The sequence below is a fragment of the Podarcis melisellensis genome (assembly GCF_964234715.1).
Source record: "Podarcis melisellensis genome assembly, chromosome: 1".
Classification (NCBI taxonomy): domain Eukaryota; kingdom Metazoa; phylum Chordata; class Lepidosauria; order Squamata; family Lacertidae; genus Podarcis; species Podarcis melisellensis.
This window is the reverse complement of record NC_138528.1, coordinates 74,780,039-74,924,217: the sequence shown is the minus strand read 5'-3', so window position 1 is coordinate 74,924,217 and position 144,179 is coordinate 74,780,039. Positions and strand designations below refer to the sequence as shown.

Below are 144,179 nucleotides of genomic sequence, written 5' to 3'. Positions count from 1 at the left end.
CGGCAAGGCTGAGTCAGAGTCTACGTACTGAACTTATTATTTGGAGTCACCTCCATATGTCTCAAAGGATACCACAATGAATATCAAATTATTTCTTCACTGTATTGGGCTATTACAATTTCTTTGATATCAATTAATTTCTTTGATATCATTAATTAATGCTGCAAGTTTGGGCAATAGCAGGGTTAAGACATTACGTGGATGTGCTTCCACATGGCAACTGTAGCACAAACTCTGGACCTGTGAATAGGGCTGAATTTAGGTTTCACGAGGCCCTAAGCTACTGAAGGTAATGAGGTCCTATATATGTCCAGCTGTCCTTTGTCAACAACAAATTGTCACTATTTTTTGTGTTGAATATATGCTATATGGTAATTTATGGACCTAACAGGTATCTAAAGCCATTTGCACATAACAAAATATGGATTTTTATCAAAATAAATGAACTGAAATACAATTAAGAAGTATCCAGTTTTTTCCCCTTTGAATTTTTTTTGGGCCCCCAAAAGAGTGGGGCCCTAAGTTATAGCTTGTTTAGCTTATATGTAAATCCGGCACTGCCTGCGAATGTTGGACTCCTGCAAGACAATTCTATTCATGCTTCCTCCAAAGTAAGTCCAGATGTGTCCAGTGCCTCTCACACTGGGCCAGCCCTGCCATTAGACAGGGTGAAATAGCCACCTCAGGCAGCAGAATCATAGAATTGTAGAGTTGGAAGGAACCCCAAGGGTCATCTAGTGCAACACCCTGCAATGCAGTAATCTCAGCTGAAGCATCCATGACAGACGGCCATTCAACCTCTTCTTAAAAACTTCCAAAGGAGGAGAGTCCACAACCTCCTGAGAGACTCTGTGGCAGGGGAGCTAGGCTGCAGCAGTGAGGTGTTGAAGAGCAGAACTGAATGTGTTAGAGGCCAAGGCCTTTAAACTAGTCTATTGCTCTCAGGCATGGTGGAGTGAGGTGACCCATTATCGGTGCTGATTCAAGATTCCACTACAGTAGTTGGCTTCAGTACATGGGATGGGTAGGAGGCACCATCTTGTGATTTACTTCTGGCAGTAAAATTTATTGGGCTTGCCCTGACCACGCATCAATAGGAGGTATAGAATTCTTCCACTGGCAGCCACTATAGTCCTCTCCTGTCTGCCATGTTGCTTCAGTGCTGCCCCACTGCCACTCCTCTTACACAATTCACTGAGGCCAGAACATTCATTTCAAGGTGAGCTTCCTATGGCTTCCATTCATTGATATATTCAGAGATGTATGGTGTCTCCTTGACATGACCTTACACAAAAAGCAGGAGGAAAATGTGCGGTGGCCTGAAGAATAGTTTTAGTGTTAGCATTATTTCAATTTCTATTCTGCCTTTCCCCCCAAAGGAGCCTAGGGTGGCGAACAACAAAGCAGAAAAACAATACCATTAAAAACAAAATAAAGGCATATTTAAAACACCTAAGAGCATCTAAAGAAAAGAAAAATCACTCACTGACCCTCCCAGCTCATAACTTCATGTTTCCAGGAACAGTATCTTTCAGTCATCAAATTCCTGGATGAACAGGAATGCTTTTAAATTCCTCCTGAATGTTAACAATGAGGAAGCCAAGACGTATTGCACCAGGGAGGCATTCTACAAACGGGCAAAGACTGTCAAGAAGGCCCTGTCATGGAACCAGGTGTGCCGACTCAGGAGGGAAATGGGGGGGGGGGGCTGATATCATGCATGATACTGTGTTGTTGCATGCTGTGTCTGGGTGTTGCATGCGATGTCACAGCACCCTGCATGACAGCTGGAAGTCGGACGTGGCACTGGTGCACATGACATCCAAACATCACCCAACAGCTTGGCCTCCATGACTGTTGGCTCCTCCTCCTGTTCCTACCAGGAGCTGGGATCTGCTTCCCCTCCACAGCTGGAGGAGGAGGAGGAGGAGGAGCTGCAGTGTTGCTTCTGGGCATCGTGTACACCATTGTGGCACCCAGGTAAACATTGCAGTGGTTCAGCCCCCTGCTAAAAAATATTGGAGGGGCTCAAAGGGGTCAGTCCCTAGGAGTCAGTGCCCCTGATCAGAGCAGCACCATCCAAGCAGTACTCAGCCCCAGCCCTAGCCCCAGCAAAGTCTCCCATGCCGGTCACAGGACCCAAGAAGGTTGATACTGGGGAGGAACTCCTCTAGATATCTGGGTCCCGAGCCATTTAGGGCTTTATATGCTAGCACTAACACCTTGGATTGAGTCTGTCAGCAAACCCACCCTCCAGCTCCAAGCATGGTTAGCAAAATACTGCTAGAAATAATGCACTGGTGCACTTTTACATGGCATATGCAATGATGTAGGAAGGCTATTCAATAAGTGAACACAGGAATCCAGAAAATTGTTGACTGCACCAGCCAACTTGGGAGGCACATTCTGACCCTCTCTTGAAGACTCTGTACAAATCACAGGTGGTGAAGGAATGCCCTCCTGCTGGTGCTGAAGAGCTTAAAAATGTTGTAGAGCCTTTACTCTCCCAGCGTGCTTTCGGAGGAGAAGGAATCCGTCTTCAATTTATTCTTTATCATCCACAGCCCAAACTGCTGGAGCCAGAGCAGATAGATACAAAGCAAGGCCATAAATCAATCATTTCCATTAGGAAAACACAATAATGATTTTTGTGGATCTTATCATTCTTGTATCACACTGCTGCCTCAATCGCCTACAGATCTCCTGAAACATACTTTAAAAGTTGGTTTTTGCATTCCTTTCCTCTTCCCATGCCTGGTTTATGAGCATTGAGTGACATTTGTTTAAACATTTTCGTCCATTAGGGTTGGAATGCAGAATGGTTTAAAGTTGCATAAAACTATTTTAAGCCCAGAGAAGGCAAACATCACATTGCCTTTGAACAATGTGGTGGTGCACCTGTAGGCTGTTAAACATTTTGTTTCATTCTTTCACCTCTGGCCACTATTGCCATGTTGAGGGCTGACCCTTTTACAAAATGAGGGCTGCAACAAAACATTGCAGTGTGACTCATGTTCAGATTTCCAATCATTCCAATTCTCCCTCCCCCCAGTCAGAGCTGGTTTAACCACTAAGAGAATTGGTGGAGCCTAAGGCAGCAACATTTTAGGGGTGGAAAATTAGAACGGCAGTTCTATAATCCTGTTAGTTCCTCTGTCAACTCATGGAGAGGGAAAAGATTTTACAACCTGAGTCTTTTTATTTTAAAGTAAATACAGTGGTACCTCAGGTTAAGTATTTAATTCGTTCCGGAGGTCTGTTCTTAACCTGAAACTGTTCTTAACCTGAAGCACCACTTTAGCTAATAAGCACAATTTCTGGGTTAGCGGAGTCTGTAACCTGAAGCGTATGTAACTTGAAGCATATGTAACCTGAGGTACCACTGTACCTGATTTAATTTGACTGCTGCCACTGAAAGTCAAAAAAGAATGGGGACATAGAGAAGGATCAAACTTGAAGTGAACTGTCATTGTTATTTAAGGACTCCAGACAGGTTTTACTTTTGCATCTTCACTTTTAAGCAAAACCATTAAAAAAATTTTTTTTTTTAACAGGTGGGATGCAGTCTGGTAAACAACAGCTGGAAGCCATTTTGCAATCCACACTGAATATTTGGTGCTTAAAACGGGTAAGGGGCAGAGGTGGACATTTCTAAAAAGGTTTCTTTTTGAAGATTGTTCTTCTCATTTCTTTTTGTGCCTCTCCTCTCCCAACAATTGCAGTATGAAGTTTGCCTCTATTTCAGAACTGAGCCTAAGTTTCTTTGTTTTCAGGCAGTTGCCTAGTCCTTCTATGGCCTCATGGCAGTTAAAAACATTAGCCTAAGGCCAGTTTTGTGCTTTGAGCATTCACTGCTGCCAACCAGCTGCTTTGTTCATTGGGATGTTTGCTTGGGCCATGGACCCTGCTGCCGTCTGAGGTCTTCAGACTGTCCTGGGCTTCGCTCTGTTCAACAGTGCTTGGGCCTCCTGGTGTGCTCTTGATGGAAAAGAATTCACGTAGACACGAAGGTCAAGAAGAGAGCGTGAGAGGATGAGTGTTTGCGCTCAGCTCCCACATCCTAAACAATTTCTTTCACCAGAGTAACGCAAGAAAAACCCCTTCCAGCCAACTGGCAGGAGCTGGCCAAAGGAAGGTTGAGCCGTGGTTATCTCCAGAGGCAACCCCAAGTGACAAGGCTGCCTCAAGGCAGAACTTGAGGAAGTGCCGGCCTTTGCCTTACTGGTGTTCGAAGAACAAATATTTGCTTGATAATACGTCACACATCCCTGATCATTTGCTATCATATTCTGAGAAGCTGTTATCGTGATGCTTACGCATATTGCACTGGGACACAAGTTAAGGTTCCCACGGCAACCTTGGCTGCAAAGTACCCACCATTTGCTGCCTATTAAGCCTCCAGCCTAATCTTTCATTAACCCAACACTCTGCATTTAGCGTCATTTACATGTAAATGCAAAGAAGAGATAAAGTTTGTATTTGGGGCAAGGATCTGCAGTTTCGTGTGCTATCTACCTTGAGAAGATTGTTCAGCTGTGGAATCTGCTGTGTGGTATGATGATATAAATCAGATTGAGATCTATCAACTTGAATTAAAAAAAACCCCAAGAACATATAAATACCCTGAAGGTAAAAGAGGCTTGGTCAAATGAATGTTGCAAACTGGCTCAGCAGTGAGTTGATTGAAAGGAAATATGGAACCATTTGGTTCCACATCAGGTAGCAAAATTAAAGTTAAAACCTTAAAATTAAACTATCACAGATATTAACCCAAGCAACAGCAAGGATAATCTTGCTGATAAAGTCCAGAAACTGAGTCCATTAGGGGTTATTCCCAGGTAAGTGGGCATATCAGGAGTGGCTAACCCTTTTCTGTCTGAGGAAGGTCAGCTGTCTGATGCCAGCATTGAGTGTGGCCAAAATGGCTATTGCACCCTCACGTATTCACCACATGTACATACATACATACATACATACATACATAGCACACAATCTCCACACATACACACACAAGAAGCACACTCACACTTAAGGGAAATCCAGGTGTTTACATGAACTCACAAGCACCTAACTGTGCAGGGAGCAGAGTCATGCACACAGACCCCATACCAACATCACCACACACAGAGTGCCATCTGCTCAGCCCCGCAACCTCTCCATGTTGTGCGGAAAAGCCCTGCATAGGGATTCTTCTCACATTCCTCTGAGTAGAACTCTCCATATGGTCACAGACAAAGATGAAGCCGGGGCCCTGATCCCATGAAGGGTTTGGCTTGCATCCAGGCAAACACAAGCGGAAGAAGTCCTACGCAAGATGGGGAAGCTTGGGGACTGAGAGCTTGTCCACATTTCTGTTTGCCTCACTGCTTTCCCCTCTACTGCTGAATCAGAGCCAACGTCAACTGGGTTTTCCATGGACCGCTGTTTCCTGTGATTCAGTGGTAAAGAGTGAGTTTTCCTGGGGAAAGTGGTGGGGCAAATGGAAAACATCTTGAGCCCATGCCTAGAAATCACAGGACAAGCAGAAGGCCTCTCAGACCCATGCCTTCTGGGCACAGGACAGGCAGAAGTTTGGACGAGCCCTGAGTAGAGGGGAATCACTCACATTGAAGTGCAGCCTGCAAACACATCCCTTCTTCCTTCCCTACAAAGGGGTTTATTTTGGAGGTTTGAGCCTCAGTACCCCTAGGCAGGGCTGGGAGTGATCTTGACTAAAACTCTGAAGAGCTGCTGCTAGTCAATGTAGGCAATAGTCATCTGATCCAGTATAAGGCAGCTTCTTATGTCAGGTCCTCAACACTCCCACAAAGAGAACACAAAAACAAATACAGGACACGTACAGAGACATTCAGACAGACACGCAGGGACACACATATTCTTATACTACAGAATATATAAGATTGCACTCTTAAGGGCAGCATGAATTGGCTACTCTGAAAATTGTTTTAAATGGTGGTATATAGAGAGTGCCGGATTTATGTATAAGCTAAACAAGCTACAGATGACACCCAGCTCTACCTCTCCTTTAAATCAGAACCATTGAAGGCGGTGAAGGTCCTGTGTGAGTGCCTGGAGGCGGTTGGAGGATGGATGGTGGCTAACAGATTGAGGTTGAATCCTGACAAGACAGAAGTACTGTTTTGGGGGGACAGAGGGGGGAGGGTGTGGGGGATTCCCTGGTCCTGAATGGGGTAATTGTGCCCCTGAAGGACCAGGTGCACAGCCTGGGAGTCATTTTGGACTCACAGCTGTCCATGGAGGTGCAGGTTAATTCTGTGTCTACGAGCTCCACCTGGTATGGAGGCTAAGACCCTACCAGAGTGCCAGAGTGATGCATGCTCTAGTTATCTCCTGCTTGGACTACTGCAATGCGCTCTACGTAGGGCTACCTTTGAAGGTGACCCGAAACTGCAGTTAATCCAGAATGTGGCAGCTAGCTGGTGACTGGGAGTGGCTGCCAGGACCACATAACACCGGTCCTGAGAGATCTGCATTGGCTACCAGCACGGTTCCAAGCACAATTCAAAGTGTTGGTGCTGACCTTTAAAGCCCTAAACGGCCTCGGTCCTGTATACCTGAAGGAGCGTCTCCACCCCCATCGGCCCCCTTCTAGCGGTTCCCTCATTGCGAGAAGTGAGGTTACAGGGAACCAGACAGAGGGCCTTCTCGATAGTGGCGCCCACCCTGTGGAACACCCTCCCTTCAGATGTGAAGGAAATAAGCAGCTATCCTATCTTTAAAAAACATCTGAAGGCATGTTTAGGGAAGTTTTTAATATTTAATGCTGTACTGTTTTTAACATTTGATTGGGAGCTGCCCAGAATGGCTGGGGAAACTCAGCCAGATGGGCGGGGTATAAATAATAAATTCTTATTCTTATTCTTATTCTTATTCTTATTATTACTGGGTGTACATTTCCAAAATATAAGATAAAAACCAAATAAAATGGCTTTAGATACCTATTATGTCCATAAATTACCATATAGCATATATTCAACACAATTTGTTGTTGACAATTTGTTGTTGACAATGGACAGTTGGACATATAAAGGGCTCCATTACCTTCAGTAGCTTAGGGCCTCATCAAACCTAAATCCGGCCCTGGATATAGACCACAACACACATCAAAGCTATATTATAGTTACTTGAAATAACACATAAATTCATAGAGTTTTGTTTTGTTGACACAAACATGTTTTTGCTGTTTCTTTCTTTTTGCCAGGGGAGGACATAATCTTTTGTGTATTATGACCACTGTTACATAAAAAACAGATCAAGGCAGGCAAAGCATCCCTGTTAGTTCAAAGAACACGTTCTCATATGAAGACCAAGGAAGGGCTGGCCCTGGAGCCCAGAACTCCGTCTAGCACATACGTTGAGAAAACATTGTTCCTCGGCTTTGATTTACCTGCCTGCAGTACATCTGTCAGTTTCCCACCTGAATCCGTTTGGCAAATAGCTCCACCTCTTTGGTATACAGGATGCAAAAGACCTGGAGATTTTTGATTAATGGATCTTGAGATGCTTTCCCAGCAGCTCTGCTCTCATAGCAGGAGGTGTTTTGTTTCTGGTTCCTGCACTAAAGTAACATTTCAGTCCTAAAAATGGTCTGACTGAAAGCTAAAATAGTCAAAGTAATCTATTTCAGGTGTGTATCCCTCTCACATGCATTTCACATACAAATCTGTTCCCTTCCATTTCCCCAATATTCTGTGATTCTTGAAAAAATGAAAAAATAAAGCTGCATAATTTTTGGCTAATCTTCTCTCTGATATCTAGTGCTGTGCTGTTGTTTTTTATGTGCACATACAGATTCACCATCTCACTAAGAACAAGGTTCTCTGTGAAAGACATTGGAGCCCCCTTCAGGTCAACAGTTAACACAACCCTTTGGGTACCCTCCAAAACTGATACAAAATAAGCATCCTTCATTTTCTCAGTCAATTAATAAAACTGAATGGTTTTTGTGGTTATGGTTACGGACTCTTAAGGGAATCCAGTCAAATTATCTGTGTATTCAGAAGGATCTTGAATGTAGCAAAAGGGTGTTGTCTTATCAACACAGCTAGTTTTGGAGAGAATACAGAACTATTATTTATTTAACCATGCAATGTCTGTTTAATAAAATGGCTCAGTGAGTTTTGTTGTCTTTTGGCGTGAATAGCTTACAGAGTTTATGCTTTCTCAAACTTGCTTATGGCATTCCCCCAAAGCTTTGCTCTGCCATTTCTGCAAATAGAAACAATCTTGCATCGACCAGAGTGCCAGCCTGAGAACTGGCAATGGGTGAACTTTGCTAAGCTCAATTTAGAATCAACTCACCCCAAACCAGCCAATTCAGGCTTACAGAACCCAAACAGAAATGCATACGTTTAAATAAATATACAAATAAAATTACTTTTGAGGAGGCTGAGAAGTTGCAGTGCTGCTTCTGCTTGTTCAACTGATTAACAATTTTTACACAGTGGCAGCAACAGAATGGCATTAGGAAAATTAACAAATGCCCAGGGAAAGGGAAATATCTTCATCTGAAACCAAAAAATATCAGTGTCAGTGCATGGAAGTTCCCAGGAATGGTGTGTGTGTGTGTGTGTGTGTGTGAGAGAGAGAGAGAGAGAGAGAGAGAGAGAGAGAGAGAGAGACTTCCCACAATAAACTCATTGACAAGCAGCAAAGAGAATAATATAATATTAACCTGAACTGTTCAGAGGCAAATTCAATTTGATTCAGATTTAAAGTTGAACCTACCTAATTCACAACATGCAAACCTAAAAACAGCCAGTTTTGGAAATTCACACATCTCTCAATTTTGCAATGTAATACTCCAGCCAAATAATTTGTATAAAAATGCACATACTAGAGTAAACATGTATCTGAAGTAGTGTGCATGCACACGAAAGTTTATACCAGAACAAACTTAGTTGGTCTATAAGGTGCTACTAGACAAATTTTTATTTTTTTATTTTTTATTTCAACTGCGTCAGACCAACACGGCTACCTACCTGAATCTAGAGTAAACATGAACATGCATTATGTAGAGGGACACTGCTTTGCAAAAAAGGCGAATATTTGGCAAAGTTGAATACTAACATGTATTAGGAAAAATTCACTGATGAATTTTCCTGAGAACTTTTTTTAAAAAAATTGCAGCCTGGTGTGAAAATGTGGAGAACTGAAAAGACTGGGAAAACATGCAACTGCCAGAAACTAAAACTGACAGATTCACCCCATCCTACCTGAACACCATCAGAATGCAAACTAGAGTTGAGCAAATGATCATATGCCACTAAGAAGCAGCATTATACTAAATCCAATTGAAGCAAAAGCAGTAACATGATCTAAGGGACCCATTCTACAGGAAGGAACAGAGTGGGACTCACATAGGAGTGACTTGTCAATGTGTCAATCTCCTGCTCATGCTTTATAGACATATTGTTATACGTTTGTGGGGTGCAAGACTCCCCTAAATTCCTGGAAACAGGAAAGGGCTAGAATTTAAGAATCACCCACATTTCTGGATCTAGCAAGGGTCAGAAATAACACCGTCCAACTTGATAATGGCCACTAAGATGGGCCATTAGAAGGGAACAAAAACAGGGAGAGAAGCCATTGGGCTATGATACAAGCTGAAGAGGAAAAATAGTTGTGTTTTGCAAGCTATGAGAAAGGGGGGGGCAGAGCAGCATGGGGGCTGGCAGTTTTGGATCCAACATTGCAGCCATGAGGGAGATGAAACTTGTCTTGAGTGTAATGCGTTGAACCTATTCCACAGTAGGCTCAGGTTGTATATATGTGTAAATAAACTGTATATCATAAAGACACTACAGTCTCTGTTGTGCCACATTGCCAAAAGGAAACACAGACCCTGGTAAGCGTGCCTGGTACCCCTGGAATCTTGTACCACTCAGAGATTGGAATGGCATGTACATGTAATGAGAGAGAGAGAGAGAACCGCACTGTTTCCTCCTCGTTAAACTGGAAAAGGCCATATGTTAACCATGAGCAATAACTGAAAAGCTACTGTTTGCTGTGCAATGCTACAAAATGTAATTGTCTTCAAGGGAACAGACATTAGAAACACAGTATTTTGCATAACAACTCTGTTGGTCTTTCCAATCTTCTATTGATTCTCTGGGTGTAGATGAAAGCACCCATAGCAATAAATAAAGCAACCACACCCCCTTTCTTTACACATGGGGTGCATCTACAATTGTCCCCTTTTCTCTGGAATTGCACTTTTTATGGAGCATCCAACCTACCCCTTCCATAAACAATTAATCAGAACTGTATTTCAGAATATTTCCTACATGGTTCATAACCCTGACCAATTAAAAATGAATATTGAGTCTAGCACGCAATAGTAGTCTGATTTCATCAATTGACCAACTGCATGGTAAGAGCACGTTGCACAGTCATCATGTCCAGTGCTTCTCCCTTAACTTTATTTGCAATGTAAACTTGATTCATATCTCTATTTCAAAAGAAAAAGAAATCCCACAAGCTGAGCGTTATTTTTTTAGCATTGTACATCCTCCTCGGATCTGGTGATCCTATTATACGGCTATTTATGCTTTAAGGCATATTACTGACATAAAAGCATGTTACACCACAAGCTATTTCATGCCACTGATGGGGTTTTATTTTAATTTACTGTGGTGTTTTTTGACAAGGGTTGCTTTTCAAAACTGAGATTCAATTGAGTGAAATAAGTCCTGTAATTGTTTTCTTCCCTCCTCCTAAACAGCAGGTCACCACTTACTTCACTGACCACGGAGAATTAAGCAAGACTTCTTCAACACGAGGAGCAGGGGCAGGGGCAGGGGCAGGGGCAGGACAATTCTGAAGGTAAGTGTGCAGTTGTGAACGTGTCTCTGTTGAGTCGTGTTTACTGCCTCATGCCAACATGACTGAATCAAATCCCTAATAGCAGGGTACAGTGTATGTGATCCTTTCTGGATTGAAGAAAAGAGAATTTGTAACTTTAAGTGGTACTTCCAAGGCATGAGCATCCATAATAGTTTATAGCGGGGGTGGCGAACCTGTGTATTTCCATTTGCCGCTGGACTCCAGTTCCCATCAGCCCTTGCAACAATGGCCAGTGGTCAGGGAGGATGCAAGTTGTTGCCAAGGGCCACAGGTCCCTCATCTCTGAGCTGTACAGTCTCCATAGACCCATATTCTGTGTCCAAGAAGTACAAGGAAACTGGCATCATTTAACTTAAATGTCTGGGAATGACTACAAGCTCAAGAGTAAGAGAAAAGAAGACGGGGGTGGTGGAAATATCACATATTTTCTTAGCTTTCTCACATCCTATTGTGTACAAGGATTTCCTGTTTAATCATCCTGCTCTTGTAAAGTCCCCACACGGTTCTCTTTCCTGGCTCCTGCAACTTCACTAGGTCCCCTGTAACTTCATCCAGGCCAGTTACAAATTTAACACACTAGGTGTTGTGTTCCTGTCCACTCCACTTGTCAACACCCACACCATTCTCTTCACATGAACCCCCTACTGCTTCCCCTTCCTGCCTTATGCAACTACCAAGCTTGCTTTTCACTGTCCCAACCACATTTCCAAAGCCACTTGTCTCTTCTATTCTGCAGACCTGCTTTGCATCAATTCTCACCTTTGCCTCATGCCTCATTGTCTCCTCCTCCCTCTCCTTTTTCACAATCCCCCGTTCACACAGGCCACCTCCATGCTAACTTCTTGCATCTTCTTCCCATGAATTGCAAATACTAACCACCCTTCTCACTTTCTGCCCAGTCATGAAGCCACCGCCTCCCACTGTACAGCAGGGGTGCTAGCTAGAATATTTGGGCAGGGGCAGGTAAGTTCCACCCTGCATAATTAATGTGGAGCATGGACACCATTTGAATGGCAATGTCCATTAATTGGGGGGGGCTCCTTCAAATATTTTATGGGGGTGGCAAAGACCCCTTGGGCTCTAGGAGTTGGCTTCTGTGTTCTACAGAAACATTCAGCTTCCGCCCCATTCCCATGTCTCCTACTCTGTCATTTTTGGTACCCACTATGCATGACTTTTTTACTTTCACACTCTCTTTTGCTCCACCCTCCGCCTTTCTTTTCTTAGCCCTCCCTTCCACCCAGATCACACCCATTTCCCTGCCTTATCCTCTCCCCTATTCCACAGCCCCCTTTATGTACACATGCTCACTCATACATGCCATTACACCTTTATGATGTACTCAAAAGCCTTGTTCTACACTGCTGCCCCATTGTTACCCCTCCTCATTCTGTTTAAACTTCTGCCATTGCTTACGGTAAATCACTTTCCCCCTCTGTTTCCCCCTGTCCCTCCTTTTCTCAAACTTGCTGTTTAAAACCGCCATTTCCTATGTGTACCTCAACACCATGCTTTAATCAAACAAACTTCCGCTGTTTTTCAAAACCATCATTTTCTTCTGCTGTTATGCAACCCGACTCGTCTTGTGCTCCCTTCCCCCAACATGACTTAATGCAGATCCAGAATAGTGATGGGGCAACTGCAAATCCTCCACCGGAAGCTGTACAGTGATGGTCTCATATTTTTATATATCTAGGAATAAATGGGAGGGGGGATGTTTTTCTAGCTGTAAGCTAAATTCCAATGTATCTTGTGGGAATGAAGTGTCCCAGAAACCAAGGATATGCTGTCAAAAGAAGACTGCCTTCCAGGATCAACATTTTCTCTGAAAAATGCCATGGGACATGACTCATCCCAATATGTTGAAAAGTGGGTCAAAAAAGTGACAAAAATCAATAAAATACTTGTTGTTGTTGGCTCACGTTCCTTTTTGTTTTCAATTAGAAAATTGATTGTGGGCCCCAAATGTACATCAGTGAATCATTTTGTGTTGGGGTGTGTGTGTTTGTATTGTGCTCTCTCTCTCTCTCTCTCTCTCTGTGTGTGTGTGTGAGAGAGAGATAAACATCAACACACACAACCCCCCCCCACAACAATCCCAAAGCAAAAACCAATAAACTTACTGAGACTTTTTTTCACCTCAGACACTTTCTGAAAAAAAGAAAACTGTGAAATTTGCCTGAAATTTGGTGAAATTGCTTTATACAGTGTAGGCTTTGTCACCGGGGGGAGGGAACGCTGTTACCAACGCCCGTGGTCTTCTTCCCGAACCTCTAGGTCTGTTTTTGGAGACCTTCCCACATCACAACGAATCCTTCTAAGGTCTGGAAGCCCTCCTGAACCTTCTGAGGGGTTGGGAAGCCTTACAACCCCCGTTTCACCCCCTCGGTGAGTGCATGTCTCCTGGAGCCCAAGAAACGCGTGTTTGGAGTTGAGCCGCGGCAAACCCGGAAGTCCAGAGATTGGTATCAGAAGAATGCAGAGTTCTTAGAGTTGGTCAATCATTCGGCAGCCATCTTGCAAGATGTCGGTCTCAGTCAGGCAGAACAGCATTCCTGCCACTGTGTTTGCACCCCACTGAGCTCCCTATAAGTTCCCCTCTCGACCTCTCAGTAAACAATAGTGACCCACCTGCCAGGAAGCTAGCAAAATGGCAGCACCACACCTGGTGAGCTGCTACTACCATGGGAATCTCCTCTGCTGCCTTTAGTATCCCAACAATAGCAGGAGGGGAAAAGAAACATTCAAGGAGTATGCTGGTGGAGGTTTTGGGTCCAGTAGATTCTCCTGTTCCTCTGACACACAGAGAATGGGTAGGAGAGTGTGCTGGTCTTAATCCCAGTGTACTTATATTTCCTTCCAATGGGAGGAGCTGTGTCAGGGGCTCAGGAGCAGAGGCACAGGAAAGGGAGGAAATGGAGAGCGAGGGGGAGGAATCCGAAGGAAACGTAAGCGATGACAGTGGTCCGAGGTCTCTGAGTCTTTCCAGCGAATCGGAAGATTCACAGAAAGGGGCTCCCATGGTCAGAGCAAGGGGGGTGCCTAGGGGGACACCCCAGGAAGAAGGGGCCAGAGGGGACTCAGAGAGCAGCAGTTGGAAATCAGGACCAGCTTCCCCACCAGAGCGCAGTAGGGGGGAGGAGTCCCAGGTATCGGGATCAGGCTGCTCACCACCAGCGGGAGGAGATGAGTCAGGATTGGCCACGCCTCCATCGGAGAGCGGGGAAACGGTCAAGAGGAAGGTTGGAGGCTGGGCGCGTGCGCCAAGTTCAAATGTACAGGCGAGTGGCACAGTCAGTAGCCCGGATAGGGAGCCAGGTCCTAAAGCCCGCCGAAAGGAGGGAAGGAGTCAGGGGGATCAGCGTCAGAAGAGTCCAGAAAGGAGGAGACCCAGGGGGGCAGAAGGACCCAGAGGAGAAAGGAGAGATGGAAGAGGTGGAGTAAGGCTAGAGTCTTAAATTGGTGTACAGGGGGTGGAGACTCAGACGGAGCTTCGCCGATCTAGCTTCTAGACGTAGAGCTGCACGCTGCAGCTTGTAAATGGAAACTGAACTTCAATAAAGACTTTTGTACATTACTACCGGCTAGCGTTGGTCCTCTGTGAGCTGGGACCTGGAGGCAGCTCTGACAAGCTGTTTTTATAAGGACATGGAAAAGGAGGAGAAGATAAAGTGCCACCCTTCCATTTTTCTGCTCTTCCTTTGGTGGCTCCTCCACCTTGGAGCCCTCCCTCCCTTGAACCCTTTGGATTGTTTTGTTATTCCATTCTTATTTTTTAAACCACCTTCAAACAATACGTGATAAGGTGAAGGAAAAATATATTTTAAAAGACCTGAAATTTTATTATGAATCAGCTTGCTTATGTTGGCTAAAAGAATGGATGACATTGCAGAACTCAGATTTACTAGATTTGGAAGGTTTCGATAATCGCTTTGGGTGGCATGCCTACCTAGGATATGAAAAAGTTAAAATTCATAGAGGCTTCCTGAATCATATCATAAGGAAGCCACTATATAAGGTATGGGAGAAGTATAAAGATTTATTGGAACCAAAAACTCCATGGTGGCTAACCCCTCTGGAGGCCATTGCAGTGAAAAGAAAAAAATGGAAACAAATTGGGCCACGTACAAAGCCCTATTAGAAGAAGATAATCAATTGAAAGTGAAACAATTCAAAGAAATCAGACATCACCTAAAGGACTGGCTACAATGTTACCAATTAAATGAGGTTTTAAAGACAGACAGGAAAAAAGGTTTTGCAACAGAAAAATCAAAATTAGATAAAGAATTAATACAAAATAAGAAAAGTAATATCTAAAATGTACAAGTTTCTTTTAGAGTGGGAGGTGAAAGATGAAGAGGTGAAAGAAGTAATGATTAAGTGGGCAAAAGATTTTGGTAAGAATATCCAATTGTCGGCATGGTAAAGATTATGGAATAAAGAATGGAAATTTACGGCATGTTATACACTAAAGGAAAATTTCTAGAAGATGTTCTATAGGTGGTATATAACTCCCAGCAAACTGGCCAAAATGTATAAAATGAGATGGAATTGAAAAAAACGTTTAAGCAAACTTTTACAAAGAAATCAGAAGCCTTCCTCTTGGGCGTTTTAGATTCAGATATTCCAAATAAATAAAAAAAAGGAGAATATTTCTATATGCTACAACAGCAGCAAGAATACTGATCGCAAAAAAGTGGAACAACAACAAAAGAGGAATGGCAGAATAAACTATTTAAATATCTAGAATTAGCAAAAATGACAGAGACAATTAGGAGCCAGCCAAACCAAAAGTTCAAAAAAGAGTGGGAAACTTATAAAGAATATTTTAAAAAAACAGTGTCCCCAAGTCAAAACCTGGACATGCTTTGATTAATTTTCGCAAATTACAAGACAGATTATAAGTATAGCATACAGATAACAGAGGAAATGGGAAAATGACCAAAGAAGCAGATTAACAAAAAGATAAGACAGACTCGCATTGAGGAAGATGGAAGTCCATCGGGAAAGTTAAATAATTGGGAATTAAGAATATGGTGGCATAATTTATCTTTTCAGAACTTATGGGTGTATGGATGGGTGCTCTCCCCCCCCATTTTTTATTTTGTGTGTTTGTGTCTGTTATTTGTTAGTAAGAAATGGAACAATTTGTAAAACGTAAGAAAACTAATAAAAAGCATTATAAAAAATAAATTAAAAAACATTTAAAAAGCAAGCATTTTGGACTGGTGTAAATGCTATTTTAAATGCTATTATATCAGCTCTGTAAATGCTATTATATCAGCCCTGAGTGCTCACTGGAAGGACAGATCCTGAAGCTGAGGCTCCAATACTTTGGCCACCTCATGAGAAGAGAAGACTCCCTGGAAAAGACCCTGATGTTGGGAAAGATGGAGGGCACAAGGAGAAGGGGATGACAGAGGATGTGATGGTTGGAAAGTGTTCTCGAAGCTACGAACATGAGTCTGACGAAACTGCGGGAGGCAGTGGAAGACAGGAGTGCCTGGCGTGCTCTACTCCATGGGGTCATGAAGAGTCAGACACGACTAAACGACTAAACAACAACAAATGCTATTTTGAAAGACTAACTACTGTTGAGGTGGGAACACAGATAGAGCACCCAATATGTTTTATGCAATATGGGGGAATATTGGATAAAAAGAGTTCAAACGGATTCAGCTTTAGGAATTTTAGGTGTGTTAGGCAGCAATTTTGCAGACTCACGAGGTCTACAGATTCCATCAACCCTTCCAAGAATTCAGGCAACAAAATGTTCTGCTCTTTAAGTAACCCAACACTGTAAAAAAATATTTTAAAAATCCCACCAAACTGGCTTTCCCGCTGCATGTTGCAACTATTCCAAGACCAGTGCAGAGAGGTAGAGGATCAAGCTGATGTCCTGGCAGGAATTAAGGTCTAAAAGCCTGCTGGGGCAAAAAACCCCTACTTATATTTTTAGTGTAACTATGTTATCCTGCCTCCCAGTCTTCCATCTGAGACCAGAACTTAATAACTGGTGGTCAGCAAAGATCCAGTAACCACAGCTGCACTTCTAAAAGGCAAAATGGAGTCACAAAGCTTGCCCCTGAATGAGACAAACCAGTCTGCTGCATCAACCCCACCCCCTATGGCCTCTCCTGTTTTACTACAGTTTTGATATTTATTTAATTTAATTTAGTTTAAAACATTTACTTTTGGTTCCATTGTTCTCTATGTCAATAAGCCTTCTCAAGGTGTTTTTCAGATGCAGCTACATCCCTACATAGTGGCTACTTGCTATTCAGGGCTCTCATTCATTAGAGAAATTAGTAGCGAGTGGCAGTGTTATCGCCCCAACTCTATTCATTATGTTCATTGCCATGATCCTACACTTTGTCGAAGGGAAACTCCCCACCGGAGTAGAAATCATATATCAAAAAGATGGAAAGCTCTTTAATCTGAGCAGGCTGAAAGCAAAGAGTAAAGTTACCGTAACTTCCGTCATAGAGCTTCAGTATGCTGATGACAACGTAGTGTGTGCACGCTTAAAGGATGACCTCCAAACCTTCCTAAATATCTTCACAGAAGCTTATGAGAAGCTTGGCCTGCCGCTCAACATCCAAAAAACCAAAGTGCTGCACCAACAAATACAAAATAACCCCTTTGCAGTGCTACAAATCCAACTTAATGGTGTAACGTTGGAAAATGTTGATAATTTCTCCTACCTGGGCAGTTATCTTTCCACAAGGGCAAACACTGATGCCGAAATCCATGATTGCCTGGGCTCTGCGAGTGCAGCTTTCTCCCGATTGAAGTGCAGCATGTTTGAGGACCGGGGCATTCGCAGGGAAACCAAAATGCTTGTTTACAAAGCTATTGTACTACTAACCTTACTGTATGCTTGTGAGACATGGACCACTTATAAACGCCATCTCCGATTCCTTGAAAGATTCCATCAACGGTGTCTCCAAAATTTTTTACACATCACTTGGGAAGACAGATGAACTAATATCAGTGTACTGGAAGAAGCAAAGATCAACAGTCTTGAAGCAATGATTCTTCAACATCAACTTCGTTGGACTGGTCATGTTGTGTGGATGCCTGATGATAGTCTTCCAAAGCAACTACTCTATTCTGAACTTAAAAATGGAAAGCATAATGCTGGTGGTCAACAAAAGAGGTTTAAAGAATGTCTCAAGGCAAATCTTTAAAAATGTAGTATAAACACCAACAATTGGGAAACACTTGCCTGTGAGCGCTCCAATTGGAGAACAGCCTTTACTAAAGGTGTCATGGGCTTTGAAGACACTCGAACTCAGGACGCAAGGGAGAAACGTGCTAAGAGGAAGGCATGCTTGGCATATCCACACCATGATCAACACCCGCCCAGAAACCAATGTCCCCACTGTGGAAGGACATGTGGATCCAGAAATGGTCTCCACAGTCACTTACAGACTCATTGTTAAAACTGTGTTTATGGAAGACAATCTTACTTGGCTACGAGTGATTGCCAAAGAAGAAGAAGACATGACACAGACAGGCATTCTTGCTTGAAGTCATCCTGTGTCCTAAAAGCATGCCTTCTTACCTGCATAAGAAGAGGTACATCAGAAGATGGGAGAGAAGAAACTTCCAACTAGTCTAGGGTACAAAGGACACCTTTCTAATTAAAGTGGTCAGTAGTGTGTGGACATGAGGACCAATGTCTCTCTGCCACCTTCACTTGAGTAGCAGGTATAGAGAAAGCACATTGGTCAGTTTTTTCTCTCTTCATCAGGCAAGCAGCATCAGTATGAGGTCACAATGGACAAGCTTTATGAGGCGGGCAGTAACTTTAAAATGCATTGTTATGTCTGCGGGTCTGTTTGTCTCAACTTGCAGTAGGAAGAAGCTGGAAGTGGGCAACATATCTCTTTCTTACATGCACACTGAATCAGGCAGAAGCAGGAGTGTGTGGGTACAGTCTTTTTTTTCTAAAGAAGGCTGCTCATTTAGGAAGAAAAAGCCCTACTGGAAACAATGAACCCAGAATTAAAACCTGAGAGGAGCTCAAAGCTGTAATACCCTAGTAATAATTTTGGCACACCTTCCATTCTATGCCCATCATTATCTGGCTATTGCCAAGCTGTGGCACCAAGCAAAGCCCAGTATGTGTGCCTTCCTGGAATATTTGCGACACCACTGGACCAGCAAGGGTGCTAATTGTCGTGATTCATGTTCCTCACCCCTTCCTTCTCTACTTAGCACCTTGCTTAAATTGCTACATCCCAACCACATGGTAGGCAACTGTGAGGAACCCTAAAACTAGAATAGTGCTTATCTTCTATTTAGTTTTAATTATTTGCCACATTTAGTTTTGGTTATTATAAAGCAATGATAAATAGACTGGCAACATACACAATGGCAAGCCAGATAGTGCTTTGACTGGAGAATAAAAAGCAAGCAGTAATCCAGAAGTATAATCAATAGCAAGCTCCTTTCTTTTTCTTTTTTGCTTTTACAAAACGGTGTGTGTGTGTGTGTGTGTGTGTGAAATCTCCAGTCTTTCTGCTCACATCCAAATTGGTAACAATGAACAGTTAAGCCATATTCCTGAACCTTTAAATGGGGCCCTTGCAAAATGAAATCAGAACTCAATCTCTGCTGTTGCTTTGGGTGAGCTAGAAATCTGAAGCAAAACATACATTTGTGATGCACTAGATATATGCATTTCTCAACACACCTGGCTATTGTGCGTCATACCGTGTTCTATTAAATTGTATTAAGTGTAGACATTTTACATCGCCTCCTGATTCACTTGTTCACACTAAGCTATGGTATGGCTTAACATTACATGCAAACAAGGACACTAGTATTTCTGTTCCCATCAGTATCTAGGAGAACACTAATCTTTGCAACTGTGATTCTCTGATTCACAGCAAAGGGAATGAAATTCAGCTCAGTTTGCATTTTGATTTCAACCAGCCTTATTCACACTTCCTGAAACAGCGCACGAACCAAAACACAGTTGTTCTTCAAAATCCACACTTCGTCCAATTTGTAAATGCCTTTCTGTACTCAGCACATGTATATTAGGAGAAATGTGTTCAAAAAATGTATTTTAAAGTGAAAATAACACGAAAATGCATTCTATTTGTGCTAACTGATTGCAAATCAATCAATCAATCAATCAATCAATCAATCAGGAGCTGTGCCCTTTAAAATGCTGATTCCCCCCCCCCTCTGAGAACTGTTTAAAAAAAATCACAAAGTGATGCAGAAATCTGAAGAGCTAAATTTAAGACTGGAAAAATGAGCAACTGAGAGAAACAGAAGTTGACAGATCCCTAGTTGGGACGGAACTTGGCATCACAGAGATCAGTTGAAATCCTGACATATTTACCTAAAATGGTCACATCCACACCATACATTTAAAACACATTTACAGCACACAGCTTCTCCCCAAGAATCCTGTAACAAATCGTTCAAAAAACTACAGGTCCCAGGATTCTTTGTGGGGAGTCACATGCTTCAAGTATGCTTTAAAAGAGATTACCCATAAAGCTACACAAAGTTTTTGACATTCTTAAGGCTTTTCACTTCCAGCACCCTTAACTTCAGGCTGGGTTGCAGCCGTTATCCTTACTTGCTCAGACAAATGAATATATAGAGAGAGGAGGGTGGGGAGAGAGAGAATGTGAACTTAGGTAAAATCTATTACTACTACTGATCTCTTTTAAAATCACATGTTTAATGTGGGTCAGGGTTTTTTTTGTATTCTTAAACTTGTTTCACACTCTTGAACCCTGTCAAGAAGTGCCTCAGAATCCTGGATGCTATCCAAAGGACCGTAGTTTGAGCAACAATGAATATTCTTTAGTTTATATTTGCAGATATTAGGATGAAGGGTTACACACACAAACATATTTACATGGGATTACTCAATTTGATGACCAATCTTCTCTTGCGTTTTGTGTATGCTTAGGAGTCATGGTGTGGTCAGCATAAGCAAATACTTGGAGCGGATTTGCAACACACTTTTCTCAAAGCCCTGTTGAGCTTAATGTTTTGTTTAATGCCAAAGAGGAAGTAGAAATATTTTTTCCCCCATTTCACTAGCAGGTGCTCTGTAATTGTAGCTTATAAATATTTTATCTGTGTAAAGTCTAAGGGAAAGTCCCACTCTGAAGAAGAGCAACATGATCCATGTTGAACATGAGCATCACTCTCCTCCACTGTATATAGCACACATAGTTGAAAGTTTGTTACTAAACATTTTGATAAAGCAGAACACATGCCTCAACATTGCAAGTCATTTTTCCCAACTAAAACACTCACTCACTCACTTGCACCACATGCTTGTGTGAAGTGTTCCATTCCATTTCCCAGAAATGCTTCTTAAATCCTCTGAAAATAGAATAATGGTATCCATGGAGGATTCTAGCAATCAACATGGTATAAAATGACCATGGCCAGACAACCAGTAAAGCTTAAGAAATGTGTTTCTCATCTGGGTCAAATATAATGAGTAGTGGTTTGTGAATTTAAAACATGACTATTAAAAGTAAACAATTTCATTTTTATTCCAAGGTTGCATGGAACTGGATCAATTCACTCTTCATGCTAATTCAAATCATAATAATTTCATCTTCAAGAATGTAGAGAGTGTCTCTTGTTGCTTTTGGAAAGGCTGACTTGTGGTAAAACACCTCACAGTAGTTTTTACAACCACCCTAAACTTTTAAGTCTGTAAAATAAAATACAAGCTACAGACAAATATAAATAATGCATTCCTATATTCTGTTTATAGGCCAAATGCCATTCAAAAGTATGTGCTCCTTAGATGAACAATCGGGACATGTTTCAACATAAAGTCCCCTTCAGTGGCCAAACATCTGTGATCCAGAGTCCTCCGTATAAACATAACTGAAGTATATATAAAACTTGCCCAAATGCAAGACACGTTAATTCCCTTTACTTCCTAATTCAAGCACAGATGTCTGAATAAGGATGGTAATTATTTTCAAAAACCACTAAGATGGCTGCTGGTCCTCTTGTCATCCTGACTGTAAGGTTAGGGGAAGTGTGATTTCTGGGGTTGGGCTAGTGAGGGGCAGCAAGCACTGTAGGGGTGAGGATGGACATTTCCTCAGTTCTTCTGCCTGGCATGACCACTGAGGCCTTGAGCAGGAATAACCCCAAGGAGAATATGGACTCATATCCATGACCATCCCACTGGTATCAGATTCTGCACCTGTCCCTTCAAAGCCTTATGAATAATCAACTATTGATGCTTCTGAGAGTCAAGAAATCCTTGTGGAGTCTCCACAAACCAAGTCCTCATAGCCCAGTCTCACCATCTAGGAGCTTACAACTGCACCAAAGGACTTTGGCCCCTTAACTGGCATGTTGCAGCACACAGAAAGTAGGATTTCATTCGTGAGCCTTCGGTCAGGCTATAAAGGTAGCTCTGAGGCAGCTCGTTCTTTGTACTCTCCATTACAGAAATGTTGCTTAACTGCTTATCCTTGTTCCTGTCCAGGGTCCTGACCTCACCCTAGCATGAAACTGGTTCAGGAAGTCTTGCTTTCCACCATATTCCTCAGGCCCTTGCCTCTGCTCAGTTTGGAAAAATAATCTAGGCTCATCCAATAGTGAGTCGGGGAAGACTTCAAGCAATGGGAGACCTTTGTACAAGTTGCCTTTGTGTGTCATGTACTGCAGGAGAGCTAAGCTGAATTATATATGTATGGTTGGCATAATTTACATAGTACTTTTGCTGCAAACTTCCTTCACTTTATCCCACCATTCCTCAGTTTTCTCTTCTTCCACCTTCCCTTTTCCTGTAAATTTCCCCTGAAGTATCTTTATTGCAATTTCTGTAGTAATATACTGCATCATATGTTGCTTATGTATAGGTAGTACCGTATACAATTTGGGCAACAACTGAGATTGCTTTAATAAATTGTTTATCTCCCATATCTTGTGTCCAAGTTAACCATTACTTCTGATCACCAAACATGGTGACTAATTCACCCCTTTACTGAACAAACAGACCTCTCTTAGTCCTGCATCAGTACTCCCCAATGTTTCCTTCCTTTGTGATGGGTTGGTATTAATGAGACTAAGTGGGTACCAGTATGCATGAGAACTCCACTGAGGTATAACACTAGACCAGGAAAGAATACCCTCACTTGGCAAAACATGTTATTTCCAGTTCCTTGGCTTCAATGCCCATCTGCAGCAAGAGGACCATGTACACATACAAGATTCCAGTAGACTCAACAGACGCCAGTTGTTCTCACCACCCTCTGTGTATGTGCATGTGAATATTGCATTATTAATATTGCATGTGAATATTGCATTATTCATATCTAATAATTCATTTTTGAATTGTTGTAATCCACCCCAGGACCTTACGGTGATAATAATATCAATAATACAAGCAGATGGACAAATAATCTGGAATAGGGGTTATAGATGAGGGAGAAATTCCTTTGCTTCACATAGTTATATTTATAATTGTGAATATGTGGTTTATATATTTTTTTAAATGTCTGATTGTCTACTGTGCTTTAAACATTTTTGCTCTTTTTAGGGTTTTCTTTTATTTAAAAACATGGGACAGAAATTAAATAGAACTGATTTTTAAAAAGAAAGGAGAAGTCGTGTTCATTTCTCATATTAGAGAAAAGGACCCATTTGGGAGGTTACAGGGTTCTTTCAAAACCCAGGATCCAAACACTAATCTTTTAAACTTCTGCTAATTGCTGGCATCCCTTTGATCCATACATCAGGCTAAGTGAGACCAAGTGACTGGAAGAACAACACTGATCCCTTTCAAAGCACATAACAGCAATTGGCTTGAGGTTGCTTTGCTAATGATTCTCAAGGCAAATGGAGAAAAGCAGGTGTAAATTGCTGGTTGTCACCACCAGAGGGAGAAAGAGGGTACAGCATATAATATACTTCCCTGTTTACAAAAATTGAAAAGGATAGATGAATTTTCAGGGCAATTTTTTAAAATGCAAAACTGGTTCACAATTACCGCCATATTTATCCTCACACCATTCTGGAGACAGACAGACAGATGTAGGCCTGCAGGGATAGGTCTTTGTTTATTTCTACTGAGGAACCATGGAGAAATACTATGCACACTGCCTTGAAACTCAACAGGATTCCTTCCATGTACGTTGGCACCTCCATTTCCCAGTAGATATTGATCAACACTTACGCAGGGCACCCAGCAAATCTATGACATAGCTGAGATTTTAAGCATGTCTCGGGCCTAGGTATAACACACTGGGACCTTCAAGCATGGGGTATGTTGTGAGGAATTTCTCAGCTTAAATCAGATGTAATTTTACTGTTTAGTGTTGCATGACAGACCTCCCAGGATGTTTGCTGCATTCTTGGATCCGTTATATAACTTTGCATTTGCGTTTCATCTCCTGATAAACGACCCAAAATAAATTTCAAATACACCTGCACACAACACTTCAGTTCTCATTAGCAGTACAGGCTCTGAGCATCCTCACGGAACCAGATAGTAATGCAGCAAACTCAGTGAAAACCCCCAGCTTCTGCCAGCCCTCCTGGCTGCTGTTTTCTCCTCTCCTCTCCTCTCCTCGCAACTTCTTTGAGAAAGTGTGCAGTGTAGAGAGAAAGGACTTCGCCAGCTGTGAGTGCTGGTGGGGCAAGCGATTGTGAGCGAAATATAGGGAGGGGCTGGGAACAGGAACATCATGTTGAGGGTCATGGGTTTCCAAACTCCAGATGATTGCTTCAGAATCCCCACTCCCCATTTCTGAAATTCACCGCCATAACTACTTGCAAGGAGTGCGGCAGACAACAAATGCTGGAATTGCAATATAACACATCCAGTTTGAGCAGGGTTTTTATGCCAAGGGTTACTCTTAAAATGGGGTCTGGGTCACTTGTAAAGTGGAACCCAAATGTATTATGACCCAAATGTATTGACAAACACTCAACTGGTTCACCATCCCTTGACGTCCATATTACTGTAATTTCTGGTTTCATTTATGGATATACAAATGGTAAAGTGCAAAAATCCAGGAAGACGTTTAACTGCTGTAGTTTCTGAACCTAAGTAGATCTTAGTCTGATTTCCTCCTTCCTTGTGAGAAAGGGCAAAAATAAGTGTGGTTTTCTAAATAGGAACTGAGATCAGCAGTCTAAGCTGATTATTTTTCATGATTATTTTTTGTCAGGATAAAAGTTTGCATATTTCTCTATTCTTCAGCATTCCTTGAGAAATATTAATATTTGTATTGCTTAGACATTTTATTCATGTTACCTGCTGTTATCATAGCATATCATAGCAGATAAATTTGATTATCTATATAGTACTGTAACATCAGCTCATTCAGTATGTGATCCCTGAATGGCTGGGATCATTCATGTCACTGGTTCAGAAGCAAGCAGGATCCAGGGGTTAAAAGTGCTGCTGAAGCAACAGCAGCCAGGGGGAACAGTCATATCAAACAATAGAGGGAGAAATCGTTAGTATTTGCACGATATTTTTTCAGGAAATATTGTTATCATACCAAACCTGATAATTTGACTTAATCATCAAAACTGAATAATGTAAATAAATTATTATTATTATTATTATTAAGTACACCCATAGAGCTCATCCCCTAATACACCTCATCTCTCAGCCATGGAAGCTGGATGTTTTCTTTTCTTTTCTTTTCTTTTCTTTTTATAGCTCCACCTTAACTTCGAGGTTTAGTTATCATTTCCAAATCAATTGGTTCCAGAAATAACCTGTTTTCAACCCCTGAAATCTCAAGAGCAAAGTGACACTTTTTAGGACAGTATTTCGCCATACAGTTCTTTCTGACATTTTCATGGGTGAGCCATGAGGGAAGAGAAGCACACATGTGCGGAAAGGGTGAGGGAGCAGTGATGTTGTCCAATGACGTTCATTTTTGTGTTACGCTACGCTCACAGGTGGGAATGAAATTTACATGTCGGTATATTGGTCAAAAAGTCACAGATGCGTAACACAACACATACTGCAGTATGAAAGGAACATCAGAAAATGGGAAAGAAGTGCCAGCATTAAAACCAGGAAATCTAATGCAATGCTCCTTGTGTCTAAAAGCACCCTAGGTGTTTGGTGCTGTCAAAGAATATTGTTCATGAAGTACCTTTTACTTTCATGCAGCTATTATGGTAAGTATAGGCCCAAACACATTGAAACTGTTTTAACTGTCAGTGCTAAAGGAATTTCCAAAACGTTTTGTTAAGTTACTGGAACAAAAGATTTTTTACCAACTCTGCGAGTCTTAAATGGTACAGCCTGTCTGTATTTAACCTTACAATACTTAGCATTCTTGTTTTGGGTACAGTGCTGGAAGGATTCATAGTAACAATTTATCAGTGGGAATGAAAGTTAAAAGGGGGAGCGGGTAAATGCAACTTCACTATTTTGTGCCCAAACAGAACATTGCTTTCTCAGACATGACACATTCCACCAGCCATGCCCAAGGACCCAACAAGAGTGATTCACAGAGATCTCTACTCAAGGTTTCTGCTCATAGTTCTCTCATATTAAGAATACAGAAAACTGCCTGGCAGAGGAGGAATAGCATTCTTGCAGGCAGAGTGAGTCCACATAGCGGATTCAATGCTGCGTACAGTGGTACCTTGGGTTACATACGCTTCAGGTTACATACGCTTCAGGTTACAGACTCCGCTAACCCAGAAATATTACCTCAGGTTAAGAACTTTGCTTCAGGATAAGAACAGAAATTGTGCTCCAGCAGCGCAGCAGGAGGCCCCATTAGCTAAAGTGGTGCTTCAGGTTAAGAACAGTTTCAGGTTAAGAAAGGACCTCCGGAACGAATTAAGTACTTAACCTGAGGTACCACTGTAATGCAAAATAATGTACTCAGTATGAAAAACACTGTCTAATCAAGTGTTCATTAGAAAAGCAATAGAATACAATAAAACATTAGTCCGCCTTTGTATTTTAAAAGATGAAGAAGGTAGGGTTGCCATTTTTAGGAAACTGTTTTTTAAAGAAAACCCCCCCAAAGTTTGTGAGCTTTTTTTGGCAGCTCTACAGAAGGTGACTGAGCCTGCAGTGCTCAATGTACCACTAAGCTCCTTTCCATTTACCTCTTTTGACATTTCATTTAATCTCCCACAGACCACATTGCTTTAAATAGTAAATGCCCACACCTAGGAATAGCTCATCTGCAAATGGAAACCCACGCAGCTTGTTTGCAAAGTACGTAGCCAGGATGGTGTGGATTAGCTTATTCAAACAGTTTTAGTTGCTTTATTGATTGATTAAATTCCAGGCAAAGAGTGTCCCTGCTCCCTAGGCTTTTTTGGAATCCATCACATTACAGTCTTGCTTTCTTGCAGAGGATAACTTCAGCAAACAAATAGCAGAATAACATTGTCTCCTTCATTGATGCTGTTGAAAGCAGGTGGGGCATTTTATATTCTGTATTCTTCTAGCATATAGTGGACTCAGCATTTGAAGAGCCATCTTGATAGGAACAGAACTACATGCAGAGGGAAAGGAAAACCCTTCCCTGTATGAACTGAAACGTTTACTCTGCAGATAATGAACTTCATGTTATGAGGAGATGGAGCAGAACAGGGTGACTAAAGAAACAACACTAGTCTCATAAGCATTTGACTCTTCTTAGTCAGGGATGGAAGACTAAATTTAATGCAGGCTAGAGGCTACAGTACACAAAATCTGCTGAGCATCCAAATCACCCAAGCCAGGGACAAACAAATCGTTTGTTAGCACAGAGAAACACAATGGAAATGTATCACGATATGAAAGTTTGTATCCATGTTTTTTATAACATAATTAAACTACAACACATGAATATGGTGAATGCTGAGGCAAAGTTGAGTCTCACATACTCCATGGCATTGGCATATTTGCTGGTCTAATTGGTCTAATTGTCCTTCCACATAAGGGGTCCAAGGGAATAGAATGCACTAGTTCAGCATGTATCTCCCCCAATCAGCCCATCAATGCTCTGTATGATATTGGACCAATGGTGGCAAGTTCCTGGGCCACCACTTCATGGCCAGCGTGGGCTAGGCCATCCACTTCAGTCCTTGTCCATTATTTATTTATTTCCCTGGTTTCTGGTCCACCTTTGAATCTCAAAGGTAGCATTCATAAATAATAAAATCTAATTACATCAGGGCTGTCTCTCTCTACTTTGAGACCTAAACGGTGAAAAGTGGGATATAAATTCTTAAAACAAACAAACAAACAAACAAATATCCCCTCCAACACACAGCATTGCATGGAGGTAGCAAATACTCCCTGCACATCTCACAAATCCAGTTCTCATTAAACTGCTGCGGCTGTTCATAGCATAAGAACATAAGAAGAGCCTGCTAGGTCAGGCCAATGGCCCACTTAGTCCAGCTTCCTGTTCTCAAAATGACCAGCCAGATGCCTGTGGGAAGCCCGTAAGCAGGGCCTGAGCTCAATAGCATTCTCCCCTCCTGTGGTTTCCAGCAACTGGTATTCAGAAGCATTATGAATACCAGAGAGCCAGTGTGGTGTACAGTGGTGCCTCGCAAGACGAAATTAATTCGTTCCGCAAGTCTTTTCGTCTTGCGAGTTTTTCGTCTTGCGAAGCACGGTTTCCCATAGGAATGCATTGAAAATCAATCAATGCGTTCCTATGGAAACCGCCTTCAGACCAGGTCCGGGGACAGTCTGTCCCCCAACCTCTTCTGAAGGCCGGCGGGGGGCGAAAGTCTTTGCTTCCCCCGCCTGCCTTCCCGGGACAGCGGAGACTTCTCCGCTGTCCTGGGGCGATCTTAAAATGCTGGCAGGCGGCAGCGAAGGCTTTGCTGCCGCCCGCCAGCATTTTAAAATCACCCCGGGACAGCGGAGGAATTCTCCGCTGTCCCGGAGCAATTTAAAAGCCCCCAGGAAGGCAGGCAGGGAGAGCGGAGAAACGCAGCGCTGCCTTCAAAAGCCGTCCGGGACAGCGGAGAAACGCGCTGCGTTTCTCCGCTCTCCCGGGAAAGCAGGCAGGGGGGAGCAAAGACTTTTGCCCCCCACTGGCCTTCAGAAGAGGTCCAGGACCTCTTCTGAAGGCTGGCGGGGGGCAAAAGTCTTTGTCCCCCCTGCCTGCCTTCCCGGGGGCTTTTAAATCACCCCCCGCCCGCCTTCAGAAGAGGTCCAGAGGGCTCTCCAAGCTGCGGATAGCAGCCTGCTGCCCCACGCAAGGGGCGCTCTTAAGCAGAGCGCCCCTCGCGCGGGGCGGACATTCGCAGCTTGGGGAGCCCTGCAGGACTTCCCCTGCAGGGCTCCCCAAGCGACGAATGTCTGCCTCACGCGAGGGGCGCTCTGCTTAAGAGCGCCCCTTGCGTGGGGCAGCAGGCTGCTATCCGCAGCCTAGGCGGGAACTCTTCTGAAGGCTGGCGGGGGAGAAGGGCTTTTCTTCCCACCGCCAGCCTTCAGAACAGCCTTCTGAATGTTGGCGGTAGGGAGGAAAACCTTCCTCCCACCGCAAGTCTTCAAGACAGGTCCAGGAACAGAGGAGAAGCGCTGCACACCTTCCCCTCTGTTCCCGGACCTGTCCTGAAGGCTTGCGGTGGGAGGAGGACTTTCCTCCCCACCGCCAACATTCAGAATGCTGTTCTGAATGTTGGCGGTGGGGAGGAAAAACCCTCCTCCCACCGCAAGCCCCGGGAACAGAGGAGAAGCCCTTCGCGCCTTGTCCTCTGTTCCCGGACCTCCCACCGCAAGCCTTAGGACAGGTCCGGGAACAGAGGAGAAGGCGAGCTGCGCTTCCCCGCTGTCCCCGGAGATTTCCCTATGGGCTTTCGTCTTGCGAAGCAAGCCCATAGGGAAATTCGTCTTGCGAAGCCACTAAAAATCGGAAAACCCTTTCGTCTTGCGGGTTTTTCGTTTAGCGAGGCATTCGTCTTGCGGGGCACCACTGTAGTGGTTAAGAGCGGTAGACTCGTAATCTGGGGAACCGGGTTCGTGTCTCCGCTCCTTCACATGCAGCTGCTGGGTGACCTTGGGCCAGTCACACTTCTTTGAAGTCTCTCAGCCCCACTCACCTCACAGAGTGTTTGTTGTGAGGGAGGAAGGGAAAGGAGAATGTTAGCCGCTTTGAGACTCCCTAGGGTAGTGATAAAGCGGGATATCAAATCCAAACTCTTCTTCTTCTTCTTCTTATTGCCCCTGACTGTGAAGGCAAAACATAACCATCAGGGATAGTAGCCATTGATAGCCTTTTTGTCCATGAATCTGTCCAAGCCCCTTTTAAAACCATCCATTTTAAAGTTATTCACTATATGGTTTACAGAAGTTGTATAAGTCTATTTCAGGAGTCTATTTCTGCAACCTGATGCCACCCAGATCCTGTTAGATTATTTTCAAGCGTGGGAATACAGGATCTAAACAGGCGAGTCTTCAAACCCCATCTTGCTTAACCTCACACACTGTATGCCACACAGGAGAAGCTTTGGAATATCTGAGAAATCCAAACAAATTTTTGAAATCCTGCTGAGAGAGCTTTCAGCTGAAATTGCTGTTCTGTTTTCCAGTACTTTTCTGCAAAGCTTGAATGTGGAGCACTTGTTATATACTAGCCCACAGTAAGTCTCAGAAGCTTCCACCCCTCTCCCAATATTGCACCAGGAGTACATGCATACATACAACGTTTTATTTGCATTCTGACTTTCCATAGTTAAAACCATGTTCAAGGCGGCTTACAACATGAAAAAATTACATAATTAACAAACATAACAAAAGTAGTCATAAACAATCAATAAAACATCAAAAAGTACACAACCAATTGAACAATTACCACATTAATTATAATAATACCTAAAACAAAGATACAAACAATTACTATCAATAACAGCAACAAACCCCACCAACAACTACCTCCAAACAACACCCCAGCCCTAGAGTCCGTTTGACAGCTTCAGCTTTTGTAGCTGGAGTCAGTCAGGGCCCCACTCTCCCAGGCATGGAGCAGGTATCCCAGGACTCACAACCATGAGTAGACACTGGAGCACTACTTAGATCCCCATTTCATATTTGGGCATGAAGGAATCACTTCACTCTTGGCTGCATGGTATTTTTGCCCCCAGTGAAAGGTGTTTGTGCTGAGTCTTTGTGGATTGAGAATATACACCTTCATCCAGGAATATCAAACAGTACTAGGAATGTAGGTGTCAGGCTTCGGGGAATAGGCTCCCCCCCCCCAGCAGTAGATAAGAAGATCAAAGAAAGGAACGTCTTACTAGTTAGAAACTTTAATAATCAGAGTGAGAAAACAAAGAACACATCTCCTAGAAATGGCGGTGCTCCCAGTTAAGGATCACACCCCCTTCCATCCCTATTAATATATGTCATGCCTACATCTTGTAATCTGAGTTTGTAACCTCCATGCTTTCTATTCTGAGACTTTCTGAGCTCTTTGGGACTTTGGGGAGATCAGAGGAATGCTGTCCAATGACTGTGAATCTGTTAACCCTCTCTCTTCCAGTGTTTCTTCTCCTATCTGTTCCCCATCCAGTATTTCCCAGCTTCTGCCTTCTGAACTATGCCTCTCTGTAAACTATTGTTCCAAATCTATACTGTCCTCCTGCTCTTGGGAAGATTCAGGAGCAGGGGGAGGGGGTGGCTCCCACCATTCCTCCTCAGTGCAGCCCTCCCCAGCACGGTCCCTGACAGTAGGATGCTGCCTTACACCAAGTCAGACCATTGGCCCATCTAGACCAGAAGTGTCTGCACTGACTGGGAGCAGCTGTCAGAAAGATATCAGTCCTTCCTGGAGGTACTGTAAATTGAAGCTGGGAACTTCTGCATCGAAAGCAGGTGGTCTATCACTGAGCTACAGCCCTTCCCCAATTAAACACTTGCCTTGGCTGATGAGTCTGCCAGCTCCCTGTTCTGCCAAGGAACACTGCAGAGTCAGGAAGATTGCCCTCTCTATTGATCCTCCTGGGCAGCCTCCGCAGCCGCTCCTGGTGTTCAAGCTCCCTCTGCCCACCTCCCCTCTGGTGGCGCTTGCCTCTCTTCTTCCACACTAGCCTTTCCCATGGCTTAAGGCAGTCTCCGACGCTAGGGCTACGTCAAGATGTGAAAACCCCATTGCTGTGAGCTCTGCACATCACTCAATGGCCTGCCCATGTTATCATTTGGTTGGGCCAACAGCATCACCATACTGGTAAAAGGCAAAAGACTTCTGTGATCTGAAGATAAACCAGAGTATGCACCACCATACTGGTGAAAGGGCAAAGGCTGCCCAATTCCTAATCAGTTTATTTATATAAAAATGAAATGAAATGAAACCTATGTTTCACAGCATTTTAATCAAAATGTGGCAAGGTACTTTGTACTTCCTGTGAGATATTTGCTACTAACCTTTGCCTTCGGTTACGAACATAAAATGTGAATGTGTCAAAACATATTTTCTCTCCAGCTGAGTATTTATATAGTCTTTGGAGTCTACACAACCTTTCCATAAATACATACCAACAGCTTTCTAGGTACATAAATCCCAGATTGTCAAATGAGGACAGTTATTCAGCCTCTTGGCTATCTTCCTTCTACAAATAAGTTTCACACAAACATGTTACAAAACTGGTATGTCTATGAGCTTTAAATTTAATGGGTGCATGTCTTTATCATACTGTCTACAGATCCATTCAGACTGGAATTAAGTGAAGTCAGAGAAACATAGAATTCTCCTACAGATAGAAAAAACATACAGACAGAAGAAACAGGAACAAATCAAGTGAGCAAAAGTTCTCTGGAAATAATGGCTCTAACTTTTGTCATTGAAGTGGATATCCTCCCACATTGTAAATAAAATTGCTGTTTTTATTTATTACTCAGTTTGGGTGGCTTCCTTATGCATGTGAGATCTTTGTTGCTTCTATATATGCAAGAGTTTCCTCATTCACTTAAAGAAGGTGCAGTTCAGCATATGTATTCCTTCTAGAAACACAATTATCCCCTATTTAAGTGAACAGAGGGAGTCTGATTGGGTAGGGTCTTCACATAATGTAAGGAGCCAGGAGGCTGGAGTCAAAGAATCAGAGAGCAAAGCACAGGCATTACTAGGACAGCTCACAGGGCCAGGGACTGACTAGTCACCACATTGTCCCCCTGACATTGGCAGGAAGAGAAATCACAGATAGTCAGTCCAAGAGGAATCACAATACCTAGGAAGCCAGAAGGGATTCTACCAACCCTCTATAAGATCTCTTCTACTCTTTGATCTAGTGTTGGGGAAATGTCCATGAGAAAACGTAGCCCTGGCATTTGTCTGCTATTCCATTATTCACCATGGCCTGCCTCTGATCCACATCTGCCTGGTGTGGTATCTGGCTTACCAGCCCCTCACAATGTGTTCTGTACCTGGTTGTTTCAGAACCTGACCACCTTCAAACTCCTGACGTTCCACTTTGCCTCTGTCTGATTCCATTCTGGTGCCACTTGCCTCTCTTAGCTTCAGGGATGCTCCAACTCTAAGGCTACAACAAAATGTGAAAATCTTATGGCTATGAGCACCACATATTTTGTGTATCTGAAGAAGTGTGCATGCACACGAAAGCTCATACCAAGAACTAACTTAGTTGGTCTTTAAGGTGCTACTGGAAGGAATTTTTTTTGTTTTGACTATGGCAGACCAACACGGCTACCTATCTGTAACTACACATATTTTTAGACCTCCGTGTGTTCAGCAGAAAGGTCTGCACAGGGTTTCCAAGCATGTTCTGCTGAATATGCTTACAAACTTCCCTTCAACCAGACACCCCAACTAATTAGGGCTTCTGATTGCAAGGAGGTTTCCAAGCAGGTTCCATTGAACTTAGTAACTCTGTATAGGAATTTATGCTAAATATGAGACTGCATGCCTGGGGCCCCTGTCCCATCCCGTTTTCAGCCCACACACATTTCAACCCCCAACACCTAATTGAGGCTCTAGCTTCCTGCTTACCAGTATAATTTCAAAAGCTATCAAGGAGATCTTAAACATCCACTTTTTCTTGGAATGTCCCAAACCCAGAACAAAGTTATACTGAGAAAGAGATAAGGCACTAACAAGGCTAGTGTAGACGGCTAATCTTGATGTGTGAATGAGTCAACAGCAGTCACAAGTCTTTGCGTTTCAAATAGCTGTTCACCATGCTTTAACTGCTTTTTGCCTAGCCAGCCAAGAGAAAAGCTCATTCTCCATAGGTCCATTATATTCAGTTTAAGCAGTTGTATTTCTGTTCCTGAATCTATTGCAGAGTATGCATCACAGAAAGTCCTCTATGCCACCTACACATACACTTAAGGTGACTTGCAACAAATTAAAAACAACAACACCAGAGCCCTGTGCTTTCAGATCAACTGTTCAACATCCTGTTTCCCACACTGATGAACCAGATGACTCTTGGAAATCCACAAGCAAAATGTGAGGCTCTACCCTTCTCCCATTGTAGTTCCCCAGCTATTGAAATTAAGAGGCATGCTGCCTCCAATCTGGAGGTACCCCATAGCTATCATGACTAGTAGCCATTGACAGTTTTTCTTATGTGCATTTGCCTAATTCCATTTTAGCACTGACTAAATTGGCACCCATCACCATGTCTTATGCTAGCAAAATCCATAACCACTTCCTTTGGTTTGTCCTGAATCTTCAACCATTTTATTTTAAAGTGTATGTGTTGGGGGGGGCAGAAGGAGACCATGGTTCCACTAGCACATGGGTAGGCAAACTAAGGCCCATGGGCCGGATGCGACCCAATCACCTCCTAAATCTGGCTCGTGGACAGTCCGGGAATCAGTGTGCTTTTACATGAGTAGAATGTGTCCTTTGATTTAAAATGCATCTCTGGGTTATTTGTGGGGCACAGGAATTCGTTCATTTATTTATTTTTTCAAAATATAGTCCGGCCCCCCACAAGGTCTGAGGGACAGTGGACCGGCCCCCTGCTGAAAAAGTTTGCTGATCCCTGCAGAGGTTCCGGGTGTTGCAATGCCACTTCTTTAGTCCTGGCAGAATGAGATTCTCCTACACTGAAGCTTCTGACGCAGTGGGGATTTCCCAGGCCACCTCTCAGGGCAAGTCCCTCTTTTCATCTCCAGTTCCAGTTAACAATTGATAAGCTCCTTTGTTCTTTGGCTCCTGACCTGCTTTCTTAAGTGTTTGACCAATATGTGAGTTTCAAGGGGTTTGCGCTAGAATCTCTAAGGAAGGGTGCTGAAATGTGGTAAATATATTGTAATTGAATACGGAAATAAAAAGACTGGTAAGACTGTTGGTTGTAAGAATAAAGTTAAAGTTTATTACTCGAAGTAAACAAAGGCATTTTGAGTGCAGGGTTTACTGTGGCCTGTATGGGGCCGAGATGTTCACACTAACACATGCTAACTCATACTGACTAGCTGTAGCTAATTAAACTTTGAGAAGCTGCGGGAGTGAAGAAAAAGTCTGACAGGACGTACTTTACCAACAAGTAGTACCTAAAAGAGAAGGAATCAGTGAGGAGACAGAACTTTCTGTCTATTCCCCACCTTCACACACACACTGGTTCAGGTAATTAATTGCAAGTGTTATTGTGTCACTCCCCAAAAAGGGGAGTCAGGCTATGAGGTCATGATACCACCCTGAGGTGCCAGCCCACCCGTGAGACAAGGTGAGCTGACTACCTCAGGTAGCAGGATCCACAGGGACAGGAGATCCCAATGTAGATCTTTATTCTCGCCATGTTCCTGATGTAGGTCTTCACTCACCCCTTCTTCCCTGGCAGAAAGTGGGGAACCATTTTGTGGTTCGCCTCAGTCACCAAAATGTTTTGGGCCAGCCCTGCATTTGGATTGCCTTCTCCATGAATAATAAGTCAGGCAGAATCCTAGAAATGAAGGCCTGGGAGAGGCTTGCCTTTCAGTCTACCTTTCTACCAAGAGGCAGGGCTACTGACTCTCCCTGCTAGTACATCTCAAAGAGCAGAGCAGAGCAGAGGACACGGGGGAGGGGGGAGTCCTTATAGAGTGAATGGCTTAAGATTGTTCATGAAGGTAAGGCTGTGGTTGCAGATATCAGAAACTGCTGCTAATTCTTTTGCCTTGGAAATGTAGCACTGCATTTTCCCACAAGTAGTATTTTTCCTGTAGTTTACATACTGTTAATTTCTACTTGAGTCCCACTGCTTTTAAACAAGAAAACAAGATTCATGGGCCTAGGTCATGGCTCTGAAGTCAATCATAGGTAAGATATAATAACTACCAGACATAGCTGGAGGCATTAAAAGTAGCTCAGCAGGTTTTCTGAAAGATATACCACTGCTTGAATGTACATGATGATTTATGTCAACGTGAACTGTGACTGCCTTTGCAGTTTTGTCCAGTTTAATCCAGGATGACAGTTCAAATATTTCTTCAGAAACGTCCGGAAGAACAACTATTACTGACTGATCTTATTTCTTAGAGAACTTATCTGTGTTCCTCAGGTGATTCTATTTTTTTTACTACATTTCTGGTTGATGGGATGGACTTACATGCTCTTTTACTTTTTTGGTTGGGGGTGAAAGTAAGAGATTAGTAGATTCTTGTAGATTTGTGATTTTAACTGATTAGTCAGCAAACCAAAAGAAAACATTTTGATTACTTAAGTATTTTTTTTAAAAAAAAATATGACAAATGTTTAAAATGATAGCCTTCTCCCACACATATAGGAACACAGGAAGCTGCCTTAGAGTGAGTTGGGCCTTTGGTTCAGCTAACTCAGTTTTGTCTACTCTACACTGACTGGCAGCCACACTCCATGCTTTCAGGCAGGAGTCTTTCCCTGCCCCATCTGGAGATACAACACAGGGATGAAGGCTACTTCTAAAATGATACGATCTACAAAATACATGTGCATTGCGTTATCTAAAAAGAAAATCTAAATACTTGCCTGGGAGTGAGCCCCAGTGGTTGATGTAAACATGTCTAGGATTCCACCATGTGGCTGCAAGCACCCTTGCAAGATCACACACCCCATTGAGTTTAATGAGTTCTACTTCTGAGTAACTTCTGAGTAAAGGTGCCTTCTAGTTGCAGCAAGGGACACGGGGGACGCTGTGGTCTAAACCACTGAGCCTCTTGGGCTTGCTGATCAGAAGGTCGGCGGTTTGAATCCCCGCAATGGGGTGAGCTCCCGTTGCTCAGTCCCAGCTCCTGCCAACCTAGCAGTTTGAAAGCACGGCAAAAAGTGCAAGTAGATAAATAGGTACTGCTGTGGTGGGAAGGTAAACAGTGTTTCCGTGCGCAGTATTGGCCCTAGGGTTGAGGGCTCCTGAGGCCCTTAAAGGTCTGAAAGCAACTTGGACATAAATTTACCCTTTATTCTTTACATGGATAGAACAGCATTTAATGTGATTGGCTATAGACCACAGCAGAATGATTATATACCCAAAGTTGCAATGAAAGCATAGATAAATGTATCGTAGTACATTCCTTGTGGTCAATTTTTATTACAACTGGAATGGAGACTAATGTATTAATAGTCAACACACTGCAAATACACGAATGCAAGTCATAAACAAAACTGAAACAAGCCATTACCTCTCCTGTGTAAACAGAAATAGCAAAACAACAATACAAAACCCTAAAAATTTGCTATCATGTACAGGAAAAAAGGCATAAGGACAGCTCCTGACCAAGGAAGTTGGTGTGGATGGACCTGTCTTAAATGGGGAAAGGACTTTTATCTGTTTTTGTAGGGAAGGGCTTGTTCACTTGCAATCCTACTGAGTTAAAGATAAGGCAGTCTGAGAATGACTGACTTTAAAAGCAGCAAGCAGACTTTAGTACAAGACTCCGTCCTCTAAATTGTGGGGGTGCCAGGTCATTGCTCAATTTGCCCCATCCTTAAAGTTGCCATAAGGGGTTTTAATAAGGGGTGGTTCTTTATTGATTGGTTGGCACTGCCTGCTTGGTTAGTGGTGAATAATTTTGGCAACTTGACTATGTTTAGCTAGATATTCTATAGTGGATTAGATAGGGCCATTATTATACACTCTATTGTTTCTGGTTTGCCGTTGGATTTTTTGGCACTCTGGATAATGTCTGACAATATATTCAATATTGAATAAGATAGGGCAGCTATTCTACTGTTTCTGGTTTATCTTTGCATTTTTGCCAGCTGATTATGTCTAACAAAATATTCTTTGCTGGATAAGATAGGGCAACTGCAATACAGTCTATTCTTTCTAGTTCTTTGTATTTCCTGCAAGTGTTGGTGTCCACCTTTGACTTCTGACTTGCTCAAAAACAAATCAAGCTGCTACATGTGTTCCCGCAGTGTTTGATGGAACACTTGTTGCATGTCAAAGCTGCCTGCAATGCCAGACATTACCGTGGGCTAGGCTGAAGAGATGGATGTAAAGTTGGGCAAGCTTAAAGGGGATATTGCCAGTGGGTTTGTGTTCTTATATGGGAATGCAGCTGTAAGTTGGACTAGTCATAAACAAAATTCAGTAGCTAACTCTTCAACAGAAGCAGAGTATGTCTCTGCTGCAGAAGCAGAGGAAGAAGCACAATGGCTTAACCAGATTTGAGAGGATCTGGGAATGCCGGATTCTAAACCCTTAAGCTTATGGAAGACAATCAGAGTTGTCTGAAATTGGTGCAATCAGAGACGATAAATACACATTCTAAGCAAGCAGACAAAATGTTACACAATAAGCGATTTGAGCCAGAAGGGATTTATTGAAATGCAGTATTGTCCAACAATGGAAATGACAGCTGATATTTTAACAAAGCCTTTGTCAAAAGAAAGTTTTGAGAAGTTACGTGCTAAATTAAATTTGATTAATTCAAATTAGGACATGGGTGGCGCTGTGGTTTAAACCACTGTGCTGCTTGGACTTGCTGATCAGAAGGTTGGTGGTTCGAGGCCCCACGGCAGGGTGAGCTCCCGTTGTTCGGTTCCAGCTTCTGCCAACCTAGAGTTCGGAAGTATGCAGTGCAAGTAGATAAATATGTACCGCTCCGGTGGGGAGGTAAACGGTGTTTCCGTTCACTGCTCTGGCTTCGCCAGAAGTGGCTTAGTCCTGCTGGCCACATGAACCAGAAAAACTGTCTGCAGAAGCGGACAAACACCAGCTCCCTCGGTCTGTAGAGCGAAATGAGCGCCACAACCCCAGAGTCGTTCATGACTGGACTTAATTGTCAGGGGTACCTTTACCTTTACTTTTTTAAGCAAGCAGACAAAATGTTACACAATAAGAGATTTGAGCCAGAAGGGATTTATTGAAATGCAGCATTGTCCAACAATGGAAATGACAGCTGATATTTTTACAAAGCCTTTGTCAAAAGAAAGTTTTGAGAAGTTACGTGCTAAATTAAATTTGATTAATTCAAATTAGGCACAGTGAGAAGGGAATTGTAAGAAAAACACTAATTTGATCAGTAAAATGTCTGGCATCTGGTAGCTGGGGCTTTTGTGTTGTGCTCTGGAATTGGCCTCTGCCTTTGGGTGTTCAGTTCAGTTACAGAGACCAGCAGTCATTCTTGCCACATTCTTGCCTCTTGATGTTGTTTTCATTTTCCTCAGATAGTATGTTATTGTGTTACAATCAGGGGTGCCAACTTGGGTCCCAGGTTATGGGTGCCCAATGGCACCTACGACATAACATGATGTCATGACGTTGTGACATCATTACGTCAAGTGACATCAACATCATGCAGCAGCACTTCTGAGGCCTGGCAGGACCTCCGACACAGCTTTTGTTAGAAACTGGAAGTTGCATTGGAGCCTGCATTGTGGGTGCTGAGCATCCACACAAAAATAATAATTGTGGGTGTCCAGGCCCCCAGGGCCCCCTTATCGTTGGCACCTATGGTTACAATTTTCTTTATTATTAAAGTTTTGTTTGACATGTATGTGAGCTGCTTACTTTGCTAAAAGAAAAGGAATTCTGCTGAAGAATGGTGGAATATCCTTAACTGGGTGAGTGAGGGGATATTCCCAGTCTGACAGGAGGATTGATTTTTTAATCACCCCCATCATCCACAACAGTTCTTGCATTTGAAGTTGCAACTGCGCTGGTTACGAAGTTTCAGCCTTCCTGGGGTAAATTCCCATGGCCATTTCCTCCTGCTTGAAGTCAATATGAGTTGAATACTTAATTGAGTTTGTTCATTGTTGAACAAAACTTGCAAGTGGTTCAACGATTACTCAGATTGTGAGTCAAACTATGTGGTTGCAACCTTTTCAGTAAAAGTTTGATCCCAGATCTCCCCAGCTTTAATATGACATGTGATATCAGGAAAAGGGATTCAATAAAAAATATCATCTGTAAAGTATACACACACACTAAAATTCTACCCACTTGTCTACAACTATATAATTAAGAAGATCTTGTTTCATACAAGGGGTACAAACAACACAAATATGCCTAATGAATAAGAGAAAGATTGTCCCATAGTGGTATGGAGTTATGGAACACAGATACCTGGTAGCCATAGTTACCTTCTGCTGTTTGTCCAGCAGAGAGATTGGATGGACACACACACAACCCTAATCTCTGAGTGGTGTGATATTGCGGGGATTGTGGGTGCCTACCCAGGGTTTGTGCTTTCTTTGGAATAAGGCACAGCAGAGAATGTGTGTTGTATACATGGTTTATTTACACACATATATAACCTCAGCCTACAATGGAGGGGTTCACAGCGTCAACGCCCCAAGATGGTCTTGTTTCTCCCATAGCCACATCATTGGATTTAATGGCCTGTCACCAAGGTGATCACCTCATCAGGAAGCCAACCAGGCTTATATTTTAACACTGGCTGGATCCAGGGGTTAGAAGGGTCTTGGTGTACAGCCTACTGCCTCCCACAAAAAAACCCCCATAAAATACACACACACACACACACACACACAAAATCTGTACTTCTTCCAAGGAAGTCAGGGTGACATAGATGGCTCACTCCTCCTTTTTTATCCTCAAAACAATTGTGTGATGTAGGATAGGCTGAGAAACTCAAATATGTAGGTTAAGCTGAGATGTTGATCCCATATCATCCAGTGAGCTTCATGACTGAATTGGGATTTGCATTTTGGCCACTCTCTACTCTGGTGCAACCTTTGGCAACTTAGTGCTCTACAGATGGTTTGGACTACAATTCCCATCACCCCTAGCCAGTATGGGCATGCTGATAGGAGCTGTAGTTCAAGGTGTCTGGAAGGCGCCAGGTAGGGGAAACCTGCTCTAGCAACTAGACCACACTAACTCTCAAATGACAGTAGACTGAAAGTGAAATCTGTTGCTTATCATCAATCATTAAACACTAAACCTTTGAAACAGTAACATCATTACATCCTATTAGCATCTTTGGTTTTTCTGCACTGGAGACAAAGACCAAGGCTGCACTTATCAACCCAGAACTTCCTTTCTCTGTAGAAACATGGGAAAAGTCAACACACTATGATTGCAGGGTAAACACTTACCGGTAATACATAGGTTTCCTGATAATTCATCTGAAAGCATTTAAATTAACTTAAAGGTAAAGTAAAGGTACCCCTGCCCGTACGGGCCAGTCTTGACAGACTCTAGGGTTGTGCGCCCATCTCACTTAAGAGGCTGGGGGCCAGCGCTGTCCGGAGACACTTCCGGGTCACGTGGCCAGCGTGACAAAGCTGCATCTGGCGAGCCAGCGCAGCACACGGAAATGTCGTTTGCCTTCCCGCCAGTAAGCGGTCCCTATTTATCTACTTGCACCCGGAGGTGCTTTCGAACTGCTAGGTTGGCAGGCGCTGGGACCGAGCAACGGGAGCGCACCCCGCCGTGGGGATTCGAACCGCCGACCTTTCAATCGGCAAGCCCTAGGCGCTGAGGCTTTTACTCACAGCACCACCCGCGTCCCTTTAAATTAAATTACTATTTGCCAAATGCTTAGAATCTATACTGTTAGCTCGCCAAGATGTATCAACCAGTTGCTGTAGGCAGAAATGGCCAATTTTGTACCTCATCCCCGCCCCCAAAAGCCCCACTGCAGAGTGAAAGGGAGTAGCTACCACTACTACCCACACAAATTGGTTCTCTGCTGCATTCTGGCAAATGGTTATCAGGAAAATAGCAATATCTATTGGCATTAGACAGCTCTTCAAGCTCTTCAAGCTGTTGTGGCAAATCACAATGGTACTCTCCTAGAGGACTCAAAGTGCTGGGTTTGACCTATAAAGCCTTAAATGGCTGAGAACCACAAGATTTCAAGGACTTCCTCTCCATATGAACTGACCTGCAATCATCATCTGAGGCCCTTTTCATCTGCCTCCTCCATGAGAGGTCCAGAAGGTGGCAACACAAGAATGGACCTTTTCTGTGATTTCCCTCTGCTTGTGGAATGTTCTCTCCAAGGAGGTAATGCTTAAGGAACTGCAGTCTTTCACCTAAAAAAAAGAAAAAAAGAGAAAAGAGCACCTCCCAAAAAACAACAACAACCCAGGTCTCCCTAGGGACTATGCTGCTAGGAGGTTTGAACTGTTATAGAGCTGTTTTGATAACTGGGCACTGTGGATTGAAGTGGGGTATCCTTGGAGGCACCAGTGAACTGGAGCACTGTGTGTTAACTGTACATGTGCTCCTCTTGCAATTTGTGAAATGACAACTGCCATTTTTCAAGGAGTCTGATGAGCGATGGCCATTCCATCCCCCTCCTCTGGTGAAACCAACAATGAGCATTTCCACAGAATTCCCACAGTCAGTCTACCAGTAGCCTCAAATGCTTCAGTGGGCAGTCACTTGGGGGTTGCCAAATATATTCACTTGTCTGAATCTCTGACATTCTTTCCACCACCACCATTTGTTTAGTCTGCACCTAGAAGGAAGTCTCATCACAGTTCTGACTCTCACTTTATCTGGCAAGAATCGTACGACAGAGGACCTCAGCTAGAGAAGAATGAAGATAAACGAACATTGGTGCCAAAATTCCAGGACATGCCCATGTGTATTGTGAGCTGCATCATATCCTTGTTTAATATTGTTGTTAGTACTCATGGCTTCACACGGGCACAACTTAGTAAAAACACCATTCTGACGTCAGACATCAAGGGGAATTTCCTTCTATTACATTCAGCAAAAAAGGAAAGGAGGTGGTCTTTCATAACTGATATTAATAACTAACTGATGTTACAACACAAGGAAACAATCCACATTTGCATGAGTCATAGATGATCAGAAAGAGAGAGAAATACGTCTGTCTGTCACATCTATTTGAAATATAATCTGATCTGCAAACAAAAGTGCTAAGAATACCAAGATGAGTCAATTTAAGGCCAGAGCTTCTTTCATTTTGAACTTTGTGTATTTGGGAAAGTGCACAGAAAGAGCCTAGAAGTGCATTGCTGAGTATTCATATGAAGTTTGTAGTCAAAAGTCATGGTCATGAGCCTAGGTTCCGCAAATCCCCGTTCTGGGTGTATGCACACTGCAATACTCAAATCTATTGTTTGGAATGGAAAGCCTGTTCAATGCACGCTTCTTATATCTCCCACGAATCTTTCTTGGTAGCTGAAGACAAGTTATATGAACACAGAATTTTATGATATCAGTTGAAACATGCTAGGGCTCTTGACCTGGATGGGACCTTCTCTCTGCTACTTGGCTGCACTTTCCATTACATAAACCACCCGTAGAGAGGAGCAGAGAGGGTCCTGTCCAGGAAGCCATGGGCTCAAGCTGTAGAGAACCCCCAAAGTCACTTGTGCATGCCTGACATATCCAGGGCATCTGGGCATTTTGAGCACTGCAGCTTTCATTATGTTTGGATGAGCCAGACATGCACAGGAGTCTCCCATGCCCTTAGAGCACATGCCCCTCCTCATCTGGTAAGTAATGCAGAGTAGAGATTGGTAGAGAAAATCCTATCCAAATTGGGAAGGGCAGTTTACAGGGAAGCTTCTAGCCTTTGACATATTCCCACTGACATAATTAGACCTTCTTGGCACAGAGTTGATTTCTTTTAAAAAGTGATTAATTTTGACCATCCTATATTTTAATGGATCCATTATCATTGGTCACAGGGAAACCATCTATTGCCAATTAATCCATTATTTCAGCTCATTAATCCAGAATTACAATTTATTCCATACTTGGGCCACTAATCACTTTGCCTATAAGCAGGCATTTAAAGACTAACCCCCCCTCCCTGTTTTACCATTGCACTTGTAAATGCAACAACTTACTTTTTAAAACTGCTAAGGGGAAAATAATTTATGGCACCTGAAACTTTGTGTGTATTTTGCAAAGCATGAAGGAACCAAGCTATTAAAGGTCTTATAGATTTTCTCTTGTTTTTCAAAACCAAACCTTGAGTTATGACTTGGGGGAAATGGGGAACCATTACCTAATGAATCTAGACTTTGAAAAATATTATTCCCTTGTAGTTTTATTTTGCTTGAATAGGTCTCATATAGTGATGTACATTGAGCAGGTTTGTAATGGACTCCAGGGGGAAGAGAAATGTAAGTTTTGTAGTTAAAAAAGCATGCACACATCAGAAGTCAATTTTGTTGAATCTTTCTCATTGTGGCATGCTGTTTAAAAAATAATCTAGTGCTCTCAGAAATATTACCAAAAGGAGAAATCAAATTTTGAAATACAAGTCAGGGTTCAAAGAGCTGTGAACCAAGGGTGGCTTTGGCTAAGTGGAAATTCAAAACTGAGAGTTGCTGGTTTCCCCCCCAAACTAGCTTGCAATGTGGTATGTGAGCTGACTGTGTACAGGAAGAAGTAAAAAAAAATTCTGGCATAATTCTGGCAAAATTCTCAAGCTCTTTGCTTGAGCATCTTTGGTTCCTGTCCTCTGAGACCAATGAAGGCAAATTTGGTGAAGTTAATGAGGGAGAACTTCATTGAAGCAGTTCATTGTCAATGTTTGTTCAAAAATTGGCACTGCTTGTATGCTGTGAGAGCAAAGGAGTAAAGTGACATTGTAAACATTTGATCAGTGGTGATAGTTGTGTTTATATTTCTTAAATTAAAAATACAAGTCTGCACGCATACAATAAAAATCACCCATCATCTTCATGAAATTTGTGGAGTTCAAAGCTTCCCACTGACACACTTTTCATTGCAAAATTCACACATAATTTTGTGTACAGGGTAGTCCTTCTTGGGTGTTGTTACAAATTGTCCCTCACAATGCTCCCAAATTTCAATCAGCTGCCACTTGCTATTTTTCTTATGGAAACAAAAAAATCATTTGTAGCCTTAAATGTCCTAGAAATGCATTGAATTTTGCTATTGGGTTGTGTCTACTACCCTAGTCAATAGTAGGAAATAAGGGTAGTAAAATGCATCATCATTTTTAAATAGACGAATGGTCTGGGAATGGTCAAGAAAGTTTTTTAGCTGTCAGTAGGTTGCCACAAACCACCAAGGACAGCTTTCTTGCAGGTTTCTTAATGAGGTAAGAAAAACATCTCACAAAACGTTAATTTTAGTGAATGTTAGGTATCATTAGTTCTCAGCTGTAACAAAGGTTTTTCTAGACAGTTTACAACAGGCATAGGCAAACTCAGCCGTCCAGACATTTTGGGGATACAACTCCCATCATCCATGACCACTGGTCCTGTTAGCTAGGGATAATGGGAGTTGTAGTCCCAAAACATCTGGAGGGCCGAGGTTGCCTGTGCCTGGTTTACAACATTTTCAGGACATTCTTTACTTTAAAAGTTTTTGTTGTTTGTAACTGAAAATAAGCCACCATATAGTGGAAATCTCATTGGGGTTGAGAGTCCACCATCTCCTGTGAGATAGGTTAGGCTGAGAGGCTGTGACTGGACCAAGGTCACCCAGTGAGTTTTCTGGCTGAGCAGGAATTCAAACGTTGGTCTCCCAGGTCCTAGTCCAACACTCTAACAACTAATTGCACCTCACTAGCTTCCTTTGTGCATCCCATTGTTTTCTGTTTATTTCCATGACACTTTCCAAACTTCAGGAAGTCTGATTCTTTTCCAAAGTAGATTTGTGGTGCTAGGTGAGGGCAACAGAACCTTTAATGCAGTTTAACTGGGCAAATGGAAAGTTCCAGTATGTGCAAGAATACCTCCTGTGAAATACTGACCATCTGGAGTCACCCTTCCTGAATTCATTAAGAGGCAGCCAGTAAGGATTTTCCATCAAACACAGTAACATAACACAAATTAAAAAGGGGCAGAAGTTGAGCGCCATGGGGGGAAAGTTTCAGAAGGCAGAAAAGTCTGGGGCACTGTCTAAGACCAACCTAGAGGTTATAATATAAAGGATGATGGATGGGGAAGTTTGCATCAAAAACAAAACAAAAAATTAAGCAGGCAGCGTGTACCTGTGTGTCCTTAGTTGTTTTATTGTACTGTAGTGTCAGTAACCCATTATGCCAGAGGAGTACATGTGGTCCCATTGATTGTTAACTGTCCTTGGGTGTGGAAGGTCATAGCTCAGCCCCACCACTGTTGACTCAATGTGTGACCCTGGCCAAATCACCCATTCAATCTTGGTTTCCACTTCTGTAAAATGAGCAGGTCAGAGGCTGAATGAGGGGAACATAGCCACATCCTACTCCTTTTCTGGCAATTCAGTTTCAGTTTATTTGTTGGAAGAAAGGAGAGTCCTCCAGAGAGACGTTGGGACTGTCTTTGCGGATCACCACCTTGTAGCTTCATTTTCCATGGCCACCCTCACACTATGAATATTGGTGACATACTATGCGGGGCTATTGTGATGGACAATACACTTCACACATCGAAAGTATTATAAAAGATATGCAGCAGTATTTGAGATTGTTGTTAGCTGAGAAATAGAAGCAAAAGGACCATTGACTTCCATAGCTTTCAACAGGAGAAACTGAAACACGTGTTTAACATTCCCATTGAGTAATGGGGTTCAGAGTCACTTAACAGCAACTGAATCATGTCCATAGTCTTCCGGTTATGTAATGAAGAGCTGTGTCTTTAACATCATTAAAATAAATAAGCAAATAAATTGAATGTCACATCCTTCCCACAATAATTCTACAGCAGGAGGTTTTCCCCAGGGGATGCAAATTTTTGCTGCAATTGTCTTTTACAAGGGACGGGGTGTACAGCCTGGGGGCGAGGATCATAGCTGGCGGCAGGAACTACTAGCCGCTGGCTGCATCTGCCTATCCCAGTCTTAATGCCGTACTTTATTGGTACATAACCACTGATAACCATCAGCACCCACAAGGCGTGTGTATAACTTCGTGAATCTACTTTTGCTATATTAATCAGAAAACAACATAAGAAGTAACTTTCTAGGAAACTGAGAAATTATATTTCATGAAGTATGAATGGGATGCGGGTGGCGCTGTGGGTAAAACCTCAGCGCCTAGGACTTGCCGATCGCATGGTCGGCGGCTCGAATCCTCGCGGCAGGGTGCGCTCCCGTCGTTCGGTCCCAGCGCCTGCCAACCTAGCAGTTCGAAAGCACCCCTAAGTGCAAGTAGATAAATAGGTACCGCTTTATAGCGGGAAGGTAAACGGCGTTTCCGTGTGCTGTTCTGGTGCCGGTTCGCCGAAGCAGCTTGTCACGCTGGCCACGTGACCCGGAAGTGTCTGTGGACAGCGCTGGCTCCCGGCCTCTAGAGTGAGATGAGCGCACAACCCTAGAGTCTGTCAAGACTGGCCCGTACGGGCAGGGGTACCTTTACCTTTACCTATAGAAGATCTACTAACATGAGATGTTATACTGGAATGTGAGGACCAAACTAGCAATTGTTTTTAAAGTAAGGGGGGGTATTGATCTGCATTGGGACCACCATGGGGGTAAAGGGTTAAAATCCCCCCACCCCCACCACTTGCACACCTGCTAGGGTCCAAATCCACATCAAATATCTGGCCATGTGATCATTTCAATAAGGAATCATGGAGCCAGCATGCTATGTAGATTTGGCCATGTAACAACCTCATAAAACCAAATCAAAGTAAGGGCATCCTGTTCTTCAGCTAAGTAGGAGAGCATCTCTGACTTGTTTTACAATACATACCCCCTCCAATTATTGCTGAAAAAGGAGGCACGTTTTGCAGAGAACATTGCAAATGTGGGGCCCAATATTTCGGCTCAGTCCTGGAGTTAAGCTTGTGTTTAAATCTCTTCCATTGAAGTTGGTGGGGTGTAAAAGAGCTGAAATTTGACAAGGAAAAGACCCTGTAGGCTTTGCCTCAGACACTTTGAACCCAAGCATCTAGCTGTGCAAACTGGCTGACATTAGATAGGGTCCTACTGGTTTCAACAAAGACAAGGATTTGGATCTCCTAATTTTCTAAACTATATCCTGTCGGTGAACATTGCTAATGTATAAAGGAGCGAGTGACTCATCAGTGTAATGAACTGAACACACACATTGCTGTTTTTTGGTAACTGAGTATGTTAGGCTATGAAAATAGAGCAACTCTATAAAGGGCATCAGATGGAAAAGCAAAATATCCTGATATGAGGCTTTAGAAAACTGAATCCGACAAACAGAGGGGCCTCACCCAGTAGCAAGGTGAACAAATACAGGGCGATTTATCTTCAAGTGCATTAAGAATCTTTTGCAGCAAACGTTTGCTGAAGGCCAGATCACTGCACAAAGCAGTACAGCGAGAAGCCAGGAGTGATTAGAAAGTGGGAAGCTCACAGCCTCACCCAGAATACTCACCTCTTAATCACATTATCAGCAAAGGAGGGCTTTTCCTCATTGTTAGAGACCGTGGAATCACAGCGTTTTAGCTTCTCTGTAAGGTCAAAGAATGAGTCACTCCGCTAACACAATGCAGAGAATAAATTTCATTGCTGCACACAATGGGGGACAACAATGTAGACTGGGGATAGCCAGCTTCTATATTCTCAGGGTGATGCCATTTTCTAGCCAATGTTCTGGGAAATGGATGGTGTGCTTTGCTGTGCAGTCCAACTGCCTCTGGTTGAACAATAAAGGCATCGCCACATATATCTATTTAATTTATTTATTTAGAAAGATTGATGAAGCAATCCCAACCTCTCACAAGGGTGTACATAATTGTAGATGAAACACAGCTAAAACCACAGAACTATTAAAAAACAAATACAGTAGTACCTCAGGTTAAGAACTTAATTTGTTCTGGAGGTACGTTCTTAACCTGAAACTGTTCTTAACCTGAACCACCACTTTAGCTAATGGTGCCTCCTGCTGCCTCCTGCTGCCGCGCAATTTCTGTTCTCATCCTGAAGCAAAGTTCTTAACCCGAGGTACTACTTCTGGGTTAGCGGAGTCTGTAACCTGAAGCGTCTGTAACCTGAAGCGTCTGCAACCCGAGGTACCACTGTATACATTAAATAATTCTCAATAAAACACAGATAAAAATCAGTATTGCAATTATTTCTAAACACACACTAATGTAAGTAACTGCATTATTTGATTGGTTAGACTTGCTGAATTTTTTTATTTTTATTTTTTTGAATCAGCAATATTTAAAAAAATATTGAGGGTGCCTGCCTAATGTCAACAGCAGTAAGTATTTCACAATTGTGGGGCACAATTATATAATTAAGGCAACATCATTTATGTGTATAGAGCCTGATGAATGTGTGTGCTTCCTATGAGAGTGCCCTCTAGTGGCAGATTAGCAGTGGCCCATTGCCTTTCTCTGCAACCTGTATGGAAAGCAAATTATATCCCATTGTTTCTTCCAGAAACGATTGTCCAGAGCTTTTTTACCCACTCCTAAGAGTGATGTGGGGGGGACGCAGGTGGCGCTGTGGGTTAAAGCCTCAGCGCCTAGGACTTGCCGATCGAAAGGTCGGCGGTTCGAATCCCTGCGGCGGGGTGCGCTCCCGCTGCTCGGTCCCAGTGTCTGCCAACCTAGCAGTTCGAAAGCACCTCCGGGTGCAAGTAGATAAATAGGGACCGCTTACCAGCGGGAAGGTAAACGGCGTTTCTGTGTGCGGCTCTGGCTCGCCAGAGCAGCGATGTCACGCTGGCCACGTGACCCGGAAGTGTCTTCGGACAGCGCTGGCCCCTGGCCTCTTAAGTGAGATGGGCGCACAACCCCAGAGTCTGTCAAGACTGGCCCGTACGGGCAGGGGTACCTTTACCTTTACCTTTACCTTTAAGAGTGATGTGGGTGGCGCTGTGGTCTAAACCACTGAGCCTCTTGGGTTTGCTGATCAGAAGGTCGGCGGTTCGAATCCCCACGACGGGGTGAGCTCCCGTTGTTCAGTCCCGGCTCCTGCCAACCTAGCAGTTCGAAAGCAAGTCAGAGTGCAAGGAGATAAATAGGTACCACTCCGACGGGAAGGTAAACGGCATTTCTGTGCACTGCTCTGGTTCGCCAGCAGCGGCTTAGTCATTCTGGCCACATGACCCGGAAAAACTGTCTGCAGAAGCGGACAAATGCTGGCTCCCTTGGTCTGTAGAGCGAGATGAGCGCTGCAACCCCAGAGTCGTCCACGACTGGACTTATAAAAGGTAAAGGACCGCTGACAGTTAAGAGTGAAATTAAAGTGTGGAGCATCTCTCAGTTTTGGGATGCAAAATTATTTTCCTTGCTACTGAAACTCTGAGCAATCTTCTTTAAAAAAAAACAAAACTAAAGTTGATTAAAACTTGGTGTGACACAGTTGTTTGGTGGGGGGTAGGCGTGGATCTGGCCCATTGCATGTCAGCTTGCCATTTCTGATCTGGACAATGTTCTTTAATATGTTCACCAGGCTCCACACGACCACATGGAGAATATGAGGAGGCATTGGTTCTAGCAGCATCTCCGTATGAAAGCTACTGGCACACCAGTTGCAATTCAAGTGATCATGGCAACCTTTCTGCAGCTGCCAGGATCCTTGCAACACCTTTGTGTCCACTCTTCATATGGAGACATTGGTTCATATATGCAGTGCCTGCTCCAAGCAGTCTCAGACAGGTTGCAAATCCATTAGCAGCAGTGCAATCTTAAATTTCACCCTCTGTTTCCCCTGAGAATAGAGTTTCATCTTCAGATGGTGCATAATCCTCTTCCTTCAGCTTAGGATCTCATGTCACACAAGAGAATGGGTAGGCAAACTAAGGCCCGGGGGTGGGATCCGGCCCAATCACCTTCTAAATCCGGCCCGCAGACTGTCAGGGAATCAGCATGTTTTTACATGAGTAGAATGTGTGCTTTTATTTAAAATGCATCTCTGGGTTATTTGTGCGGCATAGGAATTCGTTCATTCCCCCCACCCCAAAAATAGCCTGGGCCCCCCACAAGGTCTAAGGGACAGTGGACCAGCCCCCTGCTGAAAAAGTTTGCTGACCCCTGCACAAGAGGGACATACAGAAAAATGTCTGCCCTTAGCCAGTGAATGAAGGACACAGATAATTGTTAGAAAGCTTCAAGTCGGGCAAAACTTCTCTTTTATGTTCAAAGTACTTCTGAACTTTTTAAAAAAGAGGGCAGATTATGCCTACTTTTTAAAAAGATGAAAGATAACTTGGGCTGGAGAACCTTTGGCCCTCCAGATTTTTTTTTGGACTACAATTCCCACCAGGTCCAGTCATCATGGCCAATAGGCACTATGGGAATTGCAGTGTAGCGACATCTGGAAGGCCTAAGGTTCCCCAGCCCTGGTCTAACAATCGTTGAAGTAGCTCTGCCTTTAAAGTGAAACAGATTTTCTTGGAATTTTCTTGTGCTGTTCACACCAGAACTCCTTGTAGGGAGTCTATAATGAACAACCAGTGTATAATAAGCAAATAAAGTAAATATTTTAGTTAGGAGTAGTACTAAACTGGTTGACCCCTTTTCTATGTATAACCATGAACATGATATACTTTGTTGAAATGGAATACACAAGATGAAATGGTTAAATCTGCAATGATTAAATGGGTGCAGGATATTGGTCATGACATAATGTTTGCTGACTGGGAAAAGTTATGGACCACCGGGATTAAATTTACGGCATGTAGTGCCTTGAGAGAAAATATTATGAAAATGATTTATAGGTGGTACATGACCCCAGTCAAGCTTGCGAAAATCTATCATTTGCCCGAAAATAATTGCTGGAAGTGTAAAGAAAGGGAAGGAACATTCTTTCACCTTTGGTGGACGTGCCCAAGGATTAAGGCTTTCTGGGAACTGATCTATAATGAACTGAAAAAGGTACTTAGGTACACCTTTCCTAAGAAACCAGAGGCCTTTCTCCTGGGCATAGTTGGCCAATCGGTTGTAAAGAAGGACAGAACTTTTTTCATGTATGCTACAACAGCAGCAAGAATTCTCATAGCAAAGTACTGGAAGACACAAGATCTACCCACCGTGGAAGAATGGCAGATGAAAGTGATGGACTATATGGGCCTGGCAGAGATGACGAGCAGAATCCAAGACCAGGGAAGAGCGACGGCGGAAGAAGACTGGAAAAAATTTAAAGACTATTTAAAGAAATACTCAAGAATTAGTGAATGTTAGATTGATGTTGAATGAGAAAAAAGAGGGGTTAAAAGCGATAATGGTTAAGTGAAAGAAATGGAATGTTTTTACAATTAAATTGAAAACAAGGGAGGGATTTGTTAATTAATTAATCTGATATGAGAATGCAGAAAGGGGAGGTATGAGGAAGTCGGGAGAGTAAGGAAAATGAAATTAAGAGTCTGAAATTATACGTGTTGTATGTTCTTTATTGTGTTATTTTTTGTGTTATGGATGGAAAATTCAATAAAAATATATCCAAAAAAAAAAGATATACTTTATATCACTCCCCAAAAGGTTGGATTGTGAAAATGGGTAAGTATCTGCATTTAGAAGGGAACAGAGTTATTAGTAGTTCATGAGTTCCCCCTTCCTGCCTCACAGCCGGAAATTTGAACTACTTAAACCTCTTTGGTTAAGAATATGCTCTGCAATGATCCTTATTTAAAGTGAAGAGAATTCAGATAACTTTTTAAGAATCTTGAAGGTCCTGTTTTATCATTGCATCAAATGTTTGCTCACCATTTCCTAGACTGAAAACAGGAATTTCTAGAACTAGGCCGCTGAGGTAATCAAAAGAGTTCAAAAGATAAATTTCAGCATGAGAGAATTACCTGGATAGGTTCCAGCCATGGGGCTGATTGATTATTATTATTATTAATAATAATAATAATAGCAAGACACATTAGCAAATATTTAAACATTTGGGTCTCTGCCCAGCACCAGAAAAATTTCCGATCGGAAACCAACTGTCTGTTAGTTAGATAAAAGGCCAGAGTGAAGAGTTAAGTCATTTGAGCTAGAAGGTGGAAGTAAAGCTGCAGCCTGGAAAGGCAGAGAGAGAGAGAGAGAGCCATGCCTAATTTCTGCTGGAATCTAAGGCTGTGGCTATGGGGGACGTCTTGGGCTGTGAACCTGTCCATCACAGGCCACAGCTGTCAACTTTCAGATTTGAAAATAAGGGATCAGCAGCCTCACCTGTCCTGGGGACAGTCTATGGGATATCTAACAATCCGGAATAGCAGCGGGAAGCAGCGGGAAACAACGCTGGAATAAGGGAATTTCCCGCAAAAAAGGGAAGGTTGACAGCTATGTCACAGGCTCAGGTTGTATATATGTGTAAATAAGCCATCGCTAAACACACCATAGTCTCTGCTGTGCCTCATCCCAAAGGAAACACAAACCCAGGAACACCTGGAATCTTGCACCGCTCAGAGACTGGGGTGATGCACAACAATACATGATCACCAAGTTTCCTTACAATGAGTTGCAATCCATTGCCAGGTCCCAGTCTTTTAAAACTTCAGTGTTCAGTACATAACGTGCTGCCTAACTACATATAAAATTACAACTTACAAACATGACAAATAGCAATTGTGAAACATGATATCTTAGAACAGAAAGTAGGTGTAAAAACTAGATGTATTTAAAAACAAAGCTACCCGGTGCAGCTCTCCGTTGCAAGGGGAAAGTCTTTTTGTACTCCACTAAGAAGGAACAATGTATAAAAAATTGCTCATTTGAAATGCATTTGGGCCTCTTATGTTCTGTCATCAGCCAGATAGGACAAGGTCTGCAGGAGGACTGATACTTCTAGTACTATTTACTCAGGTTTGCAAGAAAATAATTTCAGTGTCAGTTGGCACTTTGATAACATTTAACTGGCCGTTATCAAATGAGAAGGAGCATTTCCAAAAATGGCAGCAGTATAGAATTTGTACTAATGTAGCAGCTTTGAGTTCCAGGGCAGTGGACACTTCTCAAAAACCCATTTTGTTGGTAGCTGTTCATTATTTTTATTTAACAATCTAATATTTGTTCTTTTATATAAATTCCTCTCTTATACTTCATTCATACATTTTTCCATTTTCATGTTTCACTCATTGCTTGCATACTTTCATCATTTCTGGCCTTTGATTTAAATAAATCTTTCCAATTTGTTTTATTTTTCGTCTGTCTCTGATTCATTTCTGATTACCGCTACTAGTTCACTGGAGCAAGCTTACTGGAGAAAAATGGGAGAATCTATTTTCAAATGATTTCTATAAGCACATTTATTTATTTATTTATTTATTTATTTATGCATGCATGCACACTCCAGCTAGTGAATGGGCATGATGTGCATCTGAACGAGCATTCTGTTGAAAGAAAAGGATGGCATCTGGAAAAGCACCTCTGAGATGTGCATCAAATAGAATTTAATGGTGAGTTTCCATATTTTTATGTGAATTCAATTGCACATTCCGATGTTCATCTGATTTACTACTGCAGTTCCTAAAATAAGTGTTAACCAAGACACACTGTGGTATTTCCAGAAAAAATGATTGAAATAACCATTGGTTGCTTGCAGTCCACCTTTCACCAAATGGTCCAAGGGTGGCATACCAAAACACCATAAGTAAGTGCAATGTACAATTACAATCATAAAATTAAACCACAAAACCTACCAATTTCAGAATAATGAAACAGGAGCAAAGCAGAATAATCACAGATATCTACTCAGCTGAGGGCCTGGGGCAAAGAGGTACCCCTTTCCAAGGATCCAAGCTTTCACTCAACTGAGTGTGCCATTTATTTGAACCCAACATTTTGTGCTCCATTATTCAGCGATGACGTGCTGCTAGTTTTACTGATGTGATGGAAATCCATGCTAAAATGCATGACAATGCAATCTATGAAAGACAACTGGGGGGGGGGATGAAAGGGAGGCGCTGAAGTCTGCTGTAAATCTGGTCATAAGAACCCAAGCCGTTAGAGAGGCACCAGAAAAATGAAATCAAAGACAAACTTCCATAGGTAGCTGTGTACTTTATTTGGGAACTTCTCCATTCACCCTTCAGTGTATAGTGCAAACATTTTCTCTCCACTGAACAATCAGATGACCACTTTGCTATACATGAAACTGCAACACCTGCCCACTCAGTTTTCAATCTACTGTATGTATGAAATTCAGTCCTGAAGCTGGAGCCTACCTCTTTTCCTAATGTATTATTATTATTATTATTATTATTATTATTATTATTATTATTATTTTCTTTTTCTACTAGCCTGGCTTTATTTCCTTTGTTTAAATCTACCAGTCATCTTTAGAATCCTTGCAAGCCACATATGTCAATCACAACATTTCTCTGAACATGCGGGTATCAGTTTATGTATTTTTGTTGAACAATGATATGTTGTTTTATCTTTTATAATCTTTACACTGTCGTTTCTCCCTTTTCTAATAATAAAAAATGAAGTCCCATGTTCAGATCATAGAAAAGTAAATAATATGGGCAACAGTATTGCACTTCAGTCAGTGACCCCATGTTGGGTCCATCAATCTCAGTTTAGGCTGGGCATTTTTACCTCATGCCAGCCTATTTCTAAAGCCGTCTGTATTTAATTTACCGCTCCTCCCTCAGTTAAAGGGTTATTGTGTTGGCCTCAGTCACTAAAATATCAGTGGACTGGACTTTTCATGAAGAAAAGTGGTTGTTCATGACAGGTTGTTTATGAGGTTTGCTTGATTCATTGATCTAGATCATGTCCACATTTATGTTCACAGAGGAATTTTCCCTAGAAATTATGGAGAGATGTTACCAGCGGATGACTGAATAAAAATATCACATATAATTCTTCCTGAATAAGCACCTCAGAATGCAAATTTAGCAGAGTAAGTAAATATTTTGTGGGGCACATACACAAAGCAGGACTGGCTTTAACATTAGGCTGAGGGAGATAACTGGCTCAGGAAGCAGATGCTGGAGAATGGGTAGCACTGGCAGGATGTTAGAGGACAGAGTTCCATGTGTCATGTGGCCCAGTCCAACCCCAACCCCCCGGCTAGCCTACTGTCTCCAGATGTAGTGGAGGCAGGGTGGGGCAGTAGTACTTACCTGACTTCCTGTCACCAGCATTGCTATGACATACTGGGAGAAGGAGATGGGTATTGGCAAGGTCAGCATGGTGCAAATGCACTGGCAGATAACCAGGTTATTAAGAGACTAGTCCCACGGTGATAGATTGCAGCCTTAAATGTTTAGGTTTAGGTTTTAGCAGTAATTTAAAAAGCCAAATAAACTTTCTCAGCATCATTTCCAGGAAAAGGTGAGCATGGTGAATTAAATGGAAAGTCTGAACTCAGAATAGCATTGTGAAAAGCATAGGAGTTTTTTTATGGGATTCTTTTCTCTGCGTCATTGGTCATTCATTTAACAATAAATCAAGAGGAGATCCAGTGATCTGATATGTTCTGGGTGGCAGTTGTAAACACAGTTATTAAATCAGGCCAAATAGTATCAAAAATTGAGAGGAAAATGATGGGACAGGGGACAACTGTGGAATGACTATGGGTGTTGATATAGAGCAGGTAGAACAGCCTCTTCATGAGCTGTGAGAGATAGAAGAAAACTTGGGAGTTTTCAATGATAATCTGATTGGCAACCCTCTGTCTTGGTAGACAATGGAGGAGTGCACCTTTGCAGATGAAGTCAGATGATTGGAGAGATACAGAGCCCGCTGTGGCTGTAGAGATATCTTTTGTTGTGGCTGGGACAGATGAAAGTGTCCAGTTGTGCTGCTGCAGATACTCCATGGGTTTACTCCTTCGCCTCTTCTCCTGAAGATGTCCCACAAGACAGTGCGTATGGATTGTTCCTCAGGGTTTACTCCCAAAGCCTTTCTCACAAATGAGTATAGCTGCAAGGCAGCAGAAGTTTAGGATCAGAGTTTTCCTTCTCCTTGATGGGCTACCTTCCCAGGTTGATGAGCCCCATCTGCCCCTCATTTCCCTTTACAGCATGTGCAGAAACTGCCTTCTTGTAGATGCACACACAAATGTGTGCCTCTTCAAAGGAAAACACACATAAAAACAACTGTACAATAAATACAACACCTAAAACCAGTATAAGAAGATGGCAGCAATACTACAGTAAAATCAAAATCAAGTTTCAAAGAGAGAGATTGTACTATACAGTGGTACCTCGGGTTAAGTACTTAATTCATTCCGGAGGTCCGTTCTTAACCTGAAACTGTTCTTAACCTTAAGCACCACTTTAGCTAATGGGGCCTCCTGCTGCTGCCGCGCTGTCAGAGCACAATTTCTGTTCTCATCCTGAAGCAAAGTTCTTAACCTGAAGCACTATTTCTGGGTTAGCGGAGTCTGTAACCTGAAGCGTATGTAACCTGAGGTACCACTGTATAGGCTTTTCTTATTTGCTGGAATAGCATCATGGGTGCTTTGAACTGTTTAATAGTACCCTTCTTGTGGTGCCTTTGCACTTGTGCTGGGTTGTTGAATTGTTGTGTTGCCCTCTAAATCTTGTGTGTGCATTACCAGTGTGTGTTGCAAATGATTAAAGCCAACAATTTGCATGCCTCTCTTGTCTTCTCTTGAACTTCCTGCTTGAACTTCTGGGCAATTCATGATTAACTTGTTGATGGGGGGCGGGGGCGGGAGAGGTCTCTGCTGCTGCAATGGTGCAATCAATTAATTCCTCGCTAATTGTGCTACTTTTCTTAATGTTTGGTCACATCTGACTTTTTTTTTTAAAAAAAGATTTGCACTCCACCCATCTTAAAAGCTCTCTGCAGGTAATAATAAATTAAAACAATTATCCAAATGCTGTTAAATGCCAACCAAAACACACAACCTGTCAGGATGCTGTCAGCGGCTCCCAGTTGGTTGCCCAGGAAAGTATAAAGACAAGGAAAAGTTTATTACAGTCCTTTTTTATTTCAAACTTTACAGTGAGAGGCTATAGAACCCAGCCTCTTGGATAATGGGGGTGTCCTGAGTGAACCTCCACCCTCTTTTTCTCCGACTTTCTCATTTGTCATTATCATCATCTTCTCTTCTATGGGTGCTGCTAAGTGCCATCTGTCTTTGAGCTCTTTGTTCTCCTACTTTTAAGGCTCACCGGTTCCTGGGAGATGGTGGGTCTGGAATGCTTTCTATGTGTCAGCCAGCTGCTGCTCCGGCTCTGCCTGCTCCTCCTCTCCCATGATTCCCCAACTTTCCCCCTCATCTGCCTCTGAGCTGTGACCTCCCGCAAACCACTGTTGTAAATCTATACTGTCTTCATCTCTCTTCTCCCTGGAAGGGTTAGGATGGGGAGGTGGTCTCCACCATTCCTCCTCCTCTGCCCAGACCCTGACACACACAAATTGCAGAGTGTACACTAACATGATCTCCATTTTATATGTCAGAAGAAGAAAAGGAAAACATAAAATGTTTGCCTTTTTCCTTTGATGTAAAATATTGAACTTAATATTCAAAAAAATCTGGAGATGTTTAGATTAGAAGTCTTTCCTGCAAACAAATTTAAAGGTTCTCACCAACATTTGGGATGCAAAATGTGATGTTCATTTGTTAACTTAGGTGCCTGAATGAAATTAGATTTTTAGTTTAGAGGAGGGTTTTTTAATTATCATTATTAAAAAATGTTTTTTAATGGCCACTTACTGTCCCTATGTGAATCTCTCCTGGATGTTGTTTCTCATTGTGAGTTCTTTGCTGCCTTTGTGTTCCACTTATTTAGTACAGAAGAAATCCTCCTTTCAAAGGGATTAGCACAACTGTGGAAGCATCAAATCTCCAACCAACAAGAAATAAGTGGTGAGACATTGTGCATCCCATGTCCAGTAGCACATGCTGGCCTCCCATCAGTTTGTGCTCATGGAAATAATTTGCATCACAGTAGCTTTGTTTCTATGTTGCAGAACATGGGATCATCTAGCTAGCTTCCTGTTCTGCCACAACACATAGAAATCCAGTTTACCAATGCGCCACAGAGTGCAGATGCACTGGGCAGAGGAGACATGAACACTTGAAGAACAAATACCTGTGGGTGACTTATGCAATCATGGTTTCATGTGCTACAATAAAAGACAGAGATGGGATAAGTCCAATTGTATCTCATAGCTAGGAGCACAGGTCCGCCTCCTGCTGCTGCCATAAAGGTAAAGGTAAAGGGACCCCTGACCATTAGGTCCAGTCATGGCCGACTCTGGGGTTGTGGCACTCATCTCGCTTTATTGGCTGAGGGAGCAGGTGTACAGCTTCCGGGTCATGTGGCCAGCATGACTAAGCTGCTTCTGGTGAACCAGAGCAGCGCACGGAAACGCCGTTTACCTTCCTGTCAGAGTGGTACCTATTTATCAACTTGTACTTTGACGTGCTTTCAAACTGCTAGGTGGGCAGGAGCTGGGACCAAGCAATGGGAGCTCACCCCGTCGCAGGGATTTGAACCGCCGACCTTCTGATCAGCAAGTCCTAGGCTCTGTGGTTTAACCCACAGCACCACCTGCATCCCTCCTGCTGCCATAAGCCCTGCCTATATATGCTATGTGTGGCCCCTGAGCCACAGGTTGGCAGTCCATGCATCAAAACATTGCAAGCACGTGACATCTTGACTGTAAAGCATCCAGTGAATTAAATTAAGCCCTCAAAGTGACTGAGTGAAACATGAACTACTCTCTCCTGACTTGCCCAACTTATTCACTTTGAGGAAAGTTTCTTCTACATTCCTATGCAAGGCTTGTTTTCAAATAGCACTTCGATGAAGTGTAGGCTTTTATACTTTATGGTTGTTTTGGAATGAAAATGCAGGACACAGCATAAGGAGATCCTTATCTTGACCTATTTCAGCACACTTAGCAGAAGTTTCTTTTCACAGGCTGAACAGGCACAAAGTACTCTTTGATGCCAACTAGCACAAGCATTGTCTCAAATACACAATATTTCATTAAGGACTGCTTTCACACCATGAAACCCAGCTAGCAGCTTTCGTGCCTTGTTCTGAAGATACAACAAGAACGGAAAATAACTTGCCCTCCAGTAGCTCAAGTGGGCTGCGTGACAATAGCCGTCTCTGTTCAGGCTCTCACCCTCTGTTGAAGTTCAACCCACGCCATTATTATTACATGATAGACTGCTCAGATCACTTGGGTCCTGTTCCAGATATTGCCAAGAGCAGATTGTGTATTTAAGATTTTATTAGGGTTTGCCCTTCCTAATCTCCTGTGTTCATACTTTGCAGTGTGAATCAGTGGTTGCTGGTTATACAACAGCAGTGAATGCACTTAGCTCCGTTTATTTATTGATGCCTTTGCAGTGTGGGCTTTGACCAGGTTTCTCAAGAACCATGTTCTCATTAGCTATGTTTGCTTAGGTGGGAGCCAACATAAATCACAACTTCTTTAAATACTGTGTTTCTGAAGCTCTAAGCAAAGATGCCGGCAACAGTTATCTAATTCTGAAGCACGGGGGGGGGGGGTGGTCTTGGTCACACTTTCATTACACTGCAGAAGCTGCCGGTGAGAGTATTTCTCTACCAGCTTCTTTGCTGGAAAGGAAGTAATTGATAACTTCCTCCAAGATTAATTCAAGTTAAAGGAGCTGCGGGCGGCATGAAAAAGGTGTAACCGATATTCTTACTGAGAGGCCAGCCTGTCAATTCCTGCCCTCCTTCTTCTCATTCCTAAATGTGTTTATGTCTTTGACATGAAGTCATGTTCATCTGAAAAGAGCTTCCACCTAAGTGCATCTTGGTCTTGGACAAACACTAGAGATTGTGCACGTATTATTCATTGGCCACAGTTTAATACTTGTTATAAGTATTGAATCCCACAAATCTGGTTTGTAAGTTCTTTTCTTTCTTTCTTTCTTTCTTTCTTTCTTTCTTTCTTTCTTTCTTTCTTTCTTTCTTTCTTTCTTTCTTTAAAAAGCCCAGTATCTTCCACATTCCATATACCCCTGCATTCCTTCTCTTAATCTTTCAGTATTTGCAAGTTTATTTTCCACAACACAATGGTCAGCGCACCTTGAATCATGTAACTGACAAGCCATCTACCTAAGTGTGGCATCTTAGGACCACTTCCCATCAGGGAGGCCCACCTGGTGCCTTCCTTGTATATCTTTAGGAGCCAGGCAAAAACATTCCTCTTCTCCCAGGCATTCGGCTAACTTAACAAATGATGGCCTTTTAAACCAGTGGGGGTGGGGTATTATCTTGTTTGTTATTATGTTGTGTATTTTTGCGTTTTAATATTGTAAGCTTCCCAGCACCATGCAAAGCTCAGGTTTCTCCACACGCATATGCACACAGATTCTTCAGGAAATTTATATAGCATCTGTTTTGCATGTAGAAGGTATCGTGCTCAATTCCTGGTATCTCCAGATATGGTTGGAAGCAGTGGTGGAGCAAGCTGATCGGGTGCCTGGGGTGGCATGCCCGTGGGGGCAGGGCCAACCGCCTGTGGGGCAGGGCAAGCCAGGGCAGGATGCTCCGTGGGGCCTCTGAGGAGTCTGTCTGCCTCCTCCCACTCAGGTGCCCTACAGCTGAGGAGGAGGCGATGGGCGGACCGTTTGGGGCCAAGCCACCACGTCACTTCCAGGAGAGACATATGGCTCGGGTGCACTGAATGCCGCCTGGCATTTTGTCAGCCCCCTCAGTGGTGACACCCAGGGCAGACAAACACCCCCGCCCCCCTTCCTCCGCTCCTTGTTGGAAGAGACTCCCTGTCTGGAGATCTGGAAAGCTGCTGCCAGTTAGTGTAGACAGTCTTGAGCCAGGTGGGACCATGGTCTGATTCTGTATAAGGCAGCTTTCTATGTTGTATGTCCCTTCCTCCTGCAGACGATGTTTCAAAACCAAAGAGAACTCAAACTGTTTATGGGGCTTTGTGAATCATGAGCTTGCAGGTTTTTTCAAATAAAGGAAGTATTTGAAAATAAGAGGCAATCTTTGGGTTATTAACTGAACCTGAAAGCTATGCTATATGCCAGTTTAAAAAGCAGAATTGGGAGTGGGGAGGTCTTCATGGAATTAAATTTGCGATCTTGAAATACTACTTCAGATTCAGTTTCCTCTTGGGTCACTGACAGAAGTATATCTAAAGATTTGCAAGGTTCTCGCCTGCAATCCTATCCATACTCACTACTGCATGGAATGCACTTCTAAGAAAGTCTGTGTTGAATTGTGCTGTAAGTCTTTTTAAATGGGAAGCAGAATCTATACTACCAACACTTCAAGGCCTTCAGATGCAAGAATCACCTGTACACAAGAGAAAGCTGATAGGAAGTTTGTGATTCTATGATTCTATGTACTATACTGAATAACTGTCAAAGTGGTGTCCATAAACCAGGAGTGAACCTCTTCGATGGATGGTAAGGGCCTTTCAATCTCCTGTCAAACACATATGACACCAGGTGTAGGGCAAATGGGTGTGATTTGGAGCAGCCATCCTCATGGGCCAAACTGGGACACATGCCAGACCTAATTAGCCCTATGGGCTGGAGGTTGACCATCACTGCTACAAGCTTGTCAAACCAGCTTATCAGAAACACATGTCAAGACATCTCAGAAACCATCACTTAGGGACCCTCCCCCCTCCCCGGCCAAACATAGGAACACTGTATTTTCCAGCAAATGTTGCATCGCGCCCCCTTAAAGACAACCAGCGTCAGAGAAATAACTCCAGATTTGTACTACTCTATTAGAATCAGCTTCTCAGAGGCATTGAATTGAAACCAAATATTGTCAGCACTGAAAGGCTTTCCCACCCATTTGCTTTAGTGAATCAGAGTGAATGAATGAGCATACAAAGGTGTTCCATGCCATCTAGACCCACACCATAAAAGCAAATTTACCTTTTCCCATTCTCTCCCAGGTGCAGAGGAAGAGAAGGAAAGAGAGGGCTCTAGCAGGCTGGCCACAGTGGTTTCAAAACCTCCCATGATCCAAGCTCCTGCTGTGGCATACTGATACGAAATCTTCACATTCTATTTCTTTCCAGTGCACAAAAAAATATTCTGCCTATGCACATCTCTACAAAGATGTTGGAAACAATGGAATACTTACAGCCACCATTGGGGCTTTATCAAGAAAGGTGTGTTGATAAGGTGAACAACTCAAACCAGCCCTTTCTGTCAATATTAACATGAGATAAACCTCTCATGAAAGGCTATTGGCACACAATATTCCACATTGCATTGGTAGTGGCCAGGAAAGGCACCTTTTAACATGAACCTATCCTAAAAGTTTCTAACCTTCCTAAGAATCAACCATAGAAGCGTAACATTCCACCCCACAAGAAAGAAAAGTGCTCTTTATACTGTTACAAATTGGGGGTGGCCAGACTCCTCTTCTTCCTCCTCCTCCTCCTTCTCATTATTGTTATTAGAATCTATATGCCACCCAATACCCAGAGGTCTCAGGGCGGTTCACAGAATAAAATCAAAATATAAAACCAAAATATACATAATAAAAATAAAAACAACCACCACCCAATAATCTCCCCCCAAGAAAACCCCCACCAGATTTTAAAAGGGCATAGGATGTCAATCAACCAAAAGCCTGGTTAAAAAGGAACGTTTTTGCCTTGCGCCAAAAGGTGTATAATGAAGGTGCCAGGCGAACTTCCCTGGGGAGAGCATTCCACAGATAGGGAGCCAACTGAAGAGAAGGCCCGTTCTCATGTTGCCACCCTCTGGACCTCACATGGAGGAGGCACACAAAGAAGGGCCTCAGAAGATGATCTCAGAGTCTGGGTAGGTTCATATAGAAAGAGGTGGTCCTTGAGGTATTACAGTCCTGAGCCGTTTAAGGCTTTATAGGTCAAAACCAGCACTTTGAATTGGGCCTGGAAATAATTGGTAGCCAGTGCAGTCTGACTGGGATTGGTGTAATATACTCAGACCGTCTTGCTCTGGTGAGCAACCTGACCGCTGAACTCCACACTAGCTAAAGTTTCTGAATCTGAGGCCAGGTAGAGGCAGCCCTACATACAACATATTGCAGTAATCTAACCTTGAGGTTACCAGAGCATAGGCAACAGTAATTAGGCTATCCCTGTCCAGATTGCTGGGCCACCAGCCGAAGCTGATGGTAGGCACTCCGGGCCACTGAGGCCATCTCAGCCTCGAGTGACAGCAAAGGATCCAGGAGTACCCCCAAGCTACAAACCTGCTCCTTCAGAGGAAGTGTAACCCCATCAAGAGCAGGTGATTTCTCTCCCATCCGGCCTAGGGAACCACCCACCAACAGTACTTCAGTCTTATCTGGGTTGAATATCAGTTTGCTGGCTCTCATCCAGTCCATTACCGAGGCAAGACACTGGTCCAGCACTTCCACTGCCTCAACTGCAGATGTAAAGAGCTGAGTGTCATCAGCATACTGCTGGCAATGTACTCCAAACCACCCAGCATTTTCATGTAGATGTTAAACAACATAGGAGATAGGATTGAGCCCTCTGGAACCCCACATTGAAGGTTCCACAGGGCTGAAAAGCATCCCCCAAGCAACACCTTCTGGGAACGATCATCCAAGTAGGACTGGAACCACCACAAAGCAGTGCCATTCACCCCTAGTTCGGACAGTCGGTCCAGAAGGATACAATGGTCGATGGTACTGAAAGCCTCTGAGAAGTTGAGTAGAATTAACAGGGACATGTTTCCCCTGTCTCTCTCTCTCAACAGAGGTCAATATACAGGGTAACAAAAGCAGTTTCTGTGTCAAAACCGGGCCTAAACTGAAATGGATCCAGAAAGTCAGTTTCTTCCAAAAGCCCTGGATCTGGTCTGCAACCACTCACTCCAGAACTTTGCTTAGGAAAGGGATATTGGCAACTGACCAGTAGTTAGTTAGGTTTTCTGAACTGGGAAGGTTTCTTAAGGATAGGTTTTACCACTGCCTCCTTTAAATAGGCAGGGACCACCCCCTCTCTTAAAGAGGCATTGATCACTTCCCTGGCTCAGCCAGCTGTTCCCTCCCTGCTGGTTTTTATTAGCCAAGAGGGGCAAGGGTCTAGAGTGCAAGTGGTCTCCCTGACCAATCTGGGCACCTTGTCCACATCCTGAAGCCTTACCAACTGAAATTCATCCAAGATAACAGGACTAGACTGTGCTCTGGACACCCCATGAGATTCATCTGCTATAACAGCAAAGTCAAGTTCTTAGTGGATGCAAGCAATTTTATCCTCAAAATGCTGCAAACCAGTCACATTGAGCTACCTTTGGGTCTACTACCTCTTTTGGAGCAGCCTGTAAAAGACCCCATTACAACCCAGAAAAGCTCTGCCAGACGACAATGAGGATGCAATGGAGGCAGCAAAGTATGTCTTCTTTGCTGCCTTCACTGCTGCTAAAAGGTAAAGGTAAAGGTACCCCTGCCCGTACGGGCCAGTCTTGACAGACTCTGGGGTTGTGCGCCCATCTCACTTAAGAGGCCAGGGACCAGCGCTGTCCAGAGACACTTCCGGGTCACGTGGCCAGCGTGACATTGCTGCTCTGGCGAGCCAGAGCCGCACACGGAAACACCGTTTACCTTCCCGCTGGTAAGCGGTCCCTATTTATCTACTTGCACCCGGAGGTCCTTTCGAACTGCTATCACTGCTGCTAGGTAGACTCAATAATTGAGCTCTTACCAGTGCGGTTTCATTCATTATGATTTTTGCTCCACTTGTGTTCAAGCCATCTCCCACCTTTTCCTTGCCCTAAAGCTCTGGAGTATACCAGGGGGCCAAATGGACTCCACATAGTGGGAGAGGGCACTCAGGGGTGATTGTATCACTAGCCCAAGCCATTTGGGGGTTCCAGAGGTCAGCCAGGGCTTTGACAGGGACACCATTAATTTCAGCCAGATAACCCCCCAGAGCCATTTGGAATCACACTGGATCCATCAGCATCTGAGGGTGGACCTATCTAATAAGCCCCCTATCTCTGCGAACAGCCTAAATCTCAACAGGAAATGATTTGACCATGCCAAGGGACTGATGTCAATGTCCCCCACCTTCAAATCACCCTCTTCCTGCCCAGTCAAGAAGACAAGATCCAGAGTGTGGCCTGCCATGTGTGTTGGGCTGTTGACATGTTGGGACAGCCCCATGGATGTCATGGTGGCCATGAAGTCCTAAGTCACCCCAGAGCCAGCTGCCTCAGCATGGATATTGAAGTCTCCCAGAGCCAGCAGTCTGGGAGTCCTCAACACCGCCTCTGAGACCAGCTCTGTCAGCTCATGCAGGGAGACTGCTGGGTAGCGAGGCGGGCAGTAAACCAGCAGACTCCCTAAACTGTCCTGATTGCCCAACTCAAGGAACACAAACTCAAAAAGTCCTTGCTGGCCCAGGTAGAGAGAGGCAGGAGCATGGCCCTCAAGCTCTCAGCAGGATGGTCCTTGCTGGGCGGCAGCAGCAGCCCTCCTGCTTCAGTTACTAGCTGCCATCAGTGAGGCCATCAGAGGCAGGACAGCAGTATTTAAGCACCCTTCCATTATGCCTGGACACATCTGAAATGGTCTTTTTTGTATTGTATTTTAATTGTTTGTCACTTGGGAGTCAGTCTTTAGCTGAAAGTTGGCTGAACTTACAATTAGTAAATAGAAGATGAAACCCATCTCTCTTATAGTCAGCAACATTTGAATGGTGTGTTGCATATAACTCAAGTATTATCTCCCATTCAGAAAACATGCCAGAGGATTGCTGAGCAGTCCAGTGCCTTAATTATTACAATAAATGCTATTGAAGGAAATTGATAAGGGATAAGAGTTCCAAGGGGGTCTCTGTTAACATTTATAGACACACCTACAATGTAAATACATGTCAAACACATGTTTCAATTACAATACTGCTTTTGTCCCATAACACTTTTCAGCACTTTATCTGCAGTTTTCTGATTAAGTTTACATTTCTTATTGGCTTTATAGAGTAGTGGGAGTTCTTTGGGTGTAAAAGATAGGAAATAGCTTTAAGCAAGTGGGGGCATACCTCTAAAAGTACTGTGGGAATGGAAACAAACATACTCCCTTTACAAATACTGGGCATCATCCATCCAGTCGAGTACTCTGAGAGCTGAACATGTTTAATTCCCTGAAATCAATGGGAATTCAGATTGGTTTGTTTTGGGGTGAATTATATAATTCTCTTGCCTTTTGTAAAACCTAGGTGCATACATCATACATTTTCATGTCACCCTCACCCATTGAGAAAGAGAGAGAAAGAAAGAGAAAGAAAATCAGAATATTCTCTTTTAAATCTTTTTTAAAATGTGCAATGCCTACTTTTAGCTTTAGGGAAATCTTACACTTCCTCTTTATGATCCTCAATCCAGACCAAAGTCTCAGACTTGCAACTCTTAAACCATTTCTATTCATGAATTTTGCATAGAAGCCTAATGCATTGAGCATCTCTGGAAAAGTAGAAAAAGTTATACAATCCATATCCAGAGCAGATTTTTGTGGAGAGGGTGGATGTGATTGTCCAGAACTTGTCCTTTCTTTGCTTCTCAAGATAATGAGAGGAATTAACTAAACCTAAGAGCAGTCTACTTCAGTCCTTGAGTCTGATCCAGTCTCATTGCTTTCCCTTCAGAAGCACAGAAGTGGCAGTTCTCTGATCATTATTACTGTAAAATCTAAATCCCTTTATAAAGAGTAAATCTTGAAGCACATTGCAAATATGTCCCTCCCCCCTTTCAAGCTCTCTTTTCTTAAATTCTTCAGCTCTGCTTTTAAAAACTTGAACTTTCTTTACCCCTCCACTTCAGAAAAAGATCTACCAAGAGTTAAAGGAGAAGGCTTTATCTACTGGAAAGCAAATGTAAACCATGGGGGAACAACCTGCAATAGTAACTTCACAGGATCTGAGGGGATGAACCACAGACGAAGTTAAAGGAAAGGGATAGGTCCAAGAAGGAAAGGAACTGGGGGACTTAGGTCAGAAACCTCCCTTAATGACAACCTCAGCTCTAGACACCTTCCTTCAACTCTTCTTTTGGTCTGGAAGAAATCTTGCAGCAAAACAGTGTAAGAGCCTTGTCACAGAACTCTATAAAATCTTGTTAATGAAACCAATTAAGCTCTAAGAACCTTGTTGATGAAACCAATTAAGCTCTATAACCCCCAGTTAATTAAAACAATTAGCACCTGGAATGAGCCTGAATTATATAGTTAAGCTTTGACAGATAAGACAAGAGCACGATTTAGTGCAAGGGGGAGGGGAGGAAGTGGTGCCTATCCACATCTTGTTGAACTCCTATCAACATCTTCACTCCTATCAACCTCAGCCAGTCAGCCTGGACAATGGTCAGACATGATGGGAGTTGCAGTCCAGCAGCAACTGAAGGGCTGTAAGACCCTTATAACTGATATAGTGGGTTAGATCCACCACAGTTTCCCCACAAATTGAAGCATCCCTTCTGTTCATAGAGGTGACTGCAATCCATCAGAGCCTACCACTAAGGAAATTGGATAGATTTTTTGTTGTTGTTGCCAATTCTTCTCGCTTCATCTGCCATGATGTTCCAAAAAGTCTTCCACACCTTCCGGAACAGATTTTTGGAGGAGGTCTCAAGAGATTGTTGGGAGTGAAGAACAGGAATTGATGGAGGTGCTTTCCTCATGGATTTTAGGATTCAGCCAAGTGGATCCTTACCATGAAACATGTCAGTAGCATTTGCCTTTGTAGGAGAAGCTTATGGCACAATTGTGCTGAATCACACAGTGGATAATGTTAAGCTATATGGCCAGGAAAAGGGGTATGAAAGTTTTAAAAAAGGATGCCCATCCTATGGCAAATAGAGACCAGTTATTTCAGTATTTTTACTGTCCAATATTAAAATATTATTTCTCTGCCAGTTTATTTAGGTACTAAGAACTATATGCTCTCATTGCATAATTAAGACATTGCAAAGTGGTTGAACAATCACATTTCTTCCTCTTTCTTTCATTCCTCAGAATCCCTCTCCCATGACAATGACAATCTACACCTATAAACAGTCACTCATTCTGCATATTTCTGATAATCAGATTTCCTGTGATACGGACACATGTGAAATATTAAAGAAAGTCATAGGTTGATGATGTTACATTGAATTCCAGCAGCAAATCCATATGATCAAAACTCGGGCCCCTGCCTGAAACCCAGGAAAGCCATTGCCAGTCAATGTAAACAACACACCTAGATGGGCTGATTCAGACAAGAGCGAGGTGGGCAGATCATTGTCTCTGCACTTGTTGGACTCATTATAAGGCAGTTTCCTATGTAAATGCAGTGTTGGCCTAGCACTGAGTAAGGATGCAGTCCTAATCCTACTTATATGGGGTTAAGCCCCATTGATTTCAATCTCACCCTACTTTGCGTTTTACTTTGTAGATGCTGTTTGGTTCTCAGTCAAATGAGTTGGTTGCTGGATTCGCAAGTTGCTTTGAAAGTAATAAAGGCTACATTAATTACAGCTTCTCCTTAATTATTTCTTTGAACAATATAATTCTATTTCATTGAATACACAACTCATATAAATTATCCCAGGTACAAGGTGCATCTTGCTTTGCAAAGGCAAGAAGAAAAATCTTAAGGTTGAATTTCAGTTTGTATATGATGCAAGTCATGAAGAATTGGAGAAGATATAATGATGTATCAGTTAGCATTTCTAAACTTTACTGTTGTTCCAAGAGGATGTACATAATGATTACAATCCAGAATGGTTGTGCACAGAAACACAAGAAGCTGCCTTATACCAAGTCAGACCATATTCTATCTAGCTCAGTGTTACGAACACTGACCAGCTCAGGGTTTCAGATGGGGGTCTCTCCCAGTCTTAATTGGAGGTGTTGGGGACTGAACCTAAGAGGGAACTTCTGCATGCACAGCAGATGCTCTACCACTGAACTACTGAGCTGCTGGGGCACTCATGTAGAAATGATAAATTATATCAGCTAATGCTCTGCTAATTTTTCCGTTCAATGTGTGAAACCACTGGCTTGTATCCGTTGGCCTCAGGTCTATGCAAACTCCTAAGGACTGGACTTGTCGTTCTTCAGTGGTTTAGACCACGAAACTTGAGCAAATATGGTATCAATATAAAACAATACAAACAGAACAAATAATGCAAATTAAACACAGTTCCCCCAAAGAAATCTGTGAGTCAACCCATTCTTCTAGGGAACAGAGACAGGAGTTTTTAGCATCTGATGAAATGTGTATAATGTTGTGGCCTGTCTAACTTCAATAGACAGCGTATATGTGGATGATACTTTCTGGTTGTTTTTGGATTCTTGTTCATGTTGTGCTTGGCTTATTCATATTATTTCTTTTTAGCAAACAACAACAATGGCCACAAAACGAACAATGGCTGCTTGGTTTGTCTTGCTCAGAGCCACAGTGCTTTCCGCTGACCAAAATGCTCAGCACTATTGAGTGCTTTGTTTCTTGTAGCGTCTTCCCCATTGCCAACCTTGACATTTATTCCTCCCTCACAAACATTAATGGGAGATGCCTTGAGCAGCCTGCTATATTTAAAATCCTTCAGTCAACTGGTTTCCTGAATGCATTTCAGCAACTGAGGAGGTCAGAGATGTGTTGCGTTGAAGTAAAAAGTATGGGGAAGCAGGAAGTGAGAGAGAAGTCATTATCAGAATCATTTGCAAGCACTATGGAAACATCTTCCACCTGAGTTATTTTTGTGTATCTGTTTTAAGAATGGCTTACATTTAGCCAGTCTAAAGTTGCCGTTGATTTAATTACCAATTAACTTGTCAATGCAAGTTTCCTCCATGGGCTGCGGGCTGAATCCACCAAAGATTATGGAATACTGCCAGCAGAACCTGACTCTTCATGCTCAATGGTTCTTATGCCACTGTGCAGAGAATGCCCGATCCCATCCCTATGTGTGGCATTCTTTGGGTTGTTATGGGCCACAGAAACCATAGAAGCAGATTATATAACATAATAGATGGAGGGACAGGCATTTACCAGCAACAAAGCCAGACTTTAGTTGCCCTTCTTTCCAGTAATTTCGAGTCTTGCTGACAATCCAATTTATTGAGTAATTTGTGACACGGTCCACATTTGTTTGGGCTTCATTCTTTCTGTCTAATATCTCTTGTAACCCTAATCCAGCCAATAGGTTTTTCCCAGAGTTTTGATTCATGAAGCAAAAGGTGATTGATGGTCTCTGCTGAGCTATTCTTATGTACAGTGCAAATTTATTATACTGCCGATTGGTGTACAAGGGAAACATTACATTCTCTGTCACCTTGTAAAGGTCTCACCACCCTCTCCCAGCTCAAACAAATTTGCCAAGCCTAAACAAATCCCCTTCAGCAAGAACATGACTTACAGGGCTAGATCTGTTGAATTAAGCGCTCGTTTTTGTGCAACAAGAGATGCCATGTATCGAAGAGCCTAGCAGGTAGATGTAATAGTTCTTTAAATAAAACCACTGGCCTGCTTACAAAAATGCTTACTGTCTAGCATTTACATTGTTCTGAATACAATGGTACCTTCTTAAAATAAATTCCTATAAAGCTACAGAGCTGGTAAAATATTTCTGCTGTGCAACGTGGGAAACAGGCTCATAAAATTTTATGTGGAAAAAATGGTGAGTGAGACCCTTTTCATTTCTATGTATACCATATGGATAGATATACAGTATATCTAAATATTTATGGGAAGTTATACTACCTGTTCGGCAATAGCAAAGATCTGATCTGCCAGGGGTTACTGGGCAGAATAACACACAAACTGAGGGAATGTGAATGTTTAAACATGAAGGATTGAGGAGTTGTCACATCTTCCATTTGCAAAGGCCTTCCTAAATGTGCACCCACCCATATACTTGAGATATGCAATTGAGGTGCATATAATGAGGGTTCTACATCTAAATCATGAGTCCAGGGGGCTCCCTACTGCAGACAGTTACCCTTCAACTTGTGGAGCTTGAAATGGGCATTTTCCCAAATAATGTTTTACCATAAACTCAATACTTCTTTTAAAAAGACAATGCCATTCATTAATCTCTACTGGTTTTCAGTATGGCCTATGTTGTCTGGCTATTGCTATGAAGCAGTTTGATCAGGGCTGTGTGGCTATGAGGTGTGTTGAGGCCATCACCTCAGGGTGGCAGGTTCCAGACAGCTGGGATGGGTGCTGCCACCATGCATCCACCACCACTCACCCACTGTCCACCCACCTACCACCTGCTTTTCTCTGGCTCCTTTTATTCCCTTGGAATAATGGTGGCTGTGGAGTAAGAGGTGGATTCAGCATTTTCAGTTTGGGCTGGAGCGGCAAAATGTCCTGGGCCAGCCCTGGCTTTGATTTTTATTCTGTTTTTATTTTTATTTAATATGATCTGTTTCAATGAATGTTAGTTTTAGCACTCACTCCTGACTAGATGGAAAGGGTAGTCCAAAAATTGTGCAAATAAGTAAATAAGTTTCGGGCTGCTAATCTTCATGTAATTTTGAGTTATCACGCCATTCCCAGCAAACACAGCAGTCAACACAAAACCTCTTCTGAAATTATGCGAGCCGCAATCATGAGATATGTCCTAGAACAATTTTTTCACACACACACACACATTGTAAGTCAACCACTTTCCTCTAAGGATTCCAAAATTACATTTGTTTTACAGGTCTTCCAAAAATGTTTTAATGAAAATTAGCCTCAAAGGAAGGATGTTCTCCACTGCTTGTTCCTCCTGAGTTCCTTCACAGGAAAAAAAAAGTCCCTTAAAATTAATACTCCTCCCCAGATGCAAATACACTTGGCCAGCCCCTGACAGAGTAAAAAAAAAAAATCATCTATTTACCTATGCACCTGCTAAAAATCTCTGAAGCCCCACCTCTTAGGAAACTTGTGAAACAATCTGGGAACTGAGCCAAAGTCCACACTCCTGCTATATAAGAGTCATCAAAAGACAGGTGCCTCCTCAGAAGCCTGTCGTTCGGTACCTGTTGCCGAATCCCAGCCAAGATGGGGACAGGCAGGGGGGCAAGGATACCACTATGGATACCAATGCTAGTGATCGCCTTAACATGCCAAAAAGGTAGGAAATTTTAACAGAACTTCATTCCCTGGGCAATAGCTAGTGCCTGCTTTCTCCATGGTCCGAAGGACTTTACAGTGATTTTGTTTGCTTTGCCTCATTAAATCTAATCAGGACTTTAAACATATTTGCCCTGTATTTTCCTATCACCATTCTAAAGACAATATGCTCAGGTTTCAGGGATATAAAATTCACTGCCCCAGTGCCCCGAGGCAGTCGTTTGGTAGATCAATAGGCCATGATCAGTAAGTAGATCAGCCTCAGTATAAAAGCCATTAAAAATTGGTTTCATCTTTTATGCTCAGACACTGATTGATTGATTTTTACTAGTACGAATGAGGTTTGTAAAATGTGATTGTTGAAAGGAGCAAACCTGGCAGGTTAATAAGGCAAAGAGAGAATTGTATATATTATTTGTAAAACCATATCACTGCATCATTAAGCAAGTCAGTAGCAAAACTCTTGCTGACTTTGATGAACTGAGTTCCAGTTTAAATCCAGTTATATTTGAGTGCAGCCATACAGAAAGGGGTACCAGAATAGGACTTTGTGCCGGTGGAGCATTTTTCAGTAGCCTTCCATGGAATCAAAGTATTCTGAAATAAGGGGCATACCATTGTGATCCATGGAACTAAAATGCTCTGCGAAAATGAGACAATACTTTTAAGGGAAACACAGGATTGAAAGCTTCTTTCCTTCTATCAGCATCTTCGATAGAGAACAATTTCAAGAGTCAACCAGTTCCATTCACATTTTCTTTCTGAGCCTAGAGCAAAAATGGATGCAAACTCTAGGTTCTGAAAATAGCACAATACATAGCTATTTGAAAACTAAACCAGCCAAGCCCAGAGCCAGTTATTTCCTCAGCAGTGCATCCACAGAGAGTGTTCTTGAGTTAATGACTTCTCTCTCTTCCCCTTCAATTGCAAATGTGTATTGAAACAGGATGGTTTCCACTTACAGCTACAATCTTCTATGTGGGCATCAGTAAATACAGTGAATACTTCACCACAGGACAGCTGGTGTAGGCTACATGGAATGAACTACATCACTATCATTACAAATCTGCCTTATTTAAGATCTCCTACCCATTTATACTGAAGAAATAGCATAGAATTCAGGACAGCTGTTTCAGGGAGAATTGCACATGATTTGTATGCAAGTAAGGGAAAGTTTGTTGGGGGTTTTTTGGGGGGGTGTTAAAGGTGGGTGGTCTAGAAGAGGAAGCTGCCCAAGGCTGATTCAACTGGTTCATGTTTTGGTATGATTTTGCATACCAACAACAAGAAGCTACACTGTGGCAAAAAATTGTGCAAATAGGTTTTGGTGTTCAGTCAATTGACAGGATTTTCAAAGGTCTAATGACCAATCCAACTCCTATCAAAATTATCACCTGGCTTAGGGTGGCGATAGATGCAAAGCTTAGTTAAAATGTCAACTTGGGATGCTGCAGCAGTTGAAGGGCAAAATCCCCCTTAGGGTTTTGTTATGAAAGGGATTGCAAATAGAATAGGCAATGTGTCATAATGGGTTAGATCCAGACTAAGTTAATCATGCTTTATTCTTTCAAATCAATGGGGTAAAGTTCCCCTGGACCAATATAAGCCACATTCAGTGGGTCTGCTCCACTAAGTCTCTTGATCCACACCAGTGTCTTTATATAAGTCTGTGGTGTACTTGCATTTGGAAGGACCTATCCACACTTATCTTGTCCCACCACTTTCCTCCGGGGAAACTCGCTCCTTACAACTGAATCACAGCAAATGTCAACTGGATTTTCCATGAATTGATGATTGCTCTGTTTCAGTGGGAAAGGGCAGGTTTTCCTAGGGAAAGCAATCTGGCAAGTGGAAAACTCCTGAGACTCATGCTTTCTAGGCATGGGACAAGGGGAAGTGTGGGTGAACGTGAATTCTGCACAGTTCTGGCCACCTTATCTCAATAACTGGGCAAGGTTAGTTCAAGGGATTAATGGGTTGGAGCAGTTTCCCACTCAGGAAACGTGAGCTTAGAAAAGAAGGGGGCTTTTTTCTTCAGAAAAGAAAGGTAACTAAGGGGTGAATTCTAGAGATTGACAAAAGCATGGATTGTGTTGAGAAAGTGGACACAGAGATGTATTTTCTCCCTCTCTCATGCCAGAACAGGGAGTTACCCAACGAAACTGATTAGCACTTGATTCAGGATAGATAAGAGAAAGTCCTTCATCACTTTACACACATTTATGGAATTTGATGCTGCAAGATGAAGGCATCTCTTAGGTGACTTTGAAAGAAGAGCAGAAAACCAGTCAGGGAGGGCAGGTTGTTAACCATAATAATTAAGTGGAACCTCCATGTTCATGCAGTACAAATCTGAATAGAGTATCAGCTGTGTGGCGTGAGGGGGAGAGTGGGAAAGGTCTGCTGCCTTGATACTCTGCTTCTGCTGGGAAGGGTCAGAGCTCAGTGGTAAAGCACATGCTTTCTCCAGTGGAGTGAACTCTCTAAGAACTGAAAGCATCTGATGCTTTACAAATGGGAAAGCCACAGATAATCGTAGAATCATAGACTCTGCCTAAAAACCTCCCATGAAGAAGAATCCACAACTTTATGAGGGAGTCTGTTCCTCTGTTGAATAGCTCTTACTATCAGAAAGTTCTTACTGATGTTTAGCCAGAATCTCCTTTCTTGTAACTTGAAGCCATTGGTTCAGGTCCTACTTTCCAGAGCAGGCGAAAACAAGCTTGGTCCATCTTCCATGTGACAGCCCTTTAGATACTTGAAGAAGGCTATTATCCTTCCTCTCAGCCTGCTCATTCCCAAGCTAAACATACCCAATTCCCTCAACCATTTCTCATCAGGCTTTGTTTCCGGGCCCTTGCTAATCTTGGTTGCCTTCCTCTGCATAGCTTTCAGGTTGTCAATATCTTTCTTAAATTGTGATGCCCAGAACTGGACACAAGACTCCAGGTGTGGTCTGACTAAGGTGGAACAGAACAGTACAATTACTTCTCTTGTTCAGGACACTATACTTGTGTTGATGCAACCTAGAATAGCATCGGTCTTTTTCTTTTCTTTGTTTTACTGCTGCATCACACTGTTGACTCATGCTAAGCTTGTGGTCTACTAAGACCCCTAGATCCTTTTCACCTGTACTACTGGCAAGCTAGGTGTCCCCCATCTTAAATTTGTGCAGCTGGTTCTTCCTGCCTAAGTGTAGAACCTGACATTTGTCTGTATTGAAATTCATTTTTCTAGCATGAGATCAAATTTGTGGGTCTGCCTACTTGTAAGTGAGCCTGCCTGTGTGCTGAGACACCCATGCACAATATGCCTCCATGGTCTGAAGCATAGGACAGGTCTTTTAAAATACTGATGCTTAGACTTCAGAGTGCCCTTTCCTGAGAATTTCACATAGTCTCTTCCATTCTTGGTTTCAGATAGCATGCTAAAAGCAACTTTGTTTAGCTGGGCTTTTGAAAGAGGAAGGGAATGGCTTTAGGAGACTGGTTGATGATTTGAAAATTGTATTTTGAGCTGATGCCAGTTCCCCCACCTATGATGTTTTGTATGTAGTTTTACTTGTTAGCTGTTAAGTTGATGAGCCAGGCAAAAATATTTTTAATGAAGAAATGAATTAAAGTTTGGTCAAATCCTGTGCCTTTGCCTTTTGCTAGTTAGCAGAATTGTTGCAGTCCCTTTCTCACTGTTTTAACTGTTGCCACAGTCAACACCCAGGTTGAACAATCCCAGTATGAAGACCAGCAATCCCAGTATGAAGACCAGCAGTATGATCAACAGCAGCAGCAGTCAAATTACGACTATCCATCTGTGCAGCCGACACATGATGACCGTAGGTGTTTCTAACTTCATTTGGACTCCAGCGCTAGCCAGATACGTTTGCAATGCCAGTTGCCAAGCCATAATTATTTCTGTCTTTCCCATTTTCTTGGTCTCTGCTTTAAATTCCTACATGGTTTTGCATCCCAGCCTCTTAGTAGGCAATACTGAAGATGAGGCAATACTGAAGCTAAAGGTTTTCTGCTTTAGCTCACAAAGTGATTGATTGCACGCCCCTCTAAGTTGCACCTGTTCCTTTTTGCTCTGAAAATGAAAACTGAGCTCCTCAAGCTATTAATTTGTTATCTTTGGGAACATGTAGGGTGTTAAGGCTTGATTCTTAGATAGTGTACAGTGGATAAAGTTTTGTTTATCTTGAGATTATGCTAATTTCCATCAGTCAAAGAGCAAGCAAACACCCTCATGCGAGGCAGGTATCTAATCTAGAACTATGTTTACATTGCATAGGTGTTTGCGCAGCACACAAATATATTACGTGTGAGCATGGGTGTACACCCATGTGGTACACCCATGATAGTGGGACATTTAAATACATCTCTTTGTGCTTAGAAGTTCTAAACTGCATCACTCCCAACTGGGACAGGTCCAGCATATCCGCGTAGTAATTTTATCATTTTGGAAATGCCTAAGAATGTTAGATTGTGTTTTTGAATAATTAGAGAAAGCTGTTTGCATGGCTCACTGGCAAGATCACCTTCCTTTCTACAATAAATTGCACACTGTCCATTTTACATAATATGCTTAAAAACTGGCTCCCTTTTAGCTAAAGTAAGAATGACAGTTTGAACAGAACTGACAGGGAGAAGCCAAAGTTAAAGAGATTCAGAAAAGAACAATACAAAGCCCCTTTAAATTCAATGGAAGAGTTAAATGTGCTGTTGAACACTGGCTTTTATCACTGTGCAATTTACAATCAAATTTATCTGTTCTCTTGCTTTGCCTTAACCTAATATTAATTGGGTTTCACACTCTGTGCAATCTACAAACTATGGGGAATAGCCAACGAAATCAGGGTAAAACCTCTGAAATTTATGGACTTAATTACTTACATCAATTGATTTCGATGAGTCATCTCTGAGTATGACTAACTTTGGATATTGCCCAGTTAAATAGAATTAAAGAATTCTTAGGTAAATTTCTTTGACACAAGTTATGCAAATGATAACCAAAGTGGTTCTTAAAATAAACTATGGTATTCATTTCATATACTATATTCTATTTATGGTAGGAGCTGTAAAAGATCAAAATTATTCACATTTTGAATCATCCAAGATACACGGAGCTAGTTTTGTATTGCTTTTAAAGGCAGGCTAAGTCTTGCACTAAGTAATTTTTTATAACTTTTCTGCATCTCATTATCTTTTATATTTTTTGCAAAAAAAACCAACAACACAGAAAAGAGGGACTTTCTGGGGGAACTGTAGAAAGCTTTATGTTTCAAACTGTAGAAATTCTTACATAAAAAACTGCATATGACTGGAACCTCAGTCTCACATAAACTACAAATGTTGGTGAATCCTAGTAGGTAGGAAGGAAACCTCCTCTCTTCTTGTATGTTGCAATAGCCCTTATGTTGAACAGAATCTATGTTTTTACTGCAAAGGGGCAAGCACTGGTGTGGGAATATCTGGAAGTAATTCCTGCATCATGGCTAGCCCATAATGAGATTTCAGAAATGATAAAAGAGGCTAAGACAAGGAGAACCTACTGGATCAGGTCAATGGCCCATCTAGTCCAGCATCGTCTTCTCACAGTGGCCACCCAGATGCCTGTGGGAAACCCTCAAATGCTGATATCCTTTCCTCTCACACCAGGTTTAATGAACTGCTACTTCAGTGTAGCAACACAGAACGACTATAATTACACACACAGTTAAACCATGGTTTGTTTAAACCATGGCTAGGTTAACAAACCACAGCATATCATCTTATAGACAAGTAAGCAAGCCACAGTTTATTTTCCCAAAGTATGTTTCGTTTCTAGCATTCTGCCTCTGTAACTTGGCAATTGTCTCAGGCAGGATGGCCAAATGAACCAAGGTAAAGCAGCAAGGCTGCTGGGTTTGGACAAAATGTCAAACCTTTGTTAATATAAGCCATGGCTGAAAAGCCAACAACAAACCATGGTGTGTCATAGTATGTGACCAGAAAACAAACTATGCTTAATCTGTTTGACTACAGCTTTGAATATTAAAACAAACAACTCTGATTCAACATATGATGGCTTCATGTTACATGTAATCCAGACCAAGACCATGCTATTATAGATGCTGCTGTTTGTTATGCCTAGATACATCCAGCACAAATCTCTTTGTATGCAAGTTCAGAAACAAGATATTCCATAAAACATAATCACATTTTGTTTGAGCCAAACACAGTGAAAGGATTTAATCCCTCTCACGTTGCTTGCAGTGTATATGATGCCCTTTCACAAAGCAAAAGGAAAGCAATTAATTTACAATGTGACTAGTTTTACCTGGAAGAGGCTGGTATCATATTCAAGTTACCGTATGCTCCACATGAGAAAAGCCTCATTACATGAGTAAAGTTGGTACCATTTTGGTTATTTTGACAAGTTGTATTTGGTGCCAATTCTGACAGAACACTTTTGACATTTTATTTCTGCAGAAAGTGGTAGGTAGTGTCACACCAATAATTTCCTCATGTGCATATCTGAACACTTAGTTAAGAATTTTTTTTTAAGCAGAAATTTTGTGCCTACTTACTTGAGAAGAAATCTCAGTAAACTCACTGGGGAATCACTTTCAGGTAAATATGCACAGAATTGGGCTATCAGTATGACAAATCTCAGGATTTCATCACCAGCCACTTGGCCTCTACCTTAGAATCCTTTAATAGCTCACTAGAATTTGCATTTAAAAGCCACACTATCCAGAATAGAAATGGGGGGGGGGGTTGAGAATCATAGTTGAACTCTCATTGCCTCAGCCATCAAGACCAACAGTAAGAGATTGTGGAAGTTGTAGTTCAGATGGTCTGGAGAGCGCCAGGCAGGGGGAAGCTGCATTAGAGCTTTATTCATCAAATGGATTTGGAGATATCTCTCTATTATTTCATTATGGAAATGCTGGTACAAGCTGTAATCATATTTATTTCCATCAGCTTTTGTCAAACCATCTCGTAGTCCTCCTGTGACCATCATCCCTCCCATGAGAACAACTCTGGCTGTGAAAGGTAAGTAAACCACAAACCACATTCTTGTGTTTTAGACAATAATCTTCCACTCTCTGGGTGAACTTCAACAAATGAGTCCTATCAGTGGCAGCCCTATGCAAGGACTTCCACTTGTGCAATGGGGCTCTTCCCCCGCTCCTCTTCCCCATCTCCCCTGTGTCCTCCCCCACCACCATTGGCTCTGGCGAGTTGGGAGAGTGCCCAGATTGGGGTTGGGGAGGTGGGGTGGAAGGGAGGGGGGTTATTCCATATGGCAAGCTGAAATGCTTTCCTTGACGGAACTATTCCATTAGCAAGAAGTTGGATTCCTCCCACTGATCCAAGTTCCATTCCATTCACTTCAAAGGCTCTTTAGCAGCTGTATTCCAGAAAGGAAGATTGCAAAACTGAACCTTAGTATCCTATCGGTTAGAAATGGACTAGGAAGAAACAAAGGAAAGGGAAACAACCCATGGGCTTCCCTTCAAGGTCAAACAACAGATCAAGAGCAAATAAAAGAATATCATGTGGCCATATTTTATAGAAATGTAGATTTTGAAGATAAACTGAGGATGATTCTTGGATGAATGGATAGGTGGGTGGGTGGGTGAGCAAAGGATTTGGGTAGAACCTTACAGATTATTTTGAATCCACAGCTGGAAACTCTGCTCACAATGGGAGAGTGTGTAGCACATGGGGCAACTTCCATTTCAAGACCTTTGATGGGGACATCTACCATTTCCCTGGCACCTGCAACTACGTCTTTTCCTCCCACTGCAAATCTGATTATGAAGACTTCAACATCCAAATAAGGCGCTCTGTGGTTGAGAATGCTGCCATTATCAGCCATATCATCATAAAAATTGATGGAGCAGCCATTGAACTGACCCCACACTCCATTACTGTCAATGCAGAACAGTAAGTTCAGTTACTTTACTAACGACCTTATTAATGCTATTGGGGCCAACAACACAGAGTGGCTGTGTGGTACAGGAGCAAACAGCTATGCATAGTCCAAGGTGGGTCATAAATGCCACAGCTTTTATTGGTTGTAGCTGTAGTTCACAGGCTCCAGTGTTTTCAGAGAGCAACGATCCTATCATCAGGCACCTAAAGTGCTGGAATAAGGCTGATTTATAAGTGAAAGTGTTAAGAGAAAAGTGTCTTTGCATGAGAATAGTCATGGTTAGACCTGGGTCACATCAGTCTTCAAGTCATATAAGAATGGTGTAGTTTCATATGCTTGAATCATGTGTCTGTTTATATTGAAGGGATGTCATGAATGTTCTTAAAAAGATGAATTAGGTTTTTGTCAACGAGAGGTTTTCTATTTGCCACCTTCAGTTGCAATTTGCTTTATCCCCAGTGTCCAGCTGCCCTACAGCCACTTGGGAATCTTGATGGAGACAGTCTCAGGTTACCTGAAAATTGTTTCCAAGCTAGGCTTGGTGATCATGTGGAACCAAGAGGATGGCCTTCTGGTAAGAATATGAATGCTCAATATGCTGTTTTGTAACGAACAACCATGACACTATTTATCTTGTGTTTGTTAGCAAGTAAGTGGTGATTAAAAGTATTTGCAATTTAGATGTGATGCCCTCCATTTCGTTTTGAAATTAGGAAAAAACAAATTTGCCTGTATTCGGCATTGAAGATTACCTAATGCAAGATTACCTTCTTCTTAGTAAAGAGGGGGGAAACAAGATGAAAGCTGTTGCTAAAAATTAATCACTTTTCTCATGTAATCAGCATTCCTGAGTGCATATCTTTTAGAGAAAGGTCTTGAGCCACACGCTTTAGAATATAAAAGCACAAGCACAATCCAGCACTTAAATTCAGACTATTTTAAAAGTGAAATGTAAAGATAGCTACAACTCTTGAGATTTTTTTAAAAGGGTTGTTTTTTGTTTTTGTTTTATTTTACTCATGAGTGACTTCATAAGTCATGCCTGATATTGCGAACCAGAATGATTATTCAATATATCCTTTTGCTCTCTTGAGCTCTTGGATCATTTCTTTGGTGGTCTGGTCATTATGTTTCATCATGTTAATATCTTAATTCAGTGGGTTGCATCAAAACTTGAAGGGGCAGAATTGCACTAACCAGACATTCCTACAGGCAGAAGTGATGAGTGTGCTTCCTTTTTTTTTTTTTCCTCTTCTCTCTTCAGCCCCACATGCCCCAGGGGAGCCTGTCAGACAAACATGGAAGATGATGTGGGGAAGGGTTCAAGGAAGAAGGGGAAACTGTTCTAAGAATAGAGAGTAATCAAAATGAGCCATTCAAAATTAGCTCAGTCAGGTAGTAAATATTTACAAGCTCAATCAGCTTGTAAATATTGGGTTCATCTATACATCAGTTGTTCACCACTCTCATGCAAAACCAGCCATCAGCTCTCATTTTTATTCATCATATTCAACACTGTGCTTTCACTATACTTATCTCTTGCTTCCCCTATTTGTTTTAGCTTGAACTGAATGAGAAATATGCTAATCAGACTTGTGGACTTTGTGGAGACTTCAATGGAATCTCAACTTTCAATGAATTTGTTTCTAACAGTAAGTATACACCACCACCCCACAACAATGCACACAGGCAGTTCTGTTATTGCTTCTGAAAGTTCGTTTGTAAGACGGCAATGTTTATATTGGCAAACACTTGTGAAAGGCTGTGTGGCATTTTAAAAGGACCAAGGCTCGTCTGTTGAAGTGATCTCTTGCAAAAATTGCAGTCTTTGTTTCCCCTGTCTATTTTGTAGCTAATTGTGTAAATGGTCTATTACATCTTTAAAACATGAGTATATATTTTTTTAATGTGGGAACAGGGCTCCCAACTTCGAATATACGAACATAGGAAGCTGCCTTATACCATTGGTCCATCTAGCTTAGCACTGTCTATGCTGGCTGGTGTCAGCTCTCTAAGGTTTCAAACATGGGTCTCTTCTAGTCCTACCAGGAGACACCAGGAATTGAACATGGGGCCTTCTCTATGTAAAACACTTGCACTACCACTGGCCCTTTCCTGAGTTTGTGTCAAGCAAGGAGAGTAATGATGTAGCAGAGAACATCCTCCTCCAAGTTTCTGACCTGGCTATATCTTGTCTCCCTGACCTTTGCCACTACATAGTGCTAGTCTGGGATGCAGGATCTTTCAAGGCAGATGTGGGTAGGATTCTTTCATGGAAGTTTGAAAGAGGGCAGACCTACATTCTGTTTTTGGTCTTATGCACCAACCCATCTGTCTTAAAGGATAACAGCCCATCCAGCAGGGAATTCACCATGGATCTTGAGCAACTTCTGGTTTGATGGGGCCAGGAAGGCATCTTGGTTGGGATTGCCAACAAGATGATGCAGACAGATGTGGGTGTTTTTACTTTAACCTCATTGACCTTAGTAGGAACTATAGCTGTTAGATTAATCACAACTTGGAATTTGTTAATATATAGGTATGGGACAAGAATCTGGGCTTTCTTGAGGTAAATGGGTAGGGGTGGGGACTTTTAAAATATATCTTTCCAGTAGTTGACCTGCTGTCACCTCATGGGCTCAAGCTCTTGCTTCTACATCCATCTGCCAAACTTATCTGGCATAAAGAAAATAAAGATGTGGCCTGTGCCACCCTGGACCAGTAGGGTTGGCTGTACCCTATCTACTCCTGCTCTAACTATAATTTTAGGATGACCATTTTGAAAATAATGCTAGTCATACTTATTGCAGACATCAAACTGAATCCTGTGCAGTTTGGAAACATGCAGAAGATGGATGGACCCACCGAAGAATGCCAAGATCCTGCCCCTTCAGCTGCAAGCAATTGCAGTCAGGAGTTTGTAAGGATTCTTTTTGTTGTACCTTCTTTTTAAGGGAGATCTGATATTTTCTTTCCCTTTGCTTTGTCTTCAGGGAGTGCAAAAGACACTGAGACAATGAACCTTTGGAAATAAATGCTAACTTACAAATATCATTGGTTAAAATCAGTAGTAGTTCAATAGCTAACTGGCGCTTTACGAAGCCCATTGATTACACACACTGTCTATTTCCTACTTCCAGAGTACTGTCTGCCAAACAGTATTGACTGGTGAAGCATTCATGGGCTGCAATGCACTGGTTGAAGTACAAGATTACATTGATGCTTGCGTAGAAGACTTGTGCAGCTGTGATAAGTCTGCCACTGATTACTGCATTTGCAACACCTTTGCTGAATATTCCCGGCAATGTGCCCATGCTGGTGGACTGCCAATGGAATGGAGGACAGAAGATCTGTGTGGTAAGTATCTCTGAAAGGCACTTCCGCCTCTCTGGGTCAGACTTAATTAATCATAATGTGGGGGGCACTGTTGTAGGCCGTCTAGCCTAAACCTTTCCTTAATACAGAAATCCAGTAAGCCCAACAGATGGTTGCCCAGCCTCTGCTTAAAGACCTCTAGTGAGAGAGGGAACTCTCCAACCCCATGCAATGGATTCCATTCTTGAATAGAACTTTCCATCAAAAAAATTCTCCTCCTGTTCCACTGAAGTCTACCCCCTGTAGCTTAAGCCCATTTGATTTAGTCCTGTCCTCTGGGGCAGCAGAAGACACAATTTTTCCCTGTTTGGTGCAACAGTTCTTCATGTATTAGATGTGTGCTTTCTTGTCTCTGCCTAGTATACATATACCCAGTTTCTTAATTTTCCCCTCACTGGGCTTGTTTTCCATACTGCTGCTTAAAAAAAAACCTCACCAGAACATAAAACACCTTTTGTTTAAAGCAATTTCACCTCAAGAAAACAACCAACACAAAAATTACATAGTGGGTCATCTAATGTTTCTTAATACATGTCTCCTTTCAGCCAAGACATGCCCTTTCAATATGGTGCACCAGGAATGTGGCTCCCCCTGTTCTAATACTTGTACCAATCCCGAAAGGTCCCAGCTCTGTGAAGATCATTGTACAGATGGCTGCTTTTGTCCACCAGGTAAGTCAACAAACAACATTAGGCTGACAGCAGGGGCTCTGGATATTAATAGCTTTCCATAGAAAACAGCTCCCTCAGTTACAGTTTTAAATGAGATAGTCATGATTGCTATCCTCTGCTATGAAAATTAAGGGTGGTTCTTAACCCCCCCCCCCCCACTTTTGGATTTATTTTGGATCTTGTTTTTTCTATATATCTTTATAGAGAGCTTTTGTGGATAGGCAAATTAAAAATTTAATATATGCACACTTCTTTGCATATTTTAATTTTATTTTTAAAATGTTTTCAATTATTTTTTAATACTTCTTGCTGGAAAGGTCATACACTCTTGCAGAAAGGCAAACTAGAAATACATACAATCAAAAAGATCGTTCTTTTTCATTTTTAAAAAAATGCATGTATTTATTTATTTCATGCTGAAGTGCTGGTGCTATTCTGAGTAACTTTCAGTTTCAGTGGGTGATGCTTAGTTCTAGTATTAGCAGAAAGAGGGAAAAAAGAAATCCCTGTGAATTTTGCTGAGATTGAATGACTGGCAAGTTTTATGAGGGCAGGGTGTTCAGTTGGATGGCTCAATGAACTGATCCAGCATGGTAGCTTGTATGCTCTTAAAACAAAGCAAACCTGGTCAAGAACACACACACACACACACACACACACACACTACTACTACTACTACTACTACTACTACTACTACAGGTGTTTAATGTGTGGGAATGTTGAGGGTGGCAGGAAAGGATATATTGATTATTAATATCCTTCCCAACTTGCACTAGCAAGTTTCTTCACTCTGCTAGAGTGCATTCCCCTTCTTACAGAGCAGAAAACTGGTTGCAAACTCATGTGAGTTTCTTAAGACAATAAACAATTCAATCCAGATTGAGATATGTTCTAATATTCCTGATAAGACCCCTTTTGAATCCCTCCTAAAAGAATAAAGACACCACAGTCTTATTCATAAGTAACAAAAAGTAGTTTTACTCACAATCAGGCAGAGCACAGTGTGATCCCTGAAGGCAGGCTTTAGGCTTAAAGTTACACACATGTACAAACAGGTTTACCTCATATGGGAGATAACATGGGGAACTGCTGTGGCAGCGAGCAGTACAGTCCAGGTGATGCAGGAAGCAGACAGGACAAACGGGAAGGTCGAAAAGGGGAAGGTGGCAGCGTGACTTGCCTTTTACCAGGTCTGGAAAGGTCATGCCCACCTACTAGTCACATGCAAGGAAGGATGCTCCAGGCCAGGAAGACAGGAAGTTTTGACTGGCTGAACCAAACATTCCCTTGCATGTCCACTCTAGCAAAACAAGGAACGTTGTACTTGACTGCTCCCAGTGGATTACATCCCACATAATGCAGCTCCCACAATGCCAATTTCTCAAGCTACTGGAAAATGGTAACATGGTAGGTTGCCATCAGGAGTCTGGCATGACAATACCAAAGTCAGTGGAATGGTGTAATGTGCCTCACAGATCTTAAAAACAATGAAACTGATACCTAACCTACCTCCTTATTCTTTTAGGCACTGTGTTTGATGACATAAGCAACTCTGGTTGCATCGCTGTGAAGGACTGTCACTGTACTTACAATGGAGACACTTATTCTCCTGGAGCTTCTTTTGCATCCCAGTGCACTGCATGGTAAGACACCCACATCTGCTCATTCCTAGTGCCTAAAAAATAAATGTGATGGGAATAATGACTCAAGCGTAGAATGTTGTGGTATTAAAAAAAAATCTCAGTATTGATGTTTACTACTTTAGTGTCAATTGCGTCAAATGCTAAAACACTGCAGCATGGAGCCACATGGATGCTCCCTTGGGTTCCGTGACAGAAGAAAGGTAGACTATAAATGATATGAAACAAAATAAGCTACAAAATACTGAAAAAACACCAACTGACAGGCATCAGATTAATATGAGTGAATTAATATGGCTGAATGTCAAGTACAGGTATCCATATTCAAAGGATATCCTGCTGTTTCTAGGATATCCCTCCAGGTATATTTGACATCAAAATTCACAAAGAAGGGGAGATATTTGAGGATTTTTTTAAAGGAGCAGGTTAATGTCATTGTGAAGGAGGAGGTGGAGGAGAAACCCCATTTTTAAAATAAAAAAACAACAACCCATTGAATGCATTCATATTGTATATGAAGGAGATGAAGGTTTAAAGAGGCTTTTGTTCAAATATGCAACATCAATCCATTTCTATTCCAAAATTAACGAAAGGGCCCCATTTCGGCAGTGTGTTATGAAATATAAAGCCTTCAGGAATACACGGGTTATGATTTATTGTTTATTGTTTCAACGTCTTTCAAAAACAGTTAGTAACATTGCTATAGCTCATCAAGGAACATTGGATTACCTACAGAAAAGTTGTTCATTAATAAAAGACCACAACCTACAGCAGCACTTAAGGAAAGGGAAATAAGTGTATTAAAATAGCCTAGCTTTAATTATTGTACTTTTCTTTTTTGCTTGTTTTGTTTTCCTTGTGTACACTGTCACCTGATGCACACCACTCTCTTCTCTTCAGTACATGTACTGGAGGCCAGTGGGCCTGTGTCAGCCTTGACTGCCCCGGAATGTGCTCTGTTGAAGGAGGCTCCCACATCTCCACATTTGATGAGAAACGCTATTCGGTCTTTGGGGACTGTAGCTATGTCTTAACTAAGGTAACCAAAAGGCAATATTTAACTTTCGGTGAGGTTTTGCATTGGAGAAATCCCCACATGCAGGGGTCGAAATGGCTTGGTTAGAATGTTGCAGGAAAAAGGTTTGATTTAATTAAGCTATTGACATCAACAGTAATTTTCTGTACACAGGAAACCCCAGCAAAAAGTCCAACATAAAATAAGTATGTTGATGTCAGCAGCCTTTTGCAAAAGTCCCATAGGAAAGAACTGCAGTTGCCATGCTTTGGGGATTTCATATGCAACTGTTCAATTCAGCCTTCCTCAACCTGGATATTTTGGTCAACAACCCCCTTCAGCACCAGCCAGCATGGCCCTGGTCTGGGATGATGAGAGTTGGAATCCAAAAACATCTGGAGGGTACTAGGTTGCGGAAGGCTAGTTTAATTCACAGCTGTTTAAGTATTGCAGTGTATTCCTCAGACTGGGAAACCAAGCACATAGAGTATTTTTTAGTGGCTGGGCAGATGGAATGGGGCCTGGAAAATCTTGGGTCTGAGTCCCTATAGATTTTATGTGTATGCTACATCCGAAGGACACAGCCTCATTGACAAGGCTCATCTCACAAAACGCCGATTGAGACTAAGCTAGTTGGACTAGGTAAAGGGACCCCTGACCATTAGGTCCAGTCCTGACCGACTCTGGGGTTGCGATGCTCATCTCGCTTTATTGGCCGAGGGAGCCGGCGTACAGCTTCCAGGTCATGTGGCCAGCATGACTAAGCTGCTTCTGGCGAACCAGAGCAGTGCACAGAAACGCCGTTTACCTTCCCGCCGGAGTGGTACCTATTTATCTACTTTCACTTTGACGTGCTTTCGAACTGCTAGGTTGGCTAATTGGACTTTAAAAAGGTAAAGGTAAAGGTACCCCTGTCGGTATGGGCCAGTCGTGTCCGACTCTGGGGTTGCGTGCTAATCTCGCTTAAGAAGCCGGGAGCCAGCGCTGTCCGAAGACACTTCCGGGTCACGTGGCCAGCGTGACGAAGCTGCTCTGGCGAGCCAGCACCAGCGCAGCACACGGAAACGGCATTACCTTCCCGCTATAAAGCGGTACCTATTTATCTACTTGCACTTGGGGGTGCTTTCGAACTGCTAGGTGGGCAGAAGCTGGGACCAAACGACGGGAGCTCACCCCGCCGCGGGGATTCGAACTGCCGACCATGCGATCAGCAAGTCCTAGGCACTGAGGTTTTACCCACAGCGCTACCCGCGTCCCATCCATTTGGACTTAGTTCCCATTAAATTAATGGGACTTGAGCTTAGCCAATACTTAATTTCAATGGGGCTAAAGTATGACTACATCCAGTCCAGAAGCTTTCACTTCAAATCAGCACCTCTCCTCAGATTACTTCCTATATAAAGCCCTAAGCCAGGGATGGGGACCCTGTGGCCTCCGGACAGTCAGAGATGATGGGAGTTGTAGTTCAGCAGCATCTGGAGGTGTTGGTCCAGCAAAACACTGGGAGCTCTTTTACCTCATGAGCCCTCTTGCCCATTAAGATAATGGAGAGGATGCCCTATTCATGTGCTAGCTCCTTGCAATGAAATATCAATGGGAGCAAGGGATAGACCTTTTACAGCACTGGCTCCTATTCTGTGAAACACCCTTCTAAGAGAAATGTCAATTCTATGATCTTCCTTGCCTTTCAAATACAAGGTAAAGTATGCTTGTTTAGGCAAGCTCTTAATCTTCCATAGGAACTTGGCATGATATTTGACTTGCTAAATTATCACGTTTTAGCCTTATTTATATCATACTTTGTTTTTTAAAACATGTTAGCAACGTGTTATAAAAACAATATTATATTGTTTTAATTGTGGGAAGTTGCCCCATATTGACAACGAAAAGCAGGCTGTCATTATTTTAAATAAACAACCCAGCTAGCTCAAAAGCCATGCGGTAATGGTTATATAAAAAGCCAAGCATTGCATGCTGCCTACACACTGTGTTCTTCACTTCCAGCTCTGTGACAGTAAGGCCTTCACTGTTCTGGGAGACATTCGAAAATGTGGCCTGACAGACACCGAGACCTGCCTGAAAGGCATCGCCATCGACATAGATGGAGGAGAGACAGTAAGTATGGAAAACAAGGCCAACTATATGCTCAAAAGGGAGATTACACACTGATTTATAGAAGCACTCCTTCCGCCCACAGTGAAACAGCAAATATGTTCAGTCTTATGCAAAATGTGTAGAACTGCTCAGTTTTATCTCCTAGTCTCAATTACTACTCCTAACAATAAACCAACTGACCTGTCCCAATCAGAATGTGGACTTCAGTCCCCTTGTGTGGCCCTCATTTCCCCTCTAGGTTACAGCAAGTCCTTTCACAGTCTAGATTTCATAATATTGCAGGCCCACTGCCCCACAACCTCAAGCCCTCCACCTTTCCTTCCTTGCACATATTCCTTCTCTTCCCACTTCTTTGTTTCCAATGCTCCTTTCTTCAAGTCTCCTTCCCCATATCTATCCTTTCCTCTGGTTACTGTTTCTTGGCCTAGTGCTCTCTTCCTTCAACTACAGTAACTTGCTTCCGGTTTCTCCCTCCCTCCCTTTGCTTCCTTATCTCCTTGTGATTCTTCCCATTCTCCAGACTGCCCCACAAACCTACTCTGATCCATAGAGAGCTGGGTGAGGATTTAATTCCAGTCAATTGACAGTTGTCCCTTCCCTCATAAAAGTTATCCCAGACATTCTAGCAGCTTTGTTTCCTGAGCAGTTGGAGCATTCATGAACAGTTCATTTCCAGCACAATCAACTGGTGTCAGAGGCTTCACTGCTACAGATGCAATACAATGTGGATTTTGTTGGAAGTTTATGTGCATGAGCAGTGTCATCCAAAGTCACAAAGAAACAGGAAAACAAGCGCATATGATATTTTTAACTATACTTGTTCATCATTATCTTTACCTTTCTCCTCTGCCAGGTAGTTGTGATCAAGTCTACTGGGGTCGTGTATGTGAATATGATCCTTTCCCAGCTGCCTATCTCAGCATGTAAGTTCTCCTTTCAGAGATAATACATGACATTCATCATTCTTCACTCTCCTACTCTATTATTGTTCTCAACATGAGGGATACCTTCAGCAAGGCTCTTCTGATGTTCTTAGGATTTTGGACTTTTCTCTTATGCTTGAAGGCCATTTACTAGGGAAAATGGTTAAAATGCTAAGCATAAGCAGTTGTTACCTCATTGTTAAGTATGCAAAATGCACATACCCTCGTGCCCCCCCCCCCATGTAGCAAATGCCATAGCCATATGAATGATCAGTTGACACCTGATGAAATGTTTGGTCCCATTAGTAAACTCATTATATTCCACTTCGACAGCCAATGTCACCATCTTCAGGCCCTCATCCTTCTTCATCATTGTGGATACAAAATGGGGCCTCCAGTTACAGATCCAGCTCGTGCCCATCATGCAATTATTTGTACGCTTGGACCCAACCCACAAAGAGCAGACATGTGGTAAGTGAGTCAATTAGTCATTAGTCTCAAGACATAGAGGAGATGTTCACTGAAATCAGTGTGATGCTGTATGAAGGATTGCAAGGATTTAAAGTTGAATCCTGACAGGAAAGGTGTACTGTGGAGTATGGGGGACTCCCTGGTCCTGAATGGGGCAACTGTGCCCCTGAAGGAGCAGGTGCACAGCCTGGGAGTCATTTTGGACTCACAGCTGTCCATGGAGGCGCAGGTCAATTCTGTGTCCAGGGCAGCAGTCTACCAGCTCCATCTGGAAAGCAGGCTGAGACCCTACCTGCCGCGGACTGTTTCACCAGAGTGGTGCATGCTCTAGTTATCTCCTGCTTGGACTACTGCAACACACTCTATGTGGGGCTACCTTTGAAGGTGACCCGGAAACTACAACTAATCCAGAATGCGGCAGCTAGACTGGTGACTGGGAAACGGCCACCGAGACCACATAACACCGGTCTTGAAAGACCTACATTGACTCCCAGTACATTTCCGAGCACAATTCAAAGTGTTGGTGCTGACCTTTAACGCCTTAAACAGCCTCGGCCCAGTATACCTGAAGGAGCGTCTCTACCCCCCATCGTTCAGTCCGGACACTAAAGTCCAGCTCTGAGGGCCTTCTGGCGGTTCCCTCACTGTGAGAAGTGAGGTTACCGGGAACCAGGCAATGGGTCTTCTTGGTAGTGGCGCCTGCTCTCTGGAACGCCCTCCCATCAGATGTCAAGGCAATAAACAACTATCTGGCTTTTAGAAGACATCTGAAGGCAACCCTGTATCGAGAAATTTTAAATGTCTAATGTTTTACCATTTTTTATGTGCTGTAACCCAGCCAGATGGGCGGGGTATAAATAATAAAATTATTGTTGTTGTTCTGGTTATTTAAAGTCCCCATGGTTTTGTTCCAGGTCTCTGTGGAAACTTCAACAATGTCCAAGCAGATGACTTCAAAGCTGCCAGTGGAGTAGTAGAAGGAACTTCAGCTGCATTTGCCAACACGTGGAAAGCACAGGCCAATTGTCCTGACATCAAAAATATTTTCGAGAACCCATGTACTCTCAGCATAGAAAATGGTATGTGCACTGATATTTTGCAGCTTTTATCCTAGGACACTCTTTAACCAACAGCCTAATTAGAAAGACCCTTTAGAATTATTTTTTAAGCAGAAACTCACATTAACTCTATTAACTATTGTACAATAGAAATTGCCCTTGTATAGGGCTGGTAAGGACATAAAGGTCATGTTGACTTTTTTAGCTTTTATATTCCACCCTTCCTTCATGCAGCATCCTAATTCTTCTCCCTCCCATTTTATCCTCACAACAACCCTGTGAGGTAAGCTTGTCTGAGAGAATGTAACTGGTTTTTGGACACTTAGGGATCTTAAAAGCTGGGTGGGTGAGTCCAACACACACTCTCTAAGTCATAGTTTGTTGCTCTATGCCACACTGGCTCTCAGATGACAATGGCTCCCCGTAAGAGAAAAAGGCTTTGTACAGCCGGAACAATCATTGCAGACTATTCCACATTATCCAGATCATGGTGTATTAAGACAGCAGAGAAAAATGGCATGACAGACAAAAGATGATGGGTTAAAGCAGATTATAGGTGACTTGAGCAAGCAAGCACAACTATATGATGCAGAAGGAAGGCAGAAAGATACAGTTAACAATGAGAGTAAGTTCTAATACAGTATTTTCTCTCATTGACTGGCTGGAATAGGTTCTCAAACTCTGATAGTGATTCTTACATGCTTGGGTGGTGGATATAGAGGGATGCATGAGTCTGAAGGAACTAGACTATTGTACAAAGGTGAAGTTTGTAGCTCTGCCCTGCCCACCACTGGCATAAGGTCCCTGAGAGGCTGCACAGAAGGGAATGTGTTCCTTGGGCTGAAACACATTGCCCATCTCTGCAGTAATATGTATAAAACCACATTGCCCTTTGTCTTGTACAGAAAAATATGCTTCGCACTGGTGCGGCCTGCTGACGGACAGCAATGGACCCTTTCAGAAGTGCCACTCTGCAGTAGATCCTACTGTTTTCCACACGGTACTTTCTACATTCTCTTTCTTTGAAGTGCCAATGAGAATCTGAACATAACTCCTGGGGGTGGGAATTAAACCTGTTAGAGTGGATAAACAATGTCAGGGCTTCAGTATACTCTCTGCCAAACTTTCTGTCATTAATGTATATTATCAATCCCCATATCATGTTATCCTACATATTCATTTCTCGCTTCACTACTAAATATAAACATCTCCTCATTCCACTCTGTGTGGTTGGCCATGTAATTTGCCAACTTCTGAAACAGAGGTTAACATTTAAGCAGCTGATTCTCAGGAAACTCCCAGGTCCTCAGTAGTTTAAAGCAAGCAATGTGAAATATAAAGACATATTTTTAGATTAAATTCATAGATGAGTTATTCATGTGAAGGTTTAAGAGCAAATGTCCCTGAAGGGGGGGGGAGTTAATATTAATGGCTATTCTCTGTCTCCCTAGACCTGTATGTTTGATACCTGCAATTGTGAAAGGAGTGAGGACTGTATGTGCGCTGCCCTTTCCTCCTATGTCAGAGCCTGTGCTGCAAAGGGAGTGCTGCTGAGCGGATGGAGAACCAGCATCTGTAGTAAGTTATGAGGATTTTGTAAACCAAAAAGCAAGTGACCAGAGGAGATTGTCAAAGTGTTTCAAATAGAACTCCAAACCATGATTCACCCCCACATTTTTGGATTTTTTTCAGTGTCGCTGAATTATTTTGCAAGTTTTCTTAGTAGTAAGTCTCAATGAAATTAATGGAGCTTACTTTTAAGTATCCAACATGGTGCTAAGTGAATCTCTGTCAGCGCAAGATGGAAAGTTCTTCTCTTTTCTCTCCCCACCCTGCCTGGACACCCCCTAAATGTTTTCTTGGAGTTCCCCCAAACCTCAAGAACAGGTTTGGGGAGGGTGCAGGGTGCATAATACATAATGTAACAATGCATATTATAACTGATTCTTTTTTAAAAAGAAGAAAGAAACCCAAATGTTTTAAAAAAAGTAGTCTTGGCATTTTGGGTTTAAAAATATACTGCAGTTGTTTAGAACACCACTTCATTTTTTTGACTTTATTTTTGATGCATCTGCTTCAGCCACTGCATCTCTCAAATAAAATGAGCTGCTAGAGAGAAACATCTGCTCATCTGTAGATGTGTGGTTTTTTCTATAGAAATTCAACTGCTGCCTGCTAGTAAGTGGCAAAGAAGGCAGGTTTTTTTTGTTGGCTGCCATTTTGAATTTCCCCAAGTGCACATCAGAAGAAGGCCACCTGGTTCAATTTGCTCCCTCTCAAGATAATTTTGATCCCCTCCACAGCCTGAAATACTGATGAATCAAAACAACTCATTTCAAGGAGGTGGTTTTTATGTGGACCCGATCTTTGCCAGTTAGTAGCAGCTGTAGTTTCAAAATTATCCTGGACAAGATTTTGAAGGAATTTGAAGCATCTATGCTTTGTTTGTGTGACAACCCCAAAGTGGTGCCAGTAGTTTCCTGAAAGTCTTAATCTGGTGAGCAGATACAGATGAGGCTTACGGGAGCTGGAGAAAGTTCAGAAGGAAATAAAGTTATTGTTTGCCATGGGGAGGCAAATCACAACCAAAAAACTTTACAGTCTTATGTGAATAATGGAGCACGTGCTAGTTTCTCTCTCTAGTTACACCAAAGAATTCTTGACAGCACTGGATTAGAAATTAGGAGTAAAAGACATATTTTTTGGAAAAGATAGAAAAACACACAAACTATCAAATGAGTAGTTTTCAAAGCTGTGATTTAAAGATGAATCTGGAATCACATAGCTTGATTCAAAGGCCAATAAATTACATGGATTAGTCACGTTTTGAACAGGCTCCTTTTCATAAACCCATACAAGATAGTAACTTCCCTTCTGCAAGTTAAATTTAATTCAAGACACCCAAGCAATCGTTCATACAGTCTTTATGCACAAAGCAGCATACGTCACTGTACCCAGAACATCCCATCACACCTGGATGGTGAGGCAGACACCCTAAGCTTCTCCAGCCTCTGGGACTAGAGCCCAGCATCTAGATATACAGATATGCATCTAAACACACACAGCCAATGTTTTTGAGTATACATTGTACCCTGCGACGTCTAGTAATTTATAGCCACAGTAGCCCTTAGATAACCTCTGGAACAACTTCTTTTCTTTTCCCTCTCTCAAGCCAAATACCAAATGTGTCCCAAAACCCTGGTTTACCGTTACAACATTACTTCCTGCCAACCCACCTGCCGATCTCTGAGTGAGCCTGATGTCACTTGCAACATTAAGTTTACCTCCGTGGATGGATGCACCTGCGAAGAAGGGATGTATATGGATGAGAGCGGCAAATGTGTACCTGCTACCAGCTGCCCCTGCTACTACAAAGGGACTCCTCTACTGTCTGGAGAAGTTATCCATGAAAATGGTGTCATATGGTAAGTGATGGTTTGAAATAAGCATTGTTATGAGGTGATGGGAATAGCCAAAATTTCCTTCCATAGAACCATGCTTCTAAGCTGCCCTTAATTATGATTTTTTAAATTTTGTTTTTTTTGAAGATTCAGTCAATTTAATTTTGTAATGTCTGGTGCTTAGATATTAGGTGCCTTTGTGACACATTTCTAAATGCCCCAAAGTTTCTTATTTATGTGAGAAAAATATAGGAGCCCAGCTGGATCAGACCAAAGGTCTGCCTAGTCCAACATCTTATTCTCATAATGGCCAACCAGAAGCCTGTGCAAAGCTCACAAGCAACTTATGAATGCAATAGCAACCCAGCTCATGCTCATTAGCAACATTATTCAGAGGCAATACTGGAGGCAATATAAAGACATCATGACTAGTAGCTGTGGGTGGCCTTGTGATTCATGAATTTGTCTAATCCTCTTGTAATGCCTTCCAAGTTGTGAACCATCACTATGTTATCTGGTAATTAATTCCACAGTTTAACTATGCTTTGTGCTTCCCTTTGTCTATATCTCCCACCATTAAACTATTGCATCTGTTAAAAACGGGCTTTCTAGTAATGGCTGGTGGAGGGTGAGGAGAGAACTTGAGACTGGCAACAGCACCACAGGTGCCCTGTGGATCTCTGAGGTCTGTCCACTCCTGATAAAAATGCCTCACCCCAGTCCAGATCCACCAAGGAGGAATTCTTAAAGCATTTTAACAGGCTATTTTAAGGGAAACATTTTGGTCACAAGGTGACAATTCAGCATTCCACACCGTGAAGGATTTGTTGTTGCTGTCCTTTAGCCAGTCAAGAACAACTGCTCTTCATCGCTTCTCGGCCTTTTGGCTAAGATCAAGTGTAGTATAAGAACAACTGCTCTTCATAAAACTGGTTCAATTTTTAAGTAAGAAACATTCTTCATCTCTTGCAGCACTTGCACACAGGGAAAGCTTCAGTGCATTGGAGAAGTGAAACCACAACCAGGTAAGCCAAATCACAGAAAAAGATAATAGTAGTTCCAGAGACCTTGTAAAACTGAAATATTCAATTGGACTTTGAGTCCTCCGAAAATTGGTTGAAAATATCCAATAGGCTCCCTCCAATGTACAGATGTGGAGTTGTTTTACAACCTTGAGTGATGCAAGTTTCTATTATCTGCTAAGCACCACAGCCAAGATAGCCACCATCCTCTGTCTTAAAATTGGCAGTGAAGGTATAATGTTGTCGTTGTACAAAGACTTTTATGTGTGTTTTTAAGTGAGGTGTTGATAATGGTGTGCCCTGAATTAGTTTTCATGACATACACTCACTGTTTTGGTGATTAATGTCTAATTTCAAACTGAGATTTCACCTAGCTCTCCTTTCTATCAGAATGTTTTGCTCCCATGGTCTACTTTGACTGCACTAATGCCACAGTAGGAGCCACTGGAGCCGAGTGTCAGAAGAGCTGTCAGACCCTTGACATGGGATGCGTAAGTGTGACTACATTGTAACCATTTCTTATCTAAATTACCTGTTCAACGTATGTATTACATTGTTCCCATGATCACTTATTTCCTGAATTTATGAAACTGTCAGCACCGCTCAGCATTCATCATGGTCTCCTGTTACAAAATAGGAGTCATGCTGATGGGTGATCAGAGGCAATGACGAAAGCTAGCCTACAGAACCCATCAGAAGGTGGGTAGAGACAGGGAGGCGCAGGGCATGGTAAACCAGTTTAACCACCATGTTATGACTTGTGAATCACTCTTACACGCAACATTTTATTTTTTAAATCAAGGGACACCCAACATTTTTTAAAAAATCAAGGGTATCAATATACCAAGTCACAATCTAGTGATTTATAATAACATTCTCTCAAAGAGTTCAAGAAAAGTTCTCCACACCTAAACTCCTCTGAAAAAGTAAACTTGAAGCAGTTTTGCATATCTTGCTAATTAATTGACTCTTCATTGGTAACGCACCACTGGAGACAGATACTGATTTCACTCTGTCAAGTATCTTAGTCACTATTGTTTCTCACCTATTGGTTTGTCAAGTAACATCTTTTGCTGCCTTATCTTCTGTTACAGTACAGCACACAGTGCGTCTCTGGCTGCATGTGTCCCAAGGAGTTGGTGTCCGATGGCCAAGGTGGGTGTGTAGCTGCTGAAGAGTGTCCATGCATTCACAATGAAGCCACATACAAGCCAGGGGACAGCATCAAGGTGAAATGTAATACTTGGTACGTATCGCCTGTTATAAGCTGAACTAAAAGTATTGAACTCTTCCATCTAAATGGGGGGGGGGGATCAAACAAACCCTGCCACTGTGAAATTTAACCATATTTCTGTCTGTGCAGTACATGTAAGAACAGAAAGTGGGAGTGCTCCACTGAACCCTGCCTGGCAACATGCTCTGTTTATGGAGATGGTCATTACATCACTTTTGATGGCAAACGCTATAGCTTCAGTGGAGACTGTGAATACACACTGGTCCAGGTATAATACTTTTCTTCCCAAGCACTTGCTTTTTTGAAATGCAAAGTCTTTAGTCTTGATATGGCAAGCTGTGTTCATGAACACCATATAACCCTCTTCTCCACAGGATCATTGCGGTAAAAACAATTCAAATGCAGGGACTTTCAGAGTGATCACGGAGAACATCCCCTGTGGCACCACCGGAACAACCTGCTCAAAAGCCATTAAAGTCTTCATGGGGGTAAGTAGGTTCACGCAAGATGAACGAAAAATATGACTTGTGCACCTGGACAGAACTGGGTTATATTAAATATACAAATGGGGAAATCATGGAGTGCAAAGTAATTAAGTTGTAAAGGTAGGTGGCCGTGTTGGTCTGATGTAGTCAAAATAAAAAAAATAAAAAATTGTCCAGTAGCACCTTAGAGTCCAACTAAGTTTGTTCTGGGTATAAGCTTTTGTGTGTATGCACACTTCTTCAGATACACTGAAACAGAAGACCCTTATATATAGTGGGAAGGTGGGGTGGTTTTTTTTAGAAGGGTAGTAGGAGATGGGTGATTGACTCGATGGGTACTGTAAACCTGCTGACACTGTTAATGACTGGAATTAGTCCCACAGGAAAAAGCAAAGGATAGTATGCAGATGACCAAAAATAGTTTTAGCATGTGTAATGAGACAAGAATCCAATATCTCTGTTCAGACCAGGTCTCTCCATAGTTTTCAGTTTAGTAATAAGTTGTAATTACTTGAAAGAGAAGTTGCTGAATTACAACTTATTGTTGCTTTTCATCTTTCAGAACTATGAGCTGATACTCGCTGATGAAAAATTTACAGTGGTACAGAGGCTTTCTGGAGGAGGTGAAGTGCCATTCAAGGTCCGCTACATGGGAATCTACATGGTGATTGACACCACAGCTGGACTGGTCCTGTTGTGGGACAAGCAAACCAGTATCTTCATCAAACTCAATGACGAATTTAAGGTATGCTGAGGATGCCAGATCAGATTATATAGGGGCGTGTGTGTAATGAAAGAGAAGTGCTACAACATTCTTCCAGGAAATTCTGTAAAGGACAAACATTAAGAGCTAATGTTAGCATTTAAATATTCTAGTCAGTTGATTTATCAGATGAATCCCCTTACTTGACCTCTTCATAGTAGTATAACATAGGTTCTTTGTCTGTATGAAGAACTATTGATAGTAATGAGAAACTGGTCACATTAAAAACAAAGTACAAGACAATGTACTAACTTCATATTGTGATGAAGTATGTCTCCAGAAATTGCTATTGATTATTCTTTATGTGATCTCATGGTGGGCTTCCCATGGGCATCTGGATGGCCCTTGTGAGAAAAGAATGCTAGACTGTATCAGCCAGATCCAGCGTGGCTCTCTTTACATTCTAGCTATCATTTCTATCGCAGAACTATTTTTTCTTGCATGATCAATGCGCACAGGACTGGTTACAGGACAGTGATAGACAACATGGTGCCCGACATCATCCCTGACCATTGCCCATGCTGCCTGGGGTTGATGGGAGTTGTAGTTCAACAACATCTTAAGGGCACTATGTTGGTTACCACTGTGATAGTATATAAAGGTTCATTTGTTTTTTCATAATAATGCAGCAAAATATATGCTGTGATTGTCAATATCCAAAATATGGTTAGGGTTGACATTCACATTCATATGTAAATGCTGGCCATCTCAAATTGGACAAGCACAACATCCTGATAGTGATGGAAACTGTCCTTCCTCTGGTCATCAAATTGATCATTTGATACACAGGAAAGTGAGTGGTAATAATTCCCTTGTGTGCCTGTGTATGAGAAAGAGAGAGAACGTGCAGGGGCTGCATCTACTTTTGGTCCCATCCATCACTGCAATGCAGCCTTAGGACTGTTGACCCAAGGGTGAATGAATCAAACCCAAGGAGATTACCACCTCTGCTCTCAAGGACTCCCTAATGATGCAGAAACAAATCACTCAAGTTTATGTTTTTTTATTTGTAATTATGGTAAGCAGTATTTTTTAAAGAATCAGGGTGGGGAATCAGGCTATGCCATTTTTTCTGCTAAAAAAAAGCAACTGTTGGAGCAATTGTTCTTGTAGAAGCCTAAAATATAACTTTTAATATGCTTTATATGTTATGAGGCTATGCTTAAATAGGTGTGCTAATTCAGTGTACTGCATGTGTTTGATGTGTACATAGGGTCTCTAAGCACTTGAAATTATTAGTTCATGTAATGGGGACAGTCAATCTATCCATGCATGTACATGCTGATCAGCTTCCTCTGCAGAAATTAACTAAAAAGTCCTTGTGAGTGGGAGAGCCCACAAAGTATGACAGTCACTATAAATAACCAAAGTATTATTCCATTTTGAAAATGCAGGGTCTCTAATGCCAGGAAAATAAATTTTCTACTCCTCATTAACTTGTGTTTGTCTCTCTGCAGGGTCAGGTTTGTGGCCTCTGTGGAAACTATGATGGCAATGACATAAACGACTTCACCACCAGGAGCCAGTCTGTTGTAGGAGACGTACTAGAGTTTGGTAACAGCTGGAAGGTGTCTCCCACTTGCCCAGATGCCCCAGGCAGCAGAGATCCTTGTTCTACAAACCCATATAGGAGTTCTTGGGCCCAGAAGCAATGTAGCATCATTAACAGCAAAGTGTTTGCTTCCTGCCACTCTCAGGTATGGGCAAATGCATTTTTAAAAGAATGTATAGGACACTTGAACAGCTCCAAGCTTAAGACTTGATGTGCCTGCACTTGGGACAGGCTGTACCAACCACTGCATAAGAGCAACATAAAAATGTGTTGTCATTCTGTCAGCTGATAATTCAGAAAAGAAAAAGTTAAATGTGAGTCCCAGATTAGTTAGGTTCCCCAGCGTAGTAAATGCCTGATATTAACACATTTAATAGATAATTAATATTTAGGGGGTTGCCAACCAATTTTACTTTTTCCTCAGTGGATGAATAAAAATACCCTTTGCTTCAACGACAAATTACTTCCTTGACAATTACTAATGGTAGATGATACATAACCTTTTCACGTCTGCTTGACGTTTCAGAAGCATTCATGTTTATTATTAACAACAAATTGCCTCTGCATGCAATTCTGTTGCTATAACAAAATGTGCAACTTGAAAATAAAAACAATGACTGATGTCACAAATTTTCCATGCTGACTTTGTCGGAGAAACAAGAACTGTAATTGAAAAAAAAATCAGAAAATGCACCCTCCCTCTCTGACCATGGCCTGCTAAGACTGAACCACAAATCAAACCATGTGTATTCCTTCTCTAACAGGTTGAACCAACTAAATATTATGAAGCCTGCATCTCTGATGCCTGTGCTTGTGACACTGGTGGAGACTGTGAATGCTTCTGTACTGCTGTAGCCGCCTATGCTCAGGCGTGCAATGAAGCTGGCAGTTGCATTTCTTGGAGAACTCCAAACATCTGCCGTGAGTATTGCCCATTCCTTTTAAAGTAATAACAAAAAGATAGATTAGTGAGAACAAGGAGTAGGCTAATGTTTCTATATTTGTAGCACCATATATGGTATACGGTAGGATGGCACACAGTAGGTTGGAGCATTGCTGAACGTTTGCATATTTTTGTAATCCAATTTCTGCATTCATTTTGAATGCAGTAATGCGATCACAACATGATTCCTGCTTTTCACATTCATATCATGAACATTTGAATTTATCGTAACTTTGTAAGAGCTAAATGTCTTCAGAATGTGCTAAATCTCAGCATATCCCCTCCTTACTGTCTAATCCCCTCCTTACTGTCTCCCGTGCTGTCAGTCCATAGCTGCCTGTGATCATGAGGTCAAGGAAAATGGGAAGACTTTTCCTGGAACAAGTACTACTGCTGCTACTAGCTGCCTGCCTTGTTATTTATTAAATTTATATACTGCCCTTCATCCTAAGATCACAGGGCGGTTTACAGTACAAAAATGCAGAATACATAACATAATAACAAAACAAAAAAAACCCAGTAACACGTTTAGAAGACCATAGATCTTTTATATTTTGGCAGAGGGAGCGTAGCCATTCACCAGGCCCAGCATTCACCACCCAATCCTACCTGTGATCCACCCAGTCCAACATCTGGGCATGTTTAGCCTGGAGAAGAGGAGGTTAAGGGGTGATATGATAGCCATGTTCAAATATATAAAAGGATGTCACATAGAGGAGGGAGAAAGGTTGTTTTCTGCTGCTCCAGAGAAGCGGACACGGAGCAATGGTTCCAAACTACAAGAAAGAAGATTCCACCTAAACATTAGGAAGAACTTCCTGACAGTAAGAGCTGTTCGACAGTGGAATTTGCTGCCAAGGAGTGTGGTGGAGTCTCCTTCTTTGGAGGTCTTTAAACAGAGGCTTGACAACCATATGTCAGGAGTGCTCTGATGGTGTTTCCTGCTTGGCAGGGGGTTGGACTCGATGGCCCTTGTGGTCTCTTCCAACTCTATGATTCTATGATCTCTGATCCTACCTCCTACCAGCTGGGGAGAAGATGTAGCAGGAGGGTAACTGGGTCTGCTCCTGACATCCCTGCTCACAAAATTCATTTGATGGTGTTCCTGACTGGTGAAGTGAATAATGACACTGGAAAAACAAGCAACTAATATTGCTTACCACTGAACATAGAAATGAGAAATGACTGGCATACAGTGCAATGATAGGTATTGAGTTCTATGAAATTAATGCATTTTGCTTGAAAGTAACATTAAAAAACCCTTTCCTCCTTCTGCAGCTCTGTTCTGTGATTACTATAATCCGAAAGATGAGTGTGAGTGGCACTACCAGCCTTGTGGCTCTCCTTGTATGAAGACTTGCAGAAACCCAAGTGGAAAATGCCTCCATGAGTTACAAGGCTTGGAAGGTACAAGGATTGTAGCCTTACCCTTGATCTACAAATGATGATTACAGGAAACTTAAAAGCTTCATTTTATATTAATTGTTATAAAAACTGTGGTTGCCCAAAACGAAATGCTTGATGCTTTGTGAATATGGGAAGTTTGGTTTAGGGAAAGGGAAGTTACTGTTTTGTCCCAGTCCAGGGGACAGGATCTAGCCCAGTGGAGGCATGTGCTACACAGAAAATTCAAGGTCACATACTGTTGGTCCCTGTCTGGGATCCAGAAGCAAAGCCAGATCAAGCAGAGATTGGGTTTCAGCCAGGCAAGGTCAGATTGTGATGATCAGGGTCAGGCAAAGTAAAACACAGATCAGGTTCCACTGAGGTCATTCCAGCAAAGTAGAGAGTAGGTCCAGATAAACAGAGTCAAGTAAAGCAGAGGTTGGGGTCCAAAAAGGCAGATGAGCAAACAAACATAGTAGTAAAACCCTAGTTAGCTCCAAGTGAAATCTAGGCTGGACTGTTGTTCCAGCACCCAACTATCCTGGACTGAGCCTTAAGTAGGATTGCTGCTTTGATTGGGAAGCTAACTTCTTCCCTGATGCATAGAGCCCTTACAGTTAAAAGAGGCCCAGCCACTAGGTGCCATTCACTTTGGAAGCTTGGGGGAGACCAAGGTTCAGTTCTTGCCTCTAAGCTGGAGACCAGAGTTCGAGGAAGACAAGGCAACGTCTTCAAGGTGGAGAGGTGCAAGCATCATGTGCTCCTTTGATGCTAGAACACCCAAGGAGGCAGGAATGTCTAAAGCGGGTTCTGAGGTCAATCTTCCTTTTGGTCAAGAGATTCCCTCTGCATCCATGGCCTCTTCTCCTGAGTCCCAGCCTTGCTAAATGACAGTTGCTTGAGATCAAGATATGGCAGGGATGGGCAGCCTGTGGCCCTCCAGATGTTGTTGAACTACAGTTCCCATCATTCCTGACCCTTGGCCATGCTGGCTATGACTGATGGGAGCTTGAGTCCAACAATGTATGGAGGCCAAAGGTTCCTCATCCCTGGTTTATGGTGTGACAGCACCATACACAAAATCAGCTTAAAGGCTAACATTTGTACAGGGTACGGTAAAAGCTCTCTTTCTTACCACAGGCTGCTATCCAAAGTGTCCAGCTGATAAGCCCTATTTTGATGAAGATGAGATGCAGTGTGTTGATCTTCCAGCATGCGGCTGCTTTGATGGCAAAGGAAACCACTATAAACCAGGAGAAAAAATGCCTTCACAAAAGAGCTGTGAATCATGGTAATGCTTGTCTTTCAAATGATGAGAATGAGAATGTGAATGTAAAATTGTTTAAAGTTGTGGCAGAAGCATAGCATGCTCTATTTCATACTGTTGAAACAGGTTTGAGAAGGCAAAGTTTGGAAATGTTCTCCTTAGGATTAATCTGCTCCAGCATGTCTTACTACATTATAATATGGCTTCCATTCTTCTCTCCTGCCCACCTCTTTTTGAACTTCTACTGTGGTAGAAAGAAAGTTTGCCTGAAGGCTCTAGTGAAATTACTACTGCTCTTTTCTTCACTTTCACTCAGCTAATTTGTTTCTCCTCTTCTGTAGTTTCTGGTGAGGATTAACAATTAATGGCTACGCTCCTCTACTATCCTACGTGCTGTGCTTCTTCCTTTTATATAGGGACAGATTCTGATATTTAGGGCTGTGTACACACCATACATTGAAAGCACATTGAAAGCACATTCCCAACCCCAAAGATTTGTGGGATCTGTAGTTTGTTAAGTGTGCTGGGAATTTTAGTTCTGGGGGTAAACCACAGTTTCCAAGATTCTTTCAGGGGGAGATTTGCTTTAAATGTTTGTTATGTACACAGCCATTGTCTATGCTGATTAGTAGAATGAATAACCAACCAAATCAGCTTTAGGAATGACCGCTCCCCACATTAAGTAAGCCCTTTGTGTGGTCGCGCGCAGCCCCCTGGACCCTATGTGGCACCATTAGCACAGGCTTGGCTTCGCCTTCTCCAGGTGGGATACCTGGAGGTCTCAGCCTACTTCAGCCAGTTGCCCAATCCCGCCTGGGTAGGCATTGCCAAGGTGATCAGGCCAGGTAGGGGGAGGGACCACCTGCCCACACAATAGGGGGAGGACCTTACCTGGGAATCATCAGTTAGCCCCACCTTCTAAACTAAAGCCAATATACCAATTGTTGGGGGGGAGGGGGTATCTGCTTTTACAAAAAGAAAATTAGAGTTAATCATTGGATGTTCCCTGTGGAACCAAAAAGATAAATGATTCCATTTTAATTCCATTTACTTTGAAGTGCAGTCCATTTATTTCAATGGAACTTCCTTCCAACAGCAAGTAAGATGCAGTCTTTCACACACTCACCTGGAAAATGAAAGCTCTACTGCCAGGGTGGCCAACTCCTGAGAGACTGTGATCTACTCTCAGAGTTAGAAACCGGCAGTGATCTACCACCTTTTGGGGGGTTCTAGTCTAAGTTGTTGAGCTTTTTTAGGGAGGAGGAACGCTTTCTTTAGGGGATCTTCTTTGGGGGGAGCCCGTGATCTGACAGTGATCTACCACAGACGTTCAATGATCTACCAGTAGATCACAATCTGCTACTGGATGTCATGGAATTTAGTTCTGAGTAAATGAGTAAAACCAATTAGAGTCAAAGCCTAAAATTGCTTTCTCAATCCAAGTGTAGTAGTTTATTCAGAATTTCACCTCCATAGACATTCTTTTATACTGGTTGTATATGCCCCTGAGGGCACACTCCATTGTCTCCTGAGGCAGACGGATGCCAACAACTAATATAAGGAGGGCTGTTAGTGTCTTCTTTGCTCACTAAAGAAAATTAACTACCTTCAAATGTGTTTTCTTTCCTTTTAGCTATTGTTCCATGGCTGGCAAACCAGAGTGTCGATACGATGAACTTGGTATGTTCTCAGTGCTAAGTTTTAATATGAATTGTGAGTGATTTGGAACAGGCTTTTACATTTTAAGAAGTTTAATGCTGACAATTTCTTTTGAATGACAGAATGCCACTGCATCTATGAAGGGAAGATTAGCAAGCCGGGTGATGTCATCTACAATACAACAGATGGCATTGGAGGGTGCATCACTGCGATTTGCAGTAAGAATGGAACAATAGAGAGGAATATCTTCCCATGCACAACAACACCCACCACAACCACCACAACCACTGCACCAACCACTACCGTCTTTAACTTTTCCAGTACCTCTTCACCAGCAACCACTACTGCAGGTAAAAACTCTGATGATAGTACGATCATATGGTTCACTCCCTCCCTACCCTGTTCAGCGAAACCCATCTCCAGCACATTGGAATTAGAAGATTGTAGTAGAGTATAAATTTCAAGAGCATTACCCTGCAACATTGTCTGTGGATTTCTGTAGTTTCTTTACCACCTTTTGCATAGCTGTATGGTACATTGCTATGGCGGAGACATAGTACTGCCTCCTGGAATGGTACTCCTGGAATGGTACTGCATGGGCGTTTTTACCCTTAGCATTTTCTGGGAAGCCCAGATGAGAGGGCTACCTCTCCAGCTCCAGCAATGCAAAATATGACCTGTGCCTCTGTAGTTTAAATCTTTCAATGAAATGTTTTAGAAAACAATAAGCATTTTTTACTGGTGTGAAGAACTACTTGTAAGTAAATGTATATAGGATACTTTTAAGTAAGCCAATAAGCTGTGGTTCCTCCTGTGATGTGTTTCCAATCTCCCAAAGAGCTGAGGAGAAAAATGGAGGTGCTTCACTCCAGGTTCTCCTTGACTAATTTCTGGGCAACTTGCAGTACCCTGTTTATTCATAGTGCTCCCCCCCATCTCATATGTGCTTCATTCAGTTTTCCTCCCATCTCAATCAGCTGCTACCCAGTTCTTGATTCAGGTCTCTGAGGAGCTCCAGTCCCAGCAGCCCATATCACTTTTCCTTCTCATTTCCTCACTCGAACATTTTGATTTTACATTTTGTTCTTACAAAAGGAAATAGAGATATTTAAAAGCCTGTGTTACTCAGCAACTAGTTCCAGAGGGGTTCAATGGATTGGTTCAGTCCAGATGGCTCGGATGAACTGATTTAGTTAAACCCTCAAAGGTTGCTTCCAAACCACCTGTTTCTTGAGCATCCATTCTGATTTGTTTGCCAGGGAGATTAGACACGGTTTCGAGCCAATGTTATCCCACCCTTTTCCAGGGCATTTCCCAGTCTCATTTGCAAGTAACTCAGTTTTAGAAGGGAGTGAGTTTGTTGCTCAAGAGCACCAAATCAATTGCACCAAATGAATTTGCTGGTATGTGATTGAATCCCGCCTGGAAATGGTGGCAGTCTAGAAGAGCCTCAAGGAAACTTCCTTCTTACACACAGCTTCTACTGTACATGCTTAACATTTAAAAGTTTAAATAAGCATGAAAATACTAATGTGCCATTTTATCTTTTTACCCTCACAGTGCCTGTAACAACATCCGTTTGTGTTCAGGAAGTATGCCAGTGGTCACAGTGGTATGATGTGAGCCAGCCTGGCTCTGGAGATGATGATGGAGATTTTGATACTTTTGAAAAACTACGAGCAGAAGGATATAAAGTCTGCAGAGCTCCAAGGGCCGTTGCCTGCAGAGCTGAGAAATTTCCCAATACTCCATTAAGTGAACTGGGCCAGAAAGTAGAATGTAGTAAAACAGTGGGGCTAATCTGTTACAACAAGGATCAGCATCCAATGAGCTGCCACAATTATCAAATCAAAATCCAGTGTTGTAGCTTTGAACCATGTGGCATTACTGCATCGACACCTGGGACTACGCACACAACAACACCAACTACTCTTCCTGTAACAACTCCTACTCCTGTAACAACACCAAAGCTACTACCTACCACAACTGTAGTAACCGAAACAACTAGCATCTCAACTACAACCCCAGCAACCACAACAGAAATACCACGGTCAACACCTTGTAAACTCACATGTAAATGGACTGAATGGTACGATGTGCACTTTCCCACTTTGGACAACAAAGGGGATTTTGAAACATACGACATCATTAAGGCTGCAGGAAAAGATATATGCCAAAAACCTGAACGCATAGAATGCAGGGCAGAGAAATATCCAGAGAAATCTATTGATGAAATTGGACAAACTGTTCAGTGCAATGTGACATTTGGCTTTGTCTGCAAAAATGAAGAACAGTCAGGAATCTTGCAGATGTGTTATAATTATCAGATCAAAGTATACTGCTGTTATACTGACTGCTTAACCACCACTCCAGAAACTACAACAGCAAGCACAAGTACTGTTTTAGTAACTACCACAGTTACTAGTACAACTCCAGAAACAACATCTACATCAATAGTGACAACTAAGCCAAAAACAACAACAGTCACAACCACACCTTCTACTACTAAATCTACAACCACAACTACTACAGCCACAACATCCACTACAATTCCAGAAACTACAACTGAAACAACACCTTCTACAACTAAAATAACCACACCCACAACAAAAGAAACAACACATCCAACTGTGTCAACAACTACATCAACAACCTCACAAATTACAACAAAAGGTACAACCATAGTGTCAACTACTTCTGAAGCAACAACACTAACCACAACATCTCCAACTACAACACAGTCAACAACAACAGTAACAACTGTTCCAGAGACAACAAAAAGTTTAGAAACGACAACAATTTCAACAACAGCCCCTTCGACACCTGAACAATGCACTAAGGAAGTTTGTGAATGGTCACAGTGGTATGATATAAGTTACCCAGGATCCGCACCAGATGATGGAGATTTTGATACATTTAAGAATATAAGAGCCAAAGGGTACAAAGTCTGTAACGCACCAAAAAATGTTGAATGCAGAGCAGAAAGATATCCTGATACGCCATTAAATGAATTAGAGCAAAAAGTTACTTGTAGTAAAACAGAAGGACTCATATGTTACAACAAAGAACAACTTCCACCAATTTGCTATAATTATGAGATAAGAATTGAATGCTGTGAAAAAATAATTGTACCATGTCCAACAACCAGACCGCTAACAACTACAAAGCCTTTAACTACAACCTCACAAACAACGACCACCAGCAAAACAACCACAACAGCATCAACACCAATAACTACTACCAAAGAAAAGACTATTATTACACGAACTCAGACAACTACACAGCCATCAAAAGCACCGCTACTAAATGGAACAACATCAATCACAACTAAACCTCTACAAACAACAAAAGTCACAACAAGGACAACACCATTAATTACTACAAAACCTGAAACACCGAAAACTAAGCCGACAACTGAAGTTACAACAACGAAGCCAGCAACAACTACAAAATTGCAAACCACCACAACACAGACAACGGAAACAACCACCAGTGTCATCACAACAACAAAAGCAACCACCACACCTGTGGTAGTAAGCACAACTTTGCCTAGAATGACACCAGAAAGGACTACAATGGTGACAACCACCAGTGCCACCACCACTCCCAAACCAACCACTACAGCTCCAGAAACTACCACCACCACACCAGTAACAACTACAGAACCCAAAACCACTACAAAACAGCCAACAACGACACCAACCACCACACCTCAGCCAGTAAGCACAACCACCTTGCCCACGACCACTGTACCAGTCACCACAACAACTACCAAGACGACTACCACCTCTCCAGAAACAACAACTTGTGGACCTATATGTCAGTGGACCAACTGGTTTGATGTTGACTATCCCACTTCTGGACCTAATGGGGGTGACATTGAGACGTATAACAACATCCGAGATGCGGGTGGCAAGATCTGTGCCAAGCCATCAAACATCCAGTGCAGGGCTGAAAATCACCCTGACCTCCGCCTTGACCAGGTTGGTCAAGTTGTCGAGTGTAATGTTGACTCTGGACTGGTGTGCAAGAATAATGAGCAAATTGGGAAATTTAAGCAGTGCTTGAATTATGAGATACGGGTGTTGTGCTGTGAAGTAAACCCACGTTGCCCACCTACAACCATCCCAACCACCACCACTCCCAAACCCACCACTACAGCTCCAGAAACAACCACCACCACACCAGTAACAACTACAGCACCCAAAACCACCACAACGCAACCAACAACGACAACAACCACCACACCTCGGCCAGTAAGCACAACCACCTTGCCCACGACCACTGTACCAATCACCACCACAACTACCGAGACGACTACCACCTCTCCAGAAACAACTACTTGTGGACCTATATGTCAGTGGACTGACTGGTTTGATGTTGACTATCCCACTTCCGGACCTAATGGGGGTGACATTGAGACATATAACAAGATCCGGGCTGCAGGAGGGAAGATCTGTGCCAAGCCATCAAACATCCAGTGCAGGGCTGAAAATCACCCTGGCCTCAGCCTTGACCAGGTTGGTCAGAAAGTTGACTGTAATGTTGATTCTGGACTGGTTTGCAAGAATGATGAGCAAATTGGGAAAACCAGGCAGTGCTTGAATTATGAGATACGGGTGTTGTGCTGTGAAGTAAACCCACGTTGCCCACCTACAACCATCCCAACCACCACCACTCCCAAACCAACCACGACAGCTCCAGAAACAACCACCACGACACCAGTAACAACTACAGCACCCAAAACCACCACAACGCAACCAACAACAACCACCACCACCACTCGCAAACCCACCACTACAGCTCCAGAAACAACCACCACCACACCAGTAACAACTACAGCACCAAAAACCACCACAACACAACCAACAACCACCACCACCACACCTCGGCCAGTAAGCACAACCACCTTGCCCACGACCACTGTACCAATCACCACCACAACTACCGAGACGACTACCACCTCTCCAGAAACAACAACCTGTGGACCAATATGTCAGTGGACCGACTGGTTCGATGTTGACTATCCCACTTCCGGACCTAACGGGGGTGACATTGAGACATATAACAAGATCCGTGCTGCAGGGGGGAAGATCTGTGCCAAGCCATCAAACATCCAGTGCAGGGCTGAAAATCACCCTGGCCTCAGCCTTGACCAGGTTGGTCAGAAGGTTGAGTGTAATGTTGATTCTGGACTGGTTTGCAAGAATGATGAGCAAATTGGGAAATTCAGGCAGTGCTTGAATTATGAGATACGGGTGTTGTGCTGTGAAGTAAACCCACGTTGCCCACCTACAACCATCCCAACCACCACCACTCCCAAACCCACCACTACAGCTCCAGAAACAACCACCACGACACCAGTAACAACTACAGCACCCAAAACCACCACAACACAGCCAACAACAACCAGCACCACTACCACTCCCAAACCAACCACTACATCTCCAGAAACAACCACCACCACACCAGTAACAACTACAGCACCCAAAACCACCACAACACAGCCAACAACAACCAGCACCACCACCACTCCCAAACCAACCACTACAGCTCCAGAAACAACCACCACGACACCAGTAACAACTACAGCACCCAAAACCACCACAACACAGCCAACAACAACCAGCACCACCACCACTCCCAAACCAACCACTACAGCTCCAGAAACAACCACCACCACACCAGTAACAACTACAGCACCAAAAACCACCACAACACAACCAACAACCACCACCACCACACCTCGGCCAGTAAGCACAACCACCTTGCCCACAACCACTGTGCCAGTCACCACCACCACAACTGAGATGACTACCACCTCTCCAGAAACAACAACCTGTGGACCAATATGTCAGTGGACCGACTGGTTTGATGTTGACTATCCCACTTCCGGACCTAACGGGGGTGACATTGAGACATATAACAAGATCCGGGCTGCAGGAGGAAAGATCTGTGCCAAGCCATCAAACATCCAGTGCAGGGCTGAAAATCACCCTGGCCTCAGCCTTGACCAGGTTGGTCAGAAGGTTGAGTGTAATGTTGATTCTGGACTGGTTTGCAAGAATGATGAGCAAATTGGGAAATTCAGGCAGTGCTTGAATTATGAGATACGGGTGTTGTGCTGTGAAGTAAACCCACGTTGCCCACCTACAACCATCCCAACCACCACCACTCCCAAACCCACCACTACAGCTCCAGAAACAACCACCACGACACCAGTAACAACTACAGCACCCAAAACCACCACAACACAGCCAACAACAACCAGCACCACCACCACTCCCAAACCAACCACTACAGCTCCAGAAACAACTACCACCACACCAGTAACAACTACAGCACCCAAAACAACCACAACGCAACCAACAACGACAACCACCACCACCACCACACCTCGGCCAGTAAGCACAACCACCTTGCCCACGACCACTGTACCAATCACCACCACCACTACCGAGACGACTACCACCTCTCCAGAAACAACAACTTGTGGACCAATATGTCAGTGGACCGACTGGTTTGATGTTGACTATCCCACTTCCGGACCTAACGGGGGTGACATTGAGACATATAACAAGATCCGTGCTGCAGGAGGGAAGATCTGTGCCAAGCCATCAAACATCCAGTGCAGGGCTGAAAATCACCCTGGCCTCAGCCTTGACCAGGTTGGTCAGAAAGTTGACTGTAATGTTGATTCTGGACTGGTTTGCAAGAATGATGAGCAAATTGGGAAAACCAGGCAGTGCTTGAATTATGAGATACGGGTGTTGTGCTGTGAAGTAAACCCACGTTGCCCACCTACAACCATCCCAACCACCACCACTCCCAAACCAACCACTACTGCTCCAGAAACTACCACCACCACACCAGTAACAACTACAGCACCCAAAACCACCACAACGCAACCAACAACAACCACCACCACTCCCAAACCAACCACTACAGCTCCAGAAACAACAACCACAACACCAGTAACAACTACAGCACCAAAAACCACCACAACACAACCAACAACGACAACCACCACCACCACCACACCTCGGCCACTAAGTACAACCACCTTGCCCATGACCACTGTGCCAGTCACCACCACAACAACTGAGACGACTACCACTTCTCCAGAAACAACAACTTGTGGACCTATATGTCAGTGGACAGACTGGTTTGATGTTGACTATCCCACTTCCGGACCAAACGGGGGTGATATTGAGACATATAACAAGATCCGTGATGCAGGAGAGAAGATCTGTGCCAAACCATCAAACATCCAGTGCAGGGCTGAAAATGACCCTGACCTCCGCCTTGACCAGGTTGGTCAAGTTGTCGATTGTAATGTTGACTCTGGACTGGTGTGCAAGAATAATGAGCAAATTGGGAAATTTAAGCAGTGCTTGAATTATGAGATACGGGTGTTGTGCTGTGAAGTAAACCCACGTTGCCCACCTACAACCATCCCAACCACCACCACTCCCAAACCAACCACGACAGCTCCAGAAACAACCACCACCACACCAGTAACAACTACAGCACCCAAAACCACCACAACACAGCCAACCACCACCACCACCACTCCCAAACCAACCACTACTGCTCCAGAAACAACCACCACCACACCAGTAACAACTACAGCACCCAAAACCACCACAACGCAACCAACAACAACCACCACCACTCCCAAACCAACCACTACAGCTCCAGAAACAACAACCACAACACCAGTAACAACTACAGCACCAAAAACCACCACAACACAACCGACAACCACCACCACCACCACACCTCGGCCACTAAGTACAACCACCTTGCCCATGACCACTGTGCCAGTCACCACCACAACAACTGAGACGACTACCACCTCTCCAGAAACAACAACTTGTGGACCTATATGTCAGTGGACAGACTGGTTTGATGTTGACTATCCTACTTCCGGACCAAATGGGGGTGATATTGAGACATATAACAAGATCCGTGATGCAGGAGAGAAGATCTGTGCCAAACCATCAAACATCCAGTGCAGGGCTGAAAATGACCCTGACCTCCGCCTTGACCAGGTTGGTCAAGTTGTCGATTGTAATGTTGACTCTGGACTGGTGTGCAAGAATAATGAGCAAATTGGGAAATTTAAGCAGTGCTTGAATTATGAGATACGGGTGTTGTGCTGTGAAGTAAACCCACATTGCCCACCTACAACCATCCCAACCACCACCACTCCCAAACCAACCACGACAGCTCCAGAAACAACCACCACCACACCAGTAACAACTACAGCACCCAAAACCACCACAACACAGCCAACCACCACTACCGCCACCACTCCCAAACCAACCACTACTGCTCCAGAAACAACAACCACAACACCAGTAACAACTACAGTACCCAAAACCACCACAACACAACCAACAACGACAACCACCACACCTCGGCCAGTAAGCACAACCACCTTGCCCACAACCACTGTGCCAGTCACCACCACCACTACCGAGACGACTACCACCTCCCCAGAAACAACAACTTGTGGACCAATATGTCAGTGGACCGACTGGTTTGATGTTGACTATCCCACTTCCGGACCAAACGGGGGTGACATTGAGACGTATAACAATATCCGGGCTGTAGGAGGGAAAATCTGTGCCAAGCCATCAAACATCCAGTGCAGGGCTGAAAATCACCCTGACCTCCGCCTTGACCAGCTTGGTCAGAAAGTTGAGTGTAATGTTGATTCTGGACTGGTTTGCAAGAATGATGAGCAAATTGGGAAATTCAGGCAGTGCTTGAATTATGAGATACGGGTGTTGTGCTGTGAAGTAAACCCACGTTGCCCACCTACAACCATCCCAACCACCACCACTCCCAAACCAACCACGACAGTACCAGTAACACCAACTGCCTGTTTCTGCAAGATTAATGAAACCATTTACAGACGTGGTAAGTAACCAATGTAGATTTCTATGGACTTTGCACATCATTTTTTACTTAAAATTATAAAAATAATATTGCTTATGGATTCATTTGCATATTTTCCCCACATTTTTGCTAAACCCTCCTTTCTTTAATACAGCCCATTGTTCATTATTCTTTCATTATTTTGTGCTACTCCTTTGTATGTTAGAAATATTTACAGTCTAACTCTTTGATTCCCTTTTGTAGGTGATACGATTTACAATAAAACAGACAGTGATGGTTGCCTTTTCACTGCTGTTTGTAGTCAAACATGTTCTGTTGAGAGATCCCAAGGTCCATGCAAACTAACCACACCAAAACCCACTCCGACAGTTGTTGTCACAACCCCCACCACTACCATTGCCACTACCACTACCACCACTGAGCAACCTGGATGCCCAGATGCTAAACCACCCTTAAAGGTACCAATCTCTTTTCATCTTGATTTGAAATAATGTTTTCCATTTGGAAGTTGATGCACAGAAAGCTACAGGTTGGGTACCTGGAAATACTCAATAGGGCAACAGGGATTAGCCTTACTTCTTCGCAGTGCTTATCTCTTGGCTGGTTCGTGGTTAGGTTTGTATTCACCTGAATGCTGTGTAGGGGTGTAACTCCAATTATCCATGAAGTTTTACCAGCTCCGAACCTGAGTGCTCCAGTCCTGGGGGTGGGGACATTTTCAAACTTTGTATCAAGTGAGCCCTCTTATTTGTGCAGTACAGGTGTGGGAATAGTGGTGGATTTTCTCTCTTTATTGTGTAGGAATAAATTGCCTCTAGATCAGTTCTGCATGATTCCCCCACATGTCATGACTTTGGGGGCTTTTAATATAATATTTGCTAAGGTGTTCCCACCCCCCATGATGAGGGTTTAGCATGTGCATTCAAAAAGTCCAAGCCAGAGGTGCTCTTGGGAAATCCAGTAAATGGGTTGCCTAGGTTGCCCAGTGACTATCCAGGTATTTTAATATCTGTCATGTGACAAGCGGTTGTCGGGCTGAGGAGATACATAGGCTGAGGCTTCATAACCAGGTGCCTGGAAGTGCTTGGACCTCACAAGAATACTTTAGAAGGGGAATGCCCAGACTCTGTGGCCTTGAGTGGCTCTGCTTGATTCAGTGTAAATCAGAAATCAATGCAAATCAGAAGAATTTGTTACAATGCATATAATGTGGTGAAAATTATGATAATCTGGACCATTAACTGCCTAATCAACTGCTTCAAACAATCCCTCTCACAATTCTCCTCTGCAAATCTTAATGTCACTTAGATTATAATCCAGTCCACACATAGCTGGAAATGTGTTTCGGTGGGACTTACTTCCAAAGAGGCATTTACAGGACTACATTGTTGTTATTATTATTAACAGGGTATTCTTGGAAATTTGCTGAATATTCACCAAACAATATTTGTTATTTAACTGTGCCATGGTAGCTATATGCAATAGTATTTAATATTTAACAGTGTTTGCTGGGGGCCAATGGGGCAGAAAAGGTATGTGCAGTAGCCTGTGTTAAAATCACTTGATACAGCCTTGGAGGAGATGTTAAACGAAACAAAAACAAACTAAGTAAGGTGGAATAAACCAAGGAACCTGAAATTATTTATGACTTTGTACATAGAACGTAAGTAATTCAACAAAAAATATAACAGGATTAAGGAGTTTTGTATAGTAGACCCAGACTACAGATGCCAAAATTCATAGATATGACTAATATAGGTCCATTAATTTCAATGGGACTACTCTAAAGTTTAATTGGATACAACCCAATGTGTTTTATTAATAATATTCAATAACTGTCATTCCAGTGGTGTAAAGGGCAGTATTCAGCACACTCATTCTGCCAGTGCAATGACTTTTGGCTGCACAACAGTACTTTCCCTCCCTCTTCTCTTGCCATACCCCTACCTGCCGACCTGGAGGGATTTGGGGAAGGTGACCATGGGATGAGGAGAGGGGGGGGAGTGTGTGCAAGTAGAAATCCTTTCACTCATGGAACACGTGCATTGGATACCACTGCAAATATTTGATAATGATAGTTCAATAACAGGCAATAGTGTTTAGTACCGGACAATATTTGACAGCTGGCAGCATCAAAATGACCAAGTGCTGGAGACCTTTAGCCCTCCAGATTCTATTGGGCTACAACTGCAACCATCCCTGACCATTGACCATGCTAGCTGATGGGAGATGGAGTCCAGCAACATCTTGAGAGCCACAGGTTCCCCATCCTTGATGTAGGTGCAAAGCTTCTATGGTTAACGTCTGATTGGTTGGTGCTGAAGAAAACTAGATACCAGGAGATTTCTGAAGTAGGATGCATTCACTTGTACATGTATAAATGGTATAAATAAGCAGGAACCAAAGAAGAAGTGCCTATCAGTTATATGTAAAACTGTACATAAAGCTTAGCTGGGCCTAACTTTATGTGTCAGTGGCAACAATGTTTTTCTCTTCACAGACTGGTGACAAATGGGTATCAAACTGCACCGTATCAACTTGTGAGGGAAACAATAAAATTTCTGTAAAGCAAGTACAGTGTCCACCAGTGAGGAATATTGTTTGTGAAAATGGGTACCCACCAATCAAAGTCTTCAGTGAAGATGGCTGCTGTTATCACTATGAATGCGAATGTGAGTGAAAATAAATCTCTAAAGAAGCACTCATGACTCCGTTTACATGGTGCAAACATTACCTCAAACATACTCTTGTTTGAGTCATTGTTTATGCTTTTCTTAAAGTCTAACTTAAGTCCTAATGGTTAACATCTCCCCCTCTAATTTATCAGGTGTTTGTAGCGGCTGGGGTGATCCTCACTATATCACATTTGATGGAACGTACTACACTTTCCTGGACAACTGCACATATGTGTTGGTGCAGCAGATTACACCTAAATACGACAACTTCAGGATTCTAATTGATAATTACTTCTGTGATGCTGAAGATGGACTTTCATGCCCTCAGTCTATCATTGTTTACTACAAAACTTCAGTGGTAGTGCTAACCCGCAAACTCTTTGATGGTGTGGAAGCTAACAAGGTAAAAAAATATATATGTACACTACTTGAATTGCTTCTTTTGATGTATTATTTTATAGAAAATGCAACAGGACTGAAGGAGCTAGGCATATTTACTTTAGTGAGTAAAGGGAAACCCAAGACAAAGCCCACACTCAAGAGAAAATGATTAGCTATGTCTTAGAATTTTCAGTAGGTGTACTGTATAGCAGCCTTCACTCATCTGGTCCTGCCTGAGGTTGATGGGGGTTATAGTTCCTGGGTTACATGAGGACTGAGTCTTCAGATGATGAACATGCATGGGTAAGCCTGTCCTATATTTCTACCCCCATCTGAGAAATCAGAAATTTACTGCAAGATCAGAAATGTAGATTTCTGAAGTTAAAACATTGCTGTCTCATTCTTATTAGAAAATGTTATTGATCTTTAACAGAGTGAAATCTCTCCTAGATTAGTTATGGCCAACTGTAAAAAGGCTATGTGCAAGTCAACTCACTTACATTAGATTAGTTTAGGGACACAAGAAGTCAGATAAAATGTGAACAACACGTTATGTGAACAAAAATCTGAACTGTGTGTCAGCTGTGAAAAGCAGCATTGTACATATTAAATAGCACAGCAAGACTGCGATTCAAAGTGATTTTCAGTTTCACAATTCCTAACACAATCACACTCCTCCTTTCCTTCTTAGACATTCAGGGGACCCTGTGCAGTGGTATTCCTTGAGACACAGTAGGCTATCACAAGAAGGGGAAATTGTCAAACATCTTATGTGGATGCAGAAGTGCTGTTTGTGTAGATTCAATTCATGTACTTTAAGTTTATTTTTGTAGAGCAAGTGGAATATAAATTCCATAATAAATAATTTAACAACATATCTACAAAAGTAGATAAATTACTTTTTAAAAAAGCATAGCAAAGCAAAGAGAATTCCTCATTGTTGCAACATTAATCTCATTTACAGATCTACTTCGATGGTAAGATTGTCCACCCAGGCTTCCAGAAAGACGGCATTTTTGTCTCCATGGTTGGTGTCAACATGGTAGTTGAGATTCCTGAGCTTGGGGCTGTCATCACCTTCAGCGGTTTGATCTTCTCAATAAAACTTCCATATAGCAAATTTGGCAACAACACCGAAGGACAGTGTGGTAAGGGAAAATAATGCTTTACTCCCATGAAAATCCATGTTGTTCCGTCAACCATTGGTTCACTCTTTGGAACCAATTACCAATTTAAAGTTAAGTCAGAACCATGTTTTTCATTTTAGTTTCACTTTTGTTGTTTTCAAAAAGCACCTTGGTTTCTCTCTTTGACTGCCCCTCCTCCTCAAAATCTCATTTATTTCCCCCCAAATCCTGGATGCCAGGTATCCTGGATACTGCTGAAAATTTTGAGAAGGAGAAAACTCAGAATGGAATAGCACAACATTTGCTTCAAAAGAAAGGAGAATGTTTCTTCAATCAATAGCATGATTTAAATGTTATGTATTTCAGTGATTCTAGCATCGCACTGAATGCAAAACACTGCGTAGTTTGTTGCAAATATATAAAACTCTCTATCTTCAATTCTGTTCTGATTCTGTTTTGTTTTCCCCCAGGTACCTGTACAAATGACAGAAAAGATGAATGTCGCTTACCAACTGGCGAGATAACTAGTTGTCCCTACATGGCTCCCCATTGGAAAGTCGATGATGAGAAGAAGAACTACTGCAAAAACAAAACAGTACTTCCTGTCACACCAACACCAGCAGTACCTTGCAAACCTTCCCCTGTTTGCGATATAATTCTGAGCGAGTAAGTAGGAAAATTGTTCTAATGTATGCTTTCCTGCTTAGATAATATAATAAAAGTATCCTATGGAAGGAGAAGGGGAAATAATGTTAAAGTCTGATGCACAACTTTCTCGGGGTCAGCTCTACTGAATAGAGTGGGATGTAGTTCTGAGCCAACATGCATAGGATTTCTCTGTACAAGAGCACAGCTATATAAAAGGCCCTTTAGCTCAAGTTCTAGACAGCCCTACCTCTTACTATAAAGGTCTGCGGGGCAGAGGGTGTCTTAACACACCTAGCTTCACATTTCTTCAAGCCTGCATTTCAAACCCACAAATTCACTGAAAAAAATCAATTTACAGTTATAATAGGGTTGCCATATTTCAAAAAGTGAAAATTTGGATACAAATGTTGTTGACCGAATCCCAGCTATATCCGGGAAATTCCGGGTGTATGGCAACCCTAAGTTATAATATTCTTGTTGCTGTTATTGGAAATTTGGCTTGTGAAACTTTGTTTGAAAGTTAGTTTGCGACAACCCTTTTTTTAAAAAGCTCCTGGGAGACCTTTGATGCAATCAACTCATTTGCTGTGCATTTAAAGCAGACTTGTTTTGCACCATACCACATCTTTCTTCCAGAAAGCTACAATTCTGTTGTGAATATAATTGAAATTAGTGAAAGCTGAATTTCATGTGCGTGAAATTCTATACCATGATGAACATTCAGTCCTGAGAAACCTTTTTTTTAAAATCCTGTTTTCCAGCTCTTCAAATCCCAGAAGTGAAAATAGTCATATTCAAAAATGTATGTTCATGTCAAGTGTTTATGATATCTTTTACGGAGTCTTCCCTGATTATCATGTCTTTGTGATTTTTTTTTTACAGAGTCTTCTCTGATTGCCATCAAATCATACCTCCAAAGCCCTTCCACCAAGGTTGCTCCTTTGATTCTTGCCACATAGTCAATACCACCATGCAGTGTTCAGGCTTAGAGATATATGCTTCACTCTGTGCCTCTAAAGGTGTTTGCATTGACTGGAGAGCGAAGACTAATGGTTCATGCCGTAAGTACTGGAGTGTTAATCAATGCCACAGTTTCTCCACAAATTATACAGCCATGGGAGCCTTGTTCATTAAATACTTTGCATGTGTCAGTTTTATTTTTGTAAATAGATCCATCTTAGGGAATTGTAGTTTAATGACTAAAATACAGAAAGATGAGAGGACATTCTCAGCCTTTGAGAACCTCTTCAGCTATACATTTACTGAGGCTTTAAGAGGGCAGATGTCCAAATGAGATCTAGAGTCTGGGCTCTTCTGGTTCATTTAAGTATAGTGTTCTGTCTTTAGGATCACAGGAATGTGCCATCATGTTCACAGGAAGCATATCTAATAAAAATAATTATATGAATAGAAGCAGAATATATGGCAACTAAACATGTTGAAATGTGGCTAGAATTTTAGGGTGTTGGTTTCTGTTTGCTTCTTTTTAACAAAGAGACCCTCCCATGCCATTAACTACCAGTAAAAGGAGAGGAAGAGTGTGGGGAAAGTCATACTGTAGCTGCAGTAGCTGTAAATGTAAAGTGTATCAAAGTATGTCTTTATGTTCACCTTGGTTTATTTTTCTCACCATGTTTAGCATACAGCTGTCCTGAAGGCAAAGTATATGACCCATGTGGCCCTATCAACCCTCCCACATGTGATAATAGGTAAGGAAAGAACGGAATCTCTGTTTAGGTCTGTTTCACTCCAGTTGTTGGAGCCAGTGTTATGTAGTCAATAGCATGCTGGATTTGAACTCAGTTCAGAGTCATCACGCTCTTAACAGTGCTGATTATTCAAGGCACAGACTGAATTTTCACAATGCAAAAGGGTGCTGTATGACCGTAACCCATGCTTTCTTTCTGCAGCAGGGCTAGTCAACAGAATGGCACTGGCATAGTTGAAGGTTGCTTCTGTGCTCCTGGAACCAAGCTCTTCAACTCCTACAATGATATCTGTGTAGAACAATGTGGTAAGTGCTTTTGTTTCAAGGACAGAAGAGAGTACCACACTGCAGCAACACTATATGGAGCGTTCCTCAGCTGCAATTCAGGTCAGCCTAATCTAGGTAGCCTCAGCAGGGAGACAGAAGCACCCTTAGAAACCCAAGAGAAAGTGATTTCCAGAAACAACAGGAGTAACTCAATAAGCAGTAATAATCACTCAAGAGAATGCTATGTGATCAGTGGTCACCTTGCATGAGTTTCAGAAGGAAATAGAGTCTTGATACAATGAGGAATTTCCATGTATCCTTCAAACATGACATCCCTGGCTACTGTAGATACAACTTTCATGCCCACAACTTCCAGAGGGATAGTCATGTTAGTCTGTTGCAACAAAAATAGCCGAAGAGTCTTGCAGCAGCTTAAATAATTATAAATAACAGGCAAGATTCAATGAATGAGCCGTGCTAGCAGAAGCCTGTGCAAGGTCTTCCACCAATGCAGCAGGGCATTCCCTGTTTCTCCTTCCTCCATGCAACCCTGCATCTGGCTCTGAAGGAGTCAAGAAATGCTTGTGCTGACTTAACTAGCACTATGTTGAACTCCTCCCACAGAGTTGTTTAGTCTTTAAGGCACCACAAGAACTTTTGTTGTTCTTTCTGGTACAGTTCAGTCTTGGCAGCACCTCAGTCCCAGCACCTTTTCACTGCCCTTTGACCCAGATAACAATGTCAGATGGCGCTGTGGCCTGTTTGCTCAGATAGCTAAATTTGCTCCAGGACTCTTTAGGAACAGCAGTGCAAAAAATCTCTGTTATTACATTTCTTTCAGGTTGTACTGGACCAGACGGGATGCCCAAGGAGGTAACTAAAAATATGTACTTCATGAAATGTGGATGGGTCACCTCAGAAGGTGTTGGGAGCAGAGGCCAATTCAGGGCAGCACAACTGGTTCCCCTGTGCTGGGTGCCAAGCCTAGGGGGCGCTACAACTATGATGTAGTGAATTGAGTAGAATAGAAGGTGAGGGGTCTCACCCAGTACAGAGTGCCTCTTTTAAGATGCATCTATGGTCCCGTCCCCCCCCCCCAATTGTACATTAATTATTATGGCTTTAATCAGCCGATTAATTGGAGGCACCCTTTTTGTAAAAAAAAAATGAGTAAGTAATTAAACTGATTATTCAGCTAAGTATTTACAGCCTTGATATATGTTGATGGCACTCTTTCTGACATGATCTCTGACAAGGCAAATTTAGGAATGATGTATCTTATTTTCTTTTAAATACAATTTTGAAAATTATTTTTTTGCAGCCTGGAGCAAGCTGGATCAGCAACTGCAAGGAGTGTACTTGTGAAAAATATACTCTTAAAGTGCAGTGTACACCAAAGATATGTGCAACACCTGTCCCAGAACGCTGTGAATTTGAAGGCTTTGTGCCTGTCAGTGTCACAACACCTGAAGATAAATGCTGTCCTCAGATGAAATGTGGTAAGTACAATCTCTTGCCTGTTTGAAACAAAATATATCATGCTTCAATCCGGTGCTGCATGAGCGGAAGACAGCTCACACGACCGATCTTCCCCTTCCCTTCCTTTCTACCTCCTGTATCCTCCTAAAAAGCCTTTTTCCGGGGCTGATGGTGGGGGGACTGCTAAATACTATGGGCAATGTTATCTAGGTCTGAAGTGAGAGGGTGGAAATGCCCAGAATCAGCTGGAGAAATCTTGTACCAATGTTAGTTTTCTCTGCCCATTTTTGGGTGATTCTTTCCTCCTACTGAAACTGCAAATGACATAATCTTCTTTATACATACATACATACATACATACATACATACATACCCTATCCTTTCTCCTGGGAGTTTCAAGGTGACTACCCCACATATCCCATGCTGTCTAGTAGAAGAGGCTATCACTTCTCAGCCTGTTGGCTTAAGAGGCTTGTGTGGGTACGGGGGACTGAAGAGGGAGGAGGCAAAAGGGAAAGGTCCATTATGCTTAATTTCCTTCTGCTTCTGCAATGTCGGATGCAATCCATTCTGAATAGCTCAAAGCAGCCACTTCCAAATGGGTACCTTTCCCACTTAGGTAAATTCCCATTAGTTACACCACAGGAGGTCTTACAATTGGACTGAAGCCCTGTGCCACAAATCATGTGGCATAGTGGTTAATCTATCCATACTACATGAGTGCTGGTGGGCAGAGTTGGGCAACCTGTGGCCCTCCAGCTGTTATTAGACTGCATCTCCATTGGCCACAGGGGCTAGGAGTTGGAGCCTGAAAACATCCTGTAGAGATTCACACCTCTTCTTCAGACATTCTTGCTCTTGTTATAATGGAAGCAGATGTTTCTCTGGACATAACTGGAGTGTTGAAAAATGCCCTGTATGTTCTTGTTATAATGAAAATATCCTGACTTTCTTTTATGGCTTTTTCTTTTTTTTTTGTCTTATATAGTATGCAACACTAGTTACTGTCCTGAATCCGTTGAGACCTGTCCAGTAGGATATGAATTAAAACAACAAAAGCTGCCAGGAGATTGCTGCATTAAAGCCACTTGTGGTAAGAACTGAAACATGACATTTCTCAGGAGTATTTGAAACTTCTCTCCCCTCCCCCTTCCCTCTCTCTTCCTCTCTCTCTACAACTCCCCACCCTCCAGATGAGCCATATTCCATCCCCACCTCCCATGCTATGAGCTGGCATTCCAGTGGCCATTTTGCCTCTTCAACTGTTTTTATTTCCTGTTGCAAGAATCCTTAAATTGTTCTGAAGAAGCAAATACTTAATTTGTTATATATCTCATATCTGCTGAGAAGCTGGTCAATTAAGCTGCTGCTGGCAAGTCCCAGTTTTGTTGGGGCTTCTTTTGCAATAGGGGTATTTTGTAAGATTTTCTTTTGGGAGAGGATATTTTGTAACATATACACACACATTTCTGCAAACCTGCATAAGGTAGGGTTTGCAGAACCTCAAGCTGAATCCTTACTGCTTGTGTACTTGATCCTGGCATGGTTACTAGGAGTAGACATTAGGGTGGATCCATCCACTTCCTGCCCACATCACTTTCACATGTGTGTACCCATAAACCCATACCATCCCATTTCCATGCTGACCTGCATTTTCAAATGAAATCACCATGAATGTTCAAATTTAAATACCTGTTTACATTTACTAAACAAATTTTCTCCCAAACCATATATTATTTAGGATATATATTTCTCTCAAAATATGTATTTAAATGTATCTTTTGAAATATTCAAATTACTGAGAACTGGATTGTGGCTTTCAGTGAAGTTTGAAATCTGGTGGATAGTTAAATTCTGATCTGTGCATTAGTATGAGTGGTGCACATCAGGTTAGTTTGTATTGGACTTCCTAAAAGACTGAATTCCTCAAACAACTCTACTGGAAGAACCCATTGCACACTCATCAAGAAACCATTTGAATCACAGCTACATTGGTACTTCCTTGTTTGCCTTCAAAGGTTCTGGACACACTATATATCCTGGTAACATTAGTTTACCTCTCACAGAGCTACAATTCCCAGAATCCTTGGCAAATTACCATTTCCAGAATTATTTGAGCCTGTGGCTGAGAATGTGTTTTACATGCATTTAAAATGCATACTCTGTAGCATACACAGCAATATTCTATTCTTATCACTGAAAAGAAAATTTTAAGATTCATTCCATTGCACCTTTCTGTTTTACAGTGAAAATACCCGGCTGTATTGACAAAGACATATTCTACAAAGTAAGTACATTTTATAATAATGAATGCTAGAAGCAATAATTTGTTTGTTTGTTTGGTAAATGTATAAATCACTTGCTCACAAAAACAACAAAAACTGGAAAGAGAAGCTGCTGAATTGCAACTTATCACCAAACTTAAAACCATGGAGAGACCTGGTCTGAACAAAGACCTAGGATTCTTATCTCATTATACATGACAAAGCCATTTTTCACCTTCTCACCCCTTGCTTTTTCCTGTAAGACCTATTACAGTCGTTAAGAGTCGTCAACAGGCTCATCACAGCTATCTGCCAATCACCCATTCCCACCACCCTTCTGAGTAATACCCCTCCCCACCTTCTCACTATATAGAAGGGTCTGGAAACTTCTGTTTCAGTGTATCTGAAGAAGTGTGCATGCACACGAAAGCTCATACCAAGAACTAACTTAGTTGGTCTTTAAGGTGATACTGGAAGGAATTTTTTTTGTTTTCACACATTTTCAAGCATTCTTAGAATTAAATGAGTTTGTATACTCAAGATTAAATGAAGAAGCTGCATCCAATTGGTGATCCTTCACTGACAGAAAGCTCTATGGTCCAGTGGGTGCTTCCGTCAGCAGAACAGAAAGAAAAGCAAATTACAGTTTTTACCCCTCCTAGTGTGTCACTTGCTCCCCTCCCAAGCCCCAAATATGCTTCAGAGGGTTGGGGAACCCCACAGAACAACATGGCAGGTGGTGCAGGAAGCTATAGCAGGAGAGAGAATCACTGAATCACTTCCGTGCTCATGACACTTATGGAAGCCTATGCTGGGTCAATGGGCTTTCTGTTGGTGGAGGAAGACCAGTTGCATACATTTGTGATATTTCTGATTTATGAAAACAGTTTAGAATTATTTAGGACCATTTCTCCTCTGCCCTTCTTTAGCCTGGAGCAGTTGTTCCAAGAGGCCTCTGTGAAACGTGCAGATGTTCTGTTGAGCAAGATCCAGAAAGCCAAATAAACACGGTGGAATGTGTGTCACAAGCATGTGACAAAAACTGCCCAGTGGTAAGTTAGTGTTACAAACTGTTTTTGTAAATTGCCAGCTTTTCAGGAATTTATCTGCAAACCTAGCTATTTCACCTCCTTGATCTTATGAATCTCTTTCCATATTTTCTCAAATACAGGCCCAAGAATACAAGGAAATCCCTGGACAATGCTGTGGTAAATGCTCAGCGGTAGCATGTGTTATAAAAGAGGGATCCAGTGTTCAGGTTATCAAGGTAGCTGATGTTTTATGAATACCCATACATGCAATCTCATGTTCTGTCATACTTGTGTTTCTCATGCTTGGAGTGGAAGCTTACTAGAGGCCATGAATGATATTAACTGAAGCAATAATTAATAGATCTGCATTTAAATTCCCATAGTTATCTTTTCCTACCATTGCCTTTTTCTGCTCAATTGGATGTTTTGAGTGCAAATCTTAATATAAATCTTTTTGACTTGTGAATCTTTGTGCTATATAAAAATAGTAAAAAGGGAGAAAAAAGAAGCTGCCCTATCAGATGGTTGGCCCATATAGCCAATGTTGCGTTGACTCCCCACATTCTGTGAAGGATTAGAAAGGACTCTCCTAAGTCTTAGACTTGCAACCTGAAATCCCTGAGAGGTGCCAGCAATTGAACCTGGAGCCTTCTACTGCCTTCTACTGAGTCTGACCATTGGTCTGTCTAGCTCAGAACTGTCTAAACTCACTGGCTCTCCAGAATTTCTTTTCCTTTTTCGGTACCACTCAGCCTATGTTCTCTCCCAACCCTCAAATTTTCAAGCAGGACTCTCCCTCAGCCCTACTTGGAGATGCATGGGATTGAGTCTGTGGCTGAAGCTCTGCCACTGACCTACCACCCTCCCCATAAAGTGTGGGAAGCATGTGGTCATCCACCACTTGAACCCATCCCACTCCAGAGAGAATGCTTGAAAGTAAGATGCCACATGTGACCAAGCTATGCCATCAGATATTTGATCACACAATCTGTTTCTCTTGACAGAACGCAGCCATTAGTATCTGGGGGCAGAATTCCGACTCCACGTGCCTGAGCTAAAGGGTTTATATATGGTCAAATCCTCGTGTCACATTTAGCAATGTGATGCCAAACTGTTTCACAGTGCAGTTTGTCATGAAGATAGGCATGGAGAGAGAGAGAATGTGTGTATTTGTGCATTTGAGACAACCAGAGACCATGAAGCAATGAAAGAAGGCACTCAATTGTATCAACAAATCCACATGGGGTTTCTTCCTTCCTTCATCTGTGTAATATGCACAATGATGAAAACAGATGGCAAAAGCAGAGGACATGGTCTGTTAGAGTTTGATAAAGGTAGCTCAGTAGAGCTGAGTGGAGGCAAGCAAACCTAGCTGTGAATATGAAAGCTATATTCTTTCCCACATAGTTTTCATAATGACCTTTCCTTATTATAGTAAATTTATCATAAATTTCCTTTGCTTTTTTACCCTATCTGTATTATCTTAGTGATACAATCAAAGCCCTTTGAAGGACATAAAAATCACGTGTCAGCTTCTAATAACATTATAATAACTCTGACTTTTTTCAGCCTGGGGAGATTTGGCATCATCCAGGAAACAACTGCACAACTTATGAATGTGAATTGGTTGAGGACCAGTATATTCCTGTCCCTACCAAAAGACCCTGCGCTCCACTTAACTGCCCACCTGTAAGTTTACCAATATGATCAAAAGTCTTTGTGTCTGTTAGATTATCTACTCAGTGAGATCAGGGTTTATCTAAGAAAGCTGGATGAGGGTATGTTTTTTAAAAATGCATAAATCATATGAGTTTGTTTAGGTAGTTTGGAATTATTATGAAAGGCAAGGGTCCTAAACCAAGCCTAAATTAACAGAGTCAGACTTGGGCCCTTATCAAGTTCCTGTTCATATATCTCTTCAGTTCCCTACTTTATTTGATGCAATCTGAGAAGTGTGATTCACTAGATACTGTAAATGCTAAATGAAATGCTCGTGTAGTTATATAATTGTTGTTTAGGGCTGTATAAATAGTCTAATTTTGGTCCATGTCAGTTTCACATGTATTCTTTAATAAGTGTTTCATCCTGATTCTGTATCAAGTGGATTATTATCTCGGGGAGGAAATTTTTTAAAAAGTGGATTATTATTATTGTTGTTATCATTATCATCATTATTAAACACATGTAAATGTGCATTTCCCCCACAAAATATTGTATACATTTCCCCTTAAAATACATACTTTTGTATGCATTTCATAAAAAATATTAATTTTCAATGATACCATAATACAACAATAAATCAAAACTAAAGGAACCTAGACAGACTAAGGATAGTAAATAAGATGAAGCAAAATACGAAGCAGGAGAGAGTAGGAGCATTACTACACAGAATTGTATAATAGTTGGCAATGCTGCGTACAGTAAGAAATTTAAGGTATAACTTCTAATAAGCAGGTGATGAATTATTCATTGAGAGATTAGTTTACCCCAAATGTGCACATAAACATATTCTAACCTGAAGTGCAGAAATGCATCACAATTCAGAAAACTGCAAAAAAAAGAATGCTATCTGTGTTCTAATCTTTGCATTAGTGCTTAAAAATGCAGCCCAGTAAAAATCTTCAAGCATCCCAAGGTATTAACTGTATTGTGGGAGACAATGTGCTTTGGAGTCTATGAGCCCAAATATTGTTTACCTGCCTTTGTGCACACTTTTCCACGGAGTCCTGGCAATGGTGAAGGTCTCTCATGGCCACAAAGAAACTGCATTTGTTCAGAGAATAATAATCGTTTAGGTTATCTGTAAATTCATCTAACCCATTTTGGTTTTTCAGGAGAATGTGAGACTGAGTGAAGATGGCTGCTGCAAGGTGTGCGGACCTCCACGTAAGTTATGACCAAATTGTTAAAATAAGCCTGCACACCAAAAAAACCCCCCACAATGTACGAGAGCAGGGGGTGGGCAATCTGTGGCACTACCTGTGCACGTCCTTATTTCATGTGGTCCATAACTTAATTTCACATGGGTGGCAAGGAGGAGAAAAACAGGGGAAAGGGTTTAAGGGAGAGAGAGAGAATGAAAAGTGTGTTAGAAAGAGAGGGAAAGCTGTGTCCCTCCCTTACCTTTGTCTCAAGCCCTACCCACTTTTGACTCTGGCCCACTACCACCAATATGTAGTTCTAACAGATTATGCTTGAGGGGAAAAGGCCCTCTACAAAAAGTTCCACACCCCTGCAGTAGACTGTGTTTTTGCCTATATTTGCTACGGTCAGGCAGGAAGTGAGCCAATAAATTATCTGTGCAGAGAGAAAGTGCTAAGATTTTCCTCTGCACCTTTGCAGCATAGGTGTGAACATCGAGACTAGTACTGTGGAGTGAGAAGTCTTTGTGGTCAAATGTATAGCACAGGCTTCTTTGTCAAAACATGCTAGTGGCATTAGGCTAGATCAGTACAGGAGTTTATTATGTTCTTTCCTCCCATCCTGACATTCCAGTGCATCAAGAAGTGGGTTCTTATTATGATGGACCTACCCAGTGCTATTTTTCTAGAAAAAGAGGTGCCAGAACTTAGCCTGAATGCCTCCCTTGTTCTCTTATAATGGCAATGGTGCCCACCTGAGAGGTGCAAGAACTGAGTTCCAGTGAGTTCTGGCTGGAAAAAAAGCCCTGGACCTACAATTCATTTTTCCTTGCCAGTTTCAACAGGTTGCACATGTGCACTCACACACCACCTTACCCTACTCAGTCTTCTGTTAGGCAGTATTTGTGAGCACACAGTTATGATGGTTTTTGTTTTTGGTTGTTCTCCCCTCTCACAGCGGGAGATTGTATTCCAAAGAACATCACAAGTCTCATCAGACATAATGGATGTGAAGCTACTGAACCTGTCGAATTACGGTACTGCGAAGGCCACTGTGGCAGTTCTTCAATGTAAGTAGAAAAGTGGGCATTGCTGCCTCCCCCGGGGAACTCTAAAACTCTAAAACCCAATAAATAGTCCAGGGGTCATTCAGTTGAAGTCCAGGTTAGCAAGACATGGAAAATTGTGCTGGGAAGCAGAGCACTTCATTTTTGAGCTCAATTATGTACTCATTTGACAGGTGACATCAGGCAATTCACTTTCTTGTCAAAACAACAACAACAACAACAAAAACTACTGTAAATACTATCTGGATAGACCTAGAGAACTATATAGAATCTTTGGAATCACTATATCCTACTGCAGTGTTTATCATTGCAGGGGATTTTAACACACATATGGGAGTAAACGATGTAAATTTTACACCCATTACAATCAGATTCTGGAACCAGATATTTTCTTAGCCAGAGGTACCTCCCGTCTGTCTAAAGATCATAGATGTAATTATTCAGAGCTTTGTTTAGCCCATGTTGTAAGGCAGAGGGACTTGTTAATATTAAATGGTATGATAGAGGGAGATTGGCCCAGGAAATATACCCACTTTTCTAAGCATGGAGGCAGTGTGATAGATTATATTGTGATCTTACCATTTTTATATAAGTTTGTTGTGGAGTTTGAGGTGGGCCATAATATTGAGAGTGATTGTACTACAATGGTACTTGTAGGCCCAGTATTTAAAAATTCTTCCCCAAAAACTCATTTTATCTCTAATGCAAACTTAGGTGTGACAGCAGAATTAAGTGGACACCAGTACTCAATCTATTCTAAATGAACCATGTCAGACTGATTGTTTCCAATACAAACAAAAGCAGAATGATGGCACTGCGGGTTGGTGTGAGTGGTGGACTTGATTCTGCAGCAGCTAAAGCCTTCTTTGTTTTCTCTTAGATACTCTTCCGAGGCTAACACATTGGATCACACATGTGCATGCTGTAAGGAAAGCAAAACCAGCAAGAGGCAAGTGACACTGATGTGCCCTGATCGCTCCACCATTGAATATTCATACATCCATGTTGACTCATGTGAGTGTGTGAACAATCAATGTGATGTGAAGCCCAGCCCAACACCAGGAGAGCAAGAACAGCAGCAGCAGCAGCAGCAGGAAGAACAGCAGCAGCAGCAGCAGGAAGAGCAGCAGCAGCAGCAGCAGCAGCAACAGCAAGAAGAACAGCAGCTTGGCCAGAAATAAAAACAGGAGCCAGGACTGACCTAGACATTTTTTAAATGACCAACACCAATAATTAACAGAAGATAAATTAAAATGAATCTTGCTGTTTTGAAATAAAAAGTATCCAAGGCAGCAACTTGAACATACAGATGAATTTCTCTTCTTCTAAATCTACTCTTGGCAGAAAAGTATTTTCTTTTCTTTGGGGTGCCAAACAATTAGAAATTCTAGGTGACACTTTTCTTGGGGCAAGGCCTTTGTGAGACTACACTGTGCAGTTACAAATAACTTGGAGAGGAAAGTATTTGGCATGATAAAAGGTTAGGGTGGGAGACAAATAAAAGGATTTTAGCTTGAACTCTTGTGAAGTTATGATGCTGGCATTTCTAATACACCCAGAAGAATTTCCTCCACCAAGTAGCACAAGCCAGCCATAACTTTGGAGCAGAAAGAGCTACTCATAGTGTCCAGTTCCATTACAGTTCCATTGGTCAACATGGTCTGTTCTCTATCACCTTTGCAAAAGTTAGATCTCACTTTCATAACTTGGTCAGCCTTTTTGTGTTTTTTCCCCAAGTTCCTTTTTCTACAAACTTCAACCTCTCAAAGGCTGTGGGGCTATAATACTCAGATATTATTTGTAGATCTATTTTTGTACAAAAAAACTCCCCATGAAGTATGGCTGCTGCTGAAGAAGACTGTTTACATGATATCATCAGCATATTAATTGTATGAAGATCTGGATTTTTTAAAATATAAATGTTTACAAAATGAACATAAGATATATAGATATATTTGCCGAATTGTCATATGAAGAACTTTTTAAACCAAAGTAGTAAATATCAATAATATAAATTCTGTTCTAGAACAATGAATTATTTTTTAACGTTGTACCATTACTATTTATTTGTTTCTGGAAAATAGACTATTTTCTTCTGTATTAGCACCATCTGTCAAATGATGCCTGGTTGAGGGATATCTTTACCTTTTGCTGTTTTTATTTGTTTCTTAAAGAGAACAGTTTCAATGATTAATAAAATTTTAGCATTTTGCACCTGTTGTGTCATTCAGTTTATTTTTTTACTACTCTGATCTGCCTTTGTGATGTACGCCAATTCAATGTGTCCTTCAGTTTGACCAGCAGCCACTGTTTTCCCTCAGAAGTATAATGACCACAATCCTGGCATAGCAGTACACGTGATCACAATTCTGCCATAGCTGTAATGCCAGACCCCCATAGCTCAGATGTCAACTGGACCAGTTCGCATACTGGTCACTGCTCACCCAAATATAGCAATTTAAAAGCCACTGCATTAAAAAAAAGACCACACCAAAACAACTAAAGATCTTTGTGAACTGATGGAGCTTGCATCTTATACTGAAAGTTAAGAAGTTAAGAAGCAGACATACTGTCTGCTGCTGAGTTCTTGCTGATTTCCATACATTCTCTTTATTGAGCATCCATCCTGATTTGCTTGCACAAAGTTCTTGTGGAGTTTATGCAGTATTAGCATTCATTCTCATTTGTTTCTGTGGAGGTTGTGAAGCATCCCAGCAAGCCATTATTGTGGTTCGAGGGCCCGACCCCCGCAAAGTGAAATGAAGACACAAGGACACGTGATATAAGGTTAATGGGCTAGAAAAGGCCACAACTTTATTGATTACAGCAATGAAAAGGTATTGGCTTAGGCATTGGATCGAAACAAGTGGGTTTATTCACCAGGGGTTCATCACCTGTTGATGCTAATTCAACTATAGGCTCACCCCTGCTGTCACCGCGGGTCGTGCCATGGCCTCCCGCCAAGCAGGCATCGGACAGAATACACGACCGCCAGATTCCTTTAACGGAATACCCCTAAAAATTGAAGGTATAGGCGATGGCCACACCTAGCACTTCGACACACCACAACACATTATTCCAATGCCTAACCTACCCACCAATACCACAAAAGTTGTGACGATTGCTACGAGGTAGGCGAAAAAACCAAAAAGCCTATTGCCAAATGGAAAAACTCCTACCAGGCCCCCCGGGCAACCAGGGCGACCAACCTAAGGTCCATAGCAAGGCCAATGACCTAAGCCCTAACTAAAAGGGAGTGGAGGGTGGGTGACTCGTGATGGGACGACGACGAGGAATGAGGAATGAGGCCAGGGAAAGGCTGATGCGCAGCAAAAGGCTGTTGAACACGCCCCCACCGCGGCACCTGGTTGGGTAGCCACCGGGGGGGCGTGAGCGCCAGCCAGGTGAGCTGGAGGCAGGGGGCAACGCCCCCTGCTGGGCGGTGCTCGGGCTCCCGCCCACAACCACTCCCCTCTCTTTCAGGGAGGAGAGTCTTTATCGCACAGTTTCCAAAGCATTTTCCTTTCACTTTCCTTACTGCAAAAAGACCAACATTTTTGGGAAGCAGAATTGATGTGAAATAGTGCCAAATCCAATATGTGATTTAATTCTACCTGTGAAACAGTGACAGCCTTGATGTGTCCTTAGTCACAAGCAAGGTGTCTCGGGTTTAGGCAACACAGACCAGATGTCAATCCAGATACAGTTGTAGGAAGAAATGCATTAAATGTTTTAAATGTACTTTCAGAGTTGGTTGCATTATCGACAACTATATGAAACACATAAAGAAGACAGCAAGAAAGGATTTAGTTATACTAGATCTAGCTTTCAAACGGAAGTGATTGAAGGGAAAGTGAAACTACTGAAGGCCGCATACAGCATACTATTAGAATGGGAGACAAAAGATGAAGAGGTAAAATCAGTTATGATTAAATGGGCACAAGATGTAGGTCACAACATTATGATGGAAGATTTGGTTAAATTATGGAAAACTGACTTAAAATTTACAGATTGTTCCCTATTGAAGGAGAATTACATGAAGATGATGTACAGGTGGTACATAATACCAGTGCAGTTAGGGGAAATGTACAAAACTAGTTCAAATATATGTTGGAAGTGTAAGGAAAAGGAGGGGACATTTTATCATATGTGGTGGGATTGTAAGGTAATTTAAAAATTTTGGGAAATGATATACAACGAATTGAAGAAAATGTTCCATTTAACATTTGTTAAAAAACCCGAAGCATTTTTGTTGGGGATTGTAGGGAAAGACTTGCCAAAAAAGTTGAAAAACATCTTCATGTATGCGACAACGGCCGCGAGAGTTCTGGTAGCACATGGATGGAAGACTGAAGAAACCCCAACTAAAGAATCATGGCAAGAAAAATTGATGGACTATGCAGAACTGGCAAAACTGACATATAAGCTATGGGACAAGGATAACTGCGACTTTAAGGATGAATGGGAACCCACTACAAAGTATCTGAAGACGCAACAAAGCGAACTGGACTCCTTGTCAGGTTTTGAGTAAACATTCACAAACTTTTTATTGATAATAATCAGCTAAATAGTTTGAGTATCTATACAACTTTGTAACATGCAGAAAACAGCATTCTTAAAGAAACCAAAGACTGGAACTGAGGGAAGTCGGGGGGTGGGGGGGTGGGTTTTGGAGGGGGAGGGAGGAAAAATGGGGGGGGACAAGGATGATATGTTTTTGGATAATATGTCTTGTTATAATTTTGAATATATTTTTTTTAAAAAAAAGTTTTAAATGTACAATTTGTTTTTAACAAACAGCTCTTGAGCTGTTCTGGTGAAAGGAGTTAGCAATACCCTTAGTGCATTGTACATATCAAGCAAAAAATTTCCAAAAGATGTTTCCATCACATGCTGGTGGAAGGGCACTAGAGGGCAGTGCACACACAATTTTCCACAGTGTCACATTTCAAAAAGAATTGTATGAAAGCGGACCGCTTTATGATTCAATTATATATTAAACTTAATAAACCAAAGTCTGATAGAAAATGTCTATTCCAGACAGCACATATATCTTCTCAGTGTAATCCTTGGTACTGAACAGCCATTTGAGGGAGATCAGCAAAAAAACAGGGCCAAGATTTCAAAACCAATGGTTTACTAGGCAAAATAATTATATTCTAAATAGACATAATCTCATTACACTAGCAGATACCCAGAACAACTCAATTATCGCCAAAGAAATTGATTTAACAGTAGTTCTAAATTGTGTTCCACATTGTAGCTGGTGTTGTGCTATGGTTGCAGTTTGGATTAGGAGCTGGGAGACCTGGGTTCAAATTCCCACTCAGTCATGAAGCTGGGTGACCTTGGACCAGCCACTATCTCTCAACCCAACCCAACCCACAAGGTTATGATGATAAAATGGGGGCAGGGAAAGCTGTAGAGGCTACCTTGACTTTTTTGGCAAAAAGGAAGTATGTGAATGTAGTGGGATAAAAGCTTTGTTTTTAAGCCACATTGGTCTTGTGACTGAGCACAACTGAATCTCATGCTCAAGGCTTTTGCATAAAGATTCTGCAGCTACCCATGATTTCTCATAAGCTGTGTACAGTGGTGCCTCGCAAGACGAAAATAATTCATTCCGCGAGTCTTTTAGTCTTGCAATGTTTTTCGTCTTGCGAAGCACAGTCCGTCGCAACTGCGCCTCTTCAAGCAGCTTTAGGGAAAAAGCGAACAAACTCGCAAGACGTTTTCATCTTGCAAAGCAAGCCCATAGAGAAATTCGTCTTGTGAAGCGACGCAAAAACCGAAAAACCCTTTCGTCTTGCGGGTTTTTCGTTTTGCGAGGCATTCGTCTTGCGGGGCACCACTGTATTCATTTTTACAGATAGGTATCTGAAACAGGCAGCAGCTCTATGAATATTATCTGATTCCTCTTTGTGGGGGGAGAACCAACTTAATCATGGAAGTTTTAGTTCAAGTAGCACAATGGTATATGCAACAACTATGATTTACCTGTCAGCTTACTATTAACCAATTGTACTTATGCAGAGCAAACACTAGAAGGCAAAATATTACATATTATTATGGGCATGTAGATACCTATTTCCTGACACACTATGTGGATTGGAGTGAATTCATTTTTTTAAAAAAGAAAAGTTTGTGCTCTGGTTACACTGGTACATTGGGGAGATGCAGGTGAACAGGCAGACAGCGAACCAATGGATTCAAGATATAAGAAAGGAGGTTCCAACTTAATATCAGGAAGAACTTTCTGTTCAACACAGGAACAGACTCACTCATGAGGCTGTGAACTCTCCTTCCTTGGAGGTTTTTAAGCAGAGGTTGGATGGCCACTTGTCATGGATGCCGTAGTTGAAATTCCTGCACTGCAGGGGGTTGGACTAGATGACCCTTGGTGCCCCTTCCAACTCTACAATTCATTGATTCTATGTGTGAGGCAACTAGTGGTAGTTTATTGCTTGCCTGTGCAGAACCCACTCCCCTTCCACACAACACACACACACCAGCAGCACTCCTCTCCACCAGCATAGGACAACAGAGAGGTAATTGTACATCATCTTACCCCACTCATCCAGCCATCGAGGGATAAGGTTCTCCTGTAACATTCGTTATATGTAGCCTTACTCTGTTTTTGGCCTAGATTTTCTATAAAATGGAGAAGCCATCTACAAAGAAAAAAACACGCTCTCTGCAAAATAAGGAAAGTGTGGGTTGATAGTACTCTATTCTCAGGAAATTAAGACAGTTAAAACCATGTGCCATGTTGCTTTTCTTCGGAAAAGAAACAAACAGTGTGGAGCATAATCCTATGCACATTTACTCAGAAGTAAGCCCCACTGGGAGCTTACTCTCAAGGAAGTATTTGCAGCCCCAATTTATTTTATTATTATCATTTCAATAACAAGTAACACAACTCATAAGGTATTATTAAGTCTAGGGAAAGGAAGCAAAAATAATAACAAAAAATAACAAAGGGGAAAAGCTCATTTTCTTTGGTTTCTGGAATGAGAAATATAATAATAAGGTTGATTTATAGTCCTTGCTGCTTTAAAATCCCATTGGGAGAACAGGATGCTGGACTAGAAGGGCCACTGGCTTTCTTATATGAGTGAACTCTCCTTCCAAAAGTGCAGATCAGCACTGACAAAACTAGACAGTTGTTGATCACTGCTGGCAACATTAAGATGAACACTGCCATCAAATGCACAGTCACCTGACAAGTTAACATCAGGACACGGACACAGAGCATTTCTAAGACTTGGAATGTATGAGTATGCAATATATATATATATATATATATATATATATATATATATATATATATATATATATATAATATATATAATGTTGGCCTTTCAAAAGGGAATATCTCCCCGAGGTGGCAATAGTACCATGAGCACTGGCACTGTCGTGCTTTAACTTTCCATTCCAGTATTGCACAATAAAACCACCTGTTTCCTTTTCATGGTGTTGCACTTTGTTTGCTTTAGCAATCAGTTTAAAAGCTCCTGCTTACCCAAATGATTATTTCTCAGATTTCTTTTCCATGACATTGGAAGACTGTGTGTGACCAGCTCCTGTATCAGTATTTACATCAGTATGAAGTTTCTTGTGACATTTAATATATCAGTCAGAAAACTCATAAAAGATCTTTGTTCTAGCAGCCCAAGAAACTGAAACTATTAGGACAGAAATACCCATAGTAGTGCCCTCCAGAAGTTTGGACTACAACTCCCATCAGCCCCAGCCAGCATGGACAATTATCATGGATGATGGGAGTTGTAGTCCACAACATCTGGAGGGTGCAATTCCCAGCACCCTTAACAAAGTACAGGTCTCAGGATTCTTTGGGGGGAAAGCCATGGCTGTTAAAGTTGTTTAAGGGTGCTTTAAATGGATGGTGGAGAAGTGGTCCTGGATTAGGAGAAATGAAGGTGTCTACTTCAGGTAACAACCACCTAAAAGATCATTCCCCTTTCAGACACCCAAGTGATAGCTGCCCCCTGCAGAAGAGAGCTTCCTGCAGATACCACCTTATTGAGAAGTCTGTTTCGTGTGATAGAGAAAATGGTCTTTTTGTGTGGTGGCAGCTGCCCTTTAGAATTCCCTCCTGTCAGATATTCGGCAACAACTTAGAACCACCTGTAAGTAAGAGATATAACTAATATGAGAGCGAAATATCTGTAAATATAATGAGATTTGACACCACTTGTATTATTGCAGAAAATTATGCTGTGATTTTTTTAAAAAAGGTTGATTAATAATCTGCCTTTTAATAAACTGATCAGTTCATTAATAGATTAAATTTGTACATTACCAAGACTTTAAGAGACATGCCTTTTTGAGGTATTGTTGGTAGTTACTACTAATTAAATGAAAATTGTTGCTAATCTTTGTCAGAAGAAAGGGCCCATTGTGACAATGTTTTATTTTTATTAGGTATCACAGTTAATGGTCAGAACTACTATAGCTGGAACAACAGATGTGTGCTCTGAATGTTCACCCCCACCCATTAAAATTTGACTTTGCCAGTTAATTGCCTCCCGTTTTTAATTAAACTTTATTATTTAATTAAACTTTATTATTTCGTGCTATTGGTACGTCAAAAAACCCCAACAACATCAATATTTAAAGAATCGACCAATTAGACCAATTAAAAATTGAAACCCTAGTTAAAATAACCCCGAATTACCTTCCCCAAGGATATCACATTGCTTACAATTATAGGACAGCAGTACCATGTAGCTATCCAAAACCTATTCCCTGGCATCCAGTCCACAATCTATCGCTAGGTACTATGTATTACTTAACAAAAGAGACCATTCATGTAATACAAAGTGCTCAGTTCCAACTTTGTTGTTTCTACCTGTTGCTCTTTTTACTGGGAGGGCTGACAAAAGCACCTTCATTAGCTGCAAAGTGTTACCGGGATCCTTCTGGAGACTGCCACCCCTCAAATTTTAGGGAGTTTTGCTACTATATTGGCATTGACTCAGTACAGCTCTCCTTTTTCCAGCCGTCTGTCACTAAGAGCTGGTTTACATTGAATATGCTTCCTGTGATACCAGCAGAGGCCGCCATTGTGGCACTGCCCACCTGGCTTCTTAATATTGTGCATTGTGGCCAGTTACAGGGAGTTTGACACAGTGCCGGCGCAGCAGCAGGAGCAGTGGGTTGTCTCTAAGCCCCAGCACCACACTGAGCTGCCTGCTACTTCACCCCTCTTCCTCTTCGTAACTGGCAGTGACTCATAGTGAGAAAGGATGGCTCACCCACACTGCCTCATCAGCCAGTACTATGCATACCCCACAAGTGTCCTGGAAAAAAACTGAGGCACCCTGTTCCCCCCCCCCCCCGCTAGAGAACAATGGTCATTTTGGGCAACGTGATCTCCGTACCCTCCAACATTTCTCCGGTGAAAATAGGGACGTATTAAGGAAAAGTGGGACATTCCAGAACCAAATAAAAAACCGGGACAGCTTCTGTAAATCCAGGACTGTCCCTGGAAAATAGGAAGACTTGGAGGGTCTGGATCTCTCGTGATTTTGTGCCAAGATTTTGCCCAGGAAAAAAACAACACGCTTTTTTCAGGGCCACAATCTCACATGGTGCACCAGAATGCAAGTTTTGGGATATTGTGAGAGCACAGTGCTGAAAAAAGTGCATCTTCTGGGCTCTGTCACCTAACACGGGGCATACAACTCACACAGGAGCCTGGACAGGAAGCACCCTGTTTGGGGACTCAGCATGTTGAAGGGTATGACTGTGTGATACAATTCTACTCCCCAGAGAACCACTGTTGAAAGTGAATTTGTATGATCATTTCCCCCCATAGTATTCTGGCAAAGTTCCAGCCAGATTGAGGTCCTATGAATAGCTCAAGATGCCACACAGTTCACTTGTGGCCAAACTCAGAAATTATGTCTGCTCACCATGAAAAAACAGCAGCATAAATCTGCCCTCAGTCTGATGAACATAGGAAACTGTCTTATACTTAGTCAGATCATTAGTCTTTCTAGGTCAGTACTGTCTACTCTAACTAGCAGTAGCTCTCCAGGATTTCAGACAGGGGTTTCTCCCAGGCTCCCAGTCTCGGCTGGAGATGCCAGGAATTGAACCTGAGATCTTTTGCATGCAAAACAGATGCTCAGCCACTGAGTTATGGCCCTTGTTTTGAAGGGAAAAAAAACAAATTCTGAGTGGGTATAGTATTGAAGGAAAAGGGAAGCATACAAATTCTATGGGAGTTGAGTATCTTGTTGCTATGAAATCCTTTGCAAATCTCAGCAACATGTCAGAATGTGGGTGAAAACCTATTCAGTAATGGAGCAATGGGCCAGTGGACCACAATTACCAGTAACAGAGACTGGTCAATTAGAGCAAATGGGGCACTGCTCCACCAACCTCAGTCTAACTAGTCCCTCTTGCCTGCCTTCTTACTTACAACCAGGCTGACAGCTTCCTCCTCCCTAGTCTCAGTTTTGCCCATGTAGAACTCAGCAGGGAGGAGGATGCAGACAAAACCAGAATTAGCTGGATCTGCCTGTAGTTAGCCCTGGCTCCACCCACTGTTGATCTCCCTGCCTTTCACCCTACCAGTCCCGGTGGGTACCAGTCACCCCTGGATGACAACTTTATCCTTCCTTTCATGATCTAGAAGCCAAGAGAAACATCAGCTTCTCTTTACGTTGAAATTCTTTAATCAACTTCAGCTTGACTAGGTAGCAGTAAACTGGGCAAACAGAAATCACACAAAAGAAGCAGACAGACCTCCTGCCTCATGCCTACCAGCCTATTTGAGGTGTGGCACTGGCTGCATCACAGTGTGACGTGCTTGTACACTGTGCCATGTTACCAAGGCTGAGTGCGTCAGCCAGGATCCACATGAAATCCTTCTCAAAATACGACTGTCAGGTGAAAAGATGATGAGATGAGCTATGGAAACGAGCTATATGTGGGCGGAAGAGGAGGGGGAGCAATAAATCAGGCACCAAACTTTATTCCTCACACTTCGGTAGCAGTCAGAGTCCCAGTCTGCAAGCAATGTCCCACTGAATGGCAAGATTCATATTAGTTCTTATGGCCCTGTATTTTACCCACTTTTTATTTTTATTTTTATTTTTAAATTGAGACCATGGCCATGAAATGAAACTTGAAATGCTCACTAACAGATATTGTGTGATAATGAATTCCTTCCTCATGTCATCTTATCCCCCTGCCTTTGCAATAACAGTGTTCCTTTATACAGCATTAATAATTAGTAAAGATTCCTTCTCAGTTGCTGCCTCGTAAGGTCAGATAAGAAAATACTTGCACTTTACAGCTTCTCTGAAGTAGGACCCTCTTTGGTTCTAACCTCCCACTGTGACATAGATGCAGTCACAGTGCTTCACTAGAGACTAGGCTCAGTGGCAGAAGCTGCCTCTATTATAAGTAAGGTGTGTGTCATCATGGTCAGGTCTGACATTGCCAGGAACAGGAGTACAGTGCTTGGTGCAAACCTCAACTGAGGCTTGTCAAGCTAGTCAAGCTGAGGCTTGGAGCAAGCCTCAACTGTTCAAAAGTGCTCCTGGCCGCTGCTGAAACCTACGCATCTGGGTTCAGGGCTGAATCCAAGAGGTACCCTCAAGTTGCAAATCCGAGTCCTCAAATGGAGTGACTCCCTCTGAAACAGGTTGAACCCCTATTTCCCAATCTGATGTTATTTGTAACCACAAGTCTTTTGGTTTTACTCCTGACTTTTTTGCTTGCTCCAACATTACTGTTTGGTTTATATCAACTATTTCTATATTTATTGCATGCTGCACACAAAAGTCTTCAGGTGACTCACACTTTATCTACAGATAAAAATAATACATTACAATAAAAACGTAAAATGGTTCCTTAAAAAAAAGCAGAAAAAGCTTGAGTATGGGTAGTTTTTTCTGCTTTGATTCCCCCACCCCATTTTGGCTTGAATGTATTTTTAATTTTTGCTTGTTTGTTTGTTTGTTTCTTATGGTTCACTTAGGAGCTGCCTAGAGTGCCTCTTATTGAGGCAGAAAGGCAAGATAGATTTTTAAAAACAAAAACAAAAAACAAATAAGCACTGTGGAAGGTGAAGGCATGAGGACAGCCTGGGAAAATTCCTATGGAAAAGGCCAGCCCTGCTGCACATTCAAGACTTCTCTTCCCCTCCCATCACATTTCCCCCATATTGATTTTTGAACTTTGAGTTTTATTGTTATTCATGCTTTTATACAGTATTTTATGCTGCTTCTATATTGTATTACAATTAAGTGTTTTAAATTTGTTGTTTTTCATCCTCAGCCCGGTTTTCTGAACCAGGAAGGGCGGGGTATAACTAAAAATTTATTATTATTATGATTATTATTATTAACACATGTACAAAAAAGTCGTGCAGCGGGTGGCCTTGAGTGGGCATTTCCCATCAAACTTCTGTATTTTCAAGTATTGTTCCTGGCTGAAGGGCTCCCCAAGCAACTTGCCTTTGATCCCTTCCCTGTCATGATTTCTAGGAAAGATACCTTTCTTCAGGCTTGGCGGGGATCAAGAGAGAAGAATTCCAATTGTAAATGAAATCATTATTTTAGCCACCAGCAATGATCAAGAAATGTCACTTCAAAAGTGTCTCTGAGATACAAGGATGTCAGCACACCGCCTCCAAGATAAATAAAATCCGCCTGCGTGACATTTTATTTTTCACAGCCTTCCCAGCACAGTGATACAGAACAAATTCTTCAAAGAAGGGGAGGATATAAGCAGACTTAGTTTCACACAACTCCACATGAAACAAGGTGCTCTGCACAAATGATTACACTGGGCATTCTTTATGGCAATTATCTTATTATACACATGCTATATTTTACAGCAAAGTGGAGTTTATAGAAATGCTTTGTTATAGCTTGCCAGGAGTAAAATTACATACTGCCCAATACTAGCAGTTTGCCCTTTGAGGATGTCAACATGTAGGCTTCTTCACTGCAGACAACATGTTCACAGAATTATAGAATGGTAGAGTTGAAATAGATCCTTGGGGTCTTCCAATCCAACTCCCTGAAATGTATGTTCACCTGTGGAGATCTACAGATTAGGATCAGTCATTGTGCCCAATGATAGGGGTGGAGCAAGGAGTGAGGCCTCATCCCCTGGCAACCAGATGATGCCCCCTTCTTGCAAGTAACATGTGCAGGAGGATTGGGCATGGTAGCCCAGGCATTGGTAATCTCCAAATTGGATTACTGCAATGAGCTGTATGTGAGCTTTCCCTTTAAGATTGGTCTGGAAGATGCAGTGAATACAGAATGCCACAGCAAGGCTGTTAAAGAGGTTTTCCTATTGACCATGCGTAACACCTGCATTGAAAGAAGTTCATTGGCTGCTGATATGTTACTGGGCCAAGGTAAAGATCATACTATTGTCATGTGAGGTCCTGAAAAACCTGGGACCAGATTACTACCAAGAACACATTACCTTGTATTCCTCTGTCAGGTCTTTTCAACCCTTGAGTGAGTAGAACCATTAAATTCAATGGACTTAAGTAACTTACTTCTTGCCAACAAAGGCAGCCTAATATTTCACTACAAAACTTTTTTGTAGCATACCCTTCCAAATTCTAATCAACAGCAGGCATAATTTTATTTATTCTTTAATACAAAGCAAACTATCTATTAATTGATCATTTAATATCAGTGAAGCTAATTCAACTACAGTTACCAAAAATGTTGAATAGTTTTGTAACTATTGCTCTATATCCGGGTAGCTAATCCTTTCTTGTGCAAGGAGGAAGTTGGC

The 144,179-nt window shown here is 42.3% G+C and overlaps 1 protein-coding gene and 3 long non-coding RNA genes across 4 annotated transcripts; 2 read left to right on the top strand and 2 right to left on the bottom strand.

The window, feature by feature from the left end:
* The first annotated feature begins 32,523 nt into the window (after positions 1–32,523).
* On the top strand, positions 32,524–58,907 carry LOC309366307. The gene is made up of 4 exons (XR_014166632.1): positions 32,524–32,612; positions 34,117–34,283; positions 54,361–54,463; positions 58,781–58,907. It is a non-coding gene; the product is annotated as an uncharacterized lncRNA (long non-coding RNA).
* Positions 40,467–41,920, bottom strand: LOC309366335. Its single transcript, XR_014166645.1, has 2 exons — positions 41,714–41,920; positions 40,467–41,336 (listed from the first exon to the last, which is right to left on the bottom strand). It is a non-coding gene; the product is annotated as an uncharacterized lncRNA (long non-coding RNA).
* A 14,054-nt stretch (positions 58,908–72,961) lies between the features above and the next one.
* On the top strand, positions 72,962–131,671 carry MUC5AC (mucin 5AC, oligomeric mucus/gel-forming). Its single transcript, XM_081903505.1, has 49 exons — positions 72,962–73,065; positions 76,771–76,896; positions 80,027–80,098; positions 80,734–80,995; positions 81,444–81,558; positions 82,546–82,636; positions 83,795–83,904; positions 84,125–84,341; positions 84,905–85,030; positions 86,556–86,673; positions 87,571–87,709; positions 89,690–89,800; positions 90,654–90,723; positions 91,057–91,194; positions 92,109–92,273; positions 93,158–93,252; positions 93,704–93,830; positions 95,425–95,677; positions 96,626–96,678; positions 97,066–97,166; positions 97,770–97,921; positions 98,039–98,177; positions 98,284–98,397; positions 98,957–99,139; positions 100,615–100,854; positions 101,474–101,630; positions 102,931–103,059; positions 104,179–104,329; positions 105,939–105,985; positions 106,087–106,314; positions 107,525–114,892; positions 115,115–115,329; positions 117,372–117,543; positions 117,699–117,949; positions 118,892–119,075; positions 119,525–119,720; positions 120,585–120,763; positions 121,342–121,411; positions 121,613–121,716; positions 122,519–122,550; positions 122,999–123,176; positions 124,145–124,249; positions 125,403–125,443; positions 126,350–126,472; positions 126,592–126,687; positions 128,021–128,140; positions 129,286–129,337; positions 130,271–130,382; positions 131,260–131,671. The coding sequence occupies exons 1-49, from the start codon at positions 72,993–72,995 to the stop codon at positions 131,558–131,560; spliced, it is 14,001 nt and encodes a 4,666-aa protein (XP_081759631.1). The 5' UTR covers positions 72,962–72,992; the 3' UTR covers positions 131,561–131,671.
* Positions 93,200–97,814, bottom strand: LOC309366295. The gene is made up of 3 exons (XR_014166629.1): positions 97,721–97,814; positions 95,489–95,554; positions 93,200–93,325 (listed from the first exon to the last, which is right to left on the bottom strand). It is a non-coding gene; the product is annotated as an uncharacterized lncRNA (long non-coding RNA).
* Positions 131,672–144,179: the final 12,508 nt, after the last annotated feature.

What these genes read in the sequence shown, in the direction of transcription:
- MUC5AC (XM_081903505.1), top strand. Translation starts at nt 72,993, where the DNA reads ATGGGGACAGGCAGGGGGGCAAGGATACCACTATGGATACCAATGCTA. An exon ending in ACCAAGAGGATGGCCTTCTG is followed by an intron (nt 81,559 to 82,545) that starts GTAAGAATATGA and finishes TATTTGTTTTAG; the next exon opens with CTTGAACTGAATGAGAAATA. An exon ending in CTCCACTTAACTGCCCACCT is followed by an intron (nt 128,141 to 129,285) that starts GTAAGTTTACCA and finishes TTGGTTTTTCAG; the next exon opens with GAGAATGTGAGACTGAGTGA.